Source organism: Necator americanus, chromosome II (assembly GCF_031761385.1).
Source record: "Necator americanus strain Aroian chromosome II, whole genome shotgun sequence".
NCBI lineage: Eukaryota > Metazoa > Nematoda > Chromadorea > Rhabditida > Ancylostomatidae > Necator > Necator americanus.
The window spans coordinates 24,123,370-24,246,265 of NC_087372.1; the positions used below are offsets into that span (position 1 = coordinate 24,123,370).

Sequence of the window (122,896 nt, forward strand, 5' to 3'; positions counted from 1 at the left end):
TTCAGATCTGAACTGAGGTTACGTTAAAGCGAAAATTCGAGGGATATTCGAAATTGTTCGGAATCAAGACACGAGTCATATGAAAAGCATTTTCGAAATTGTCCAGAAATGGTTCCCAGTGCACTCTGGGAAATCGAAATTACAGAGTTCAAGTTTAAATTTTATGTTATTTTAGAGTTATATTCGTGTTCTACATCTGAAATAACCTCGAGAGAGGCCTCACACCTGAACATCGAGCGCCGCCTACTGGCCTCCTCTAATTACCTTAGCACCCAAAGATATAGTACTTCATGGAAAACCACACAGATCTTAGTTGCTCATGAAACATTAGAATGTATTTTCGCTGACGCAATGGAAAATAAAACAAGTGAAGTTATCCGAAAAAAACAATCTGAGCAATAACAACAAACGTTGGATGTCCGCAACAATAGGTTTGTAGTTCGTATTGCCGGTAGTGATGGCAGCGGGAATAGGCACCAGGTACTATTGCAGATAACAGTCGTCTTGATAACGTCAGAACATTAACCATAAACCCAGTGAAAAAGTAAAAAATCCCTACGAAGAGGACAATGCGTGCAGCTGTATTTCAGTCTGACATGTAGTTCTACAATACACAGCAGCGGCTCAGCAAAACTCCTGAACAATTGAGAGAATGAGGCGGAGAAAGGTCGCAGATGACGCTATTTCAGCGTCGGATGAGTCAGCAGTGCGACTGCAAAAGCGGACACGAGCCATAGGACGCTTCGCTCTTCTTGGAACGCCTACGAAAAGTCATATAAAACATCTTACCAGGACCTCAAAATTTTGACAAGAAAGAAGAAAGAGGAGAACAATAAAGGCGTCAAATTAATTAATTAACTTGATTACTAACATAAACCATTTTAGGAGTGTCAGCATCAGAAAATGATTGCTAACCAAATGTACTAATTCTGGATGTCAAGGGAAGATCCACTCAGGAAATTTGCGCATATTTGGTGCTCCAAGAAGGTAGTCAAGTCTACGGGCTTAGGGCATTCCAGGAAATAATCTTTGTCATCCAAAATGACTCTATGTGGCGAAGGGACCGTATCGCGAAACTGACAATGTTGGTGTTTGCGTGGACAAATATAGGAGTTCGAGGTACAGACCACGAGTATGGCCGCGGCCTCACTCAATTCCCCCTAATCGTCGTGAAAAACGAAAAGACGGGGAAAACGTTTGTTTCCTCATTAGAATGTTCCAACTTTGTACACACTCCGGTCACAGCAGCATACTCATTGCTTCAATTTGAATAATTTGGTGAAGAGTCCCCATTGATATTCGACTGCTCGCTCGTGGATGCGGCACGTGGGGCGTTTTCACATGTCTCTTAGGAAAACGCATTTTTTCAAGGCGATCAGGGTGAATTGAGCGGCTACGTCATTCTCCCCATCCCAAAACTCTATATTTGTCTACAGAGACTCCAACATCGGCAGTTCCGTGACATGCTTTAAAGTACTGTAAGTGGGCCGTCATCCAAGTTAACACTTGTGCACTCGGTCTTTCTTGAATTCATTTCAAGGATCGTTATCGTTCCTTTATTTGCGTACATTAATTTATAGCATAAGAGGGTGTATGCACCTGACACGCTTAGAGACATAATTTCCAGATTTGCAGATTATTCACATTCAGTAAGTAAAACTGTATTTTTCAATGAGAAACCAGAAGGTAGTTGACTTTTCGTTAGGACCACTTCAGATTAAAGCACTTACATATTGTAGCACGCTCAACTATGAAGATAGACATATACTCCACGCAAAATGTAACACGGTGACGCTACTCCACTATATGTGAAAAATCCCCCGGACTCTTTTCGCTGTTTATGATTTTTATTACGATTTTCACAAAAATAGCGCTTGAATAGGATTTCGTAGTCTTTGTGAAGTCAATTTTCATTAGTTTTATAGTTTGTTTTGTTCCCGAGCGCCTCTAGGATCTTAGTTTTAAAGACTTAAATTCGATCCCAATTCGTTGTACACGATTAACGTCTTCCGTAGCAGTAATATCAATACAACCTTTCTTCATTAGTTGAATAATTTCTCCTTATTTCAGGGCATCTCCTCGAAGACTTTCTTTTCCAAGAATAGGATTTCTGCCCCATTTTTTTGTGTATTTGTTCAAAGCTAACACTCTTCCAAGATTAATTTTGGGATTCTGCTATGACTCGGAAAACAGTAGTCTCTAATCGTACATATAAACAAAAAATGGGACAGAAACTAGATCTTCACAAACCAAAACCTTAGGGACGTCCTCCGATGAAGAGAAACGATAAAACTAGTAGAAAAGAAGCTTCTTAAAAGTACGTAATCCCAGTTATGCATATTATCATACAAGAGATGAAAACAATAAAAAGCGGAGAAGGAGATCCGGGAGTTTTTCGCGGTGTAGAGAGAGCTCAGTGCATGCCTTCACCGAGGACGCGCCGCACCAACGCGTTACATCACGTTTTGCGCAGACCGCGGTTGATTTCACCGCGAACATTGCATCGAAGACTTCTGCTAACAGCACAGTTCGCAGAGTGATATTAAAGGACTATTGTACAGCTTAGTTTTATGATTTGTACTTATTTATTCACATAGACCTTGTCGTGGTGGATAAACATGTCCTTCGTGTCGTTCACCTCCAACATCGAGCGAACGGTCCTTTTATGACCTCTGTCCTCCAACCCAGAATGCCTCATATTAGCAATCTATTTACCTGTGAGGGGTAGGACGACAAACTCCGCCCACAACAAGAGGTGCACTTTCGGACCTAGAGCGAATCTTAAGCAAGAGGGTTCAGCGAATTTCGTGGTTCTCGAGGGGGATGTTCACAGAAATGCTAGAGGTGAAGTAATCGCACGAGATATGAATGAAAGACTGAAAGTCACATCTAAGAGACTACTTTCCGTGGTTGTGTGGGTACACTGAAAAAAAGCAGCTAAAACGAGTAAGATAATCACCTCAATTATATCGAGTACATGGTGAGTAGAGCCCCACCTGGAACGAAGTCAAGTGATGTAGAATACGAAGTACTTACAAATTACTGCACACCTGCATCTCATTCAAGTTATTTTCTACAGATGCATGTTTATACAATATCAAGCCCGCTACTTATACACGAAAGCTATGTCAAGGAAATGACTTAGAACAAGTGAAGAATTATAAACTACTCGATGGAACAGGATTCTGGCAACAAGATACAGAATTATTTGCAGTTTTAATATAGCAGAAGCAGAAAATGGAAAATCCTGGTGCTTCAAGGGTAACAGAGCCGACGATAGAACGTTAATGGAATGCAATACACATAACAACTAGATATACACATTGTTTCGGCCTCAACAATGATGTAGACGAAGGAGCGCAGTAGCCGTAATTACGAAACAAACATAGCAAATCTCGCTATAACGTGATTCATGTAAGGATTTCGAAAGTAGGAACGTATGGCTGGTCATCGTAGTTCACGTAGAAGTATCCCTAAGAGTCGTGTAGAGTTAAGTGGCCGGTGTTTTCTTATCAAATCCCAAGCTTAGCCTATAAGCTGTACAACCACACATTTTGCTTCTTTTTTGGGTAGAAACTGCGAGGGGGAACTACTGCCTAATACTCTTCTAATTATAAAACGTCAATAGAAGGGAGAGAATGCGATGGCCTAAGGATCCGAAATGACGCGCACATCTGGACGAACGGAACGTGGATCCTCTGAGGAGGCAGGCGATCGATAACCGCCCGAACGAACACCGCCCTCTTCATTCCTCTATGCTAATGACCCGCCAGACTGCGCAATCTCTCCTCTGTTCACCTGGTGATTCCACACATTTCCAGAAAATCACAGTTAAAGTACGAGACCTAGTGAATTAGCGAATCAGTAATAAAGACGGAGAGAACTGAGAAGGGGAAGGCAGAATCCACAGCAAGATCTGTCAAGAAGAAAGGTGTTTTCCCTTCCCATAGTTCAAGAGCAGGATATTTGATGCTGGCTTGTGTTGGAGATACCTGGACACACGAATTCGTTGGGTAAATTAGCGATCGCATAGAGCAGGGCAGTGACTGAAGCTGATCAATATCACCAGTAACCTTCACGCAGGCGGTCGCCGGCATGAGTCACAGATGGTCCTTGAGGACTGACGAGAACTTCTGCGTCAAAATGTTCACAGCAGTGATTATTACACATAGTTCCTCTCATCAGTCAATTCGCATGTCCCTTATCAGGGATAGTGGCTTCTGTGTATGTGTGCGAATACGGAACACTTTTTTTTAAAGAACCTGAGTCGTTTGGACGAATACGAATGAACGAATTTGAGCAAACGAGGTGAAACTTGAAGGTGGAAAGAAACGTTGGGCTCATTTTCTCTCGCACATCTTTCTCATTACAACATATCAGTGGGCGCACCTTCACAAGGGCTATCGGATTTTTTTTTCTAAAATGAGTACGCGCTTGGCTTCTATGTGTGCTCTGTTTCTATTAACATTTCCATAATGATTGCCTTTGTGTTTTGATTTAGCAACTAAGTTCATGTATTGGTTTTCATGAGTTCTTGCGTTTTGAAGAGAGCATCTCATTTTCTCTTTAGAACTGAGAGGAATAAGAACTCCACTAAGAAAATAAAAGTACAGTCTAAGCCAAAGTTTTGTTCCCCTTCTCACCTTGCTACGAGTTTCACCAGGTAGTAGAGTTTCATAGAGTCGAAGTAAGGATTCCTTGAAGGCAGAGAATCACTAAATTAACTTGTTTCGACCTCTTCACTAATCCAATAGTTAAAGGTAAGTGTTTCTCTGCTGGGAGATCGCCGTCTTCAAGATCTCCTGGTAATCCAGAAAAAGGATTTGAAAGACCCTCGAGTGGTTCTATTTCCCCAACGTTACAAGCTATTGCGGGATAACCTCACTAATACATAATAGAACGATGGCATTCGCGCCTGTACTTTGCGGCTGAGGTAACTTCTGCTGCTTACTTGGGATATAGTTGGACTGCGGACGTTCGTCGAGGACTGAGCTACCCGTGTTGTACTGTTATAGTTGTATCGTTGAAGAGAAAAGATCACACAAGGGTGTTTCACAAGCCTTTTCTTTTGTTACCAATTGCAGTTGAGCATGATCACGCTCACACCAGCAAACCACCCCTATTTGTGTGGAGATCCCAACACTGTCAGTTTCGTGTTACGCTATCCATGGGCTGCTCATCCAATTTTAGCCCAAAGTGGCATTTGCAAAGAGCGTAAATATGCTACTCTACATGTAAACGGACTTCATCAGTCATAAGGGTACGGAGAGCTGTTTCGTCGTGAGATTTTACCATAAACGTACTGTTTTTATTTTTCCACTCTACTGAAAGTAATGAGTTGCCTTATGAAACTCTAAGAATCCCGACTTTCTGGAGGTACCTCACCGTTTGCGCTACCATGTTATAATTTATGAGTCGAACCCTGCCTACAGGCTGATAGAACCCAAGCTCGAAAATTTCTGGTGACACTCTTTTTAAAGGGAGTGTGTCACGAAACTGAAGATGTCGGGATCTTTCATGGAGAATGTAAGGTGCGGAAACTTCTGTTAAGGATACCTTGTGACGCGCCATCCTCGTACATGCGCGGCGTCCGCTAACAGTTTCCCAAACTGTTTTTCAGGATGGTTAGGGGGAAATGAGCGTGACGACGTTCATATTCGTCATCTAGACTCTCTCTTCTGTCCATGAGAGATCCCCACATCGCCATTTCGAGCTACTTTTGAGGCCTACTCAGTCTCTCCTCTGCCTTGCCATACTCAGACGCGCATCGCGACAACCCAAACATTGATAGGAGCCGACGACTACACCACTTTTTGAAGAAGAATGATCAGTTACCTCAGGACTAGGCTTAAACTCTGAACAGTTCATTACTTTCGCAATAGCAAACCTCACAATCCCTTGCACGTGCGTCTCCTCTTAAAGGCATCACCCCACGAATCTGAGGTGGTGCAGATTTCAGGTGGAGTATTCGTATACGGGATGGGAGACTACTGAGGGAGGTGATTCCGTCCATTTCTTGCTAATTGCCGTAAAAACGGCCCGGAAGATGCGGCGCCGCACAAGACTGGCGCGCTCCAATCGAACCTCTTGTACTTTTTTACGGCAATTAGCAAGAAATGGACGGAATTACCTCCCTCTCCGTAGTCTCCCATCCCGTATACGAATACTCTACCTGAAATCCCCACCACCTCAGATTCGTGGGGTGATGCCTTTAAAGGAGTATGAGCAAAATTCTAGATAGTGGTTTCAGAAGATAGTGCGCGCCGAGTTCATACCTTGGACAGATAAGCTGCTTTCAATCTTCATCTAGTGATTCTTCTTCCAGAAAATCCCCTTCTGTGATTTGATTGTTTGACATTTTGTAAGGCGTACTACGTTTTCTCACGTCAGTGATTGTGCTAAAATAAAATCAGCGAGAGATTGGCTTCGTCATCTTCTCGAGTTGGTAACTACATTTTGGCACTGAAGGATAAATGTGTGAAGTATTAACGTCGATCAATCAGTCTCTGGGAGCATTTTGACTTTAAAGGCATCACCCCACGAATCTGGGATGGTGTGGGTTTCAGGTGGGTTATGCCTATACAGGATAGTAGATTATGGGGAGGAGGGTGATTCCGTCCATTTCTTCCTAATTGCCGTAAAAACGACACGGAAGATCCTGCTTTGGCTGCCCGCAGAGTTCACACCCGTGCGGCTGTGAACTCTGCGGGCAGCCTTTGGGTGTTCCGGAGCGCTATTTTCTACGACTTCGATTGGAGCGCGCTAGCCTTGTGCACGCGCCGCATCTTTCGGGCCCTTTTTTACGGTAGTTAGAAAGAAATGGACGGAATCACCCTCCTCCCCATAATCTACGACCCCGTATAGACATAACTCACCTGAAACCCGCACGACCCCAGATTGGTGGAGTGATGCATTTAATTCACAATCGTAGAGGTTGATGAATGCGAATACTACCCAAAGAATGACTCACACGCCAGTGTTCCCATTCTTCCAGGCAAATTTGGTACCAAATCCATCAAGGAAATGTTATCTTGCCTTAGAGATTGTCGAACTGCCTACCGCGTAAATCTCTCACTATTGTGTTAACCGCCATACCGTTAGAAACCTTCTCGCAGAAGTTGCGAGAAATTCTAAAATGGAGCTAAGCGATATTCCATCAGCGAACGGAACTAATTACGTAATCATATCGCAAATTCAGGTTACTGCTACGTTCTGATCGGACTACGATACGAGTTGACGTCGAAATCTGTGTTCGTATGGGCAAAACCTGTTCCATAAGCGCATAGCGTGGTGTGAATAGATTCTGAAAGTTTTTTTGAAACGAAGAAGTACTGTCCGATCTGTTTTTAATATAACCGTAATGCAACATCTGACTGCTGAAAAGATTCTAAGGGCGCTAGATGTTTTATATTTTGAAGTAAAAAGGAATTGTCCTCCTATCAACCCCGATGCTGTTTTCACTGGCGTATGTGGCAGGATACCTAACTTTCGACTGTTGACGTAGAGTTTCGGGTACCCTCTTTCACCTGCTCCGAGCGGGGATATATGCTTTAGAAGGAACGCGAAGAACGAAACATTCACAGTGTGGTCGCAACTGAACATAAATTTGGCGTCAAATACCAAATACTTAAAATCCTCCTGTTGAAGATCACTTTGAACCAATCCTTTGACTTATTTATCATGAATCGGCTAGTATTCGTTATGCATAATTGAGGTTTAGTTTATGAGATTTGGTTTTCTTGATCTTTTTCATTATGTCCTCTATGCTCTGATTCGCTTCTCAAAGCTCTGCCTTCTTCCTGTTCATATCAGCTCATAAAAGTGGTTTCGAATAGTTGGAGGATGAAATTTTAGCCCATTTGCTCAGATGACCTCTCCTTTGATTTTCGCTTAAGTTACTGCATCTTACATCCTGAATACACCTTTGTTGTCTTGGTTGTGGTAAAGTTGACCTTGTAGATAATTTTTCTCTAATATGTTCCCAGTTAATTTCTAGGCAAGGTTCCACGAGGGACAGAATTGGCATTTAATCAGTTGGCTTTTGGTCCTAAAAAGGACTATCTTATTGTGACTGGTGAAGCTTCGATGAAATGTTCTTTATTGCTTCTGCAACCTCAGCCAATACTGTTGCTTATCTCTTTTTGCGGTCTCCTCTCATCGCTTCCCATCGTTCGTGTGAGTGAACGCCGAAATACCAGCTCAAGAGTTTTAGAGATTGTTTCTTTATGACTTGCTCGTGTTCTCGTGAATATGCATCGATTATTGATAGGAATCACCTCTTTTCAGAGCGACTCGATCCGCAGTTTCTTCAGCCAAAACTCCCTACAAAGAAGCAAACAGAATTTTAAAACAATTTTTGATTGCTAACCCAACCAGTAAGCCACTGTTTTTTGGCAGCAAATATGCTCTGCGTACCAACCATATTTATAGTCAATGCTGTATCGTCCCAAATGCTGAGCAGTGGAATGAGAAGTCCTATGCCGATGATCTTCAAACATCTCTTCTTGAGTATTACGGCTTTTGCTCCTTTTCATGAGAAATCAAATTTCCTTCGGGAGAGTAATGATGCGAGAGGGCTTCACGACAATAGCGTCATAACAGAAAGTTCTTGATTATTAATCTGGTTATGGTACTCGCCACTCGATGACGCTCTGTCCGGCTTTCCAGCCTAAAGAGGTTGTTTTTGATGTTTTCTGAGTTCCCAGGAGTGGTTTTGGTTGTCATGGTAAATCCAGAAAGTCTCCTTGTTTCCACCTTGTGCATACGTATCGTCAGTCGAGTGAAAACAACCATTCTTACTTGCACGGACATTTGGTGCTTTATCGTCAGCTTACATGACCACGTGGTAGAGCTTATCATAGCAGGTGTCGTGGCGTACAATCTCCTGAGGAGAATTCGCCGGAAACAAGCATGCAGCAAAGCGAAACAGCATGACGATTTCTGGCCTGACTGTTGGTGCAGAAACCTGCTTGAACAATTGTGAGTAACATTATGCTAATAACACATGACTGCTAATCACGTAATTCCTTTATGAAGACGACTTAATATCTGGATAGATCCTCATTGCTACACGCACTTTCTATACTTTGCGAGTGACTGTGGATTTGGCGCTCTTAAAATCATTGTTCCCTCTCTGTGCGAGCTTTGAAGAAGTCTTTCAACTTCTCGTAATGCGAATAGTTTGTCACGGTGTGTGCGTACGACGATACTATCGACAACTATGCTGCGGCGCATTACAACACACTTTATAATATAGATTGCAAGTAGTATACAATTTTGCTCTGTACTCACGGACATCGAAACGAGAAAATAACAGGAGACGACGAGTTAACCGGTTTTTCCTTCGAAGCGACCGCCATTACAAAGGATGGTAGGATGTTATATACTTGCGGGTCCGGGGGATACCACTGAGAAGCGAACACAATCAATTTCACTATTAACGTACAATTAAAGAACAACGAGGGATAGATTATGTAGCGCAGCCGCCTCACATTGCTACATATGCACGAGATTTCTCGGAAAAGTAGTGGATATTGACTCTTTGCATATTTTTTGTGGAAAGAACTGTGGTTGGCCAACCACCATCGTAGCCTCAGCATTTCACGAAAACTACAATTACCGCTGTACATAAAATTTGAAAATATGGTAGGAATTCTATTTTGCGAAGCCTCCAATATATCTATTGGCTTGTCACTCGAACCAGTCTAATGAAGAATTCGTACTATAAACTTTTCGAAATCTTCATTTCGCGCGTGATCATGTTCACTAGAAACGTACGAGAATACGTGCACTCAAATGCCCAAATTACGGCCGCTACAAATTTTTAGGTCAAACCAGGCGACATGGTCGCCCTGGACACGAAAACCACAACCAAGTCTGTGAATTTGGGGAATATGCAAGGCGGAATTCCTTCTGAAGTGCGTAAAATGCGCCAGAAATTGGCAAAACCATGGTTTTGAGATGTGCTGTTGATTCGCTACTTAGTTTGATGTCGAGCTTAGTCTTCATAGATCATCTTTTGAGGGCCGAGCTCTACGCCACGTTTTTCTGCGGCGTAGAGATCGGCACTCAAGAGATTACATCAGATTGCTTCTCTGGTGGATAAGGTTTGCCTGATTACATGCAATTAATTCTGTCTACCGGTAGTTCAGGATTTCTATGGAGCAGCCTGCTCATCTTATGTTTGCGATTCTGATTTGACTTCCAGGTGTGACATTTTGCTTTGCTACTCTGTTGTCGCTAACTTGCTTTGACCCTTACGACATGAAAGCTAAAAGGGTTTTTGTCTTGGTATAGTTGCTGCGGAAGGTTTTCAATCGGATGAGCGCCTTCCGTAACACACTCTTTCCCCGTACACACTCCTTCTCTCTGCCCTACTGCAATCGATGGCGCATAGCGCTGTTCAGGTTGAGGAGTCTCGGTGCCGACTATGGTCGGGTCAAAACGACATGAACCACGAGTGTACTTGCGGTACGTTTGCGTACGCGCTCGGTACGGCGCGGTGAAGGCAGCGTTTAGAACCGAGTTGGGAGCGTCGCAAACTGCAGCGACGGGTGGTGCTAACAAGGGTTTCAGCACGTAGCCGCTACGCTCCACCGAATTGCATCGAGAGAAGCTTCATGTAGTTTTGACACTACTATATATGTGCACTGCTTCCTGTATAACACAGCCTTTTTATTGCATGCATTTAGGAAGATTTTTCTTCGTCCTCCCACTATATTAACAAAATGTTACTTACATTTGTCACTTATTACACCTACGTTACATTTGTACGTTTTTTACTTTTATATCCATTTATTTTACTCGGCTAGTTCGGGATGTCCTAGGAATAACCTAGACTTAATCGGCGGGTTGATGTCATTGCCTGACGCGATTACCAGCATCCTCGCCGAGGTGTGCCGTCCTTGAACACAGCCCTGCGCAACCTTCTCGATCTTCTGCGAGAGCTTGCACACAATCAATCAATTTGCCGCTATTCCATATTCTGCGAAACCTTATGTCTCGCCTGAACTGCCTATCCACGCCAAGTCCCCTCAGGTCCTCTTTCACCACCTCAGTCCAGAACTTCCGTTTTCGGCCAGGTGACATCCTCTGGCTCGAACCCGACAAACTCCTCAGATCTCGTTAAACAAGGCGATCTGCCGGTCTCCTTAATATATGACCAAAGAAGGAACGATTTACCTTAGCCACTTTCGATGGCGGTGCAAGATGTTGGTATTTTCCACGTGTCATCCGCCGGTATACCACATCAATTTCTGCGTGAAGATTGTGGCATACCCTAGGCCAAAAGTAGCCAAGTAGCCGTCTAAACTGCTTTCGTTTCGTGCAATAAGACCTCTCCATCACCGTAGATGGTGCTGCCCAAGTCTCCGATCCAAACATCACGGCTGGGCGAATGCGGATAGGTAGACTCGCAGCTTGACTTTGTTGGGATGGGAGTCGACCACAGACATTTCGTTAAAGAGTTAAATGCAGAAGTGGCCCTAGCGCATCTTTGCTGAACATCTCTCTCCTAGCTGCCGTTGTTCTTCAGCCCAGGTTGCAGAACTCATCGAAGAGTTCGATCGGTTGTCCGTCCACCCTGATTCCCGTTCGAGGTCTCAAAGAAATCCACATCTGCATGCATTCATCAGGGCGTAGACGTAGTCCATAGGCTGCAGCCAGCTTCGATGCAAGGTTGACAAAATGCAGAAGTTTCGTGCTGCTTCCCGTGAATATAACAACTTCGTCAGCGTACTCGAGATCGGTCAAGGGGTGTTCTGATGATGCTAGAATGATATCGGCATGACACTGATCTACTGTTCCTCGCATAATATCATCGATGGGGAAGTTGAACAAGAAGGGTCCAGCCACTGCCCCTTGTCTTACTCCAGTTACCACCTCAAACGGTGTTGTACATCCGGCTGGTGTTCGAACAGCAGTTGTTCGTTGAATCATGTCATCAAGCAAGCGAACCAACTTTCCCGGTACTCCATCGGCGCGGAACGCGTTGAGAAGACGGCCTCGGTGAGGAGAGTCGAACCCGGCTTAGAAACTCAAATTGCATTGGCTTCGAAAACCGCTGCCAGATTTCGATCACCCCTTTGACTATGAGCACCTGGTCAATCGTAGATCGGCCAGGACGAAATCCAGCTTGCTTGTAGCGCTTTGTTTCTTCGCGATGTCTAGTGAGTCGGTCCAGGATAATGCGCTCCAATACCTTGTACATAACACGCAGCAAAGAGATTCCTCGATAATTCCTAGGGTCCATGACGGATAATTTCTTGGTGAGGGGAATTATGATAGCGTGTCTCCACGAATCAGGTATCCTTTCGTCTATCCATATTGAACGAATGATCTTTGTCATCTCACGAATCCTTGACGGAGGAAGATATTTCAGCAATTCTGCGCTAAACCCGTCATCTCCACCAGATTTTCCATTCTTCATTTTCTGAATACAGACTAGAACCTGCGACACTGTCGTTAACCGCATATGTCGGCCTATGAACGTGCTTGAGTCCAGGAACTGGCGGTGCTTCCCGGTTCAGCAAGGTCTTGAAGTGTTCCCTTCAAATTGGAAGGGTTGCTTCACCGACAGCTACTCCATTGGCAGTGTTGAGGACAGGAGAAGATTTTTCATCTTGCCGCTATACTGTTTTAGTAAAAGCAGAGGATTTCCGCGGGTTGTTGTCCTCCCACGCCTTTTCAAACGCCATCGCTCCTGACGTCCACCCGTTATCGCGGTATTGTTGCAGTTGACACAACTTCCTTCTAAGACGCTTCTCCTGATTGACGTTACAAGTGCTGCGTGCAACACATACAGAATTGTACGCGGATTTTGTTTGCGCAGATGCAAAGGCAAAATTCTTTCGCGGCAATAGAGCCTTGAGCGTTGCTGCGCTGCTCTTCAGGCGTTAAAAGGGTTGATCCCTGCCACGTAAGCAGATAGCGTCGGTGATTCCTCTTAAAAGTGGATGCGATGATGAGATTCGTCTGCTCGCAAAGGTCGACCAGACGGCCACCGTTGTCCGACGTGCGCTCCGCTGGATAGTACCATTTTCCCGGCACATCGGACTACTGTTCGAGTCCCATATTCGCATTTGCGTCGATTCCGACAATGACCACCTGCTGGCTTGGTATTTTAGACATCAACGCATTGAGTTCATCATAGAAAGCGTCCTTACTGTTGTCCTCAGCGGTTTCCGTAGGTGCGTGAGCACTTACGATCCAGAGTTTACGTCCTCTGCGATCCCGCAGTCGTATAAAGGCGCATATAGACGACGTCGAGCCAAATTCCTCCACCAGTTTCTTGTAATTCCTCACAGCTATCGCGCAGCCACCTACTTTGTTCTCATCAGCATCGCCGGAGTATATGGTGTAATTTTCGATGCTGATGGCTGCCCGATCTCTCATGCGTGTTTCCTGCAGTGCAGCAAAATGCATACAGAGATATCGTAGAAGTCTGGATAGAGTGGCTTGTTGGAGTTTGCTCGATAGTATTCGGCAGTTTAGCGTGACGAAACGAATGGTTGTTGCCAAAGATTCTCTGCTCCTTTCAGGCAGTTGACCTTTCAGGTTATGGGCTTTGGCTATGTTCTGGACGACAGCACTTTTTTTTACAATGTATGGGAATGTCCTAGGTATATTTCACAAAAGAGAATAAATTGTCGGGTATTTATCAGCCTCTTTGGGATGAGAATTAACTTCTAACCACTAGCCGAATGATTTACGGAATATAAGTTCACATGTAATTTTGTTGGGATGTTTCGAAATACACATGCACACAACTCTTTGTTTTTTTTATACCTGGGAAGAAGCATGTTTGGGTATGGCGCAGTCGATTAGGAGTCCGCTGTACCCGCAGAGTCGATGGTTCGGAACTGCTCTAGTACAAACCAAGCTCTTGATCCCTACGAGGCCGATAAATTAGTGTTTTTGTGTTGTTTTATTTAAAGTGTTTTTATCCTTCCAGACTTGTCTGGGAGGATAAAAATACTGATTTGATTATCGGCTGGCCCCCGCAAGTCATTGTATAAGCCAACACGAGTTCCAAAACCTGAACGGTTACAAATTGCAGTAAAACGACAATCCGTTTAACTGCAATTGGCGCATCCGAAGTGCCAGTGACTTCATCCTTCATCCTTTTTAAATAAATAGTGACAATAAGGTAGCGACGAAGACGAAAGACGATTGTGAATGCCAGGTTAGAACTTTGAACAGGAAGCAGCAAGAAGATCTTTACAGTGTCAAAATGGCGAGGTGGGGTGGAAATTGGAAAAAGTGAAGGAAGTGACACGCTAGTCCTGCGCATTCAGGCAGGCAGGTATTAGACGAAATAGAAAAAAAGAGGAATTTCTCATTGATCTACTTATCCATATCTTCCTTGCGACCGCGTATACAAGTCCGATTCCTACCAGCCCGTGGTGAGCTATATAACCTGCACTGTTATATATCAAAAGCTTCCCATACATTGCAAAAAGATGCTGTCGTCCAGCGCCATGAAAGCCCATACCCTGAAACATGGAATCAGTAGCGACAAACATCCGTCTCGTTACACTGAACTGCCGGTCGCTGTTAATGAACTCCAACAAGGCGCTCTATCCAGACTTCTGTGATGTCTGCATGCACCGTTTGCTGCACTGCAGGAAACACGCATGAGAGATCGGGCCGTCATCAACATCGAAAATTACACCGTACACTCCGGCGATGCTGATGAAAGGAAAGTAGGAGGCTGCGCAATAGCTGTTAGGAACGATTATAACAGCCTAGTGGAGGAGTTTGGATCAACGTCGTCAAGATGTGCTTTTGTACGATTGCGGGATCGCAGAAGACTCAAACTCTGGATTGTAAGTGCTCACCCACCTACGGAGACCACAGACGACCACAACAAGCACGCGTTCTATGATGAACTGAATATCCAAGATACCAAGCCAGCAGCCGGTAGTTGTCGAAAGTGATAGGAATGCAGATGGGACCTGAACAACAATTCGATGTGCTAGGAAAATGGTTCTATCCCAATTAGCAGATATCGGACAACGGAAATCGTCTGGTAGATCTTTGCGAGCAGACGAATCTCATTATCGCATCCACGTTTAAGAGGAATCATCGACGCTATCAGCTTACGTGGCAAGCGACAACCCTATTAACGCAGAAGAGAAGCGAAAGCGGAAGGTGCCGGCTCTTGAGCTTCAGCTCTATTACGTTCTGACGAAGAACGAACTCATTGTAGAGAAAAGCGCGCCGGAAGCTATAGGCCGTATCTTCCGGGCCCTTTTTTACGGGAATTAGGAAGAAATGGACGGAATCACACTTCTCTCCATCCAATCTACGACTCCGAATAGGCATAACCCACCTGAAATCCGCACCACCCCAGATTCGTGGGGTGATGCCTTTAAAAGCAGCCATCTTTCGCTGGTGCACTTCTGGCGTAAAAAGGGTTGTTCCTTGCCATGTAACCTTATGACATCGATAACTTCTTTTGAATGTGGAAGCAATGATGAGACTGGTCTGCTCACAAAGATCTACCAGACGATTACCGACGCTAGATGTTTGCTTCGCGGAATAATAGCCAAAAACATCGCACTGTTATTCGACATTCATCTCTGTGTCAGCATCAATTTCGACGATAACTGCCTGATGGCTGGGTATCCTAGATATCAAGGTATTGAATTCATTATGAAAAGCGTCCTTGTGACAGTTTTCATCTGTCTCTATAGGTGAGCACTTACGCCCTGGAGTTTGTATCTTCTACGATTCTGGAGTCGCTTTTGACGAAGTTGAGCCAAATTCCTCCACCAGGTTATCGCAATCGTCCCTCACAGCTACTGCCCAGTCCCTACTTTCTTCTCACCACATTGCCTCAGTATAAAGTGTAGCTTTCAACGCTGGCGACGGGACGTTCTCTGATGCGATTTCCTGCAATGTAGCAAAACGCACACAGAGAAAGTATCGTAAAAGCCTGGACAGGGCAGTTTATTAAGTTCCCTCGAAAGTGTTCAGCGGTTCAGCGTGACGAAACGAATGGTTGTTGTCAATGATTTCATGTTCTCTCTAGGCATTACAGCTATAAGACGATGGACTGTGGCAGTGTTCTGGACGACGGCACCTTTTCGCAATGTTTGAAAAGCTTGTACCGTGTACTAGTGCAACATATGTAGCTTATACTCTCCCAAGGCGTACGTTTACATGCATGCCTGATAGTGTTAAGTGAAAGCAGGACCACGACATGCAGGTAGCAATCAGACTCGTATACGCGGCCCCCCTATAGGGGACTAATGGAAGAAATGCGGACACCTGCGGATTTGAAAAAGTATCACATTCAAAATTATCCGCCATTTGCTCAAAATTAAAAATTAAATTAAAATAAAATTATATTAAAATTTGAGCGCTACATGATAGAAGGAATGAAGATGATGTGAGTACAATTATGCAGAATTGTAGGAACAGTTTTTGCCCACATTTGCAAAAATTTGGTGTTTGTATTTCTTCTAGCCTTTTTTTGAAACTAATTGAAACGAATAGTAAATTCTTCCTCCTGCTTTGGTACCAATCCAACTATCTTTGGCGAAAACTAAGATGCATACGGAGGTGGAAATTTGGAGTTGAGGGCTTTGCTTGATGCAACATCAAAAGATCATCAAAACATCATCAAAAGAGCCGCGGATTTTTTGGACAGACTACCGTAGGCAACTCATAATAACTCAACTCATACTTTGTAAATGTTCGTTTAGTTGAAATATATCATACAGGTAAGTTTTTCCAACAGCATTTTGTTGCGTGAATCTTTACCTATCTTTACCCTCTTTACTTCTCTTTCTAAGTTTATCTGGCATCTAGTCATAGATGTCTATTTTAGCCTATCAAAATTCGCACCGGTCCTGGACATATTCCCAATCAAGGTCAGTGTTTCGTCTACTTATAATTCATCTTATGATTTTTTTTATTTCGATTCAAATAATAGTTTCTATCAATCTCTCAAATTCTATTTATTGAATTTATTTTTTAAGAGTTTTTATAAAATGCGCACGACAGACGCTCTTAAATTCCGCGGCTGGGACAAATCGCGGTTTGCGGAATGCTGAAATGAAATTGTATAACAAACCACAGCTCTAAAGATACTTGATTTTCGAGAAGATGTAAGAAGTAAATCGAGCGAGATATAAAAAAAAAACAATTTTCAGCTAACTAGAAACATCACGATATATAATAACGGGCTTATTCTGTCACACACACGCGTGCGCGCGCGCGTGTGTGTGTCGAAAAAGGGGGTGCGACGGGTCCACCGGCGTCGGATTGGCGCGCCGGCACAAGATAGCTATAATATGGGGTGCGACGAGTTCACCGGCGTCGAATTCCTGTGTCGTTCTATAGAAGTATCGCGCAGTAAATTCGTGTGCATGTCGCAAAAGATAAACGGGACCTTGCGAACGTTTCATAGTCGTATCCACTTTCTGTGTTCCTTTTCACCTCCACGACTCCTCCGTTCTTCAGAAAGTGGGAACACGAATGCTAACTGCTGCTCTAACGATTCCAAGTCGTGTCTATTTTACATTGTATTGGTGTCGAAGGAGTGCTTAAAGGTGAAATTTGAATGTTCTTCAAATGTGGAACTGATGCGTCTACAAAGAAACTATGGAAACTTTAGCTTGAATTTCCTTTCAGAAAAAGAAGAAAATGCTGTTAGAAAACACAATTCTAATTTCACAGAAAATGTCACTATTATTAACTTATTTTCATTAATCAGTGATGGCGAGCGGAGCGAACACCACCAGAAAGTCTGAAGTCCGGCTATAGCCGGACGCTCAGACCGGTAAATGAATACTCGTGTAAACGAGGACGCCAAATCCACCATCTCCTCGCCTGTCGCATGAGTAATGTCTTTACAACTGATTTATACTTTCTTTTCAGATAGTTTTCGCATTTGTTATTGCATTATCTGTAATGTTCATCAATTCAGGCCTCTTTTTTTCTAGCTAATTACTGATAAGTAATATGTGCTAAAAACGTCTATTAGTTTCAGTAGAAGCAGCGCCTCCGGTGAAAAGAGCAGACCATTTGATGACCACACGTCATGTAAGCTTCGTTGTCTAACGTTAAGTCATGTAAAGTAATCTATAATTGTTTTTTTCAGCGTGCTTTTTCCAAGGAAAACTCTTTTCGTACAGCAAGAAGTACAACATACTCGAAGATTTTTGTAAAAATTTTTATGGAAAACTGGAATTCAATGCCGATATGACAACAGTTCAACTTCAAGTAGGTTATTGCAGTCCTACTTGCCTCGACTGCTCCCTTTCACCTCAATTCTTGAAAAGGTCACAGTGAAAAGCGATTGTGGAAAAACAAACTGTTAGACATCCTTATCTTCTAGAAAAGGTGCTTCCGGTTGTCTTTCTATGCTCAACAACAAAGTTATCAGATTTCTTCCAACGTCTTATCTACTTCACATCTCAACTAAATTTTAAAGCACTGCAAGGTTGATGAATTAACGTCTTCATTAAGTTGTTAGTTATTAAGTTGAGACTAGCTACTTTCGTTTTTTAACTAATGGACTACCTCAAGAGATTTTTTTTGAACGTTCAAGATGCTTCGGCTCCTTTTATGATCATAGTATGACAGGAGCTGATCCAGGCTGTTAAGGCAACAGCTGGCTTGGATAGAACTCATAGGATTCCGATAAAGGACTGCATCAAAAGACCAGTCGAATCAACTAGATTTTACAAAGCCTCATTTTTTGCCTTATTTATTCAGGATCCTCAGTTAACAATATAGTCGTTTTCATTAGCGAGAATAATATATTAGTTTCTTGGTGGGTTTTTTACGGCGACGCGATTAGAAGCTTTACCTTGCTGATCAGTGGGTGTGATTATCCATTTGCTAGTTTGTTTGCGCTAAGACAATTTTCTGAGGTAGATCATTCAACTTCACAGAAACGCTGGGAAGGAGAATGTTCCCGCCGCCACTGTTCTCTGTTTCGCAGAACATTACGTCTAGTCTGAGTTGCTTGTTGAGATATAAAGACAAACAAGAGAAATTGCAGACATTTCGCTAGTGGAAAGAATGATTCCGTTCCCTTATGTTTGGGTAAAGGAGGGCCCTCACCCCTTCACGACGGGAACGTCGCCAAGGTTCCCATTTGTATAACGAATACCAATTTTTTACGCGGAAAACACATCTAGCGGGAGGGTTGGGACCTTACCGACGATGTTCATGAATCCGGATTGACAGAATTTCCTTTCGCTTCCACCATCTACAAACCTTTGAAATATCTACGCAAGAATTAGATGACTCACCGTAAAAACCTGCATTACGTTAGTGCGCGAAGTCCTTGAAGAACTTGTTTGGAAGATTTTTTTAGATAGGTGAGAAAAGGAAGAAAAAAAGCATATTTTCTACAACATGATGTTGCTCATAATCATAAACACTTTCGGATCTGCGTGCTACATCTATGTGCACATCCGACATGTAATTCACGAATGAGCGTGAAGAACTCCTCTAACCACATTATTCAAAAACAGACTGTAGAAAAGATATTCTGCTCCTGTTGTCCGTAAACCAAAAAAAACGTTAGAAGGAAGTTCCAAGCATCCTTTGCATAATGATTTCTACGTAGATTAGAAGGAATTATCTCATTATCGGACAAAACACACCTCTGGAATTGTAGTTTTGTGAAACCATGGAGGCTTTTAATCGAACCAATTGTACAACGTACTAAACTTTCTGACGCATTAATTTATAGCATATAAGTTCTTTAAAAGCAATAGGTTCAACGTTGAGAAGTACTTGTTGTTCAATAATTCCACTGTATTTCTTACAAAGCAGTAGTCAGTATGTCAGCGTGAAAATCAAATTGGATTCAGTTAATTGTAATAGGTTATGGTTTTCTCATAATACTGATTGTCCTACTTCCTTCTAAAATAAGAGAATAGGCTAAATTTAAGCCTACTTAATAGTTGTAACTAATCAAACGTTATTTCTTGGTCCGGTATTTGTAATCTCTTTAAGCTTACTTTTCGAAGTATTTAACGGAGAAGAAGGTTCTTGGAGCTGTATGAGAACATCGTCATTCGATGCTATGAAGAATTTTCTCTAAAATTGCAGAGAAGAGACAACAGAGACTCGTAAAGTCTTAATCAGGCTTTTTTTGCACTTCGCCATAGTCATTTGTTGTTTACCACGATTCGAAAGAAACTTGAACACTTCTTACATTTCCATGAGAAACAGAGTAGAACATGTGAACAGAATGTATCGTGCGCAGTGTTTATGGTAAAACTGGTGATGAAACTTCTACATCATTTTTTCAAATAATCCTAGTGATTAATCAAATCATCAATCATAGAAACAAAAATATTGAGATTTTACACTGATGTTACCAGTACAGTCTCTACTGTTGCATGCTGCAAGACAGATTTTACCACGAAACATTCATTCATTGTTACAATGTACAGTTTTAATGAACTATCTATTGTTCTGTTATCTATTGAGAGAATAAAGTTATTTTCCACTTTTTTTACTTTTAGCCCTTGCTGTGCATGTACTTTTTGATGCTTTTCTCTCAGTTATCCGCTTCAGTAGTGAGGGCCTGAACACGAGAACATAGTAGAAAGGGATTCGATGTGGGCAGAGAGGCGCTTCAAAACAGCAGACGTAAGAAAATATCTTCACTCACCTTGTCCTTTCTTTTTTCTTGTCATCGCTGACGCTACCGCCGGAACCTCCTGTGTTTCTGTTATCCGATGAAGTAGTTTCGCTCGCCTAGAAATATGCTTCTATTTTTTCGCATTCAAGGCCGATATTAAGAGAACATGTAGCTGCCACATCTGCTGACATCGATATCTTTGAAGAAATAACTTCTCGAAGTAATTTAAAATTCCGATGACTTTTCGACAGAATGATGACTTTTACAAGTGTTTTCATTAGTTCTACGTATTTGGTTTGAGTAGTGAACCACAACTGTGGCAAATTCGAGACAGTAGAAGCAAACGTATTTGTTTATAACCTAGTTTGTGGTACTTCGGATTTGTTGTATGCGAGTAAAATGCATTCATTTTCTGTGGGCAGTCCTATAGTTAACTATGGCAGTCCTATGGTTTTTAGACATCTGAAAACTTATAAGCATGATTACTACTATTCTAACCATATACTTACTTAGATACTTAGATGGCCCGTCTTCACTGGACGTGCGGGCCCCAGCATCTCTTCCACTCGTTTCGTTCCCTCGCCATTGTCATCCAAGATGTTCTCAAGCTTCGTGAGTGACGTTGACGAGGTCCTTGAGCCGTATCCAGCTAAGCTCTCAGCTGGTCCATCCGTGCAGCGAACACGTCACTCCATCTCGTTGGCGGTCTCCCTCGGGGGCGTTTGGCGTCCCTTGGGATCCACTCTAGCGTTCTTTTAGTCCATCTATCGTCGATTCTTCTCATGATGTGACCGGCCCATCTATGTTTTGCTTTCGATACATATTCCGCTGGGTCGCGAAGACGGGACATTCCTCTTAAGTCGCAGCTACGAAGGTGTGCGCCGGTTAAACTTCAGGAGACATCTCTCAAGGGCTCTGTGGGTGGTAAGTAGCTTCCTAGACGTGGCCGCGGTGTCTGCCCACGTCTCCGCTGCGTAACAGAGCGCTGGAAGAACTGTCGAGTAGAACAGATAGGCACGAAGATTTTGGTCCGTCAGTTGGTCCGTAGCTTTCCTGACGGGTACGAATGCTGCCCATGCTGCTCTCATTCTTCTATTCAATTCTTCCTTCAAGTGGTTTTCCATGTTCATAGAACGTCCAAGGTATACGTATGATGGAGTTTCCACGATTTGGGAGCCTTCAAGTTGTACTTCTCCGTCCTCGCAGTGGGCGTTCTTCATGAACTGTGTCTTCTTTCTGTTTATTCGTACTATTCTCTTCCCTGCTTCGTTCAATTCGTTGAGCATCGTTTCTGCTTCATTGGTAAAAAGAAAAGAGAACGATGTGGTCCGCGAAACGAGGGTTGTAGAGGAATATTCCATCAATACGTATGCCCCTTTCTTCCCAGGAAAGCGATTTCATTATTCATTGTAATGTAGCCGTGAACAGCTTCGGCGATATAGTATCGCCCTGTCGTACCCGCTTTCCAATGGGTATGGTGAGAGGGCGGTGGAAAAGTTGTATCCTAGTCGTGCATCGTTCGTAGCAATTGGCTAATGTCCTCACATACGACGCGTCCACACCTTGATCGACCAGCGCTGACAGTATTGCATTCGTTTCTACGCTGTCAAAGACTTTCTCATAGTCGACGAAGGTTAGAACAAGGGGCAGGCGGTATTCCCTGCAAACCTCTATGACCCTCGACACGGTCTGGATGTGGTCCAAGCAGCTGAACCCTTGGCGGAATCCAGCTTGTTCTTGAGGCTGGGCTTCATCCAGCATCCTAGATATGCGTGTGAGGACGATCTTGGTGTATACTTTGTATAACACGCTCAGCAAGCATATCGGACGGTAGTTCCGAAGGTCCTCTCAGTCACCTTTCTTATGGATAAGAACGGTTCGCGAGGTCTTCCACTGGTCTGGGATCCTTTCTTTCTGAAGATAGGATGTCATGTGCGCTGCTAAGATTACATGACGCGGACGGCCACCAGCCCGAAGAAAGTCTGCTGATATAAAATCAGGTCCGGGGGCTGTGTCAGGTTTCATGCTCTTGATAGCGACTCGTACTTCCGAAGGGAGAATCCGTGATGGAGCTTCGCCAGTGGGGATGATTAGACTTGACACAGGAGTTGATGAACGGAAAAGGTTCGAGTAGAACCTTTCCGTAATGATTTCCATCTCACGACGAGAAGACTTGCGAGTCCCGTCTTCGCTCAGCAAGGTTGCTAGCGGAATATTATATTCGCGGAGATCCCTGCGGCACTCCTTTAGACTCGTTCTTCTTTGTGCTGCTTCTAGAATCTTCTTCTGCCTGTACTTCAAAAGATCCTCCTGCAACGCTTTTCTGCAGCTAGTGTTTGCTACTAACCGCTCAATGTGCGATGCATTCGGATCAAGCCTCAAAGCCCTTCTTCTTCCTAACAATTCCTTGGTGGTCTTCGAAATTCGATCCAAGTTTGTCGTGCGCGACTTCGAGGCACGTTCAGCACAGGCTCGTAATCCTCTGAGCAGCATCTCGTAGTTCACGTTTGGGTCCTCTTCGATGTGCCAGTCACCTTGGGACAAGGAGTCCTCGAGTACGCAATCGTCGTAGACGACTTCTTTTCTCCTTTGTTGCCGATAGCAGATGTTCTTTTCCATAGTGTGGCTAAGTCGTATTTTCGCACGAAGGAGACGGTGATCAGAACCACTACAAAAGGATGGTACTACTAAGACGTCGAGTAGACACTACCTCCGAATGTTGAGTATGTGGTCGATCTCCGCACGAGTCACGCCATTTTGCGATTCCCACGTCCACCGACGATTATCTTCCTTCATGAAAAGAGAGTTCCCATGAAAGAGCAGAGCGGCGGACAACAGGCCGGAGAGACGATTGCCATTTTTATTCCGGTCCCCTTGTCCAAATCTTCCAATCCTGTATTCCTCTTCTGTGGCCTTTCCTAGTTTTGCTTTGAAGTCTCCGACAACGAATTTGTAAAAGGGCTTCTCGTTGCGGACTACTTCCTTCAGCTCCTCGTAAAACGCGTCCAATTCGGAATCATCAGCTGCTGATGTTGGTGAATAGCAGTTGATGATACTGATGGATTTTTGGCGCAGAGGGCGGAGGCGAAGAATGGCCAGACGAGATGACAGGATCTCGTGAGAATCGACGAGATGGACGACAGACGGGTTCACAACAAAACCAACACCGTCTACATTTCGCGACGGAACCTTCTCTCCACGAATGACGAGTGTACCTTCATTCATCTGTTGTACGTCGTTCCTTCTGCACTTGGTCTCCTGCAGAGCAATCACGTGAAATTTGATACGCTCTGCAGCTCCGAGAAAGGCATACAGGTTAGCGTCTGTGGAAACTGTTCTCGCGTTGTAAGTACACAGTCTGAGACAGTCTCCATGGCGAGTCGTGCGTGTGTCGCCTTGGTCCAGAATCAATGACGTCCTGAGCAACCTGAGATTTGATCGCCTCTCACCGGTCGCCATACCCTCCGACGTCTGAGACGGCAGGGCCCAGTGTGCAGGGTACTGAGGCAGTGAATATGCTGGAATGGCAAAGAGACTTTTCCCCAAACTAAGCAGCCATGCCACAGCGAACTTAGTTTTCACCACAGGTCGTCGCTCAACCTATATGGATCAGGGAACCACCTTGCGACATTTTGCCAAGACGGTGGTGAATCTTAGCAGTGGTTTACTCTTAGCTAGGCTTCCGATTCCGAGAAGTCGGAATGTCGGATGTGTCGAACTCCTTCTCAGCTTGGGAGACCCTGCCGGAGGATGAACCTCAGCTGTGCATCGCAGTTCGACGCCCAGTGTCACCTCCACGCCACTATGAGGCGATAAACCGTTGTGGAGGTTCTAACCATATAAGTGAGAGCAAACAGGTGCACGGAACATCCTCGTTAAATGCTCCTATTGTTACAGCTTTGTTTCACTAGTACTAACTCAAATTCGTCGTTTTCGTTCTCGTAATGTTTTTCTCTGCAAAATTTGCAGCTTCTTTTTGGATGACGTACTCACCTGACGTTCATCTTTCTTCTTTGCCGTCTTCCCAATCCAATCTAGAGTTTTTTCGAAGTCGATCTTCCTCTCCTTTGCTATTGTCCTAGAAGTTAAGAAAAAATCTGACAATTCATCAAAAAGAAGCCTCAGTACCGACTCATCGAAGACTGAAGCAAAATGAGAATAGGTTTTTCAATATTAGTCATATTTCAAACGGGGATACTAGGTAAACTCACTACCGAACGAGCTCGCAGTTCGCGGCTGCGATGGACGCGGCGCCATGATACTAACAAGTGAAAGGAAACCATCGATCTGCGGGTCAAAAGCAGATCACCGTGCGCGGCATCAGGTCAGAAGTACATTGAATGGGTTAGGCAGCGGCTATATGCAGTTCTGTCAAAACGTCTTCAGTTGTGGTGTTATTGCATAGGTTGTTTGTTTTTAGCTCAAAATGGCGCGGTGGGACTCTCGTTCAACTCCGCGGTCTGCTTGGAATTATATATATATATATATATATATATATACATATATATATATGTATATGTATATGTATATGTATACATATGAAATGTGACCAACTTCAGTGAACTTTGAATATACAAGTAATCCGGCTCATCTGCGTACGCCAGTTCATCAATATACTTGACAAGTCGTTGAACCTCTTGCGGCACAATTTTGAATATCTTCGGATACTCCATTTTGAAGAACTTATCTTTCATTGTGATAACCTTAACTGATTGATAAAATAAACTTATCAAACTTCAATATTTTTATTTTTTCTTTTCTGGTGAGTCCCTCTTCGTAGTAAACGAAGATAGCGCCTAAAACTGGCAAAATTTCAGTACTTTTATATTCTCGACACATCCACTCCTACGTCTTATTGACACGAGAAATATTCAGAACGTAATTCATCGCAAATTATTTTATGCTGTAAGCATACTATACTTAGGACTTTGTTTTTTCTTCTACTGTGAACCTCTCCTCTACAAAGTTCGATGCTTCAAGGCCAGAGGACGACTGCTCTACCGCGATTGTGGAGGATGGTGGATGCCACTGATCCTCACTACGAGCGTATTGTGGTTAAAGAAAGTGTCAGGAATATTCAGAGGTGGTTGTGTGATATGTGCTTCTAAAAGACTCCTAGTCGTTGTGGATCTGGTCACGATGTTAAGCACGGGTGAGTATCGTTGGGTACACGCAGCCTCCGCGACAACCTATCCTTAGGGAAACGATTGGCAGCGGTGATCGTTAATTGCCCTGCGCAGCAATTAATAGCGTCTGCAGAGCATTGCACTACGTTTACTTTATGTCCCGCCCATCACATTGTCCATCTTCGGCCCTCATCGTCTAATGAGGAGCGAAACATGCCTCACAGGATCACGCTATCTTTGGTACTTCCTCTGTACGGAGTATTGATCGCTTACGTATGGAGATACATCAAACGATGGCACACGAAATCGCAGGAATAAAAAAAAATAGTTTTTTATTCGTGTGAAACAAACAAATCAAAACTTTTACAAACCTTTGCAATACAGTAGAATCGCTAATTCTTCGACATAAGACGAAAAAGACGCGGATTCGCGTCTTTTTCATCTTTTTTTTCATAACTCACCTCAATTTGATCTTTATTATAAGATCTACAAATCAGTAGATTCGTGAGCGCGAGCTCTACCGATTGAATATAATTAGAACATTCAAGACCTATCAAGGAAACAGTTTTCGAAAAAATTACCTGTGAGTACATATTAGCAAGGCTGAGTCCGAGATAATTGCGCTCCAAGGATATGTGATCTTTGAAGGGACATATTTTTCGAAAAGTGAAATGATTGTTACGTATTCGTAATCTACGTAATATTGCGAACAATTTGATATCTCTCACAGCTACAAGTCCATGACTCTGAAAATTTTGTAAATTTGACTAAAGTGACATGTTTGAACCCCAGGAGCGGCCGACATTACCAGCTTAAAAATTATTTTCTTGCAAAATATGCAAGAAAACTATTTGTTGTAGGAGAACCTTATCTCTTGGTTTTCCGGCTCAACAGGATTTTCTGTTTTTTGCAGCTAAAGTTACAACTTCGGTATTTTGCATTTCTTACTCTGATTTCTGGCAGATCGCAAATCGCCAACAAATTAAGTTTGCCATCTGCCGGCACAACCGAATAGAAAGCAGTTTTTGTCCTGTGATTTGTTCCGAATTTTTCTATAATATGTCTCAGCTGCGGTCAGTTCTGAACTTGTAAAGATATAGAACTTCTCATGCTTTTTACAGAAGGCTTATTTTTTGCGATTTATTGGAAGTTTCTCCAAATATCGAGTGGATATTTTTGATCAGGAGGAAGGGATCTATTGGATGACGTTGATTTCAAAAAATTATGTTTCTTTTCAATTTTTATCACAAACTACTTCAGTCTCTATGGAAGGCTATTGTCATCTAGGCACCTGCAGAACGATATTCTTCAGAATTGTTTGTTTTATCCCTTTTTTATTCACATTATTTCTTTTTTTACCTGCATTCTTTGCTCTTTGAAATTAAAGTAAAGTCATCAAGTCAAAGAAATAAAATAAGGAATAAGGAATAAGAAATAAAATAGAAGAACCAGTGGAGTAGAAATCTGAATAGAACTAGCAAAATTTGGATTAAAAAGTACGTCAATGATTAGCAGCTCTGAAAGACAGAGCACCGCTTTCATTAAATTTTGAATTTTCAATTTCAATGGTTTGCAAAAATTTTTATTCTTTTCTTCTGTATTGTAGTTATGTAGTTATTTTGTTCTTTTCAAATGTAGTAATCAATGCGGTAACACAACCGTAGCTCGATGTGTGTCCTTAGGTATCTGGTGAGTCAGCGTCCATAGAAGAAGCTGAAGTAATTTGTGATAAAAATTGAAAAGAAACATAATTTTTTGAAATCAACGTCAGATCCCTTCCTCCTGATTAAAAATATCCACTCGATATTTGGAGAAACTTCCAATAAATCGCAAAAAATAAGCCTTCTGTAAAAAGCATGAGAAGTTCTATATCTTTACAAGTTCAGAACTGACCGCAGCTGAGACATATTATAGAAAAATTCGGAACAAATCACAGGACAAAAACTGCTTTCTATTCGGTTGTGCCGGCAGATGGCAAACTTAATTTGTTGGCGATTTGCGATCTGCCAGAAATCAGAGTAAGAAATGCAAAATACCGAAGTTGTAACTTTAGCTGCAAAAAACAGAAAATCCTGTTGAGCCGGAAAACCAAGAGATAAGGTTCTCCTACAACAAATAGTTTTCTTGCATATTTTGCAAGAAAATAATTTTTAAGCTGGTAATGTCGGCCGCTCCTGGGGTTCAAACATGTCACTTTAGTCAAATTTACAAAATTTTCAGAGTCATGGACTTGTAGCTGTGAGAGATATCAAATTGTTCGCAATATTACGTAGATTACGAATACGTAACAATCATTTCACTTTTCGAAAAATATGTCCCTTCAAAGATCACATATCCTTGGAGCGCAATTATCTCGGACTCAGCCTTGCTAATATGTACTCACAGGTAATTTTTTCGAAAACTGTTTCCTTGATAGGTCTTGAATGTTCTAATTATATTCAATCGGTAGAGCTCGCGCTCACGAATCTACTGATTTGTAGATCTTATAAAGATCACATTGAGGTGAGTTATCAAAAAAAGACGAAAAAGACGCGAATCCGCGTCTTTTTCGTCTTATGTCGAAGAATTAGCGATTCTACTGTATCTTATGTGAATAAATACAAATATATCTATATCTTCTATATAGTTTTTCATTCACGAATCTACGTCTTGCAACGACCAGGTTCTCGTCTCCACACTTCTTAACTTTTATTTTGGAACGTTCTCAGCTTCCTTTAAGTTTTTTGATGTTGTTTTCTTCTTGTACAAATTTTCTACGTTTTTGCTTCCTTTTCTCATTATTAGCATTTTCGCTTTCTACGTTTTTTCACATTCCACGTTACTAGGTTGTTGCTTTTTTGCTCTTTGAACCTTCCTGAAGGTCAACTTTATCGCGTTATTGCAATACAGACACGGCACATGAGCTCAATGATGTGGTTATGGATGAACGTGGCTTAATGATCACAGCTAGTCTAAGATGTGCCTTCTCCGACCTACCGGCAGCTTCTTCTGCCGCCACTTATTCGACTGCTGATAGTCGAGTATAGGCTGCGGGTATCCCACGACCGCCCTCTGAGCGGAAGCACTCCTGTATTCATAATCTACTAACCGATATAGGTATAGTCCAACGAAAATCCATACGATTCGTGTAGTGATGCCTTTAAGCGTCGTAAGTAACAGCGTTTAAGACCCCGTTTTTGCACGACGATTTCTGTTGCAATGCTCCACCTTTGTGCATGCGCTGCCTCCACGTGTGAGCGGTCGAAGATTAATGAGCCTTTCCTTTCCTCATTAGCCTGTTCAAGTAGAACAGATGAATAAGCTGCCGAGGAGACCGGGACATGTACATAGAGGCGCGTTCCAACTCAACTCGTAGTAACAAAAGCTGCTCCCACGCTGTTTTTACAGCGATTAGGGAGGGATCAGCGGCTGCTGCAAGTCCTACCTCACGCCTCAAAGTGGTGCAGCGGTAGCCGTGGCCGACGGGCAGCCATGGTGGCGAGACTTTGTCTGGGCAGGTTCAGCCATGCCAGAAAGGTGTCCGGCTAGTAGCACGGTCGTTGGGCCGAGTCTACAGGCTAGCTAAGTGAGAAGATAGTACGACGATTCCGGTGCCAGGCTGCTAGTGCGACAGGCCGACCGAGGACAACACCCCCGTCGCTTCATACTGCTAATGTCTACTATGTGTTCTTCAGAAGCTAGGGTGTCCCTCAGAAGCGACGCGCATTATGTGACACCGGACAATGTGGCAAATATGCGAGGGCTACCGGCTAGAGGCCAAAGAAGTTAGTCCACCATCGCCAGCAACATCCAGTGCGCTTTGCAAGACTTGACGTTGGGACGCTTGAGGAGTCGTGGACTGGTACGCTTGAGGAGTCGTGGACTGGTAGACAGACTCAGAAAACGCCGTGTTGACATATGTTGTGTACAGGAGACTAGCTGGAAAGGCTCCAAGTTAAGGGAATTAGGCGATGGCTACAAGCTCATCTACCACAGCACAACAATCGCAATGGCGTTGGTATAATATTGTACGAGACGTTTAGAAACATCGTCATAGCGCTGGATCGACTATCGGATCGCCTGATGGCTGTAAAAGTGGACACAGGAGAAGTGGAATTACGAGTCGTCTCTGCTTGTACGCCACAGGTGGGCTGTAGTGAACAAGAGAAGGCGTGCTTTTGGGAAGATCTGGAGCAGTACGTCCAATCCCTGGAAGGCGAAGAAGTACTTCTAATCGGAGGAGACTTCAACGGACATGTCGGTTCTCGGAAAGACGAGTTCGAAAGTTGTCATGGTGGATACGTTATGGAGCTCGTAACGACGACGGGTCACGAATCCTGGAGCATGCTGTTGCAAGTGGCTTGATCATTGCTAATACGCAGTATCGGAAAAGAAAATCGCATTTGATCACGTACACCAGTGGCGGTGAAACACAAATCGATTCCTGGATGTTACGCCGACCAGATCGCCTACTTCTGCAGGATTCAGAAGTCATCCCTGCAGACCATGTCACCGCCCAACACCATTTGCTCGTCATGGACTTGAAAATCTCCCGTCCAAGGAAGAGACATCTAAGAACTGAAACACAGCGCTTCAAATGGTGGAATCTGAGGGATAGGAAGGAGGTATTTTTCGCGTCCGTGACTCCATCCACACCTCCCCACCCCTACCCGTAGTGTGGAGGAAATGTGATCGTCTACTTGCAGCGTCATATGCTTGGCTGCGGAGAACACTCTGCGAAATACGACTCTAGGTATGCCCAATATACAAAAGGCTACGTGGTTTTGAAACGAGGACGTTTAGGCGGCAATTTGTGAAAAGAATTCCAAATATAAGCTCTGGTGGAGGACACGTCAGCCTGAAAATCAAGGTACTTATCTAGCAGCGAAGAGGGAAACTAAGAAGGCAGTCTTCTAGGCGAAGTCGGACCGCTACAAGGCTGCGTACGATACGCTTGATACTAGAAAAGGCGGGAAGTGCATCGTTTAGTCAGAGCGCGTCATCGCTCAACGTTGGATATGGAGCACACCAAGATCGTTAAGGGAGCTGATGGAGCCGTTCTGCGTCGCTCTGGTCAGATCGTGGAGAGGTGACGAGAGTACTACAATCACTTGTGTAACAAAGAGTTCTGCCATCCTCCCAACTGTTCCCAGCGTCGAGGGCCCTGTTCTACGAATTACTGCCGTCGAAGTCAGTGCTGACCTCGCAAAAATGAAGTCGAACAAGCCAACCGGTCCTGATGACATACCCACTGATGTCTGGAAGCTGCTAGGAGATCGAGGGTCCATGTGGCTCACAACTCTATTTAACAAGATCGTTGCAGAAGGACGGACTCCAGACGTTTGGCAAACTTCTGTGACCATGCCTATCTGGAAAGGGAAAAGAGAAATTGCTGACTGCACTTCGTACAGGCCTATACGACTGCTGTGCTATACGATGATGGTTTTTGAGCGTGTCCTGGAAGCTCGTCTGAGGAAGATTGTCAGCGTTTCACTCAACCAGTGCGGCTTTGTGAGGGACTGCAGCACTATAGACGCTATCCATGCCGTCGTGCATGTATCCCCCTGGAGAAGCATCGAGAGAAGAACCGCAGTGTGCATCTTGCTTTTTTCGAACTCGAGAAAACTTTCGACCGTGTACCACATGAGCTGTTACGGATGTCCATGAGATCTCGTAGAGTACTAGAAGAATATGGGCGGTAGACTAAGCTGCTTTATGCGAAGCCTACCAGCGTATAACGGTGTGCTGCTGGAGCAAGCAAGCCATTCCCTATACAAGTAGGGGCTCATCAGGGTTCATCACTCTCACCCCTGCCGTTCATATTGTGCATGGACACGATAACGAAGGGAATCCAGAAGCAGCATCCATGGATCCCATTATGAGGTGTACTGTTTCAGGTACTTTGGATACAAAGTGACTTGCACAGGCGACATTGATCAAGAAGATCGAGCACGTGTTAATGCGGCATGGACGAAAATGGAAAATGGCAGCAGTAGACAAGAAAGTCCCTGTTCGACTGAAATCGAAGATCTATAGGATGGTTGTGCGTCTTGTTGCCCTTAACGGATGCGAGTGTCGGCCGACGACGAAAGCCTTGGGAAGGGTGTTGCACGATATGGAGATGCGGATGTTGAGGGGAACGATAGGTGTAACGCTAAAAGACCAAGTATTCAACGACACTATACGCTCCATTTTCGACGTTGTCCCGATAACTGAGAAGATGAAGGAGGCGCGACTGAGATGGTTTGGTCACGTCTTGCGGCGAGAGGAAAGTTCTGTTGCCAAAACCGCTCTGAAGCTCGACGTTTTAGGCTCGAGGCCGCGTGGATGACCAAGGATTCGCTGGTTGGACCGTGTGAAGCTGGATATAATAGATGCGCACTTGTGTACGGCTGATCGAACCAAATGGAAGACAAGAAGCAGAAAAGTGGATCCTGCAACAACGCGGGACAAACACTAGGAAGAAGAAGAAGAAGAAGGGGGGGGGGGGGAGTGGGGTGGGGGGGTCAGAGGAATGGCCTAGGATCTTGCATTCTACAATCCCACCTCTAACTATTGCCGCGGCTTCCGTCACAACCTCAGGTCCATATTGTGCTGCCTTTAACCCCTGATATAGAACCACGTAGTTACTTCGTACATGTTCTCGGTTGTGATGGCTGCCTCGGTCGAAAGTTCTTGCCTATGGAAGCTAAGATCACTACTAGTTATGCATTATGGGATCTTTCTTCTTTTCTTTCCCGAGCAAAACGTTTAATACTAAATATTGTTCATTCCACTTAAAAAGATTTCATGCTTTTCAGGAGGGGGTTCTTATTGATCACTTATATCAATACGTTTTCTACTCTATTATTTTCTTTTCTTTATCATCATTTGTGAACGTTCATTTATCATTGATAATTGTTTTAAACCAAACATATACGCATATATATATATATATATATATATATATATATATATATATATATATATATAAAACATATATAAAGCTTTAATGCTTTGTATTTGGTATATGCGTATGTTCAGTTACAATGTTACTTAATCACTTAAGGAAAAATCACAAAGTTCAGATTAACCCACTGAGTTTTTATCAACCGCTCGTTTCCATGGCAAGCTTTCGTTATCAAAAAGGTCGAAGAGCTAAAGATAAGGATTAGTTCTAACACCAAATCGTGTAAGATAGTGTTGTAGTTGGATCGTATTCTACTGTTCACAGTTTGGACACAATTTTTTACTGGACTGTTGGCGATTGTAACAACGACACAAGTAAAGTATTGCGTTCACGAAATGCTTTGAATCCTTCCGACGTATTAGGTGGCGGTAGCGCACTAATATACTCTGCATCTCCGCACCTGCCAATCGATGAAAGGATTCGTCGAAAGGACAGCGCCGATAAGGTCTTTGGGAGACCCTTTTCGTAATTATTTAAAACCAGTCTGAACGTCCCGCTAAAGCCGGACTTCAGACTTTCTGTGGTGTTCACTTCGCTCCCCTTCACTGATCAACGAAAATCAATATTAGTACCCTCTTCAGTGAAATTAGACTTGTGTATCTCTAACAATCTTTCTTCATCTTTTTTTTATTATAAGTAAAGGCAAACGATTTCATAGTTTTCTTTCTAACCGCGTCAGTTCTACATTTGGAGAATATTCAAACTTCACCTTCAAACACTCCGTCGATACCAATATAATGTAGATACAATGTGAAAGTATTATTCGAAATTTGGGTTTTCCTCTTGTTTCCTCCCTCTGTTTGCATGCATGTTTCCACTTTCTGAGGAAGGCATGCTACCAACTTGAGGCGAACGAAGAAAGAAATAGACACGCGGAGGAGTCATAAAGGTGAAAAACAACGCGCCCAGTAGCCACGGCTATGAAACATCCCATTTACCTTTTGCGACATGCACACAAAGTTATTGCGCACCATTTTCCGCGGAACCCGTCTCAAGTCCCCCTTATATAGGTATCTGGCGCCGGCGCACCAATCTGACCCCGGTGGACCCGATGCACCGTCTTCTACAGGTATCTGGTGTCGAGGCAACAACTCGACGCCGGTGCACCCGTCGCACCCCCTTTTCGAAAATCGTGACTGACACACGTGATATCATGATAGTTCTTCGTTCCTTCTTGTGTAATTTTGCATGATTGAGACTACTAGTGAGATAAACAGATTACAGATAGAAAGATTAATGGCATGATAAGTTTTCGAGCCTATCAATCACATAGTAATATTGTACAATCCTGTTTGGCTTAAAATATCCTTGGGAAGATAGGAAGATGCGAGGATAATGAAAATAATATGTGAAAATCAGCTCTAACTTGGTTAGTTCTTCATGACAAGCAAATCGGAAATGATACTGACCATATATAACCATGTTTCCAAATCGTCCTTTCTGCCCTGTTCGATTCCTAAATGACATGCCCTCGAGGCAAAGCGTATCGTGCCAAGAAACTTAACACAAAGACGTGCCACTCTGTAATGAATGCACATTGTTATAACATTCGAGAAGTTTAAAGTTTTATAAGTATACAAAGAACAAGATGTTAAGATTACAGAATATTTCGGTACTTTAACCCTTTACAAGTTAATTCACATTTCTAGAATGTAAATAAAACTGCCCTCACTTCACTTGTTTCGTGTCATCGTTCCGATATTTTCTAGCTATGCCAAAGTCAAGCATATAAATTGTTTTTTCATATTCTCCCAACCCAACGGCAAAGTTCTGTGGTTTTATGTCCCTAAGGAGAAAGAAAAAGTTTTTTTTCCGAATATTTAATGCTATAAGCAAACAGCAAGAAGTAAATTGCATCCAAAAACACACCTGTGCAAATATCCCACATCGTGCAGGTCCCATACCGCCTGTAATGTTTGCAGGGAAGCATTCATGGCTGTTGGTTTCGAGTAATTTCGAAAAAGTATGTAACGGCGAATATCCTCTAGGGATTTACCAACAAGACCCATGACAAGAAACTAAAGCAGGATCGCTTGAAAATTCACCGGAAGATAGCATTAAAAGTACCTTGAATTTTTTAGTTTTCCCTTTATCTATGAAAGGGACAAAGTGCTCCTTCTTTCTGGGGTCTTCAGTTTCATGACACAGTCCTAACACAACAACTTCGATTTTGAGGCGTAACTTCAGCTTATCCCCCTCAACCATTTCTGTCTTCATCGCATACTCCTGCAAATCGAAATGGTCGAACTTTAAAGGTTTAGTGATGAGAAATAAAAATGGTTAGGGAACCTTTTCTCTATATGATTGTAGTTGTAGTTAAGAGATCCGAAACAAAATTATACCTAATTGCAAGTGAAGGTTCAACTTTGAGAGAAAGAAATTGAAGTTAAATTTAATGCTCTGTAATAAGATTCGGTAAATAGAGAAAGTGTGTTTATTTTTCCAACTAGTTGTGAAGGGTGAAAAATTCTTTGCAAGTTCTGAGATGAAGCATTACGTTTTTGTCGTCACTATCTTCTTTTGCCACTTTATAAACATCGCCGAATCCTCCAGAACCAAGGATTTTTATAACTTTCCACCTGAACTACATATAAATGAAGTTGCTTCTCGTGTTTTTGTAGTCCTTTTGAATCTAATTCTGCCCACTGAAATGAGTCGCTAACAATGGTCTGTCCTGGCTCCATTTTCTCTCTTTTCATTTCTTTCTTTGGCTTTCTTTTCTTCTTCTTCTTCTGAAGCAAGTAAACTTTGAGGTTCGTTCGCCAAAATTCGCGAAATTGAAATCATTTGAGAGTAATATATCACAGAAAAAAGGCGTAGTTGGCTCTACAAATCAAGAAAAAATACTGATGTATTGTACACAAAAAGAAAATTTTTACGAAGTTAAATGGTTGTATTTTACGGAAAAACAGCTTGTATGGGGTCTAGTTTCATTTTCTTTGGAGCTGTGTTCAAGGACGGCGCGCCTCTGCTAAGATGCGGGCAATAATTTCAGCACACTGATTAAGTCAAAGTAAGCGAAAAAGATCGGCAATGTGAAGCGGCAAGTACGAACTCTTGCGCCAGGGAGGTACTAACATTTTTGACCATATTCAAGCTCTACTTGCCATCTACAAAGCTCTCCACGGATCTCCCTCACTAGAGAGATTACAACCAATTAGCCTCGAGGCTACTTGTCGCATTCCCAGGTAGCAGATAAGGAGATAATCGTGGAGGAGATAAAAGCGTAGAATCAAAGAACTGGGAGGTACAATTGAGGAGGTTTGGAGTCGCTTTCAACAAAAATGCTCCACTTGCTTACTCCAGGATGACGAAATGTTCTCCCAAATCTCATGGGACCAGAGGATGGCAACTGGCCCAATTGCTCGAAAACTATATACAAAGCACTTAATAAGAAAGGGTCTCCTGACCCCAGAGGAAACCCTGATACTGTAGCGCTAGGAGGGACGAGGTTGCATGAAACATCTATGCTACCAGAAAGAATAAGAACTAGGATGACGATATGAACATACAGCGCACGTATGCTTGCATCGAAAGCGACCATTGAAGATCTGATGACAGAGGAAAGAAATATTAAGTACATTGTCACCTGAGTGTGACGGGACAATCCCACCCAGTGAACGCCGCATATGGAACTGGAGAAAAACTGTTTTTAGGAACGTACGACAGTAGAGGAGTTCGTGGATTCGAACGTTTCCGGATGAGAAGATGTGGTTCATTGCCAGACCCTTTTAGTAGTTTACGCACCAACATAAAGCTGCAAAAGACAAGAAGACGCTTTTCGAGTTTATCATGACGACTAAGACGTCCTATGGGAATTCGCAATCCCGGAAGCCTTCCGCTGGACAAAGTAGCCACCTGGTGGGAGGGGAGTGCCGTAAGGAAATTAACTACATCATCGTCAGTAAAAGGTTTTGCCTAAGGGATGTTGTGCCAAAGTCCTATACGGAATCAGACCATCACCTCCTTCAGGGGAGATTTCCTTTACTCGTAAATGAGATAAAGCCGCGAATCTCACAAAGCAAGTTCCCAGAACTATCATCGATTGGAGTCTTTTCGCTTCTAAGGATTTGGAAAGAAACCGCAATGGACAACATCGACGAGGAATACCACGACTGCATGAGGGAGTCTCAGAGTTTCAGAGCTACTAAGAGATGCCTATCTCCAAAACCTCTTAAGTTAATACGTCAACTATGGAGCTGAACGAACTGCAGACAATCACTAACTTACGTCCGAGTTCGCCAGGCGTTGGTGAGAAACGATAAAAGAGCTCTGAGAGAGAAGAGCAAAATTGTTGGCTGAAGCTGCAGAGGCTGCACAGAGCATTCGCTCGTATTTTCGCCTATCGTTAATGACTGCTTTCCGGACCTCAGATGGAACAACTACAGCATCGAGAAGGGAGATGGAAAAGGTTACCCACATCTTTCTCAGATCTCTTCGACAGTCACGTCCACTTGCCTCCTTACCATACCTTACCTGAGGAAAGATGGAGTTGTCATTCCAAAGGTCCTCCCTTCCGAAGTTCGACAATCCTCATCAACAATTTGGCGAGGCTCTTCACAGGTTATTTGTCGGAATGCAAGGTTTCTAAGCAATGGAAAACCGGCAATACCATGCTATTGTACAAGAAGGGAGAACCACAAGACATCGGCAACAATCGCCTAATCTGCTTACTGTCTGTCATTTACAAGCTATTCACAAAAGTAATCCTAAAGAGTAAGAGGTTTTCGATTGATCACATAGATATCGTTTCAAAACTCAGAGAACGGGAGGGAACAGTATGCCTCTTTGTATCACTTTCATTAACTCGAAGAAAGCCTTCGATTCGGTTGGGATGGCAGAGGTCATGGAAGCCCTGTATAGTCAAGGCGTCCCTACTCCTTGCGTAGAGGTACTTTGTAGGTTGTACAGCAATTTCACCACTAAAAGTTCTATAATAGTGTCACAGTCAACGTGAAGAAATGGATTTTCCGTTGATGTCTGGGAGAATTTCTCGCACTTGTATACGTGAAGCGCGCATGTTTCCTTACCTATTTTTGGAGAGATCCCAATATAGGCAATTGTGTGTTGGCTTTAAAAACAGCACATCACGAAGGCGATGTTCGGAATAAAAATCTTCAGGAAAAGATGGACGTAAAGGTTTGGCTCCTTCAAAGGCTTAAAGGCATCACCCCACGAATCTGAAGTGGTGCAGATTTCAGGTGGAGTATTCGTATACGGGATGGGAGACTACGGAGAGAGAGATGATTCCGTCCATTTCTTGCTAATTGCCTCAGATGCCTTTCTCAACTTGTTTTCTTCCATTCCCTCTTTGCTAGGTGCGGACGAAAGCAATGATTTTTCGATACAGCAAAATGCGCGCGAAAACTTCTTATAATAAACGCGTTTCCGGACCTTATTGTTCACTTTGAAAAGAAGAACGAGCTAGAAACAAGCGGCTCTACATGAGTCGAACTAACCGGATAGGAGCATAGGAGATGCTGATATTAGCGCGTGACGCGATTGCGCGCGTTTTGGCCGAGGTGTATTTTCCATGGATATTGCTCTGCCCAAGTTTTTGTTCTACAGCAAAATCCCGCTCAAAATTCATCCATTCATCGCTGTGACATATCCTACGAGATTTGATGTCTCTCAAGTACTGCAAATCGACGCAGAGAGCCCTTAGGTATGTGTCCTTTAGTTCGGCGCGACGAAACGGCGAGTTATTTCTTAGTTACTTTCCCTATGGATAGTTAATGTGTCTTGGAACGGTCATGCCGTTTTTCTGGACGACAGCAGGTTTCCGCAATATTTCAAAAATCTTAGTCTTACAACTGTATAAGTTGTACTATTTGGAACCCAGGATGATTATTCCAATTCTTTATTGCTCTTTGTAGCACCAGAATCGTCGATATAACAGATAGCAATCAGGACCGTATACGCGCTCCCTTCCTTAGGTAGTGAAGGAGAAAGTGATTGTAAATCCAATCGAACCAAGTAAACAAAGGAGTTCACAGAAGATTAGTTCGTTATTTGACCAGACTTGGTCAGATGCAACTTCGCTATTTTCATCCTTACTACTGCAAGTAAGTTCAGATGTATCCGCATTATTCGGATCCACCTATAGCGTATGATTCCACAAGTTATTCCAAAGTGACTGAATTGACTTCATCAAAAACTAAATTTCGCTAGTTTACATTCCGCGATTTTTCCTTACCAAAACAGCACCTTCCATTTTGCACTGCTGTGACCATCACAAAGATTATCTCCATAGAATCATTTTTGTGTTCACCGACATCGCTCTGAATGTTCCAGGTCAGGAGGATTCTTTGGGAGTGATTCGTAGAGTGCTATAATATCCCCCAACAAGAAAGGTGAAGCGACCCAGAATTATGGCTGGCGCCATATTTAGTATCTTAGTCCTATCGAAGCTTTGCTGACCGCAGCCAAACGATTTTCAGCGCATGTTTTGTCGACTAGATTTAGTTCGTGACGCCTTCTTCCTTTTAGCTAAATATTAGATGGACAACGAATAGCAAATAATGGCTAGCTAATAGCGCACCTCCAAAGCTTATAGGGCTAGTTCTTGGACTTCATGAACCTTAAGCAATTCTACATCCCTCTTGATAAGAACATTTCAAGTTGTCTTAGACCTGCTTATACTACTTTGTCACTTCAAGCAGCTCTGAGGGTGTTTCATACACTTACTACTTCTATCCGACTTCCATGTCTGTCAGCAAACGTTCTGGTTCATTTAGAAAGGCGTTACTTCCCTTTTGAAAGGCAGATATTTGAAGTGTACTGCTACTGTCGTTTTCTTCTTTCGGATAAGAAAAGAAAACTGCAAAGTTTCATTGCGGTGAAAATCCAAAGTTTTAGTGCTTTTGTATGGCGTTTGTGTCCGTACCGTAGATGACTAGCTGTGATACTACGGAATCTTTCTTTCCTGTTGCACATAGGCGAAAATACTAATCACCTTGACGACTTCTTTGACGACCTCTTCCTTCTCTGCTCGCTTTGTATCCGACTTTGGAGCTGAATCGGCTTCGACTCCACCGATCGCTGCCATACTGGTTATGAAACTGTGTCACTCTTTATAATGCTTATCGAACATGATTTATCGGAGTAGTTATTGCTGATTAAACTACATTTGCTGATTGCAGCCATCTCATAGCTGTAAGGTGATTGCTGTTCTTTGCAGTTGTTAGCGATAATAAATTCATTCAAATTAATCCTTATAAATCATCTGTTATATATCACTCGACATTGCTACTATTCGGAAGTATTATTGGAAGTAACTGATGCTCTTCAAAACGCCTTTTCAATGGTTAACCATGATACATAAAGAATGCGCTTAAAGGCATCACCCCACGAATCTAAATCCGTACCACCTCAGATTCGTAGAGTGATGCCTTTGATCCGTATGTGTGTGTCACAAAATTCCGGAAAGCAGCGAAACAGGACCCTCGGCGTTGAGTAGGCGCACCTGTGCCAGATAGTGACAAAAGAGGGTGGAACGGATCTCATTGTGTCGAACTGGTACAGAATAATGTGCTAACATAAAATGAAGGGGATGGTGTAGCGCAGTCGGCAAGAGGTCCGCTGTGGCCGCACCGTCGATGAATCGAAACCACCTTGTTGCAAACCAAGCCCTTAATGGCTCCAAGGTCGATAAATTGTTGGCAAGGTTGCCCAAGAGGATAAAAAAAACTGACTTGGCTTGCCACCGCAAGTAAGTATATAGACTAGACACGGGTTCCGAGACCCCAACGATTACAAATTGCAGTAAAAACGCGTTGGCGCTTTTCAAATGGATTGATACACTAGAGAATTTTATAAAATGTAGTGAACATCATCATCACAGTGGTGTAGATAATTGTCCTATACGAAATTATGCAGAGTGATGGTTACTATTTAAGCGTCTGTGATGTGTGCGTCCAATTTCTAAACAAGAGCTTTGAAGAAAACGATGAAGGTAATCAAAAATGAGTAGACATGCGGAGGCGTACATTAAGGTGAAACGCCTACGACCGATCTAAGAAGCAGATTTCCTTCTTAGATGTGAACCTACTTTCGAGGGAAAGTACAGATTTGTCAAGGGGAACAGTATTTATGGATGCGAACACCATCTCCTTAGAGTGAGAACGCAACCGATACATATTGAAAAGTTTCCAGCGAAGCTTAACGTACTTTAACGAACGTCGTTTTCTGTCATGAGCAGTGTGTATTTTTTCGGCTAGGATACAATCTAATCCATAATCCTTCTCGACTGAAGATGACGATCCTCTCTTCGGTGCACTCTCCCTTTCCCGAACTAGTATATAGGGCACTTTGAAATTTTCGCAACAGGGGTTTGGTAGCCTAAGGCGGAAGGATGAATGAGAGGAAGAGAGTTGAGGAGGGGAGAGGAGGAGAAGAAGAATAAAGAGAGAAAGGGGAAAGCGAGGGCGAAGGGTGAGAGAGAGGGAGGAAAGGTGGAAGGAAACAAGAAGAGGAAGAAAGAAAATCGATGAAGAGTAGAGACATGATAGAACGCAGGCACAAGAGTTTTTGTGGACAATAAACAATGTGTAACAGAAAAACTAGAAATGGAAGGATTGTAAGTTGGAGGAGAACCTGTTTTGAAAGGAACGAAGAGACTTAAAAAGTGTGAATTGAAATGAAAATTTGTAATACTCCGATGAAAAATTGAACAAATATTATTATTAGGGTGTTCGGAAAGGATGTGCCGAAAATTCCGCAGTAGCGCAGATTTTTTGAGATGTTCTGGAAGTTCCCGTTTCAAATATATTATATAAGGACACTACCGCTTGTATACACATAACATATGTGTCTCCCTCTTCCTTCCCTATCTCATCCTGTTATGGCCGAACATTCCACGATGTTCGACACTTACTCCTTTACGAGTTCGAATCTGGCCACCCCGCTGCTGAAGTCCATCGAAACTTAAGTCAATTATTCGGCACTGAAGCCCCTTCTGAGCGGTCTGTGCGCGCCTGGTTCCAGCGCTTCAAAGCCGGAAACAAGGAACTCGAAGATGAGCCTCGCTCTGCTCGACCGACTGCAATATCGTTCGACGAACTGAAGAATCTGGCGGAGCAGCATTTATATGAAGGTGTGCGGTGTTTTGCTGCCAGTCTTGGCTCTTCGCTGTCCACCGTGAGTAATGGACTGCGATCTCTCGGGATGGTGAGAAAGCTCGGTCGGTGGCTCCCACATGCATTGAGCGACGGCAACCGTCAAGGACGCTCGGACATCTGCACTCAGCTGCTCTCCAGAAGCCGTAGATTCGACTGGCTGGACACCATTGTCACTGGAGATGAAAAATGGATCCTCTACGTCTGGTGGGGAGTTCATGGAATCTACCGTTTCGAACTGCTGCCAGACAACACGACAGTTACCGCCGATTTCTACTGCGCTCAACTGCAAAGACTGGCCGACAAGATCCGCAAGAAGCACCCGAAGCTCGGTACGACCCGGATCTGGCCCCGAGCGACTATCACCTCTTGCGATCGCTTTAGCATCACCTGGAAGAGAAGCGCTACGATGATCGTGACCACCTCGAAAATGACCTTCTGGCTTTCTTTGCCTCTAAGTCGCACAGGTCAGCGTGAACATCTCAAGAAGAGATTCGTGGTAATTTTGCAGTTTTGGTTTCGAACAAACGAAGGAAATAGGAATGAATGGGAAGACGAGCAAGAATCAAGGAGACATGTAATGAGTGGAAGAGCTGAGTCCACACTGAGCTAAACTTTGGATAGAACTCTACAAAAGTCTACAAAAATCTAAACTTGTTTCTTCTTGTCCGAGGAAATAGAAATTACTACAAACACAAGCAAACAAATGTTTCTCAAAATACTGTGCAGCTGTTCAAAAAGTGCGACTCTTTTAAAAACTGAATCTACTGAATACAACTCGTTCATCACTGCCAGCTCAATGTAAAAATATGCGAGAAATCAAAAATGTCTTTGTGTTTTGAAAAGGGATAGAGGAAAATCTTCAGTAGCTGAGAAAAGTATAAGAGCGTCACGTAGAACCATGGTTTTCACGAAAAATGCTTACACAAATTAAAGAGGGTGTTGCGTATAAAGTAACGCATACATGACTTTTCCCCATATGCGTGACTTTCTAATATTTAAACGGCGCAAGAACATTGGTAAAATGTGCAAAACTTCTTATTAAGGTGGCAAATGTTGTTTGTTACGTTAGTAAAAGGCTTCGTATCACGTTTGCCAAGCGTATGTGTTGTGAAGCGCAATGTGAAGACAAACCGTTATTCCTAAGGAAACGGTAAGGGCTCATGACAGAAGAGTTCTTTCTGGGGTGTTTCGTTAAGAACTACATGCTCTGCGGCAATTTAGCCGATTTTCCTGCGATGATCATCCTGCCACCTCGCCAGGTTTATATTATCTTTACTTTTTTGAAAACTAACTTCACCACGTCATTGCATTAGAAACATAATTTACCTTCAGTGGTCATTGTACTGGGCAGCTAATACAGCAGACCCCAGAGAAACGAGAAATTTTGAACAGCAGCCTTAAGGAGTTAGTAGACAGGTGGGAGTGGTATCCTTCAGTATATACTGCCTACCATTAACTAAACATGGACCACTGGATCGGTCCACAACGTATATTTACTGTGAAGTAATCTAAAAAAAAATGGTGATAACGCGACTATGAGCGGGTGCAGCGTAGCGGTTAGAGGTTCCGCTTCCTGCACGATCGATCGGAGGTTCGAATCCGCCCTACTGCTCACCAAGCCGTTTGTCCTTCCGGAGTCGATAAACCGGTACCAGACTTGTCTGGGAGGATAAAAAAAACACTGACTTGACATATCGGCTGGCCACTGCAAGTCATTGTATAGGCCAGTTACACGTTCGTAAACCTCAAACGATTCTGAATTGATGTGGCGGCGCATCGCAAGCGGATTGATTAGCGCCAGAAACTTCATCGGCGGCTATTCAACAACTTAACGTTTCTATAACGTTTACACATTCTATCCTCACCTTTAGAGCTGGACCCGTCACCTCGAAGTTCTTAATCCATATATTGAAAGCGTGGCAATTTGGAACGCTGGCATGACGTTTTAAATTGTAGTAGCATTGGAATTCAAGTTGAGCACCATGTAGCATCATATGACCATTGCGCTGCTTCTACCTTATGCTCCTCTTATCTCGCGATGCTGTACGCTTACATAGAATTATCGAAGAGACTTGTAGAAGTGATTAATTTTCACTCTCCAAATTCAAAAGATTAAAGATGGAGAAAAACAGCGTTGAACTACGAAAGGATTTCGAGGCGTAGCACTCGATTGTGGATGTTTCCGTTCGTTTCCTAAGTTCTGAATCAGATAACTTTTCTTTTCGAACTCTTGCTTCGTTTTTTTTTTCAGCGCATTGAGATTAATAAATAAAGAGTTACTGTTTTTTTCATTCGGCTGATCCTTTCTGTCGCTTTCTGTCGTTCAGTTCACGATCGTTCCAAAATTTTTTTCTTGAATTCTGAGCAAAAGAGTTGAAGGCAGCGTAACTCGAATCTGGTATAGTGAGGGACTCCGCGAGAAAAGCCAGAGAGGGGTTGTAGGTAGCAGTCATAGTCATCTTATCCTCTCAACCGCCTCACCCTCCTACAGAAAACATTCGAACGATGGGTAAACTCAAACAACAACGCATCGGCTAGTACTTACTTCATCTGCTAAATCTGATAGCGTAACCGCAACGTACCACGTGATACAATACACTACACTCCTAATACTATGCAATTACCCTCTCTTCCACACGAGCACATCACACAGCTGAGAGTTCTGCAGAGTTAATCATATGCGCAACGCAGGTGGTACTTCCACTCGCGTCGTTCTTTGGACCCGCTTTACGTAGACAGCCCTGTACCGCTGTGCTCATATCATCAAACAATCTTCAGTCGGGTAGATAATGGATATAGCCACTTTGTGAGCCAGGTTCACAGACCGCGTTTTTTTCTGGCTATTCAATACACCTCTTGCCGCCGTCCTGTACGTGTTACCTATAATGGAGTTTTTATTTTACTGGGATGCGCTGAAAGACTTTAGTACTATTTTATTTGCAGCGCTCCACCCTTGTTAACGCGCGAAGATTAATCAGGAATTCTAATCAGCCTAATCCAATAAAACCAATAGATAGGTTACGTGATCGAAATGTGTACGAAGAGGCACGTTTTAACGTAACTCATAAGAACTAAAGCGGTTATTGAGCCGTTTTTTGCTACGATTAAAGAGGGATGAGTGAAACCACCCCCAATTCTGCAATCTATAACCCCTCTTGTTTTTCCTCTTCTGGTTTTTACGGCGAGTTCCCTCATCAAGTCAGATTCGTGATGTGCCACATTCTATATTATCGCTCAAAAATGAACTTCGATGACATTACTACGGAAAGAAAAACCATACAGTTGGAGATAGGGGTAAAATTAGAGCAAAGTTAGCAGAGTTCCTAAATAACGACGTTCAAAGTAAACTTCACGCTGTGAAATCTTGCAGATTCGTAAAGGCAGTTTTTTGAAAATAGATGGGTAATCTTGGTGTTTCATATTTTGTAGTTTTTTTGGAATTCAGTTGATAAAAATGGAAAAGTTTTTCTCCTATTTCTGAATTTTTCGCAATCAGCTCTAGAGAGTTTAGAGAGAAGTGGGACATCCATAAAAATATTTGCAGGTAATGGCCTTCCATGATGCTCTATTTAGAGCTTTCCGAAGAGTTTCTAATCGCACTGATGTACTCGCCCAACGAGGAGGACTACGAAAATTTGGATATTTGGAAAAGCGTCAAGGAGTGTTTGATTTCGAATGAAGTCCAGTAATTCAGTTCGTATGTTGTAGGAGATTATTCAGTTTTACATAATTTTCGAAAGGGAAAATTTTCCAACCAGAATTTTGTTCTCCTTTTTTCGCAGTTTTTTTTTTCATTCTCCCAAAACTCAGTTGGGAAATGGATGGTAAATCTCCTCAAATTATCAACTTTTCCCAACTAACTTTTGACAAAAGTGGGGCTTCTGAAAACGTTAGTTTAATTGTTTTGCAACGTTAAGCTTTGTCTATTAAACACACTTTTATCTGCCTTCTTTTTTTTTGGGCACTTTTGGGCACAAATATTTACTTCAGTCTAGCAAAATCCGCACCGATCCTGAACCCGTTCCCAATAATGGTTAGTGCTCTTCGCCCCCAAATTGCGCTCAAATGCGGTATATCTACTTTTTTGCACATTTATTTTTCACATATTATTTATTCTGTTATTTTATTTCGTTTTGATTTGTTTAATAGTTTTATTTTCTAGGATTTTATCTACTATGTTCAATTTTTGGTTGCTAAGTAAACAACTATATTAGAGAGAACAAAATATTAGAGAAAGAGAGAGGGAAAGAAAAAGAGGGAGGAGGAAAGGTTTTTTTTTGTTTGGGAGGATCCTTTCCCAACTACAAGCCATAGGCAAAATACAACGGGGGATTTAAAAATGAATTTCTATCCGAAAATGTGCTGCTTTTCCTGTCTATCGAGCGAAAACGGCAAAGCAATTATTGAGCAATTCTTACACATGATCGGATTAAAAATCGAGGAATGCGAAGGGTAGCGAAGTGAAGTTTAGCAAAGGATATTGTGAAGTTATTTTACAAGATTTCGGTTTAAGGGTGAGTTTGAAACTGACACCACCTTTGTTCTTGGAAAGTTAAAACCATTCTCTTTTGAAATTTGCATTGTCAAGCGGGAGTGATAATCGATAAGATAAGAGAACTTGACGAACCTTAGCGCAACAATGGCTTACGCAACGTCCACTTCACTTTGATAAACAGGCGTTTGTAGTGATAGTTGTTGCTATGGGCAACTATTTTTTAATTGCTCGTCGTCGTTTCATGCACTGCAGTAGACAGCTATGTACGCGACCTCTTTGATGGCTCAAAGTTCCTTTTTTTGTCGATTTCAATCTCTTCTCTACTTTTCGCGTATTATTTATAGTAAAAAATCCCCAGAAGTGCTATAAAAAATTACTCTTGCGAGGGAAACTGGGGAGACAAACAAAATAGCACTTAAGCACTCGCCTTTTGGAGCTTGTAGAAATCATCGCAAGAAATGTGAACCATTACGGTCAAATTACCATTTTATGAGCATAGTTTTGGGTGGCAAAAGAACATCTTACCATTCGAAAGGCAAAGTTCAATCCTTAGATCCACACTATTGGGTCTCTTGAGTCTGTAAGCTTTTGAAAAAAAAGATTTAATTAAGAAGTTATGACTCGATCTGCTGTGACAGACGACGTAGAACTTCATCTCATTTGGAAAATAGTTTTCTGGTGACTGGTTTTAATTTTTTCTTTTTAAGAATCGCCGTGAACACATGAGTAATCATTTTATTTGCACATGTTTCCGAATGCTTTCCCCTCATTTTTGTTGAGGAATATCTGATTTTCGTATTTCACATTTGTTTTACGTTAAGTCCCATAAAAATCTCAAGATTTTGCCATATGAAAGGTCATTTCGTGTGCAAAGAACTTCAGCACAAAGATTTAGCACAAGTGATTGGCACCACATTGAATTCCAACCACTGGTTGATAACAAATCTGCCAATTTTTCTGCTCAACCGTGTTCGCTCCCCAACCTTTACTTGATTACCAGTCTGAATGTCCGGCTAAAGCCGGACTTCAGACTTTCGGTGGTTTTAGCTTCGCTCCTCTTAACTGATCTGTGAAAGTTAATAGTAGTGGTGTTTTCTGTAAAATTACATTTGTGTTTTTTAACAACGCTTTCCTTCTCTTCTTTATATTATAAATTAAGGCGAAGGGTTACGGAGTTTTCCTTCCAAACGCGTCAATTCTACATTTGGAGAATATTCGATCATCAGCTACAAACACTCTTTCGATGCCAGAATAATATAGATACAATTTGAAAGCATTACCCGAAGTATGGGTGTTCCTCCTGTTTTTCCCCAATAGTTATCACAGAATGTTGTTTTAACATAAAATAACATGAAAGACATCATCCTACTGATAAAGATAACGTTCCACGTCAAATCACATAAACATTTTGCTACTATTTAAGCAGCCAGTTTCTGAGAACGGCATGCTACAAAGTTGAGGCGAAAGAAGAAGGAAATAGGCACACGGAGTAGTCATAAAGGTGAAGAGCAAAGCGCCAAGTGGTTACGGCTATGAAACGGCTGCAACCATTCACCTTTTGCGTCATGCACACTAATTTATTGCGCTCCAATGAGCGGGTCCATCGACGGCGGTGGATCCGTCGCACCCCTTCTATGGGTATCTGGCGCTGGCGCACCAATCCGACACCGCAGGACCCGTCGCAACCCATTTTATAGCTATATGACCGTAGCGCAACACACACACACACACACACACACACACACACACACACACACACACACACACACACACACACACACACACACACACACACACACACACACACACACACGGACTAAGCTCGTTATTATATATCATGATACTATAGCAATATAGCTGGGTACCGCTTATGAATGCCGCTGCAGCAGTCGAGCTACAAGCTATCAGATCACATGGTCGAGAAGTTTGTTCAATCCATTTTCACTCACTCAAACTGTTCAGTTTAATTCGTTCAAAGGCTTCGACTTACCTTCTCAAAGTCCTAATGAATAATAATAGCAATAATCTTTAATTCGTTGAAAGACTTCGACTTAGCTTCTCAACGTCCTAACGAAGAATAATAAAAATAATCATGATATATAATGAGCTTAGTCCGTGTGTGTGTGTGTGTGTGTGTGTGTGTGTGTGTGTGTGTGTGTGTGTGTGTGTGTGTTGTGTGTGTTTGTTTGTTTGTTTGTTTGCTTGTTTGTTTGTTTGTCTGTGTGTCACGAAATTCGAAAAAAAGGGTGCGACGGGTCCTGCGGTGTCGGATTGGTGCGCCAGCGCCAGATACCCATAGAAGGGGTGCGACGGATCCACCGCCGTCGATGGACCCGGTCATTGGAGCGCAATAAATTAGTGTGCATGACGCAAAAGGTGAATGGTTGCAGCCGTTTCATAGCCGTAACCACTTGGCGCTTTGCTCTTCACCTTTATGACTACTCCGTGTGCCTATTTCCTTCTTCTTTCGCCTCAACTTTGTAGCATGCCGTTCTCAGAAACTGGCTGCTTAAATAGTAGCAAAATGTTTATGTGATTTGACGTGGAACGTTATCTTTATCAGTAGGATGATGTCTTTCATGTTATTTTATGTTAAAACAACATTCTGTGATAACTATTGGGGGAAAACAGGAGGAACACCCATACTTCGGGTAATGCTTTCAAATTGTATCTATATTATTCTGGCATCGAAAGAGTGTTTGTAGCTGATGATCGAATATTCTCCAAATGTAGAATTGACGCGTTTGGAAGGAAAACTCCGTAACCCTTCGCCTTAATTTATAATATAAAGAAGAGAAGGAAAGCGTTGTTAAAAAAAACACAAATATATTCTTACATAAAATACCACTACCAATAATTTTCATTGATCAGCGAAGCTAAAACCACCAAGAGTCTGAAGTCCGGCTTTAGCCGGACATTCAGACTAGTATATATATATATATTGTTACTTGGCGAAAGATCCTCATACATTGCAAAAAGGTGCTGTCGTCCAGAACATAGCCAAAGCCCATAACCTGAAAGGTCAACTGCCTGAAAGGAGCAGAGAATCTTTGGCAACAACCATTCGTTTCGTCACGCTAAACTGCCGAATACTATCGAGCGAACTCCAACAAGCCACTCTATCCAGACTTCTACGATATCTCTGTATGCATTTTGCTGCACTGCAGGAAACACGCATGAGAGATCGGGCAGCCATCAGCATCGAAAATTACACCATATACTCCGGCGATGCTGATGAGAACAAAGTAGGTGGCTGCGCGATAGCTGTGAGGAATTACAAGAAACTGGTGGAGGAATTTGGCTCGACGTCGTCTATATGCGCCTTTATACGACTGCGGGATCGCAGAGGACGTAAACTCTGGATCGTAAGTGCTCACGCACCTACGGAAACCGCTGAGGACAACAGTAAGGACGCTTTCTATGATGAACTCAATGCGTTGATGTCTAAAATACCAAGCCAGCAGGTGGTCATTGTCGGAATCGACGCAAATGCGAATATGGGACTCGAACAGTAGTCCGATGTGCCGGGAAAATGGTACTATCCAGCGGAGCGCACGTCGGACAACGGTGGCCGTCTGGTCGACCTTTGCGAGCAGACGAATCTCATCATCGCATCCACTTTTAAGAGGAATCACCGACGCTATCTGCTTACGTGGCAGGGATCAACCCTTTTAACGCCTGAAGAGCAGCGCAGCAACGCTCAAGGCTCTATTGCCGCGAAAGAATTTTGCCTTTGCATCTGCGCAAACAAAATCCGCGTACAATTCTGTATGTGTTGCACGCAGCACTTGTAACGTCAATCAGGAGAAGCGTCTTAGAAGGAAGTTGTGTCAACTGCAACAATACCGCGATAACGGGTGGACGTCAGGAGCGATGGCGTTTGAAAAGGCGTGGGAGGACAACAACCCGCGGAAATCCTCTGCTTTTACTAAAACAGTATAGCGGCAAGATGAAAAATCTTCTCCTGTCCTCAACACTGCCAATGGAGTAGCTGTCGGTGAAGCAACCCTTCCAATTTGAAGGGAACACTTCAAGACCTTGCTGAACCGGGAAGTACCGCCAGTTCCTGGACTCAAGCACGTTCATAGGCCGACATATGCGGTTAACGACAGTGTCGCAGGTTCTAGTCTGTATTCAGAAAATGAAGAATGGAAAATCTGGTGGAGATGACGGGTTTAGCGCAGAATTGCTGAAATATCTTCCTCCGTCAAGGATTCGTGAGATGACAAAGATCATTCGTTCAATATGGATAGACGAAAGGATACCTGATTCGTGGAGACACGCTATCATAATTCCCCTCACCAAGAAATTATCCGTCATGGACCCTAGGAATTATCGAGGAATCTCTTTGCTGCGTGTTATGTACAAGGTATTGGAGCGCATTATCCTGGACCGACTCACTAGACATCGCGAAGAAACAACGCGCTACAAGCAAGCTGGATTTCGTCCTGGCCGATCTACGATTGACCAGGTGCTCATAGTCAAAGGGGTGATCGAAATCTGGCAGCGGTTTTCGAAGCCAATGCAATTTGAGTTTCTAAGCCGGGTTCGACTCTCCTCACCGAGGCCGTCTTCTCAACGCGTTCCGCGCCGATGGAGTACCGGGAAAGTTGGTTCGCTTGCTTGATGACATGATTCAACGAACAACTGCTGTTCGAACACCAGCCGGATGTACAACACCGTTTGAGGTGGTAACTGGAGTAAGACAAGGGGCAGTGGCTGGACCCTTCTTGTTCAACTTCCCCATCGATGATATTATGCGAGGAACAGTAGATCAGTGTCATGCCGATATCATTCTAGCACCATCAGAACACCCCTTGACCGATCTCGAGTACGCTGACGAAGTTGTTATATTCACGGGAAGCAGCACGAAACTTCTGCATTTTGTCAACCTTGCATCGAAGCTGGCTGCAGCCTATGGACTACGTCTACGCCCTGATGAATGCATGCAGATGTGGATTTCTTTGAGACCTCGAACGGGAATCAGGGTGGACGGACAACCGATCGAACTCTTCGATGAGTTCTGCAACCTGGGCTGAAGAACAACGGCAGCTAGGAGAGAGATGTTCAGCAAAGATGCGCTAGGGCCACTTCTGCATTTAACTCTTTAACGAAATGTCTGTGGTCGACTTCCATCACCAACGAAGTCAAGCTGCGAGTCTACCTATCCGCATTCGCCCAGCCGTGATGTTTGGATCGGAGACTTGGGCAGCACCATCTACGGTGATGGAGAGGTCTTATTGCACGAAACGAAAGCAGTTTAGACGGCTACTTGGCTACTTTTGGCCTAGGGTATGCCACAATCTTCACGCAGAAATTGATGTGGTATACCGGCGGATGACACGTGGAAAATACCAACATCTTGCACCGCCATCGAAAGTGGCTAAGGTAAATCGTCTTCTTTGGTCATATATTAAGGAGACCGGCAGATCGCCTTGTTTAACGAGATCTGAGGAGTTTGTCGGGTTCGAGCCAGAGGATGTCACCTGGCCGAAAACGGAAGTTCTGGACTGAGGTGGTGAAAGAGGACCTGAGGGGACTTGGCGTGGATAGGCAGTTCAGGCGAGACATAAGGTTTCGCAGAATATGGAATAGCGGCAAATTGATTGATTGTGTGCAAGCTCTCGCAGAAGATCGAGAAGGTTGCGCAGGGCTGTGTTCAAGGACGGCACACCTCGGCGAAGATGCTGGTAATCGCGTCAGGCGATGACATCAGCCCGCCGATTAAGTCAAGTAAGTCATATATATATATATATATATATATTTATATATATATATGTATGTATATATATGTATATATATTCGTATATATATATATGTACATATATATGTATATATATATATATACAAGATGTATGTATACAAGACAAGACTTTCTCATTACCCTTATACATATATTTCCAACGGAAGTTTCGCACGGGGTTTTGTGAAGTTACGGATGACTTAGTCTTCGCAAAAATCTCTTCCAAGAACAATTTTTCCGTGCGCGCTGATGTTGGCAAGTATCCGCTGGTAATTGAAATCGGCGAAAAAAACATCATAATCGAATATGTTTAATTCTTTACCGCTACTCCGTCAAAGATGTGCACGCTCGGAAACCTGCGATATATAGCAATACTTCAGCTCCATTTCATTATCTCCTCACTCTTATGAATTTTAAGTGTTATAAATAGGCTATCTGCCGTAGCTGCCATTGTCGCGATTTTACTTTATAGATCATATGGTATAGTGTAAGGGCATTTTTTTATCTTAGTTGTCACGCGTTTAGAAGTTTTTGTCTATTCCTCTTTGTTCATCTCCTCTAATTCAGTTCAACCTCCTTAGTTTGCTCTATTGTTAACTCAGTATCGTTATAAAACAGAACACATTTCATAAGCATGGTTGCTTTGTGAAACTCGACCCGAAAATTCTTGAGGAATTAATAAAAAAAATTCTTCCCCACGAGTTTTCAGTTTTTTTTCCCAGTTTCAAGAAGATTCACCGGATTAACTGAAAATTTCACTAGAATTCCTCTGGCAATACTTCAAAGCTCCGTTGTGAATTCAGTTTCTACAGAAACTACTTGTAATACAATCCCAGCGCAAACTTTCAACTCTATGATGATGTTTCAAAATTCTACTTTATTTTTTCTTTTATTATCATCTTTGTCCTTCTAATCTAAATCACAGATAGAGTTTAAGAATCACAGGAGATCGCCTAAGGCGAAAGGTTTGCGGGAAAACGACCACACCTGTTCTGGTATCAAACCGCGTCTCCAAAATGAATGGTGTGGAGCGCCCACGGTCTCTGAGTCGCATCACCATCGGGACTGTTTCGGAGAGCGACGCTGAGTACATGGACGCTAGTGAGAGTGTAACCTAGTTAGTTATTAGTTAGTTGTTATTTAAATTGGGACAGTAATCTTCATTGTTCCTTCTACGTTGGGCGCGGGTAAAGCCTAAGACTCCTATTTTTATAAAAACTTCACCACGCTACGATATGTGCTATTAGGTTGCAGAATACTGTCATGCCCTTCGCAGGAATTCCAGCTTATTTTTGAACGAACTGGTGGAACTATATATGAAGAAATACTCCCACCGCTTTGATTTTATGAATATCTTCTCCTTGGGCACTTATTTTAACAAATACTTCCAGAAAACTCTTACTTGAAGAAACAATTTTTCATCTCAATTTACTGTCACTAAGGGAGCCTTGATGGTAATTTACCCTCAGCTGTTAAGGATAGGCGGTAAAAGTTACGTAATTATGAGCACTTAACAGTTGTCTGAAGCGCAGCTAGTAAGAGGTTCCGCTGTGAGTGGAAGATTGATGTTCAGAAACTGCCCGAGCTGAACCGAGCTTTTTATTCTCCCGGTGTCGGGAATTGGTACTAGACCTGAATATTAAGATAAAACACTGAGGTATTCATGGCCACCTACCTCTCGCGAGCTCATTGCTGCTGTCCCTCGGCGTATACTTGCTTTCTTCAGTAACTAAAGAATAGGAGGAACTAGCATACGAATGATCTCACACAGAAGTGTGTTTCTTACGAATCCTAAAACCGAGCACCTTTTCACCCTCATTCCCGTTGTTCTTCGAATTGGTTGAGCGAGCGCCAGCAATTTTTCAATTTTTCCAGATCGTGTGCCAAAGTCGGGTTAGCGGTGTTCGTGTAGTACGGGTTAGCGGTGTTCGTGTAGTACGCGTAGCATTGCGTGGAACCAATCCGATCACGGCTCTGTTCCAACGGTTGTCATTGAAGTGCATCACGAGTCCGGGTCACCTTACTTCGCTTTCCTTGGCAAATGCGGGAGCGTCACTGCTCTTCGATCGGTGGAGTAGGATAGAACCTCTATGCCGATCCCTGACTTGTTTGAAGCGAGTCACTTCTAGGATCAGTCATTCGATTGAGCGCTCAATGACGCCCGCCGCATTTTCTTTCAGCTTGGGAAGCACCCAGGTTTCTGAAACATAGGTCGAAGAAGGAAGCACGGTGGTGTTAAAGAGGTGAGCACGGAGCAGCCGGGTGTTCCTGTTCTTCTGCACTACTTCCTCAATGCTTTTGTGCGCTACGCATGCCGCTCGTTTCCTCCTGCTCAGCTTGTCATCCTATCTTCACGTCGAAGATGATAGTCCTGTAGAATGGCGGAATTCTGTACAACTCTCAAAGTACCCTTATGTAGTGAGTTGGGAAGGGACACCTTGGTTGTCCAAGGCTTCACTAACCGCTAACGTCTAGTCGAGGGCTTTCTTTAAGTCGACGAATGTGAGACATAACGGCATCTCGTTTCACGATACCTCGATGAGTTTTGAAACGGTGTGAATGTGGTCTATCGTGCTGAATTGTTTTTGAATTCCTGCTTGCTCGTGTGACTTTTCATCATCTAACACTTTCAGTCCTGTTAAGGACTGTTTTATGAAGAGCTTATGTTTTACATACAGTAAGCAGATTGGGCGATAGTCGTCGATGTCTTGTGGATCTCCTTTATTATACAACAACAGGGTCTTGCTGGTCTTTCACTGTTTAAGAACCTTGCAGTCCGAGAGACGTGTAAAGAGCCTCGCCAGTGTGATGACAAGTACTGGGATAGGTTCTTCAGATGTTCTGGTTTTATTCTGTAGGAACAAGGTGCCGTACGGTTTTTTACCGACAGATAGTGGGTCGAGCTTCAGAAGGGAGAAGCTTTGGAAGTACACGTCCGCCTTCCTTCAGGGGACAGTGAGCAAGTGGACATGGTTCGAGTGTCGAAAAGAACAGAATAGAAGTTGTGGATGATTTCCAACATTTACCTCCTGGATGCAATCGCTATTCCATTCCGCTATTTGGGTTTAGACGGAGCTTACAATTTAAGTGGAAACAGTTGTGAGACTTTGGAAAAGGTTTTATTGTTTTTATTCCTGGACGGGATGAGTCTAGAACTTTTGAAGATGATTGCTTTTCATTGCGTTTTGACTTTGAATTTATTTCCAGCGGAGATTCGTTAGATTTACTGGATACGATAGCTGAGACCCAGATTACTTTGAATCTATTTCTTAACAACAAATTCGGTTTGGCTGAGGAGAGAATGGCGCAGCTGTAAGTGTTTTATTCCTTTTTTCTTGCAAGTTAAAACAGTGATTCACTTCGATAATTTTATACTGTAGGTTTTAGTAGGTTTTATACAGCTTTATGTAGTACATATTATAATCATTATTTATGATAATGATCAATGTCAACTTGAAATGATTCCTCTCAGCCTGTTATTAAAGTGAAGACAGAAAGGACATTGTTGCTGAAAATTGTTTTTAGCAAAAACACAAGTTTATCAAATTTTGATTTCTATATTTTCTCTTCTCTTGTACCTTGTCCACTGAGGTTTTAAAAAATGTTGTTCCTTTTTCTTTTGTGTTTGTTTTTCTTTTCCCTTCAGAAGTCGCTGCAGAGCATGAGTGCTTAGACGTTCCGCAAGACGCAAGCGATGAAGGACAGATCCCCAGATTATATTTAACCCAACCACTGATTTCAAAGGATTGTTCTCTTGAATCGGGAAAATGCACATTATTTTTCTGTGTGAATGTTAATGATGACCAGGAAATCAAAATAAGCTAGAGAACTTAAGCTTTTGGACGTTTCTAAGAAATAATGCTTAACGGATGAAAACTAGAGGAAGTTCTATCTCAATCTGGTAAACTAAGGGGAAATAAATCATTAGATTGTCGTAAGAAAAGACAATTGTCTTGAAGCAACAAAAGTTCCCAATAACAGACAATCTTTGCAAGCTGTGAAGGTTTCAAGACAACCGGTAACATCGACCAGCAGCCGATATGCTGACGTGTTGATTGCAAAAGTGGATTACCAATTCATTACTGTCTTCCTAAAGGTTCAAAGGCAGGATGCAGAAATCGTTGACGTTGTAAGACAGTTCCTTGTGTTATAAAAATGGCCATGTTACATTGTGGTATCTGGGCTTTGCAGGGTTATTATTCCTTATCAAATTGGGTTTGAACGGTAAAACTTTTTTCAGTGCCGACAGAAGTATGTACCATGCGCTGGGCTACAACACTATAGTGTTCATCAAGGCAATAATGACCTGCGATAAGGTATTACTAAAACATCTATGGCTAGATTTAATTTTAATCTTTTCTTCATCACCCTGACAGTCCGTCTCCTCTTCTGATATGAAAGCGTTTACTTCGAAGTAGTGAAATCTCCACTTCACAGGTCACCGCAGACACTACCGCGGCTATTGTCCAATCCGCTTGAATTAGTACAACTCCAAGATATTATAAATTCAGGGAGATCTGGAAAGGTCGATGCAAGTCTCCAAAGACGCCTGCGCTGTTATTGAACGTTTCCGCCAGAAGTTCTCTCTTAGTGAAACGTTTCTAAATTTAGGAGGGAAATTTTCAAGAAACATTACTGATGGTAAGTGTACTACACAAAAAATTGTATTGAGGAATAATTTTTTTTTTATTTCTTCAAACTTATACATGTACGTCGAAATCAAAAGTGTAAATGAAATGTTTCATGCCATTTCAACAGGTATTTCTCACTCTACAAGGCGAGAAATACTTTGTTTTGTTTTGTTTGTTTACTTCTACTGAATATGGCTTTTTCGAAGATATTGATCTGTAAGCAGGATAAAACGTAGTATTCTTGAAATCATTTGTTTTCTTCAAGTTAATCGAGATGATAAATCCCTGAAGCCGAGATTGGCGCTATACAAGGAGAAAGAGCAATGCATGAACTGCCGCATGCTGCGTACTACTCGCCGTTTTGTCTTCGCTTTTCAAAGAAGGAAGTTTGGCCTCGAAGAGTGATCACACACCGATCGATCGAGTTTCATGGGTTTCGTGAAACACATTTTTCCCAACTTTGCTGAAAGATAAGGAACCGCTGCAATCAAGTGTAATCAACGTTGCTATTCCTCCTTTCGTTTCAAAAAAATCTGGTACCCATCAGTCGTTAGGTTTTTCCGATGCTTCATACTGTTCTTCACAGTTTTCTTCTTGTTTTTTTCCCTGCATCTTCTTCCACATTTTCGTTCTTTTTTGTTTTCCACTCTTATTCAACGCCTCTGAAACAGAGCAGAAGTCTCGAGAGCAGTTTCGGCGACCTCGGCACTCGATTAGATGCAAAAAGTAGACGGTTTTAATTTAAGACGCTGCTTTTTGTGCACATGGTATTCCGTTTTAATGACTGAAAAAACGAGACTCTATAGAAAATAAATAAAATAACCAGAACGCAACCACCTTATGGAACGGGAAATTAAGCATTAAATGCGGTGAATTTTTTTCATATAAAGTGTTCTTTGATTTCATGTGCATTTCTAAGTTGGAAAAAACCGCCAAGAATTATTCCTTAATATAGTTCAGTACATGTCTCGGTTTCACATGGGAAAAATTCTCTGTTTCTCTTTTTTTTTCTAAGTTTTTGATTGTTTGAAGAAAAGAAGCAAAGACAAAGATACTGAAAAAAATAGAGAAGGTGGCTGCTGATTTAGAAGAGCTGCATGCTGAGCTATGCTATGCTGAGTCTCTGCTTGTTCGAGCGGCGTTGTCCTTCTTCCAGGATGACAATTTTGCTAGCTTCGTCAGAGGAGCTCTGCGTATACGGAGCTGCTATCAAATTTATAGGTACATTCATACATAAAGTGTCTATTGCCTATTGTTTAAAGATTAGTGGGGCCCAAATTCATGTAGACTGTAGGCATAAGAACTCATGAAAAATGATTACTTGGACCACTTTCTGTAAGATTCCAGGGTTCAGACATCAAGGTTTTAGCTAGAATTCAGGTACTGCGAACGTTTAATGATGGATGAAAGTTTATGGATAGGGCGAGACTATAGAATTCGGGAACACTTTGAAGCAGGCGTTCGAATGGGACTAGGGACGTTCAATCTCATGCTTTCAACACTTCCTTCAAAAGTGCTGCGACTGCTTGAGGTTGTTGGGTTCTCGGGTGATAAGGTGAGTAGTATTTTCGACTTTTCGACTTCCACTTTCTTTGATTGTGACTACAAAGCACTAATACTTAATGCTGGAATTTAATTATCATGTATGGAGCAGTGTTCTCCTAAAACTTTTATTTCCAGGTAATCGGTATGCGGGAGTTGCATCGATGTGCTGCAATGACGAACACTTTGATGGCCAACTTCAGCGTGATGTTGTTGTTATCATGGCATCTCATAGCATGTTTTATGTGAGCTTTCTTCTTCTGAGAGAACGATGATTAGAATCATGTAATATGTATAGAAGTTAAAATCGTTGACCTTATCAATTTCTGAGAAGTCCCTAGCCCACTGCATGTGAAATGAATCGCTTCTGAAACTTTGTAGAAAAATCAGAATTCAAGCGAATTCATTTCTTTTCATATTTTTGAACTTAAGATTTGGTGCAGGCCAGCCCGATCTCGCATTATGTCACCGTTTGATGCCTGCCCTAATATGCAAATACCCGAAGGTGTGATTCGTTGAAATTTATGTGCAGTTTGGTGTCTTTGGAATTCCTAGCTCTTTTCAGGGAGCCATGGTGCTGTTTCTTCGATCGCGTCTTCTGCTTGTTTCTGGTGATATTGATTCCGCTATTTATTTTTTCAATCAGTCCATAGAATCCCAACAAGAGTATAAACAGTTTCATCACGTCGCCTATTGGGAATTGCTGTGAGTTGTCTATCATCATGATATATAACAACGAGCCTAGTCGTGTGTTTGTTTGTTTGTTTGTCTGTCTGTGTGTCACGAAATTCGAAAAAGGAGGTGCGACGGCTCCACATGGAGTCGGATTGGTGCGCGGGCGCCAGATAACTACAAAATCGGGTAAGACTTGTCCGGCGGCGTCAAATTGGTGCGCCGGTGCTAGAAAGCTATAAAGAAGAGTGCGACGGGTCCCACGGCGTCGCGTTGGCGCGCCGACGCTAGATGGCTATGACATGGTATGCAACGGGTCACACGGCGTTGGGTTGGCGCGCCGGCGCCAGATATTTGTAGAAGGGGTGCGACGGGTCCAATGGTGGGGAATTGGTGTTCCTTGGTGTCGTGCTCCGGGTCCGCTCCGAATAGGAGCAGCGGGCATCGGTGGGGGGACCCAGGGCCGACTGCTCGCTTCCGGAGGGGCCCTGCGCTGGGCTAGCTACTGGATGGCGGCCTAGCCCCTCCGAACCCCGCGGGCTCGCTCCGAGGGTGCCTTCCCCCCTGCCCCGACTCCCCCTTTGCGGGCCCCGAGACTGCCCCATGACCCCACGCCCCAATATATTTCCTAAGGTGCAATGCGGTTAAAAGGGTTTTACAAATAGGGTTTATCCTTAAGACATCAATACACGACACGGTACGCACAATTATACAGGACACAAGGTGGATCAATGAAGGGGCCAGTCATGGCTAGATGGTCGAGTGGTTCTCGGCGGCAGATGGATAAGGGTTGCGGTTCGGACCCCGTCGGCAGCCAGCCAGGGCAAAGGGTTGTTGCGGTGGTGGTGTGGTGCGGCTGTCGAACGAGGCGGAATACGACACAATGCAACACGACACCACGAATAATGCGGATAAGAGACTGGACTGAAATCGGAATAGTGGCGAAAGAGAAATTGAGCTGGAACTGGAACTGGAACCCCGACTGCTCGGCGCCAGCCCTTATATATGGCGGCCGCGTGGGAACGCTACCATAATACATTGCCATTGGCAATGTTTCCCACGCGGCGCGCGAGAGCTGCGGCCGGCTGGCTGGGAAAGTCGTGCCGGGCACGACACTGGGGGCGGCCGAAAAGAACCGCTAGGGCGAAGACGGAGGCCTGATGGTACTGGCCAAAAGTGGGACCCCGAAGGGCCAATCGTTGCCGAGAACCGGTCCTCTACGTGTCAGACAAACACAACCTACGGGTTATTCTAGTTGTCGCCCATGCTTACCTAAGACTATCCTACAGGACGGCAGGTGTATGCCCGTAGGCAGAGGTCTTGCCTGATGACGACGTAGACGATACGTGGCGTTGTACTGGTTCGCTTGACAGATGGTTGACCACGTGGACGATGTTGAGTAGGAGGAGACGGTGTCGTGCAGCGGCTCGACATAGACAACAGCGGCTCGACAACAGCGGCTCGACATGACGGTGGCTCGACAATGGAGTTCAGCGGCTCGACATGGGCAGCAGCTCGACAAGCAGCGGCTCGACATGGCAGTGGCTATACAAGGATGGTGAACAGTGGGACCCAACTAGTACCTGGAACATGAAGAAATTGATGGATTTTCCTAGGAGGGCCAGGGTGAGGTTGTGAGGAAGAATTTAGCTTCCTCACTGCGGTTTTTCCTAGGGGGGTGGAAGTCCCATGTCGAAAGATGGCGTCAAGCAAATGAAGGAGGGTTATTGATTGATCCCTTCCCTCACAAAGGTGGGCCGTAGAACTGTGGTGGCGATAAGTATGGTGGTAAGTGCGGTGGTGAAGATGGTTTATTATGTCGTGATGAGATGGTAGATAGAATGTTGCCGTGTGGTGGTTGACTGCAGATGGTAAAGGTGGTATATGGTTTGTGGCAGGATGTTTTGATAAGATGGCATGCGGTTATGATATGGTAAGATGGCGTGGTATGTGGTAAGGTGGTAGAAATGGATCGTACTGACGTGATAACGGATAAGAAATGGATGAGCAAACAAAGGGTAGATGGATAAGCGGCAACACCTAAGTGTGGATGTGATAGGTACCACGTAGTTAACCTGAGCTGACCCGTCTGAGTGACAGGTCACAACTCAAGAGCTACGTGGTGCTAACAGGCGAGAAAGGGCAACTAAGAAGGGAGAAGATAAAGGTTAGAGAAAAAGTAACAAAAATAAACCTAAAGAATGACTTCTATGTGAGGAAATAAAGGGCGGAGCGCTAATGCGCAGTAACTATAGAGATATTACGAAATAAGAGAAAACTTCAAAAAGATGAGTGTTAGACTACAAATCTAAGATAATGAGTAATGTATTACGAGAAAAACATATAACTACACACTATGATAAAGGAAAAAGAAAAGTGGAAACAATTAAATGATAATAATAAAGGAACAAAAACATAGGGTATGATAAAAGGGGAATTCTAAGAGAACCAAAGGATGGAAGAAACTGGCTACAAGAGATGAATAACAAAGGTGCTGTAATAGATGGTGAGAAGGTAAAACTAGTGGTAAACACGAATACGATACAAGGGAACACGAAAAGGTAAAAGGTGAATGAAAAAGGTGGCTTACGTGCGTTTGCGACGGTGACGCCAAAGAGTAAGATGGATTTCACAACATATGCAGACAAGGGTACGCTAACTACTGTAATACTGGTCCTAGACGGAGAAGGTGGATTGGAGCGCAAAAACTCGAGGACGAGTAAGAAATGGTTGCAAAGGCGACGAAAGGGTATAGGAGTGCGGATTAGGACGCGACCAATGCGGTGCGAAGCGGTATGGTGCGAAAGGGTGCGTTAGTATGCGGTCGGATGCGGAAGGGTGCGGAAAGGGCAAAAAATAGTGGAATAAAGTGGTAATTAAGTGGTAAACGTGGAAAGAAATGGTAAAACATAGGAATAAATGGTAAGACGTGGAAATAAGGGATAAAATACAGCAATGACAGGGAATAGTAAAAGTGGTATACGATGGAAAATGGCACCGAAAGCAAAAAAGACATCAAACTAAAGGTGTAAAAAGCATCAAACGAGAAAACAAAAAGCACAAAATACTAAAGCAAGTAAATACTGACGCTCGCTTTGTACCAAGTGCGAATCGTACCCGTTTGGCTGCTCGTGGTGGTTGGATCCGTGTGGGTTGCAGTTGTTGGCGGCTCTTCTTCGGTCGTGGGTCTTCCTTTGCGGAAATCTCCAATGGATGTAGTTGATTGGTCGATCTCTGCAACTCATGACCGTTTGCAATGGCTAAAGGCCATTGTCAACGTGGAACACTCTTATCGGCAATGAGAACAACGTCTCCTACCGATGGAATGAGTCTCCTTGGTCAATGGACCTTCCTTGGTGGATACGATGTTGGTGACGTGCGGATATTGCGGATAAGTAGTCCTTGTACCAGATGTCGCAGAAGTTGTTCAATACGGCGAGTGTCTCCTTGTACCATTCGGAAAGACAGTTTGGAGGGATGTAGAGAGGGTTGTGGTGCGGAGGTGGTAATTGGAGTTCCACTTGCGGTGAGACGAACTCTATTGGTCGAAGAACGTGTGGTGAAGATGATGTGTCGCTGATGGATAAAAGTGGTCTGGAGTTGAACACTGCTTCAATTTCTGCAACCAGGGTCTGAAATTGGGAAAGTGATAATAGGGTATGTTTGATGGCTTTTTTGAATGCGGATTTGAAAAGACCGACTAGACGTTCATAAAATCCTCCTTTCCAGGGGGAAAGAGGGGTGATGAGCTTCCATTCAATCTTGCGGTTAGCGAGTTGAGCGGATATATTTTCTATGTCTCTGCGGTTATAGATGGTGCTTTGTAGGGAGTCATTGGCTGAGCGGAAAGTGGTGGCATTGTCGCTGATAATGAGGTCCGGAGTACCTCTGCGAGCAATGAAACGGCGAAAGGCGAGTAAAAACTCGAATGCGGTGTTATTATGGACTAACTCGAGATGTACAGCGCGGGTTGCCATACAGGTGAAGAGATAGATCCAAATCTTGGCCTGAGAATGGAGCTGATCTCTATAATAAAGTGGTCCTAAGTAGTCTAGTCAAACATTCTGGAACGGTCTAGAGCGGTTGACTCGTTCCGGAGGGAGACTAGACATCTCAGGATAGCGGTAAGCGTGTCCTTGGGCTCTTCTACATACTGTACAGAACCGAAGGATTCTGGTGATGGTGGTTTTGATGGAAGGAATAAAATATGATGTGCGGAGAGCGGCTATTGTGGCATGAACACCTGAATGGAACCTGGTCTTGTGGTGGTACATAACGAGAAGATGGACAAAGTGGTGCTCCGGAATAAGAAAGATAGGTGCAGATGACTGAGACGAAGTCCGAGCATGGTCTAATCGATTCGGACATCGGGTCAATCCATCTGCAGCATGGTGGGCGTTGTACTTATCCAATGGTAGTCGTTTCAACGTGGATTCACTTTCGCGGTAATGCTCCATAATGAGGAGAGTTTCCGCGTTGGTGATCTCCGAAGCTGAAACGTCCTTGGACAGTACAACAGTGGCTAGGTTGAGGGTATAATTGCGGATGCGGGTTTTTAGGAAGAGGGCTTTGATGAACTTAAGCACATACGCGGTTGAACGAATGAGCTTAAGATAACTACTAGTGGTACGGAAACGGAGTGGTGATTCATATGGTTGCGTCGGAAGGACACTAACAGCCTGAAACTCGTGCTGCGCCTCAGGACAGAGATTCTGAGGTAGGGCAAAGTCCATATCGGCCTTAGGCCAATCCGATTGTGGCGAACAGAGGAAAGATGGTCCATGCCACCAGATGTGGTTGAGAGCGTCAGCAGTCGAGTTGCAGAGTCAGCCGGATTGGAGTCTGACTGCACATAGTAGAACTTCGTCTGAACGCCTGTCTTGTGGAAATTGGTTAGGATGGTGCGGATCTCGTTCACTCGATTCTGAACGAACCGTTTGAGAGGACGAGACGAATAGATCCAATGGAGCGCTATCTTCGAGTCAGAAAAGAAGTGGATGGTGCGGATTTTAAGATGGAGGTGGTAATGAAGGAAGCGTGCTAGACGCACACATATTAGGGATGCGAGCAACTCTAATCGTGGCATAGTCATCTGGAGTTTAGCCGTTGCTAATAATGACTTAACCATGATTAGCTGTGAAGAAGTGGTTGATGGTGAGCGGCAAATGAGGTAAGCACAGCAGACAAAAAGACGTTGTGAGGCGTCTCCAAAGACTGCGAGCTCATAAGTGGTGTTGCGGTTTGCGGAAGCGATGAAACGTGGAATTGGTGGCAACGGATGTTTGAGCTGCTGGACCAATTCGTTCCATCGGTCTTATCGGTCAAATGGAGTGTCCCATTGGTATTCCTTCTTCCAGATGTCCTGAATGAATACCTTGAAGGGCACTAAAAATGGTGTGAGAAGACCATGTGGATCAAAGATGGATGAACATGCACTGAGCGCTGTGCGCTTCGAGTACACATTCGCGGATGCGGTTTTAAGTGGTATGAGAAGAGTGTCGGTGCGTGAATTCCAGGGGATACCAAGGATCTTCACGGATGATGGATTCCTAACTCGATCAGATGGCTCGATGGAGTGGTTAACGGTGTTGGACTTGCACAAGAACTCTCGAAGGTTCATGTGCATGGTATTGAATAGGGATTTGGAGGAGCGGTATTTCTTAATGGCTTGTCGCTCGGAGGAGGCACTAAGGAGGATGTTGTCGACGTAGATGTTGTCCTCGATCTCCTTGTGGAGTGGCTTGAATGGTTCAAGATGGAGGTAATGTAGAATGGATGCGGCTAAAAGGAATGATGATGCGGTTATACCGAATGGTACGCGTGTAAACCGGAAGATCCGAAGATTATCCGGAGTTGGTGGTAGGTTAGGGTTGCGAAGCCAAAGGAAACGAGTGGCATTCCGTTCATTACGTTGTAAACGAATCTGAAGGAAAGCCTTCAGATTCGTTCCCTTTTACGTCGGCAGTAAGGAGATATGGTGTTAAGCGGCTACGGAGGAAGATTCCTACCATGTCTGGTAGGATTGCGGGGCTAGAGTGGAGACAGTCGTTTAAGCTCGGTGCGCCTCTGTAGTGGGGGGACGCATCGAACACGACTCTTAATTTAGTGGTGGCCGATGTTTCCTTTATGACTGCTTGATGCGGGATGTAATAGACTCTGTGGTCTTCGAACTGGTGCTCGTCGACCTCCTCTATTATGCCCTGCTCCAGGTAGTCGGTAAAGGTTGCGGTATATGCTTTCCAAAGAGATGGTTTGGTTTGGAAGGAACGGTACTGGCTCTGAAGACGCTTAAGGGCCAACATTTTGTTGTCGGCAAGGCGAGGGTGCGATGACTTCCAGGGAAATTGAACGTGCAAGTAGTCGTCAATCACCTGGGCGGTATCCTGAAAACGTTTCAGGATCCGTGCGTCCTCTTCCTTGTCGACAGAGGTATCGGGATCCTCGGTTATGCCTAAACGGTCGAGGTCCCAGAGGCGGGTGATGTCGTCTCCAGAGCGATGTGGTGTAGATGTTGATGTGGTTAGATGGTTTTGCGATTTTCTCAGTAAATCAATGAAAAAAGGTTGAACCCGAGACAACTGGTCCGAATCGCGTGTTAACGAGCATCAATCCTGAGGGTAGCTGCTTCGGTGAGTCCTTTTTCAGGACCTCCCAGAAGTAGTCGATACCCAGCAGGATGTCTGGCGTAACGTGGCGACTGATGGTAAGGCTGTCTGGGTTAATGCGGAATGTGCGGAGTGCGTGTTTGTCTTCTTTACTGAGACGATATGGTTTGAATTGGGAAGTTAGAACTTCCTAAGTTCGTAGGGTTACAGGGAATGGTTTGTTTGCGGCGTCTAAGAGGGTGGCGTCGACTGTGCCGGATTCTTGGGTTGAACGATGACCTCCGAATCCGATGACGGTCAGCGGCTTGTGGTCGTAGGGTTTAAGAGATAGGCGCTTAGTGGCTGCGTTACTTATGAAGCTGCTTTGGGCTCCTGAATCCAGCATGACGTTGACCGTTTCAAGGGTTTTCGTCTTAGGGTTACGAATGTGAGCCTTAACAGTCATAAGAAGAGGGCGTTGGTGATTGGATGAAGTGGTAAGGGTGGAAGGGTCGTCGACCGGACGGCAATCAAGAGCGTTATGCATCTTGTCGTCCGTGTCGGCGACATGGCTACTGGATTCTGGGCTAAAATGGTTTCTGCGGCGTACGGGCAAAAGACTATCGCGTGGATTAGCACGAAATCTGACCCCGTAAGGTGGTGAAGATGGAGATGGTGAGTGGCGGCGTTGCGGGTGGCGTCGTATTCGTTCTGAATCACGTTCAGATCGACGATAGGGAGAGTGGTTGCGATGAGACTGATGGTGGTAGTCTCTGTCGCGATAATGGCGCCTAGATGGTGAATAGATGAAATCGACTAGATGGTGAATAGGGATAATCGTACGATGCAGAGGAATGGCGAGATGAACTTCTTTCACGGGACGATTCCCTAGAAGGGTACCGACCACGTGGAGAACGATAAGAATATCGATCATAACAAACACTATTACGACTATTACGACGATTATCATTGGAACGCCTAGACCTATCACGAGAAAAACGAGAAACGGACGAATACGAACAAAGTATGGTATGGTGGTTACGTTGGCAGTAACGACAGTTCGGAGCCCGGCAAGAGTTGACCATGTGCCCTGGTTGGACACATTTCCAACAAAGATTCAGGTTCCGCACTATCATACGGCGAACGTAGGGTAACGTAATGTTGTTGTTGATGTTGTTTATGTGGGTCAAAGAGCGATGGCTCCTCGACCCACATAAACAACATCTATGCGGATCATAAAGTGGTTCTAGAGATGGTGAGCGGTTGCGGTATGTGGTGGATAATGCGGAATAGGATTGCTTCTCAAGTTCTTGAATAAACACATCAATACCAACAAGAAACTCATGCATCTTCCAAATCGTACCTGACCGATGTTCCATCCTGTTCACTTCCAGCTGAGTCCCTCGTGGGAATTTGCTGCGAATGAGCTTCTTGAGCGATAGCGATGTTGACGTGTCCTCGAAGCGGTTGAGCTGCAGGATACAATCTTGGATCTGGCATAACGTATCCCTCTGCGATGAAGCGGCGGCAGACGACGCTGGCAAGTTCTCTAATTTCTGCAAAAAGAAATTATGGGTGAACTGCGGACTCTCATACCGTCTGCGTAGGGCTTCAATGGCAAGGTGGTAGTTGGAGGGATTGGTTATGTCGTACCCCTGTACAACAAGTGCGGCGCTACCTTTAAGGCTGCTACTAGGACGGATAAATTTGGCGGCGGTGGATAGGGATGGATTGTCGTGGACCGCGGTTTTGAATTTGACCCAGAAATCGTAATAGGTGGAAAAATCCCCATCGTAGGTAGGCAGCTCTACCTTGTTGAGTTGAACATTCATGGTATCCGCAACGGTGTATGGTGGTGATGAGCCTCCGGACATATACGGTTTTGTCAGGGCAGGGTTTCTGATGGATGTAGCGTCCATCGGTTCATCCGTGTTGTTGGTAGGGTTATATTGTGGTGTGGTGGATGCGCTTATGGTGGTGCGAATCATATCCGCAAGTTCGGTTTCCTTGCGGATAAGATCGTCGAGGGCAAAGATGGTAGCGGTGGCGGTTGGTTCCATTTCGTCACCTTTGTGATCGCGCCAGTAGATGTCAAAAGCGTCCATAAGCTCTATGGCGTTTGGTTGGTTTTCGATGAAGCTTATGGCATGTTCGTGGCGCTGTTGGAATGTCTCCAATGCTATTTCAATGGAGATCTTGGCGTTTCCCATGTCCTCGATTCGACGCTGGAGAGTGCGGAGCTGTACTGCCGGGTGGGCGTCCGAATGGAAGACGGTTGGGTAATTGGAGTTCGCCGAGTTGACCAGCCGCGTCAAATTGTTGATCGCGTTGGTCAAGCGTGCCTTGCAACCACGGAGCGTAGACATGACAGCTGTATTGTAGAGTGATACCTCCTAAAAAATGTCGTATATAATATGCTGTTGCCATGTAGGGTATAAGATGAGCGGACATGCGATGAAAAGACGGTGTGGTTGGGACGTGGGAGCACGGACAGCACAGAGGCGGGGAATCTGCGGCAGGAGAGAGGAACCCCTTCAACGGGCACACAAGGATCCAGAGTGGCTAATGCCACAACAACAAAGTGCCAACACTACAAACGAGGGGATGAGGATGCGGGTTCGCGGATGCAAAGGCCATAGGTAAGTCATCGGTCTGGCGCGTGCGGATATGCGGTTTGTGAGAGCCAGTGGCTAGTGGTGTGCGACTTCCGATCCTAGGTTCCCTCCGGGACCCACTACGCCTTCCCTCCTACAAGCTGCAGTAAGCGCAAGGCGCTCAAGGAGCCTACATACCAAAATGCGTGGCGCCAAGAGTGCCAGGGCAACTACCGCTATGGAGATTATACTCCAGGGATTGCTGCCACCAACCCCAAGGATAACCTTGGTGCAGTCATCTACATGTGGAATGCAATAGCCCCAGTCGTGACCCTCGCACATGAACCCTTGCACCCGCAAAGCCAACCCCTATACTCGAGCGCAGTGCCGGCCCACTGCTGATGGGCAACCGGCATGTCATGGGCAGCGTAAGGCAGTTAGTGCCCCAACGGGATCGCCCAGCGCCCGACAACGAGCTCGGTTCGCCGATGCACCATTGTCGTGCCCCGGGTCCGCTCCGAATAGGGGCATCGGTGGGGGGACGCAGGGCCGACTGCCCGGATCCGGAGGGGCCCTACGCTGGGCTAGCCACCGGATGGCGGCCTGGCCCCTCCGAACCCTGCGGGCTCGCTCCTAGGGTCCCTCCCCCCCTGCCCCGACTCCCCCTTTGGGGGCCTCGTTACTGCCCCATGACCCTACGCCCCAATATATTTCCTAAGGTGCAATGCGGTTAAAAGGGTTTTACAAATAGGGTTTATCCTTAAGACATCAACACACGATACGGCACGCACAACTATACACGACACAAGGTGGATCAATAAAGGGGCAGTCATGGCTAGATGGTCAAATGGTTCTCGGCGGCAGATGGATAAGGGTTGCGGTTCGGACCCCTTGGGCAGCCAGCCAGGGCAAAGGGTTGTTGCGGTGGTGGTGTGGTGCGGCTATCGAAGGAGGCGGAATACGACACAACGCAACACGACACCACGAATAATGCGGATAAGAGACTGGACCGAGATCGGAATAGTGGAGAAAGAGAAATTGAGCTGGAACTGGAACCCCGACTGCTCGGTGCCAGCCCTTATATATGGCGGCCGCGTGGGAACGCTACCGCAATGCATTGCCATTGGCAATGTTTCCCACGCGGAGCGCGAAAACTGCGGCCGGCTGGCTGGGAAAGTCGTGCCGGGCACGACACTTAGTGCAGTAGTATCGCGCGATAACTTCGTTTGGATGTTGCAAAAGGTAAATGTGACGTTGCATTTGTTTCATATCTGTGGCACTTAGCTGTATTGCGTTTCACCTCTACAACATCTCCACGCATCTACTTCTTTGCAAGTTTACCTCAAAATGGTAAACATCGCTTCCTCTGTAAATGGAAACACGATTGAAACCGGCTGCTTTAGTAGCGAGCTGTTTATATGATCTGACGAGGAACGTTATCTTTATCAGTACGATGATGTCGTCCATGTCATTTCATGTTTATACATCATTCTGTGATAACTGATGGGGAAAATAGGGAGAAAACCCATACTTCGAGTAATATTTTCAAATTGTGTCTGCATTATATTGGCATCGAAGGAGTGTTTGAAGCTGAAGTTTGAATGTTCTCCAAGTGTACAACTGACGCGTTTAGAAGGAAAACTATGAAATCCTTCGCCTTTATTTGTAATAAAAAAAAGGAACAAAGCGTGGTTAGATCAATATAAATTTAACTTTAGAGAATAACACACTACTATTAATTTTCATTGATCAGTGAAGGGGAGCGAAGCGAAGACCACAGAAACTCTGAAGTCCGGCTCTAGCTGGACGTTCAGACTGGTTTTTTAATATTTCTTATAGTGCATTCAGTCTTATGCTGTATCATATTATCGTGTTATATGTATTATTTACATGCATTGTTCCCATTAGATAGGATGTGCACCAAAAATCAATGTTTTCATATGGCGGAATGGCGAAAAAATGTGAGATGTCCATTGCCTTTGGTTTCTAAAAAAGAAGTGAAGTTGTAAAGTTCGTCTGAGTTTGTGTTGCTGTTCAGACGATGGATAAACCGAATCTGGTTATGAAATTCTAGAATTTGAATGATGAAAGTTCAGAAAACAGTAGACTATCGAAAGCAGCGGAAGGTTAGAATCGGATGTCTGTAGCAAATCCTTCAAATGCAGTATAGTGTGGTCAAAACGACATGAAGCATGGTGCAGTTGCGCAAGCAACTTTGCTCGAAGCGGCGCGGTGGAGAAGCGGTTGATGTCGAGGTGACGACCATCGCGAAGTACAGCGAGGAGTGTCAGTAAGGGTCCTTCCTAAATTCTAACCGCTACGCACCGCCGCACCGGTTCGAGCGCAGCCGCTTACGCAAAGCCACCATGCTTCTTGTCATGTGTTTCATGTCGTTTTCACTCTACTATAAAATGGTGTTAGAGCAGCTGAATGCTAAGTGTGTTGGACAGAACATTGAGACATTTTCCATTGTCATCGAAAAAATCAATGGAAATGGTTCCATTTCTAGGTTTGCCCACTGCTACTTAGGTCATTGGGCGAGAGCTGCAAACTATGCGAAGCTGCTAATAAACGAATCCAAGTGGTCCAGATGCGTCTACACATATTTGCTGTGTATTCTTTTCGCTGCTGACAGTACCTGCGAAACGACGAAAAGAAACGAGACTGTTGCTGCTCTCGCCAAGTGAGTGTCACATGTGAATTCCTTTCCGTAATTTTGGTTTTTTGTTTGATTCGAGCAATGGTAGACAAGTTTGGGCGAGCAACATTGTTCATGTCGTGTTCCTGGTTCGCTCCTAGACGGAGCAGCTGACATCAGCACCCGTACTCCAAAAAGCTCGCAATGCGCTATGTCAGCTATTGTCACTTACCGGCAAAAATGAGTAAAGGTCTCTGGCGTATCATTCTGCATGGGATTTTGGAGGACAACGCATTTTACTGAAATTCAGAATCTTTTGAGCTTTACGAACGTGTATACAATGATTGCGAGGGTCAGCCAATGTATAACTTCAGTGTTTTTATCCTCTAACATGTCCGGTACTAATTTATCGACCCTAGAGCGGTTTCGAAACATCGGCAGTGCGGCCACAGGGGGCCTCTTACTGGCTGCGCTACTCTCGCCCTAAAAATTTACTTTCTACCCGTTGCCTCAAGGTTGTCACGTCTGTCATCGTTTGAAAATTGCACTCCTTCCCAAGTTGGTAAATCGACACGTTAGCGACTGCAAAAGACTAGACACGACTGGAAGAGGAAGACTGAGCAGGACCTCTTATGTACCAAGGATGTGCGGTAGGTAGGAGCCTGCTGTTGCCATTCTGAACCCCCAAACGGGATATCTCATGCTAAGTTGGTCCTGTTGGCTGACACAATTTCGGGGTTATTGTGAAATTTGCAGATCCCATTGTTTATTTTTTACGTCTTAGCACTGGTTACATACAATCTAACAGGCTCACAGCCTTAGGCAGAATGAACTCCACGGAGATTACGGCATAGGTGATATTTTAATAATTGCAAATGATCTACTTGGAATGACTGAAAACACTGACTTGACACATCGGCTAGCCCCCGCAAGTCACTGTATAGGCCAGTCACACGTTCGTAAACCTCTATTGAAGTGAACGTGGTGGCGCATCCCAAGCGGGCTAATTAACGCCAGACACTTTATCCTTTATCCTTCAAAAATTCAACAACTAAAACAGATGATTTAGCTAGTAAATACTCTAGTAGCGGTTTTATTACAAATACGCAAAGAGGAAGTTAAATAAATTTCACTACGTGTTGGAGTAACGAGAGCAAAATCTTTCATTATTTCCAAAGGAAATTAGTTTGACTTTGCAGAATTGGTAGGATTTCTTGTTGAAACACCGAAAAGCTAAATTTTGTTACAGCAAATAAACAGCTCTTAAGGAAAGTAAACGGTCTTCGACAACGAATTGCTGGAAAGTCAATACCAGTCGAAAAGTACTGTTCCAAGAAGGCGAATCGTTTTGTAGCCAAGAAGTCGTTGATGTTTGCCCACTACGTGAGTTCGTGTGTGATTTTTGTGGCTTAATCAACACTCGGCTTAGATCTGCTTCCATGCTCATTGAAGCCCTCTAAATGTTAAGGAATTCATGTACTTCTGGAGTGGATTTGATATTGTAGGCGGCAATTTACCCATAATGCAAGCTATTTTGGAAGATATCGAGAGTATCTGGTTGATGAGGAAGTCAGGAGGTGAGCAATGCAAAGACCTAGTTTTTGGTAGAAGGACAGTGTTCCAATGTTACAGCAGATGCAAACGATCGCGCTCTTTATTTTTTCCTGAGAGCCGCTTGTCTTCGCAATCTGCGACAACCAATTGTGGCTGAGAACTGTATACGAGAAGTGTTGAAACTGTAAGTTTAGCCTGTAATTTCCAGTTAAGCCTTTCCTAGGATAGAATTGGAATGAATACGAAGATGCATTATAAAAGTAATGAGAACGAAATGAGTTTGACTTGAGTTATACTCCGTTCTTCTTCTATTTTCAACCCAAATGGTTCAAAATATCTCTATCTATTTCGAGTTTCTAAGGCAAACATAGGGTGAATAGTATTTTCTTGCTTACTTTAGAGTTTCCTGGTTTTCGAATTTGTTACGAGAAACCTCCGAAAGACAGTTACTAGATAGCATATTCTAACATTTATAGGGACCTATATGTTTGTAGGAATGATTATTTTTATTGAGTGAATAAATAGCCTTCGCAAACGTATTTCAAACAGAAACATACAAACATCGTTTGGAGGCCGCTTCAAAGGAACTGACCAGGAAATTTTGCGATATTTTGAAGCTCATCAGGTACAACTGGGCGATCAACCGACATTTCTTTGGGTCTCCGTAGCTTATGATACTGGGTAGACATAAGGTCTTTTGGGACTCTTCCGAGAACTTCTGTACAGCAAAGAGGCGGTAAAATCCCTCCGCTGCGTACCCGAAATCGAGCATTGTTCACAAAAATCATCTTCTATCCGCCTCACACGAAGCGAAATTCCACGAAAGTTCCTGTGGAATCTCATCTGAACTGAACATCGCAACAACTTTGTACAGTCCGAATCGCGAAGCATTCTACTGTCATTTGTTCCGGGCTGTAAAACAGTATTTATACGTGAAATCGTTCAAAGATATCAGTAATCTGGAAAACGATCCGCTTGGGTTTTTGGTCTTGCACCATTTACCCTTCTGGAGTAGGCAGCAAGGCTTCGCACAAAAAAGGAGTTGATGCTGTTGAACAAGAACGATTATTATACTGCGAAGATTTGAATGGCGGTTTATTTCAATAAAATGAAAGGGAACATGAAGAAGTTTGGAATCAGGAGCAGGACCTACCGGCAAACTCAATAAAATGAGCTGACCATCCTACGGGAGTGCTAACCTTGAGGATGTTTCTGTTTGTATATTCTTCGAATATTTTACACCATTCTTTTGTTTTTTTTTCACACTGATACAAATGAAAGGTGAAAAAGAAAAGAGAGAACGATGGAAGGTGAATAAAAAAAAGCTCCAATAGTAAGGAGTTAGCTGTTCTCTTAGGATTAAGAATCACTGTGCAGTAAAATACCCAATTTCTTATGTATGCTTCTTCAATCAAGAAAAAAAACTCCTCCTCAGTAATGTGAGAAATTTTCTATCTTGATTAAAATTTAGTGTTCATGACAAAGTGTAACAATACTTTTCCATTGCCCTATGATTTAGAGAAGAAGACCTCGACGACTTCGCTTACCTGCCACCGAATGCGTTCTACGAGTTGGCTCTTCTGAGGATCGCCGACGGTCTGCCAGAGGAAGCCGAAGCCTTGCTTGCGAAAGCCCGCAATTATAAAGGCTTCCCCCTTGAGAACAAACTGCATTTCCGCATTCATAGTGCTATGGAAAATCTAGGCACGCGGACACCTATGATGTGAACTCAGTATTTTTCCACGTAACCTCGCACGGGTAGAACTATTCATCATATTCATCCTCCTCTGTGTGCCATTTTTCAAAATTTAGCCTTCCTTTTTGTCTATCCCTCTTTCCCTTGCGCATTAATTTCATAATTTTCGTGAACTGGGTTAAGAATGGCTTCTTGAACATATTGAAGAGTCGACTCGTCATATAACTTTTCGTAACAGTGATCAGCACTAGAATAATTTCTTACTTTGAAGTGATCTATCGACAAACGATACTCACTTCCTTTTGAGCTCATCATGTGTATAACAATGTTACATCCACAAATTTTTACTTATAGAGAATACATGGATGTTTATGTGATATCTAGAAACCGTAAGCTTCAACTTGAAATCCCATCTTCGGTTCCATGTTGATGTAATTTTTGAGAACTGTGTAAAGAATGAAAGTTTTTTGACTGTGATCGAAAATCATTCTGAATTAATCATGAGCTTGAAACTATGGGCTTGAACGAGAAGACCTTACCGTGATTAACCCGCTACTCTTTTTTCTGATCATCTGCTTTGTAGAATATTTAAAAACGAAAACCCTTACTAGTTAAAGCTTTCTGTATTGTGAAGTCAAAACGGTAAGCAACGCAAGAATCATTGGAAGGGTTTATATGTGCTTGGAAGTTTGAATCTTTGAGTGATGGCTATGCGTGAAACAATTAGAATGTTCAGGCGTCAGAGGAGAGTGATACGTTGTTCCTTCTTTTCCATTTCCTGCATCCTGTTAGTACAGCTGCGGAGTTACAAAACACTATCCGCAGGCGTCTCACACGTACCGATGTGACTGACAGAAGAAATGAACCAAGTAGCGACTTATTACTTTTGATAGATTAGAGGAGTTGCCGTTTGCCAACAACTAACACAAGTTCTTTCTATTTGGTTCATGAGACGCGCCAAACGCATTGAATTGTGACGGATTGCTTCACACATAGCTCGATGACATCGTTCACTTATTATCCTGGGAACTCGTTGAAACTGAGTCACACTTGAAAACAATTCACACACCCAGCTTTCATTGTTTAAAATGTTGGCGCTGCCACGCAGAAATGCGCCCTTCGGGGCAAAGCTTTGGGTCACGAAGATAAATATTTGGTTGGAAAGCTTTTGTATCATTTTGAATAACGGCTGACGAGGAAAAAATCTCCAGTGATTTCTATCCTTGGACGTCATATGTCGTCCTTGGACGTATGCGAGATATAGGGGTAGACAGAGGCGTACTAGGGTCAAAACGAAAAGAAGCACGGTGTGGTTGCACCTGCGAGCGGTCAAAACGAAAAGAAGCACGGTGTGGTTGCACCTGCGAGCGGTCAAAATCGCACTGCTCCAGCTCGACCGCACGTGAAAGCACACTGTACTGCATGTTGTTTTGAGCCGATTGTAGTAACATATGACAATTGTTAGGCTTCCGGAAACGACTTCAAAAAATCACAAAAATCCATCAAACGGCAGACCTCTCAAACAATTTCAATGTTAAAAATTTAAGATTACTAGATAGACTTCTCAACTTGCTACTACTTTTAAGATTGATAGATCATTTGAACTTTCGTTATTTGATTGAGAGTGCAGAGAGAGTAGGTTGAGGAATGGGAAAAAAAAACAATTTTTTTGTGCAGAAATAGAGTCAATCCAAAAGGATGCAGGTATATAGCAGATCGATACACCCAGAAGTGTGAAATGATCTGGAGCGCGCGACCATAATTAGAGATGTTGGTTCTTCTACACGCTGTCAGTACTTTAGCTGCGTAATTTTTTTTGCGCTTTTTAGCTTTGTTCCTTATCATTATTCCTCTATCTTATCTTGTTATATTCAGTTTCTCCGTTCTTCTGGCTCCGCGTATAGAAGTCCGATTGCTACCTGCTCGCGGTGGCCCTGCCGTAACTAAACGCAGTCAGGCGTTCGAGTGTACGCACTGGGAACGTACGAGCTATATAAACTGCACTGTTATATGGCAAAACCTCCCCATATATTGCAAAAAGGTGCTGTCGTCCAGCACCATGCCAGAGTCCACATCCTAAAAGATCGAATGCCTAAGGGAAACACGGAATCCTTGGCGACGAACATCCGTCTCGTTACACAGAACTGCCGGTCGCTGTCAGGTGAACTTCAACAAGCCGCTCTATCCAGACTTCTGCGATATCTGCATGCATCGTTTGCTGCATTGCAGGAAATACGCATCAGAGATCGCTCTCTCATCAGTATCGATAATTACAACATACACTGTGCCGATGCTGATTGGACGAAAGTAAGTGGCTACGCGATAGCTGTGAGGGACGATTACAACAATCTGGTGGAGGATTTTGGCTGAACGTCGTCTAGATTCATCTTCTTACGACATCGGGATCGCAGAGGACGTGCAGTAGGGTCGTGAGTGCCCACGCACTTACGAAAACTGCTGAGGAACTGAATGCGCTGATGTCTAGAATAGGGGTGGTCATTGTCGCTTTGCGATGCAGATTCCCTCAGTAGGATATCCGAAAATCCAGAGCTGTTTGGGACGTTGCTTTCGACTCTGACCCCTGTCCAATTCTTCTTAGCATTAAGATGTGGTTCCACAAGAGGAACCGAAGAGTACCTTCTCAACCGAACGTCGACATGGCATGTTTAAATGACGAATAATGTAGTACGAATTTCCGCCAGCGTGTGTCTATTCATGTTGGAGTACGGATTACGAAGAAGCTTAGCGATGCGGATTCTTTCATAAAGTGCATCCTAGACGCTGCAAAGGAAACGCTCCGAGTATTATAGCCGCAAAAGAAGTTTGCCGTTGCATCTGCGGAAACAAAATCCACGTAGAATTCTGTATGTGTCGCGCGCAGCACTGGTGACGTCAACCAGTAAAAACGTCTTAGAAGGAAGTCGTGTCGTCAACTGCAACAAAACCGCGATAACGAGTGGACGTCGAGAGCGAAGGAGTTTGTAAAGGCATTGGAGGACAGGAACCAGCGGAATGCCTGTATTTTATTAAAGCAGCATGGCAGTAAGATGAAAAGATGTTTTACAGTCCTCAACATTGCCAGTGGAAAGGCTGTCGGTAGAGCAACCCTTCCAATTTGGAGGAATCACATGAACACCTTGCTGAACTGGCAAACGCCGTCAGCTCCTGAACCCCAGTACGTTCATAGACCGACATATGCGGTTAACGAGGAGCCACCGACCGAGTTGGAGGTTCTAGTCTGTATTCAAAAAAAGAACAATGGTAAACCTGGTGGAGATGATGGGATTAGCGCAGAAATGTTAGAATATCATCCTCCGTCTGGGATTCGTGAGATGAAAAAGATCATCCGTTCAATAAGGATAGACGAAAGGATACTTGATTCGTGGAGACACGCTATCATAATTCCCCTCCACAAGAAATTATCCTTCACGGACCCTAGAAATTATCGTGGGATCTCCTTACTGCTTGTTAAGTGCAAGGTTTTGGAGCGGATTATTCTGGACCGACCTATTAAGCAAGGATTATTATTAAGAAACAACGCGCGACGGGCAACCTGGCTTTCGTCCTGGCCGATCTACCATTGACCAAGTGTTCATCGTTAGGTGATTGAAATCGGGCAGCGATACTCGAAGCCAACGCAATTAGCCTTTCCGGACTTTGAAGCCGCTGTTGACTCTCCTCATCGGAGACGCGGAGAGCGCTGAGAAGAGGTTTTCGATGATATCATGCGAAGAACAGCCGATCACTATCCTGCCGACATCCTCTTTGCAACATCAAGGTGCTCCTTAACTGATCTCGAGTATGCCGACGATGTTGTTATTTTCGCGAAAAGCACTACGAAACCTCAACATGATGTCAACCTTGTATCGAAGTTGGCTGCAGCCTATGGATACGTCTACGCTCTGGTAAATGCAAGCAGATGTGCATCTCTTTAAGACCTCGAACGAGAATCAGGGTGGACGGACAACCGATCGGACTCGTCGAAGAGTTCTGCAACCTGGGCTGAAGAACAACGGCAACTACGAAAGAGATGTTCAGCAAAGATGCGCTAAGCCCACTTTTGCATTTAACTCCTTAACGAAATGCGTGTGGTCGACCCCCATCACCAACGAAGTCAAGCTGCCAATGTACCTATCCGCAAATTCGCTCTATCATGATGTAAGGATAGGAGACTTGGGCAGCACCGTCTACGGCGATGGAGAGGCTTGATTGCACTTAAAGGAAGCTACTGAGATGGCTGGATGGCTACTTTTGGCCTAGGGTATGCCACAATGAAGAGCTTTACGCGGATATCGATATGGTGTATCGGCGGATGACACGCGCAAGATATCAACATCTTGCGCCGGCATCGAAAGTGGGTACAGAAAATCGTCTCCTCTTCTTTGGTCATACAATAAAGAGACCAGCAGATCGTCTTGTTCAACGAGTGCTGAGGAGTTTGTTGGATTCAAGCTGGAAGAGACCACGTGGCCGAAAGCGGAAGTTCTGGACTGAGGTGAAAGAGAACCTGAGGACACTCGGCATGGATTGGCAGTTCAGGCCAGACGCAAGGTTTCGAAGGTTATGGAATCGCGACGAATGGATCGGTCCCGTGCAAGCTCTCGCAGAAGATTGCGAAGGTTGAGCAGGGCTATGTTCAAGAACGACACACCTCGGCGAAGATGCGGGTAATTGCGTCGGGCGATGACATCAGTCCGCCGATTAAGTCAACTTAGTCACATTTTGTATTTACCATTCGCAACTGCGAAATGAAATGGGGCACCGTGAATGCGTTCCATAAATAAAAAATTGTTGCTGATTTTCGACTAAGGAAGTCCTTCCATTTCCTCTGATAACGATCAAGAGCTGAGAAATTTCCGTTGGTTTTTTTATCTATGATATGAATGCTAGCATACTGGAGATATGAGTAATAAACTGAGAACAGTAATGAGAAACAAAGAAGAGAACAAATGAAAGGTAAAACGTTGTAAGCAGTTGCAAGTTCCGCTCATCCTTGATTACTGGCCGGTTTCTCGCAGCGTTACACAAACATTTCAAGTTAGTTACATCACATTCTGGTACATTTTACCCACCTATACTAAATGGAATGCGTGTGTAATAGTATTTTAGTACAGTAGAATAATAGAATTCTAGTAAAGTAGAATAATAGAAATTAGATTACAGAATAGAATATCAGGAAAAGTAGCTTAAAATATATAGCAATTCTTCCGTTTCGCCTCTCCCCTTAGACGGAAGGAGTAATTATAGATTGAGAAGCAGAGAATATTTAGGAATGACAAGTGTTATTCACTCTCGAGGCTCTTCAGTAAGGAGGAGTGGACAGAATGTGGAATTCATATAGAGCCTGTTATTTATAGCCAGCTAAGGCGCCAAAATAATCCGTATGACTAACCGTTAGGTCAAGGAGATCACGAGAACAGACTAGATACAAGCGTATTGGTAAAAGCTTTAAAACTACGTATTCTATATAGTTCAGGATATTTATAAATAATATGTTTGTTCTTAATAAAACATTTAAAAATAGCCTGAATAATAATGTTCTTGTCGTATTCTAAGGCACTCAGAAGTTTAAGCATGATCTGTAGTCTGTCTGTAAAATCTGAATAAAAACTACAGCTCCTAGATATTCGTAGAGTCTCAGTATATATAATAGCGGTTTTAAGAGTATTAGAAATAAAAGAATTGCCATGGCAGAATCTAGAGACAGTAAAGTTGAATAAGTCTGTCTTGTTGTATTGTTTAGTATATAAGTGTTCGTCAGAGCAGTAAATATGTAAGTCTAAAAAATAACATTCGTAATTTGTACTATTAGTTTTTTCCAACGTCAAAACCTTATGGTAAGTTTGGTTTATAATATTTGCAAGGATTTTTTCATCGGCATTATGTATGATTAGTAGGTCATCCATATATCTAAATGGATGAAAACAAATTTGGGTTTATGAATAGTAGAAGCATAAATGTATTCATAATATGAGAGCGTAAGATCAGCTAGAACTGGGCTGGTATTACTACCTTGTGGAACCCCTACGATTTGTTTAAATAATCTGTTTCCTACTTTACAGAAACTATTCTCTAGAATATATTCGAGTAAAGTTATAAGGTCATAAATGCAATAATTCCTATAGTTAGGTTTATCTATAGATACGTCGGAGTAGAATATTTTGCGTTTATAAATTATAACAAACTTTTTCCAAACATTTTTAAAACATATTTTGATAATTTCTAAGATGTTTCTAACAATGACCGTATGAGGAATGTTAGTAAACATATTGGTAAAATCTGCAGAAAATAATTTTATGTCCATGTCCTCTTATGGATGTTATATCATTAGCTATGTTTATATTATCAATAGACCAATAAGTGTTTAAGCAATTTTTGTTGTTATAAACAGCTTTAGTGTAGTTACGAAAATGTCTTTTGAAGAAGGAGAGAATGTTCATTAACTCTAATGATAAAGGTTTAACACTGCTATTAGAGGCACCTGTGATGAATCTAAATTTAACAGGTGTTTTATGCAATTTTGGGATAGCATAAATAATTGGAAGATTAGGATCCTTAAAATCGGTGAGACCTAGACTTCTTTTATATTTGGTGTGTTTATCAAGTATATCTAAAGGATTAGCATGTACTATTTTATAGTAATTGTTGGAGGAATTGTAAAGTAAGCCCATTTCTTTGAGGAGAGAAATAAGGTAATATTTTTTGCAAATAATGCCATAGTTAAAACTAGCTTTATCTAGGGGGCAAATAATAAAGTATTTTTGTATGTAATTTAGTTCTGTGTAGTATGTAGAAAATTTAATGTTACTGGTAGTACTGTAAAGGATGGAACGGTAAGTAGTGTATAGAAAGTTTTTATAAAAATTAGAAATTTTATAAGTATAGTAGTCATTTAATTTATACCTATTTTTAATTTTCGATGTTACAATTTTTATGATATTATCCCATAGTTGATATATTTGTGTAGTAGTAAAATTGGTAGGTGGTCTGAATTTTGTACCTTTGTTTAGTATGTTGTAAATTTCATAATTTATAAATATATTAATATCCCCTGTTATAACATGTTTATGGTGTGTGTCAACAAAGTTTTTAAAGTCACTACAAGCACAAGGAATTTTAGTTATATCTAAATCTTGAATATTTTTGAGAAACTTATTGTAATTGTATATCTTAGTAGATATAGGTTTGGGATATTCGAAGATTAATCTAATTGGGAGGACTTCTTTGTTAATAATGAATAATGTTAGTGATGAATTTATTATTAAGCATTTTGGATAAATTATGGTTATCAAGTTTAGTAGAGTAATATGGTATCTTAACTAAGATATGATTATTAAATATGTTTTTATGTCGCAAAGTATCTGTAGGGTTTTTAAATTGGTAATAACATAAAGTGGAGAGTAGAACTGTTTTATGTAAGTTGGATATTTTGGAAGAAAAGGGGTCATACATGGATAGGTGAATAAGGTTTTGGATAAAAGACTTGGTTTTGAATTTAAGAAACTTGTAGATAGAATCAAAATGAGGATTAGATGTGAATAGATCTGTTATTTCTTTCTTAACTTCTTCTAGGTTATAAACCTTTTTCTTAGATTTCTTTCTATAATTGTTACCTCTATTGTTCCGATATTTTATAATTTTAAGATTGTAGTATGGATGGTTTTTATTATAAGTTAAGGGATTGTTTATGTGAGAAGTATTTCCATATCCTTTAATGTTATTATTAAAACCGAAGGGGTATGGAGTCATAAGAAGTTTGATTCAGAATAATTCTTTATCTCTCAACGTATTAATATTAGTATTTTCGGGAAGATTATCCAGAATATGTATATTAAATTTAGCAAAATCGCAATTATTTTTATAGTAATGGTCGTAAAATAATTTGTTCGAGTGATTTTTATTAGAAATTCCATTTATATGTTCTCTAATTCTAATTTTGAGTTTTCTGGTTGTTATACCAACATATTGTAAATTACATGTAGAGCAAGTGAGGCAATACACCACATTATTTGACATACAATTACTGTTGTTATATTTATACGTTTTAAGTATAAGCTTTGTTGTGTATGATGTTATAAAATTGCTTAAGTTAATATTGTAACATTGCTAATGCGTGAAGCATTGCGATGCAGCCCGAAAGCAGAGTTCTGTTCCCATGGATTCCTCTGATTCTTCCCCTTCTTTTCTTCCACCTTTTCTTAGACAACATGATGCGTTTGCAAAATATTATTTCGTTAGAAAAAAGCAGTAGCCTTCTTCCTCCTCTATCCGTTGGGAAAAAGTGCTGAGAGTGTGTTGTAATGGATGGTATCTTCGCAAGATGAACTCAAGAAGAAAGTGAATGACAATAAACAGACCCATAAGATCAATATTTGTTTACTACATCACACACATTCCACTACGGACTTATAAGCTTCTCTTTTCGAGTGAAGATGATGAGATTTGGTGGGGTTTGGAATTTTAAATTTTAATAGGTAGGAACTACTGCAAAAAGAATTCAAACGACGGGAATATTCATGTGTTTTCTCCAATAAGTGCCTGAAAAAGTGATTTAATGATATTACATCATTCGCTGTAAGATTACAAACGTAAAATTTGTTCTTGGAACTCAAAAAGTAAGAGATTAACACCGGATCCTCCACAACAATTTGTCGGTGGCAGAACAAGGAACTCGTTTTTGTCTAACGCTAAAGGGACGACTCCATCATATGGACATAAACAAAACACGCAACTGTCGCTCTTGGGGCAGAACGTACGTACTTGTTCTTTTGTTCCATCGTCATACGAATGCAGGAGTAACTCTCATGTCTCTTCGTAGTTCCTTCCAAGTCTCTTTCTTTTTACTACTTCTTTGCTTCATAACCCGATTACAGTACTGCACTACAACGTCTTATTTTTCAATCTAAGTTAAGCTAGGCTGTCATAAATGAGTTAATAAAAGGAAGAAGAAATGTGGACACATCTGCTTTTCACCGTCGTCCTGGCTTCCGTTTCCGAATCGAAGATTCAAAAGCAGTGCTTGTGTGAGCCATACAAGAAATGCGAAGAGAAGTTCAAACCGGCGACGAATTTTAAGAGGTGCATGAGGAACTGCAAGGTAGCAAATGTATCCGTTACGTAGATCCTACGTAGCAGTGTTTGCAGAACGAACGAATTCTTATCATTTTTAGGAAAGAGTAGACGGTGACGTACCGGAAAGCTACTTTGAATGTTTGTCGCAATTTAACCATGTGCTCACAAAAACGCTCAAATGTACATATGAAGCTGTCGGAACAGGGTGAGGCAATTAATTTGAATCTTATATTTCCCGAATATCGGAAATCTAGCAAATTTTATCACTAATGATAAATGCACAAGAACAAGATGCACAAGAATTCCTTTTCGGATTTGTCTCTTGGTCATGTGAGAGATAAGAAAGTTTCAGATGCACGAGTAACGAAAAGAATGTTCTGAGCAAAAGGAACTTCACATTGTTTGAAGAAATTTTCTTGAATGACTTCCATGAGATTGCGGAGAAAGTTGGTATGTTTTCTTTTGCTGTGGAAAATACTGTAATCCGCTATGGCCTCAAGCTAAAACAAAGCGAGATATGTAGAGTAAGCGTGCTCATTGGACTGAGACTGGTGTGCCTCCGATTGGCGAGAGGTAGATTTGTGCGCGCTGCGCCGCGTTCCTCCGGTTGAACACATTCGGCATCCATTATAAGTATGTACATGGGTAGCCTCGGAAATAGCAAAAAAGTCCAAGCGGTCTTCCATTTACATTCTGAAAAATAAAAAACTTTGCAGATATACGGAGAGGCTACCATACTCAGTTAATCCAAAATTTATCTGTAGTCCATCGTAGCCGCCTCTTGTATGACTAGAACAACATTCTGTATCTTAATTCTATAGCTCTGTAGCCTGGAATTTTCCGCGCAAAAACCTGTCTGTGTAACTTCAAATAGATGGCTGGCTTAATAACAAGAGTAAGTTATATTTTATACATAGTGGTCTAACACTGGTCCTGTTAGTTTTCTGCACCTTCTGTACGGAGGCGCTATTTCACCACTTAGAACGTTCTTGTTGAGTTAACGGAGGACCACTGGTTTTATCCGTTCTACATTTCAATACAGAAGAACTATCAGTTTTATACTCAAGTGCAGGAAATGCAAAGATCCAGCGTGAAAACAAAATTTCTGAACTGGGAGGAGTTATTAGCTTTCAATCAAAGGCAAACTTTCACTATCACTATCAGGTATCACTAAACTTTGATCATCTGTGTAAATGGGTAACGTTAGTGGCGTAGTGCTTGAATATGAGCACGATCACGCTCATTTCCACCTAGTGATCTAGAAGAAGACGTATGAAACAGCTTTGTGTGATTCCGTCTCCGCAATGATGCAACACACTACTGATAGCAGGATGATGGCAACCCGCAACTGATCTGCGATTGCGCACGTGATGCGTTACGAACTGCATCATGAGGGTACTGTTTCTCACTCTTTTTTTCTGGATTATTAAGCGCGATAAAGCCTATAGTCGTGAGATTCTGTTTGTGAAGAGATCCCTCAATAATCCTATGGTATGCTACATTTAGGGTGCAGCGCAGGGCTGATTGCAGCAAGTTCACAGCTGATGGTTTAAAGTTGTACCACGTCCACTAAGCCTTTAATTCCTCCGAAGTCGATTAATTGTTCCCAGAACTGTTTAGAATGATAAAAATACTGACGTAATAATCGGCTGGCCTCCGCAGATCATTGTATAGTAAGGTCAAAACGACATGAAGCACGAACGCAATTGCGGCTTCTCTCGAGGCGTTTCGGTGGAGCGTAGCGGCTGGGAGCGTGGTGAAATCCTTGTTGGCACCATCCATAGCTGCAGTTTGCGACGGTCCCGGTCAACTGGTCCCTCCACCGCACCGTTTCGAGTGCGTACCAGATGTACTGCAACTACACTCGTGATTCACGTTGTATTGACTCGACTATATAGGCCACACATGCGCTCACAAATCCTAAATCAGTACTGGACTGAAGTCGAAGTGGCACTCCATAAGGACTGATAAATGTCAGACACTCCACCTTTGATTATTTTTAGGTTATCTCCAAGATGACTTTAACCACCTAAAGTGACAGCAACACAGGTTGTTTAGATGTGGCCCACGCTTTCAAAACCAAAGCTGCTGAGGACATGAGCCGCTGCCTACTGAGCTGCTTCTACCCGGCCGAGAACATGTGCACCCGATTACTGATGTGCGTTCCTTCTCTCCACTTGCAATTTCAGTCTGCTAGGAGTTCCTTTTCAGGTGCGGTGTGTTCATGCCGAACGAACTTCGTCTCCTGGATAACCTCACTAAGTGTGCGCTTAAGAGCGATGTTTCAAGAGGAATCATGATGGAGATTGCCACTTGCATGAGTTGGTTGCCTGCAAACAATTGCTGAAAGCAATTACTCACATCACTCTTCTTGTTTCACATCAATCTAGCATCCCGAAAACGAGTTTTCATTCGCTGGTTACGACTGTTTCAGCTAGTGTTGTCGAAACACCGAGGACGACGACTACAGCGTTAACTGAAGAATAAGAAGAATCGATTAAGATCTCGGAATGATCTCATTATTTGTTATTTATTCAAACTACTACGATCGAGATCGCCTAGTCGAGATGGATCTATTTTTCATCAATATTAGTCAGCAACGTTCAATAAACAATCAAATAACAACAATTCAAACAACAATATGATTTTGAATCATCGCTAATTGTACTTCGTGAGAGGTATGGAACGTATTATCGTGGTTAAGGTTTTCGTAAACTTTTTCTCCCATCTGTCCTGCGATTTGTGACGTTACCTGGAAATTGAAAGATGAAGCCAATTTGGACTGCTTTTTATCATGTCAATCAGAATCAGATTCGATGTTTTTTTTTAGTAGACTTATTATTATGTTATTATATGACTTATTATATTATTATTATGCTGAATAATATTATTATTCAGCATTAATTTTGTCGTTGTTTTGTAATTATTACCGTTATTGTCCTGAAACGAAAAATCACACGCGTTGCGCGAAAGTTGACTACAATACAGAAGAATAACTATGCAAAACTGTGACTTCTACGACAAGCTCTCAAGATAAAAGCTGCTAATTTCCGTGTTTCAGTTCTATCCATTACCAACTGAAGCTCGAGACATGCATATTCCCAATAAAGAGCAGTTGAAACTCTTGAACATGTCTACGGATTTTAAGAGAAAAGGAACCAGAGATTAAATTAAATTAATTAATTAAATTTCAGTTCAGTTGATTCTTCAACAAGTGGTGAATTGCAGTAATGATATGGAAAAACAGTGAAAGCCGCTACAGCGATTTCTTAGGCCACTTGCTGTTAAGGTGCGTCCTCCAACTCTTCCGAATTTCTAGCGATGATTTTTCAGAAAGTAGTAGGGAAATAATCAAAAATGATGTGGTTCGGTGAAGCTTATTCATGTGACTTACTCATCGGTGTTAGGATCTTTCAACGCTGCTGAACCGGAGAGGTGTGATAAATTCTAACGGTTTTGTTTGAATACGTACCCTATTGCATACAATGTGGCCAACGATCTGGTCTTTTTTCGAATAGATCGAGAAGATGTGACTACCCTCATATCCAACTTGCTTGTTGATGTCCTAAAGAAGGTAGCGGAATCTTTATTCATTGTGGTTACCTGACGTATGAGTGAGAAAACTACAAAAGTCACCTGCAAGAATTCGCTTTCACTGGGACAAAATCCTGAGTAGAGACCAGTCACCGAATTGCAGACCGGGATTACGCTGAATACGCACCCAGGAATGGAAACACCTCCTACCTTAAAAACGAACACATTTGAAGGAAGTAGCACAGCAAATGAACAAGTTACTTGGAGGCTAATTCCATGATTTGGTCCGGCGACGCCGACGAACGTGTCGATGTACTTTGTGAGAGGACCACCAAGGTATTCACCGGAGTCGACACATCGACCTGAGAATGAGAATAATTTCAGGTGGAATTTGCAGGGAGGGGAGCCGCCGTTTGTCACAGCCTTCCGTGAACACTCTTCAAGAATTTGAGCTTTTTTTCTTAGTGTAACGTTGCTGGACACATTTGTGAGAGCAACTATGTAGGTAATGAATTTCGTGATTTCTTGATTTCCCTGTTTTCTCCAAGCGCGGCGATGTCAGATCAAAGTAGATTTTTCTCGCTCATTTCTCATGGTTACAGTCTACAACGTGCGACAAAGATATGTGGAATGAAAAATGTCAAGAGAACTTTGGAACTTATTTTATCGTAGTTACTTCGGATTGCTCTTCCAAGATAGACATAGTGCAGAAGCACATAGGTGGATCAAGAAAAAAGTTGTTCACATTTCTGTTTTGCATTTCTGTGTTATGCTGAGTAGCTGCATAACAGTTTAGATTTGAGAGGCGAGTTTTCTTACCCCAGACTTATCTGACTCTGCTTCACTTCGTGAATGTAAAATCAGCGGCTGTCATCTGTGGTGATGGGACATAGGATGATTTCGAAGAAAAACACAAGTGATGGCAGTTCTCAGCAGAGCGATTAATCGAATACGTTCAGAACAGGGTATTTTCTTCTGCTACTCTTTCGTCCCATCTTCTTTTAGATATTTAGATTCCAATAGAGTAATGAAAAAGTGTTGAAAGAAGAAAAATCAACGCGTTGAAGAGCTAAAGAGGGAAGAAGTGTGAGTAGAACTAACAACAAAATCAAATCCTATTTCCACATCATATACAGAAACAGTTCGGATGCAGCACTGTAGTCAGATGCGTGAAGGGTTTGTGTAGGTGTGATTCCTTGCTACTGAAAATAGTCAGCTTTCTGAACTTCTATGACGTCTCTCTATGAGGCTACCAAGGCAGTAGGCACATATATCATTTAAAATTTTCGTTCGATGTAATTTTCTTGATGTTGGGCTTTTTTTAGGACAAAAAGTTGGTCTGAAGGACCTTTTCCAGTTTGATTAGTTGATCTTCAATGTATCTCTGGTAGAATCTCACCAGCGGATTCCCAATAAATTTCGTAAAGTTTAGGTAAAATTACTCTTTCATTCCTTGAAATATCGCCGGAGATCAGTTTAACTCCACTTACTTCTCTAACTATAGCGAAATCCGTTTATATCCCAACTAAGTACTGTTTGGTTTAAATTACGGCATATTCTATTGTGAACCCGCAAGTTCCTCGATGGCACGGTGGTACGCGAGAAAATAGGTGTAACATATAAATTGCCAGAAGATAGATCCTATTTCTTACCCAATCGAGAGCGGAGCAGTCGTGGTAAATAAAAATAGAGACAGAATAAATATATCACCATAGTTGCCGCGGGTGTTTCCTAATCGTGCATTTTTGGGTTATTTCCTGGTTTTTCGCCGTCAAAAATCAACTTATTTTCGGTATTTCCTTACCTCCAAGAATGGCCTTCCTCGACACTGGAACACCCAACGAAAATGCAATCACGTCAACTGCTCGACCGGTGTACAGTCGCGTGGCGACGATTAGCGCACGAACCTGCAACTCACAACGTTTATGATGCTGAAAGACAAAGGAAGTGTGACGAAAACTCGCAAAATTCAAAGTGCGTGGAGAAGATACATAAAGAACATTTCAACTTTGCCTGTTCTAAGCTCTCTATGGACCTAATGCTGTTCAAAAAATTTAAGGTAAGCTCTTTCATCTCGATAATATTTTTTTAAAAGCACGAGAAAGTACAAGAAGAGATAAATTTCTTGCTACATCAAAGGGTCTTCGCTTGGAAAAACCCGACTATGGCGACAGGCCAACAAGCATTGATTCTTAATACTATCAGTTACTTTGAACATAGGGCGATGTACCTACTTCAAGCGTGACAAGTGTCTCCTTCATCACAGTCCCTTTAGAAAAGAATGTAGACATGATTGACACGACATGAAGTTAGAGTTTTCATCCTCCCAGACAAGTCTAGTACCAATTTATCGACCCCAGAGGACTGAAAAGCTTGGTTGGCCCTAGGCTGGATTCGAACCTCCGATCGATTGTGCAGTCACAGAGGAACCTCTTACCGCTGCACCCGCCTGGCATCATTAGCGTGTGGCAATAGCTTGATAGTTCGTGATATGATCATATAATATGTAATATTAAAAGGGAGCGTGGGCCTAGCAAAAGAATCCCATGTGAAGGGACGCTGTTCTTCATGAACTGTGTCTTCTTTCTGTTTATTTGCAGTCCCATCCTCTTCCCTGCTTCGTTCAATTCGTTGAGCATCGTTTCTGCTTCATTGGTACTGCTCGAAAATAGAACGATGTCGTCTGCAAAACGAAAGATCGAGAGAAATCTTCCATCGACACGTATACCTCTTTCTTCCCAGGAAGGTGATTTCATTATCCATTGCAATGCAGTCGTGAACATGCTTCGGCGATATAGTAACGCCTTGTCGTACCTCCTTTCTAACCTCCTACCTTTGGGTACGGTGGGAAATCTGTGTCTTAGTGGTGCATCGATCGTAGCAATTGGCTCACATGCGTTTGGCCCTATAGGCGTGCACACCTTGATCGACCAGCGCTGACAGTATTGCATTCGTATCTACGCTGTCGAAGGCCTTCTCATAGTCGACAAAGGTTAGAACAAGGGACAGGCGGTATTCCCGGCAAACCTCTATGACCCTCGACACGGCCTGAATGTGCCCTGTGTCCAAGTAGCTGAACTCCTGGCGGAATCCAGGTTGTTCCTGAGGCTGGGCTTCATCCAGCGTCCTAGATATGCGCGTGAAGATGATCTTGATGAATATTTTGTATAACACGCTCAGCAAGCTTATCGGACGGTAGTTCCGAAGGTCCTCTCAGTCGCCTTTCTGATAGATAGGAAACCATCAGCCCGAAGAAAGTTTGATGGTATAAAATCAAGTCTGCGGGCTGTGCTAGGTTTCATGCTCTTGATAGCGACTCGTACTTCCGAAGGGAGAATCTGTGGTGGAGCTTCGCCGGTGGGGATGATCGGGCTTGACACATGAGTTGACAAGCAGAAAAGATTCCGGTAGAACTTCTCTTCTCTTCTCTGTTCTCTTCTCTTCTCTTCTGATTTCCATCTCATGATGAGGAGAGGTGCGGGTCCTGTCTTCGCTCAGCAAAGCTGCTAGCGGAATATTGTATTCGCGGAGATCTCTGAGGCACTTCTTCAGACTCATTCTTCTTTGTGCTGCTTCTAGCATCTTGTTCTGCCTGTATTTCGAAAAATCCTCCCGCAACGCTTTTCTGCAGCTAGTGTTTGCTGCTCAATGTGCGATGCATTCGAATCAAGCCTCAAAGTCCTTTTTTTCAACAGTTCCTTGGTGGTCTTCGATCGATAAGTTCGATGCAAGGTTGTCGTGCGCGGCTTCAAGGCACGGCAGAGTTCAGCACAGGCCTGTAATCCTCTGAGCAGCAGCTCGTAGTCCACGTTTGGGTCCTTCTCGATGTGCCAGCCACCTTAGAACAAGGAGTCCTCGAGTACGCAATCGTCGTAGACGACTTCTTTTCTCCTTCGTTGCCGATAGCAGATGTTCTTTTCCATCGTTTGGCTAAGTAGTATTTGCGCAAGAAAGAGACGGTGATCAAAACCACTACAAAAGGATGGTACTACCAAGACGTCGAGTAGACACTACCTCCGAATGTTGAGTATGTGGTCGATCTCCGCACGAGTCACGCCATTTTGCGATTCCCACGTCCACCGACGATTATCTTCCTTCATGAAAAGAGAGTTCCCATGAAAGAGCCGAGCGGCGGACAACAGGCCGGAGAGACGATTGCCATTTTTATTCCGGTCCCCTTGTCCAAATCTTCCGATCCTGTATTCTTCTTCTGCCTTTCCTAATTTTGTGTTGAAGTCTCCGACAACGAATTTGTAGAAGGATTTCTCGTTGCGGATCACTTTTTCCAGCTCCTTGTGCTGCTGATTTTGGTGAGTAACAGTTGATACTGGGTTTGTGACGCAGAGCGCGGAGGCGAAGAATGGCCAGGCGAGGTGGCAGAACCTTGTGAGAATCGACAAGATGGACGACAGCTGGGTGCACAACAAAACCAACACCGCTACATTTCGCGAGGGAACCTTCTCTCCACGAATGAGGAGTATTCCGTCATTCATCTGTCGTACATAGCTCCTTCTGCACTTGGTCTCCTGAAGAGGAATCACGTGAAATTTGATATGCTCTGCAGCTCTGAGAAGGGCATCCAGGTCAGCATCTGTGGACATTGCTCTCGCGTTGTAAGTACACAATCTAAGATAGTCTTCATGGCGAGTCGTGCGTGTGTCGCCTTGGTCTAGAATCAAAGACGTCTTGAGCAACTTGAGATTTGATTCTCACCGGTCGCCATAACGTCCGACGTCTGAGACGGCGCGGCCCAGTTTGCAGAGGCGGTGAATATGCTGGAGCGGCAGAAAGGCTTTTCCCCAAACTATACAGCCCTGCCACGGCGAGCTTAGCTTTCACCACCGGTTAGCTTTCACTCTTATAGGTCGCCGCCCAACCTATAAGGATCAGGGACCTACCTTGCGACATTTTGCCAAGACGTTGGTGAATCTTAGCAGTGGTTTACTCTTAGCTAGGCTTCCGATTCCGAAAAGTCGGAATGTCGGATGCGTCGAACTCCTTTTCAGGTTGGGAAACCCTGCCGGAGTACGAACATCTGCTGTGTATTGCAGTTCAACGCCCAGAGTCACCTCCAGACCACTAAGAAGCGGTAAGCCGTTGTGGAGGACGAGGCTCCAGTAAGGAAACGATATTCTTTTCACTACGTTGCAGATCAATAGAGAGGCTGATTGTTGCAACATGACACATAAGACGACTAGCAAAACAACTACTCGTTTGCGTGTTTACGCACGCCATGAACTCTTTGTTTTGTAAATGCATAAGAAAACTACGGGGAACACCTAAAGAACATGAAAAAGGCTAGTAAGTTATCTAAGGTCGAAAACTTTGCCAACGCAGATTAAAAGTCTAACTGATTTCTGGTAATTGTGTTCTATTCCAGACGTTTGAGAGGGGTTTGTAGTGGGATACATACAGAAGATATTTCACTTTTAGAAAGAACATGAAAGAAAATGTTTGATTTGTAGTCGCTCAGATTTGAGGTATGTTTGAAAAAGTCTTGGCTTTGTCTTGAGGTTTTAACACACTTCTTATAGTTTTTTAGCTTTGTAGCTTTTTTATAGTTAGGTAGGAACCCAGCTTCTAAGAGCAGCAACGAAAATACGTGGACTCTCTAGAAATATAAGAACCAGAGGCATAGAGTGGCTACTAAGTAACCAACTAGAAATCCTTTTACACGCCCAGAAGAGAAGGAATGGAAATTCATCCTGTTTTTCTTCTTTCGGTTACATGCTTGTTAGGATGCTGCTTCATAGGAGGGAAAGCTGAAGCATCTTATTCATGGATTGCAGCGGGTGCTATGCGTTTCTGTTCGCGCCGTGCTACGTACTCAACCTAAATTGTTAGTGGATGGAAAGTAACATCAAGGATTTCCATGAACGTTTCTCTTAAGTAGTTGCTGATTGAGTGCAAATCAAGCTATTTCTGAGAGATTCTTGATGGAAGTAAGAAACAAGTTCCAAAGAAGCGCAAATGACAGATTGGAAGAAGTTATTACAATCTAAGGAAGCCAAATTTACTAGTTTTGGTGCATCAGGCACAATTGATGAGATACAACATTGATTCAAATAATGGAGATGAGGTCAACTCTAAAGGAATAGCAAGTTCTCTACGTATTTGGAAGCACAACAAGAAACGATCCAGATATTTTACAGTCCTGAGTTATTTCATGATCATTTATCTGAGACCTAATTTGAAGCATACAGTTGAAAATGACACAGCTAAACAAAATACCTGCTTCACGTACTCGCATCGCATTCCGTACTCCACCCATTTCAGCGGATTCCCTTGTGCTCCGTTAAAGTATGTCGTGGAATAGAGTTCACTGTCTTTATACCCTCTACCTCTAAAATTGCGTCATTTTGGCAGTATCGAGCTGTATCTGCTCATAGGGAGACCGTCAAATGAAGTGAGCAGTGAAAGCTTACTTGAACCAGTTAGCAGCTTGTCTCATCTTCTCTCCTGCAGTGTCCGAGACACCGTGCACAAAAACAATCGGTTGGTTTTTCAATCTCTCTGACCGGTCAGCTTTCCCACCAAACGATCCTCTTCCTTGGAGATCTCGTCTGTGATTAGCTGGGTTCAAGCGACAATATGTAATACAAAAAGTCCAACTGGCAACAGTGAATCACATTCTGCACTTAGGCCACCGCGTAACACATAGATGAGAGACAACAGTCATGAGTATGCAGTACAAAAAGAAATACCTCTCCATCTGGTCTTTCACTGAAGGTCCGTAATAACTCGCGAGATAAGCCGAGAAATCAGGTGAAAAGTCAGCAAAAACTTTTCCAACAAGCATCGCTGCAACAAGGACCTGGAACACGTGCACGACTGGCTTTGGTCCCAAAAATTGTTTGTAATATCTTACTCACCTTCATATTCGCGCAAATCGGGGTCCCGAGAGTGCAGCGACAGTGGCACGTGCTGTAAAGAAGGTGATGAGGAAAATTGCAGCCGGAGTGTCTGAGGAACTGCTGTACGGAGGCGGATAGGAGGCGCCCCTTTTGAAAGCAAATCGGGTGGATCCAGCGCGCCCGGATAATACGCCGGTCATCTATCGCCTCCCGCTCTGTTGCTGAACGCAGCATAACCTGTTTTCTTCGCTTTGAATTAGATGACATTTGTTTGGAAATGTAGCGAAACTCCCTGAGAACTTTCGCTACTGCACGACATCGCGGGGACAAAAGGAGAACGTGAAGAGGTCATTCGCGTCGTGGTTGCCGTATACATTGCTATTTCGTTCAGAGGAATCCAAGAACTGCTCAATAGTTTTAGTAAGGGCAGTGGTTTCGTCTAGTGCAGTCGTCCAAAGCTGTTTTACCGGAGTGGAATATCCCTTTCTCAGCACTTCATTTTACCGGAGTGGAATATCCCTTTCTCAGCACTTCCTCTATTCCAGCAAACTGGTTCAGTTAGTTGATGAGAACCCTCTCCTTGTAATTCTAACAGCAAGAGGTGACTAGCGTTTTGGTGACCAAAAACAGTCATATCTAGAGCTTTTTCACCATTGTATACTCAGAAGATGTTGATTGCTTGCTTCTTAATGACGTTATCTTTTTGGAATCGTTTTAGAAAGCTAATGATGCAAATATACGATTTAGAACGTGCGTGTATTTGCAAAGAAGACGTAACCAATGCCAACAAATTGTCCACGGAGATTCAAGTTTTGAGCCAGCTTCGAACTTGCTGAAGGTATTAGATTTGAATATAAATGTCATATCCGTGAAATTTCAAATCTCGCAAGTGTTTTGTGGCAGACGCCAAATTCTTGACTAGTGTCCACAACGTAAAGATTCGCCTATCATTTCGGAGATTGCCTCCTGTCCCAGCACAATCTGCTATCAAGTACCTGCGCAGAATAACAGAAATTTGATTCCTATTTTGTATATGGCTTATTTGAGGTTGAACATTAGATTCTAGCACTTTCGTTGTTCGTTTCGTTTTCACTTTTTTGTTCGTCTTTATCTCAAAATTTTATGCAGCTGCTTCTCTAACTCTTTTTTTTTTGCTATTCTTGATTAGAACAGGAAAAGAAAGAAATTTGCCATTTGACGGCTTTCTGTTATTCGCTCATAAATTTGATTTTTACATATATATAATCACTCTTCAATACTCTTTATTTACGGCTGTGAACTACTTTTATAGAAGTTTTGTTGGGTAAAGCTAGTTCGGTTATGTTGATTTTGTTTAGTCGATGCCTAACGCCTACAGCACATTCGTTAAAAGCATTCCCACCAATTCCAGGAAATTGGGCATAATTGAACTGGGTTTACTGGAACCATCTAAATATTCAGTAATACCACTCGCTTACACCATCTCTGGAAAGAATTTCTGGAAACTGGTTGAGACAAAATGAGTTGCGCTGCGTTAAACCCATAACATGTGTAAGAACTAAGGAAGTATTGCAAGTAAATGACTTGTTTCTAGTCCTTCATGTGTTGTGGATAACGCTACCCGGTGGTCTGTGAGAATGTTGCTTCGATCCGAAGTTGCTTATGCTTGTCTTATATTTTCGTCTTCCTGTTCCGTTCCGAACGCGGCTTAACGAATCAAGCATAGATATCCTGCGATCTCATTCTCCTATCCACTCAAGAAGAACCGGTTATTGAGTACAGAAATCAGCCATGTCTCAACCCCTATCACGAAATTCTTCTCATTCAAGTCACTCATTAACAAATCAAATTTGAAGAACAATCAGGTCGTAGCAGTGATGATTTTTATTTTAGGAGATTTAGGAGCACACTACCTCTCCTTCGTCATTACGGCGATAGCAGAGTTTGGAACAAGTGGTCATCTCGGCGATCGGATGTGGGCGTCATGCCTTCTATTGAGCGAAAACAGAAGGATTAGGGAATTTGTGTCATACATTGAAAGAGCGTATGGCCGAGGGTGAAAACAAAATGAAGCACGGTGCAGTTTCGGCAGCGGTGGCGCGGTGGAGCTAGCAGTTGGAATCGAGGTGGGACCATTGCGAATCTCTTGAACACATTCGGCACCAAATGAATTTTGGTTGGATGCCTTTTCTTTGAGTCATCGACCGATGTGCTTTATTTTTTCAGACCTTTCCTCGGAAATTGACGTTACTGCATCACTTGTGTGCGTTTCACGAAAAGAAACTTGACACAACTCACTGCTAGCACCCGTGGAAACTGTGGTGGATACAAAGACAAACTGACTGTCGACCATTCAACTACCGATATTGAGCATGAGAAAGTGGATAACTCCCTTCTGTATCTTTCCATATTGGGGAGTTTTTTTCCTAACGTGTGGTCGGCACCAAACGTGTTGAATCCGAAGCGCAACGCGCGTGCCGCAGTGCACACTCCGCCCAACACACAAGCTATGAGTGTATTCTGTATCCAAGAATGCACTCGGAAATTGCTTGTTTCGATTCTTCAAAAATTCATTATCTTTTGACTCTTATTTTTATGTCGAAATATCGTTATCTTTCGAGTCTTATTTTTATGTTGAAATAGAATGTCAAATGGAAGTATCGGATCATTTTCAACATAATTTTCTTTTGCGATTAGTCGAGTATTGAAACTGTGAAGCTGCTAACAAGATATAGTACAGTGCATGAAGAGCATTGAAGATCGCGTGCAAAACTTGAAAACGAACGAAGATAGAAACGAAACAGAAAAGAAGAAAAATTGCTTGAGGAATAAAGACATCTATCGACTATTCTTATAATTTGGGCCTTTTTAAAAATATTCCGTCAGTGTAAAATTAGTTCTTGCAGTTACCGTACTATAAGCAGGATTCTATTGGAAATAAGCAGCATACCACGAGATTGACGATGTTGGGATCTCTCCACGGAAACATATGGTTAAGGTTGCAGATACGCACATCACGGTTATTTTCCTCCCCATCGTCCTGACAAACTTCCGATGGACGTTCCAACGCACCACCTTTTGCGGTACGCGCAGAGAGCGAGCAGAGTATGGTCAATAAAGTTTTTTTGACGGTCTTTGCATCGTGCGAAAAAATGCACAAACAAGGCCACTTTCCACGCCATTTTTCAGGATGATTACATGGTGTTGGGAAGAACACGCTCAAGTTCGTGACTATGCACTCCTAACCCTATGTTTTCGTGGGAAGTGTCAACATCTTCATCGTAATTGATGGTATACTTCTTTCAGCGCTCAACATAACAACCAACATTTCCTTATTCCTTAAAAGAGGTTAAGTAAGGTTTTCTGTTTTAAACCAATTATAATGTTTTTCCGTAATACAATATATATATATATATTCAGTAATACTACATGGGGCCACGCCCGAAGGCTTTATGTGTCAAAATTTATCCTTGAGACAATTCGGTACGTTCGGTTGTCGCTAGCAGGGCTTCCATATCCCCTTCTAGCAAATCGGAGCGGACACCGAAAGCATTTTCCGACAAATCAACAGTCAATTTTCCCACTATTATCACAAATGACTTCAACTTGCGCGACATTATTTGGACGGATACTCCTCATGCAGTAAATAGTGTCTCAAAGCCTTTTGTTGGCTTGTGTCAAAGTTAAAAGTTAGTACAATCAGTCAAATTTCCCACATTACGAAACCATATCCTTGATATTATCATTTGCTCCCACAGACACAGTGTTAAAAACGCCCGAAGAATTCCTTCTATTGGATTCAACGTCATGGCAAGATATCAGTTGGCTTCCCAGATACATCAGTTCGTTATATCGCCTATAGAAACGCAGGATTATACAATAGAAAGAAGCTTTAAAATTGTAGACTTCTCCCGCGTAAGAAGCTGTCTCAATCAGATTGGACGAGAAATTGAGAAACATGAGAAATTTCCGAGGGAACTGTTACGGTGCAATGAATCAATTGAAAGCAAATTCGCTGAAATGTTGTCGAAATATTGGTATTGAAATATTTCTACTTCTCATCTATTTTATTCTTATTCTAAAATTTATGAGATATCTTTGAAAACTGCTTGAAGCAGATAATACGACAAAAAGGAGAAGAGTCAGGTGAACGGCTCGAATTTCAAGAACGACAAAAAAAAACACGAAAAAATCAACATTTTGTTCCTACCAAGGGATCATATCATATCACATTGTCAACATTGTACATTTTCAAAACAAAATGTTGAGGCCCTACGCCATTACGGTCCTACGCCTGAAACTTAATATAATACTTTGTAATTTATGTAACTGCTTAATATTTTTTAATGTAAATACTAAGTAATATTTTGTCCTGGTTATTATGGCATCCTCCATTCACAACTGGCCAACGCCCCCTTCCCTTGCAACACCCTTCCCTTACGATCCCCTGATGGGGAAACCCGATCACAGTTGACCCTGGTTGTGCTTCATGTAGTGTTGCCAAAATCAAAACTTGATTTCTACAAGGGTCTTAAAGGCGGCATACCACGAATCTGGTGTGGTACGGATTTCAGGTGGGTACCTCTGATATGGAAGATGCGGCTCCTAATCCTTGATATGATATTTCCTCCTAATCGCCGTAAAAAACGGCCCGTAAGATGCGGCTTCGAGCGTTCCGGGCGCTGTTCCCTACGAAGAGTTGTTTTGGAGCGTGCCACACGCGTGCATCGTTCAGGCTGTTTTTTAGGAGGAAATAGACGGAATCACCCTGTTCCCCAGCCCACTACGACCCCGGCTAGGCGTGTATACAATCACCCCACAATCTGGGGTGGTGCCTTTAAATAAGGTTTAAACTTTAGAGTTCCCCAATTGCAAATACTACTTTTCATCTAGCTTTTTTAGTAGCTAACCTTCCAAACTTTTAACTGCTCCAATTTCTGAGTAACTGCTGTATTTTGAAAAAAGAAATCCTAGAACATTCGAGAACTCCAGTAGGCTGAAACAAAATATCTATTTTCTAGGTTCGACTTTCCTATCTTGCAGTAAACCCTATGAGTGGATGTCCTTAAGAAGAACATCGCTTCAAAGAAATAAGGAGCAAATATTCATGTTATGCAAAACAACGGTTCATTCAGAGGAGGGGTCATAAATACAAATCGAAGGAAGGTTAAATCATCAAGTGAACTATTCTGAAGCACCTATGTAGATGGTTGCAAGAGAATTCATAGTTGTAATGGAAGTACTACCGGAAAGCAGCAGCAGCTGAAACGAAGAGTACAGACGTTACTAAATACGCTAATCTGCGCAACCGTAAGCTGCTTTAAATTTAAATTTAAAATTCTTCAGCCACTACTAAGGGAATAGAATAATCATCTCATGGGAGGTTATGCTTAGAAGCTTGTAGTTCGCCAAATTTTGAATTTGTCTACTATTTTGAGGTACTCGCTTCTTGGAATTTTTCTCCTGGAGCTGCAACGAACTAAAACGTTGGCGATCAACCACTTGAGACTAGCTTTGGTTCATGGAATACGAATATTTGACGTGAGCATTTGAAATGGAGCTGGGCATTTGAAATGGTGTTTACGAATATGAAACCTCGGAAAAACTCCCCAATAACATATTTATTGCTGTATGAACAATGGTCAGATCACTAACATATTTTGAGCTGAACACGCTAATCGGCTGAGGTTTAGCGCTTGCCGCGTCAAGCCGGATCATAAATCTGCCGTCTGGCCCGACGTGTTCCTGTGCTCCAGCATTTCTTGTTTCTTGGCCGACATCAACAACACTACACAGTAATTTTCGTGTTTGCACTGGTACTCTCCATTTTATAACATTACCAGTCTGAACGTCCGGCTAAAGCCGGACTTCAGACTTTCTGTGGAGTTTGCTTCGCTCGCCTTCACTGATGAACGAAAATTAATATTAGTGCCGTTTTCTACGAAATTGGACTTGTGCATCTCCAACAATCTTTCTTCCTTTTTTATATTATAACTAAGGGCGAAACATTTCATAGACATCTTCCTAAACGCGTCAGTTCTACATTTTGAGAACATTCGAACTTCAGCTTCAAACACTCCTTATCAATATATTATAGACAAAATTTAAAAGTATCACGCGAAATATGGGTTTTCCTCCTCTGTTCTATAAACAGTTATCAAAGAATGACGTTTCGGGATAAAATTACGTGAAAGACATCATCCTACTGATAAAGATAACGTTCCACGTCAGATCACATAAACATCTTGCCACTATTTAAGCACCCGTTTGCATGCGGGTTTCCACTTTCTGAGAGCGGCATGCTACCAACTTGAGGCGAACGAAGAAGGAGATGGACACGCGGAGGAGTCATATAGGGTGTAAAGCAAAGCGATACAGTGGCCACGGCTATGAAATGGCTGCAACCATCTGTATTTTGCGTCATGCACACGAAGTTATTGCGCACTATTTCGACGCCAGGTGGACCTGTCGCACCCCCTTCTATAGGGATCTGACACCTGTGGACCCGTCGCACCCCCTTCTATAGGAATCTGTCGCCGGTGGACCCGTCGCACCCCCTTCTATTGGTATCTGGCGCCGGTGGACCCGTCGCACCTGCTTCTATAGGTATCTGTCGCCGGTGGACCCGTCGCACCCCCTTCTATAGGTATCTGACGCCGGTGGACCCGTCGCACTCCTTTTTCTGGACATCTGGCGCCGGCGCAGCAATCTGACGCCGGTAGACCCGTCGCACTCCTTTTTCTGGACATCTGACGCCGGCGCAGCAATCTGACGCCGGTGGACCCGTCGTACCCCCTTCTATTGGTATCTGGCGCCGGTGGACCCGTCGCACCTGCTTCTATAGGTATCTGACGCCGGTGGACCCGTCGCACCCCCTTCTATAGGTATCCGACGTCTTGGACCCGTCGCACTCCTTTTTCTGGACATCTGGCGCCGGCGCAGCAATCTGACGCCGGTGGACCCGTCGCACCTGCTTCTATAGGTATCTGTCGCCGGTGGACCCGTCGCACCCCCTTCTATTGGTATCTGACGCCGGTGGACCCGTCGCACTCCTTTTCTGGACATCTGGCGCCGGCGCAGCAATCTGACGCCGGTGGACCCGTCGCACCCTCTTCTATAGGTATCTGACACCTGTGGACCCGTCGCACCCCCTTCTATAGGTATCTGACGCCGGTGGACCCGTCGCACCCCCTTCTATAGGTATCCGACGTCTTGGACCCGTCGCACTCCTTTTTCTGGACATCTGGCGCCGGCGCAGCAATCTGACGCCGGTGCACCCGTCGCACCCCCTTCTATAGGTATCTGACGCCGGTGGACCCGTCGCACCCCCTTCTATAGGTATCCGACGTCTTGGACCCGTCGCACTCCTTTTTCTGGACATCTGGCGCCGGCGCAGCAATCTGACGCCGGTGCACCCGTCGCACCCCCTTCTATTGGTATCTGGCGCCGGTGGACCCGTCGCACCTGCTTCTATAGGTATCTGTCGCCGGTGGACCCGTCGCACCCCCTTCTATAGGTATCTGACGCCGGTGGACCCGTCGCACTCCTTTTTCTGGACATCTGGCGCCGGCACAGCAATCTGACGCCGGTAGACCCGTCGCACTCCTTTTTCTGGACATCTGACGCCGGCGCAGCAATCTGACGCCGGTGGACCCGTCGTACCCCCTTCTATTGGTATCTGGCGCCGGTGGACCCGTCGCACCTGCTTCTATAGGTATCTGTCGCCGGTGGACCCGTCGCACCCCCTTCTATTGGTATCTGACGCCGGTGGACCCGTCGCACTCCTTTTTCTGGACATCTGGCGCCGGCGCAGCAATCTGACGCCGGTGGACCCGTCGCACCCCCTTCTATAGGTATCTGACACCTGTGGACCCGTCGCACCCCCTTCTATAGGTATCCGACGTCTTGGACCCGTCGCACTCCTTTTTCTGGACATCTGGCGCCGGCGCAGCAATCCGACGCCGGTGGACCCGTCGCACCCCCTTCTATAGGTATCTGACACCTGTGGACCCGTCGCACCCCCTTCTATAGGTATCTGACGCCGGTGGACCCGTCGCACCCCCTTCTATAGGTATCCGACGTCTTGGACCCGTCGCACTCCTTTTTCTGGACATCTGGCGCCGGCGCAGCAATCTGACGCCGGTGGACCCGTCGCACCTGCTTCTATAGGTATCTGTCGCCGGTGGACCCGTCGCACCCCCTTCTATAGGAATCTGTCGCCGGTGGACCCGTCGTACCCCCTTCTATTGGTATCTGGCGCCGGTGGACCCGTCGCACTCCTTTTTCTGGACATCTGGCGCCGGCGCAGCAATCTGACGCCGGTGGACCCGTCGCACCCCCTTCTATAGGTATCTGACACCTGTGGACCCGTCGCACCCCCTTCTATAGGTATCTGACGCCGGTGGACCCGTCGCACCCCTTCTATAGGTATCCGACGTCTTGGACCCGTCGCACTCCTTTTTCTGGACATCTGGCGCCGGCGCAGCAATCTGACGCCGGTGCACCCGTCGCACCCCCTTCTATAGGTATCTGACACCTGTGGACCCGTCGCACCCCCTTCTATAGGTATCTGACGCCGGTGGACCCGTCGCACCCCTTCTATAGGTATCCGACGTCTTGGACCCGTCGCACTCCTTTTTCTGGACATCTGGCGCCGGCGCAGCAATCTGACGCCGGTGCACCCGTCGCACCCCCTTCTATAGGTATCTGACGCCGGTGGACCCGTCGCACCCCCTTCTATTGGTATCTGGCGCCGGTGGACCCGTCGCACTCCTTTTTCTGGACATCTGGCGCCGGCGCAGCAATCTGACGCCGGTGGACCCGTCGCACCCCTTCTATAGGTATCTGACACCTGTGGACCCGTCGCACCCCCTTCTATAGGTATCTGACGCCGGTGGACCCGTCGCACCCCCTTCTATAGGTATCCGACGTCTTGGACCCGTCGCACTCCTTTTTCTGGACATCTGGCGCCGGCGCAGCAATCTGACGCCGGTGCACCCGTCGCACCCCTCTTCTATAGGTATCTGACACCTGTGGACCCGTCGCACCCCCTTCTATAGGTATCTGACGCCGGTGGACCCGTCGCACCCCCTTCTATAGGTATCCGACGTCTTGGACCCGTCGCACTCCTTTTTCTGGACATCTGGCGCCGGCGCAGCAATCTGACGCCGGTGCACCCGTCGCACCCCCTTCTATAGGTATCTGACACCTGTGGACCCGTCGCACCCCCTTCTATAGGTATCTGACGCCGGTGGACCCGTCGCACCCCCTTCTATAGGTATCCGACGTCTTGGACCCGTCGCACTCCTTTTTCTGGACATCTGGCGCCGGCGCAGCAATCTGACGCCGGTGCACCCGTCGCACCCCCTTCTATAGGTATCTGACACCTGTGGACCCGTCGCACCCCCTTCTATAGGTATCTGACGCCGGTGGACCCGTCGCACCCCCTTCTATAGGTATCCGACGTCTTGGACCCGTCGCACTCCTTTTCTGGACATCTGGCGCCGGCGCAGCAATCTGACGCCGGTGCACCCGTCGCACCCCCTTCTATAGGTATCTGACACCTGTGGACCCGTCGCACCCCCTTCTATAGGTATCTGACGCCGGTGGACCCGTCGCACCCCCTTCTATAGGTATCCGACGTCTTGGACCCGTCGCACTCCTTTTTCTGGACATCTGGCGCCGGCGCAGCAATCTGACGCCGGTGGACCCGTCGCACCCCCTTCTATAGGTATCCGATGTCGTGGGACCCGTCGCACCCCCTTCTATAGGTATCCGACGCCGGTGGACCCCTTCACACCTCATTTTATAGCTTCCTAGCTTCGAAGCATTAACTCGACGCCGGTGGACCCGTCGCACCCCTCATTTTGAATTTCGTGACTGACACACACACACACACACACAGACACACGTGACAGAATAAGCCCGTTATTATATAGTAGATTTATCGACTTGTTAGCGTTGCTTGTAAATAGTGTGTCTACCTGTCTAATTTAATAGCGATTCTTCCATATGTTATTGGGAGTAGGTTTCAAACTTAGACGTTCTGTTTTCCCTCATCCAACTTCTTGGTAACTATGCATTCGTCGGCGCAGTGCATCCTTTTTCGGACAACTGTGACTGTATTCCGCATTCTTTTCTCCGCATGCCTGATATTTGTGATCATGAACAAGTACAATGATTATAAAACACAAAGCGAAGACCTCTCATTGAGCCACTGGTTCTTCACTTTATTTTCTCACTTTTTTGTATTTTTCTCACTTTTGAAAAAAAAAGGTTCAAAAAGTCTCATTTTCATACACCCATCATCTTATCTTTATAAATTGGTTTTTGTTCGAAAAATCCCAAAAATCGATTCCTTGTTAGAGTGGAAGTGCATCAGATTTCAACTAGTCATTAAATTAGTCGAAGCACTTTCACATTTAAGGGAATTGACCTACATTAGAAGCGAAGCAAGTAGCTTAGATGAAAAGGTTCAATTTAACTTTTGCTCTTTGCTTGCCCTGAGCAGTGCATTGCTTTTCCGAGCAACTGGAATGCTCCATTTGCTTCCAATACTGCACAATTTCTGTAGAAGTTTAGTGTATTTGTTGCAACATCTCCTATATCACTGGACGGTTTGCTTTGGGCAAGTTTTACTGCCATTAAGTTGGTCAGTAAGTTCGTAGCGTTTTTATTATAGATTTTATGTTAGAGTTATTTGTGCTTTTTTTTTATCAAAGTGCAGTTACTATTCAGAAGAGCTCTTTTTGCTCTACAAACCTATTGCAATCGCTTTTTCTTAAAATTTAATTATTCACGATTTTTGAGGTTCATAACTGGAATAACCAGGAGGCCGATCCTGTGTTTATTTGTCAACTAAAAATCTATATTGTTAATGGACGTAAAATATGCATCTAGATGCTTGTTGATTTTTGAAGGCGGCTTAACACGATATCAACGATGCCGGGGTCTCTAGGCGATTAAATAAGAATAAGACGTATTTCACAGATTACGCTGGTCGTGATTCGCAGAACTCTGTATATTAATCCAGAGAAGGGTGTCCGAAAAAGTCTTAGTTGAGCGATTCAACACACTACGAGTATGTAGAACGAAGGCAATCTACAAATGGCTGCGCAGGTTGGAGTGCTTTCGTTTCTCATTTGAGTTTCATCAATTGAATTGCGGGCGCTAGAGAACGGCGGATTCGCCTGCGGTCTATCGCGTAATAAGTTGCATCGTAGAGAGAGCGGAAGCAGCCAAGGGTGTTTCTCACGCCCTTTCCTTCGGAGTGATTTCATACCCTTTTTTCTGGACATATGCACGAGGTTGAATCCGTCCCACCGGCATTATTTTAATGACACACATGCACAGATGCGCACACATACAAACTCAGTGGGAGGCTCGCCTTCGTACAACGCGGAACGCGACCTGGTTCGTAGTTTATCGCGTTGGTAGTTGTTTAGGCTGTTAGTGGCGTTGCGTCGTCACCTGTGTGCGTACACGTTCGCGTACGATACTTGGAGGGTTTTCTTTTCCCTTCCTTCACGTTTCTGTCTTGTTTTTTTGCTATCTTGTAACCTGTCAAAAGAGTGCCATAACTTTATGGAGATCCTGTACTGTCGAATTCACACGAAAATGTGTATGGGACTTATCATCTGATGTCCTCGAGAAATGGTAAAGTTAGAATGCGAAGCAGCAGTGCGAGTCAGCCTTACGATCTCACTGCAACGGAATTCCCCTACTCTGCTCGCTCTCAGGGCCAGTGACTGCCTTTAGCGTAATTTTGCAGTTTATCTCAGGGCGGAAATAATATGTGAATTAGGTGAATAAGTAATTTGATTATGGAACGGGCTGCGGATTAGATCAGGCATGAAATATGGGACTTGGCAAGAGTTTGAATAGATCTGTGGTAAAAAAGTACTTTTTGCTTTTGAGAAATGACTATTTTTTTCAAGGAGATGACGGAGATCTTGAGGAGATCTGGAAGGCAGTTGAGCACAACTCCACCTATGCGGTCTTGTTCTCGTTCAAGTGTTGGCCTCAGGTTTAGGTAAACCAGGCACAAATGGAGCAGAGTAATTCGGTTCGCTTGTGGATAAGGTACACGAGAGAAACGTTGTGCTCTTTTAACGATAGTTTCGCCTGCACCATGTTTTGAGGCTGTCTGGGCATGTCCAATGGGCAGAATATGTAGATGCTGGAAAGTTGTTTCAATTGATGTCTGTGTGCTGTGAAGGAGTTTCGTTTCCTTACAATTACGCTGGACGTTTCTTTGTTTGAATCATCCTTTCTGGTTTGGTGAAATGGAATCCGACTAGTCTGGTCGTGATATGTCATCTATTCCACTCCTGACTGGACTAATTTCATGGTACAAATAGTTGATGGATCGTAGACAATGGCCGTTTTACAGCATTGATGCTGATTTATAGATGCAGTACGTGAGAAATAGCATTCTAGCAACCGTAGTAGTGATTGACTTGCCATAGCAATTTGAGCAAACGATCAGCGTGCCAAAGTGCTATCAAGCTCGAGTCACGAGAGTGGGAGTAGTCACGACACCTAGCGGATAAGGATGCATCATGTTTGCAGAGCACCAGCTCCATAACAAGCTCAACCGTGTATTCCATCTGCAGTGAATCATTGCCTTCTTCTGAGAAGTCTAATTCTGGATGGTTTAGAAGGCATGCGCGTATCCGTGCACTAAGCGAGTGATTCAGAGCACAGGAACTTGCTTCAAGCTCAGAGCACTTACAATGATAATATGGTTATAATGACATCCATGCGTGAATTCATTTAGCGTACTCGACCAGCGATCTCTTACCCACGGATATGTGGCTTCAGGCGCTGTCGCAACTCACAGCACTCTCGTCTGCAACAATCCCGTCGACTAGCTATGCAGAAGTATTCGCATTCCCTTCAAATTCACCGAATCACTCCAGGGTCCTCAGGCGCCACCTTCGGAAAACGTGAAGTTCGCACAAACAGACGGCTAGACTACGGAGGAGCTCTCATTCCTTGTGGAAGAAACCTTTTTTCCTTACCGAATATCGCACTTTTTAGAGTGCTCTCACTTTTGCCTGAGAGAAACACTGAAACCCTCCGAAGCGCTGGAATGTTTACATATCAGCGATTGAGGCCAGTGAATGCTTGCGAAGAGCGGCTAAATCTGCGAAAGAATCGTGGCGCAATCCACCCCACTTGGTCCTCTCGGATTTCGTGCAGCTAATGAGTGTACTATAGGTCTCGAGGCAAATCTCTTGTTCAGCAGTTGTGGAGTCTGCTGGAGGCTCTCACTTTCCAAGGTTCAATTGTTGTATCTGTCATTCACAAAAGTTTTCAATATTTTGTTCTTGTTCGGGGGTAGAAGGGTGAGGAGGTTTTGAGGTGTTGGGCTTCAGTTGAGAATCGTAGAAGTTGATGAACCACCCATACAACTGCGTCTATTTTGAGGAGCATACATTCTCACTCCCATGCACTTCATTAGATTGTCATTCACTCGAGGAAGCTGAAACATCATACTTACGCCGCCGTCACACTTCCCTTTCCTCATCATATTTGTTGCCTACTGGAACCAGAATATCCAGTGTCTTCATTTTTTTCCCTCATCTCACCTTTAGGCACAGACTAAGACTAATAATCTCTGTCCGCCGCCCGTGGCCAAGAGCGTCCGGTTTCTTACGGCTCATTAATCTTCCATGAACATCCACTCAGGATTGCGTTTCGACCATTCATTCTGGTTTGTTCCACGAATTCTCACATGATGCGTTAACTATATAAACCGTGGGAAGTCAAATTTTTGTCAATCATAAGTGCTGCAGAAAGGTTGAAATGAACCTTAAGATTTTTTTTGTTGTCGAGACTTGAGAGATTTAATTGCATTTAGTCGCAGAAGTAACATTTTTCGTTACGAGTAAGGTAATCGAGGTGATTCAAGATTGTTTTTTTCCATTTACCAGTCTAGTTTTAAGCTGAGTTTGCAAGAATTTTTGTTGAGATATTTTTCTGGATACCACGATATTAGGCTCGAGGGAAATTAACTTTCATCAGTCACACGATCTATGCTATTTGCAGAAAACTCGTTTTCTTTACAGTGCACGCTACCTCCCTCTTTTCAGTTCGCTTGTGTTACAAATGCTGATGTTACTCAGCAGAATACTACATCGCTTTCCTCATTGTTGTGCCAGAAGAATGAACAAGTTCAGGTTAGGCGAGTGCAACTAATCAAACAAACATGAAGGAGACGATTAGAAACAAAAAGGGTGACTCCAAGAGGGACGGACACCAATTTCAACTGTACAAAGGCTCTTTGCCTTCCATCCCCATGACGATACAATAACCATCTCCAATTTCGAATTATTTCAGTAACCTCAAATTTAATTGATTTACAAATTTGCGGCTGCTGTCTCGCACTCCATTCTGCCTCAGACTGATCTACGGTAGACGTCTGCGTGGTGGTAACCTCGACTAACATGGCTTCGGGCTGAAACCTGTTCCAGAGGGATTTGTGGGAAGAAAATCGAGCCGTGCCGCTTGGAGCATAACCTACTATAGAGTTATGCTATTAGTTAAAGGCAGAGCGTCAGAAAAATTGACCGTGTTTGACCGTTGGGAATGGGGTTCACTTCACGAGTGGGTAGAGGTAGCGAGGTAGCTAGGGGCTGTGAGCGTGAAAATGCTCAATTTCTCCTAATAAGGCAGAAAAACGCATGGCAGAAAGAAAAGAAAGGTTTGGTGACATTGCGACGCAACTTTTCCCATGCGACAGAACGCACACAAATCCGTCGTCGTCCAATGTACGTAATCCAACTAACATAGCTCAAGTGAAGAGCAGAAGCTGCACCATCTGCACGATCGGAGATGGGCTGAGGGTGGCCGTTCGTTCTACTAGCCGCAATAACTTGCGTCGTTGGCGAAGATGCAACCGAGCTTGATTCAGATGCCTTTTTCTGGATTAATAAAAGAAACCATATAGGATGACGCTCATCTTCATGAACTCCTCCTCCGCCTCTATCTATTCCTGGAGATACCAATGTCGTCACTTTCGTAGTGCGCTGCCTTCAGGTTGCTGTGACTGGATAATCGAACATAGGAGGAGCGGTATTAACCCACTCAAGCCATGCGTTCGACACCACTCACACGTCCTGTTAAATTTCGTCGTGGTGGGACACCTTCAAAAATGTGCACTAACATAACCTACGTAATCATTAATATAAATATTGATGTGTTGCTATAGTGACACTTTCGCTCACCGAATTCAACACTTAAACCGTGGCCACGGGAATCCCTTCCACCAAGGTAAGGTCATATGTTTGCCTGCTTTCTTTGATGTTTGGATAATTTTGAATGCACTGCACAAATGCACCTGCATAAAGAACCCTAAGCCTTAATCGCACTGAGTACCTCAGACTTTAAACACTAACAAAACTCATATTATTGAAGATTAGATTTTTCTCAAAAATTTCTTTCGTTTTTTAATGATGTTAGGAGATGAACGGGGCAAGACTTGTCTTAAACACTGAAATGTTAAAAGTGGAGGAAACTTGGGGATTTTATTTGTTCCGGTTATGACGTCAAAATGGCACTATATTCAAATCCACCTCTTTTTAATTCGTAAACGATTACACGTCTGCTTCAGTGCGACTCATTTCTGCTTTTTCTGACAAAAAAAATCCTTCACAATTGACAAAAAAAAACCTTGACAAAAAAAAGATTCTTTGCAACCATTATTTTGTTTGACGTCTTGTTTTCCTTATTTTTTTATATTATGGTCTGAGCCTTTATTAAATTCAGAAACAGGAGAGAACTTGGGAAGTGAACAGGTCATTCAAAGATGAATTGTTTTTGCTGACGAAAGTAGAAGCTTTTGTGAATCAGATAAAAAATAGCACACGCTCTGAAAATGTTACTTACCGTTACTTCAGCGATTATTCAAAAAATAGAAAAGCGGAATTTGAAAAGCTGTTTCTATAACTGTTCTTCAATAGTTAATTGATTTAAAAAGGATGTAAAAATTGTGAAAGATTCGAAAATTAAGCAGAGGATTTGACGCAAGGAGAATTGTCCATTGAAGAGCTGCCATTGGATTAAGTTGTTTTGTGCCGCGGAAAAGTCGATCACATCATCCAAACACAAGAACTTTCTACAGATTCCGATACTTCACCTTCTCATTGATCGTCGGTCGTTGAGCTGCAGCTGCTAATGAAGCTATTCCTTTATGAATTAGCCATTGAGCCGCGCACCTCACTCATCAGTTCGTGCTTTGCCAGTTCTTTCTTCACAATTCATAAACATTTTCAAAATACTTCCGGTCCGTGAGAATTAGCCGTAACAAATAAACATGCGCTTTCTTTAGCGTAGCTATTCCGAACTAATTTCATTTGCGAGCATGAGACGAAATGTCTCCTGCATGACAAGGAAACTTTTAAAAAATTATACTACTCTGCTTCAGTTGCCTACAATTTTCTATCATGTGTCTACAAAAATATGCACTTGCTGCGTTTATGCGCTAGTGCTTGGATTCTTTTGTTCATTCTGCCGTCGTCCAAGTGCAGAATAGTGAAGAATATGCGTTCATCTCGGAATCCAGCTCATCATTCGTTTCGGACATGTAAACAGTGGCTGATTCAGGATACATTTACCGTTGAAAATTGCCATAAAAAAAGCTGTTGCAGAACAAAAAAAACACGAAACAGAAAAACGTAGCACAAGAGCTAGAAACTAGAATATTTCGATGGACTAGGACTTTCTACTCTAGCGTAAGCAAGCAATCCAGCTATCGTGGCAACAGTTTCCCGTTCCCAGAATAATCATTAGCGAAGGCACGATGTGGCCTTTCTTTTGATACGACAGCAATCTCAGCTGCACACCTCCATCGATGCTTTCAGTTGATAGTTCTTCGTAAAGCTAGTAGGACTTTTCGTACAATTTTTCAATTGTGGCTGACTTTGTCATTCTGGCAGATAAACTTTTTCCATGCTCAAAAAATGAAATAAAGGTTAAACAATTTGAAACAACACCAAATTTTTTTACATCTTCGTAATGTTGTAACTTTGCTACAGTACCTCATTTTTTCCATTAATTATTCATGAATAATTTCCATTCATTTTTCCAATTCTGATTCGCTATATACCTCTCCAATTCTGCTTTAGAACTGGGTAATCATGCAATTATTTTCTTTCCTAGACTCGTTTCCTGCATTTTGTATAGGCATGCGTTCAGAGGACTTCCAACAATCTTGCTTGATTATGTTTTCTGAAGACTACGCCTGCTGCAGTGTTTTTCAGCGCAAGTCATGCAGAAACAAGTGACTACCCCAGTCATTCTCGCCCATTTACGAGAGTTCACGTGGTCGCAGAAAATATGTGGGTTGATTCGGATTTTGAACCCGCTTTTTTCCGTGAGGACTAAAGGGATTTTTTTTGCAATGGGAACCTGATCGCTCAGGTTCTGTTCATCCGTCTAGATTTATTTATTTATTTATTTATTACGCTCAAAATCGTGCCCAGAGTAAGAGGCAAGGAATGAATACAAATAAACAATAGAAAATCCAGCAACGAGAAAAGAGTAGAATGAGAATGAGCAGGGATAAGTCACGCGAACAGTAAAGCAAGGGACGATTTAGCACTTTCGAAAAGCACATAAACTCGACAGGGTGGGAATTAAGACTCTTGGGAAATAAGAAACTACAGGTAGGCAATAAAAATTAGTGGCTTCCAATCACATCAGCTACAAGATGCCCTCATAACAGAATTAATAGGTACAGCACCGGCAGTTCGGCAAGCGGGTGTACTGGATAAACCCGGATACACTAGAATTAGGGTTTTTTTTTTGCTACCTAACGCTGAAATTTCCGGCAAAACATTGAAATATTAGAAGAGTTGTGTTGACTTCAGTGCAGGTAATTCTTCCAAAAATTTGATACTATCAATCTTATGCTGTATTCAGCGCATTGTATTGTTTGTTTTGTGTTTTGAAAAGAACGTGTGAACTGAAGTAACCACGAATGAGGCCTGTATAATTATCCATCACCAAATTATACGCTCCGCTTCTCTTAACCTCAAAAGAAAGCTCAGTTACTTTCAGAACTCATGTCACACGCATGCAGATACTCCTATTTTTTCAGTATTCACCGTTTTCAGTGTTCGCGGATAGCACTGCGCTCTTGTATTTTTTCCATCCATTCCATTCCCTTTCCATTTTTTCCATCCATTTTCCATCCATTTCCATAATATTAGATATGTTCTCTGTAATTTTCCGTTTTCTCTTTCTAAAAACCTCTTCAAACATCAGAGTTCAGAGACGTCATCTCGTTTGCCAAGGAAAGTAAAATAAGGTGATTCGGACACGTGATGAGTTTCAGCAACAATCGGACCAGATCCGTGAGCGACTGGGTTCCACGCGATATTAAAGACACAGGGGGACCGGTCTACCGACGGTCAGACTTCTTCACGACTTCCTTCAAAGGAAAATTTGATGCTCCTTACGTTCATTGCGGAGGGAGAGACTACTGGCGGACTCTCTCAAGGTGATCCATTGAAAGAGTTCTATCCTACATATGCTCACCTATCCCTGAACATTTATTTTTGCCAAGATCTCAACAAAACAAGAGCGACTGATTAAATAACTTGAGTTAAAATTCAGTTGAAGTACTATGAGGTGAGCGATATCTTGAAAGAATCGCACTGTAATATCTCCTTTATGCAATTTATATTCACTCTTGCTAATAAAGCCTCGCCTCAGCAAATTCTTCCTTATTCATCTTCACATTCGTGCTGAATACATGTTGAGTTCGCCGGATGTTAGGTAAGTTGTTGAACCACGGTGGTATTTGATCTTCAACTCCGCCGCTTAGGGTTATCTTCTGCGGATTTGTTAGAATTTGACCAAAGAGACGGACATTTTAACTTTCGCTTTCACTTTTCTAAACGTGATCAGAAAACGCTCAAAATTTGGCATTTCGGGGGCAAAATAGTGTAATCCACGCGGACTTCAATCAAAATTTGCGGTGTCTTTTGGAGGAATCATATTTTGAGTAACGCCTGAAACACAATCAGTTTCAGTTGCTATCAAATCGTTCTAACACTGTTAACCGTTTGCGTTAGCCTGTTTGTGCGAATGCACCGTACATCGTAAATCTTTTCTTGACTTATTTATTTTCTAAACGCAGTTTTTCTAAAGTGGTGTTTTCTGTTTGTTGTTTGTGCAGAGCAATGTCCTTTTTCATCCAAATTACTTCTCTTGAATGAGATTGTGTGTGCCAAGGCGGTCGTCTTCGGTCCAGAATCGTTTAAATTTTATGAATAGGTGTCCGGCCTCCACAAATTGCTTGCGGGGAGTAAACGATGTACTCAGTTTATTCCTCCAGTCAAGTTTGCCACCAGAATACTGGCGGCGAACAGATGAAGGTTTGCGAGGTGTGCTTTCGGATCATAGACTGCGCAGTAGCAGACGAAGTACTTACCACTGCGCTACGCCCTTTCAAGAATATGTAATCTATAAGATAAATCCCCTGGAATGCTTTTGCGACAGCGGAAGTCTCAGAGTAGCAGGGAATTCAAATTCTTCTTCTTCAAAACTTTTCTCTTCCAATTTGTACAGTACAGAGTAACTCTTCGATGTTACCTTCGAGGACTCCCAGAAACTCATGTTTGTTTCCTATAAGCAGAAGTGGTCTCATTTGAACATCTCTGCATCGCTGGGATACTTTTTCTTGTCAAGTTCTAATTATTTGATCCTTGATCAGTGTTCCTATCCTTTATCCATGCTGCCTCAGTTTCGCATGCATGGCCAAGTGCTCACCGAGAAAGTGGAATATTAAGGGCTATCAGTAATGATAGAATTTTTGTATTGCTGAGAGTCACTAACTCTCACTGATCAAATTTCTGTGAATCGATTGATTAAAAAAATTCGTTTCTTGAAACGAAAACATATGAAGGTGCTTCATATATACAAAGATAAAAGATAAAGTGTCTGGCGTTGATCAATCTGGACGCGCCACTACGTTCGCTTCAACTCAGAATCGTTTGAGGTTCACGAACATGTAACTGGCCTATACAATGACTTGCGGGTGCTAGCCGATGTGTCAAGTCAGTGTTTTTATCCTCCCAGACGAGTATGGTACCAATTTATCGATACCGGAGGAATGAAAGGCTTGGTGAGCACTAGGGCGGACTCGAACCTCCGATCGATCATGCAGGCAGAGGAACCTCTAAGCGCCTGCACTACATCCGCCCCAATGTGTTTTATAATGTTGTAGAATGTGGAAAAGTAGCGTAATAGCGCTACCTTTCCACTATTTTATTTTTGTTCTGTTTTTCTTTAATCTTTGCGTATTTTTGACATGCACAAAGCAAACATGCAGATGAAAACAAGTTGTAAACAACAGCAGGACCCCTACAGTTTTTCAAAACGTTAATTGTCAAATACTCCGACAATATTCCTTGGTCACAGCCGAATGAAAGAAATCGTACATAAATGCTTTATGTCTTTGCTTTCTGAACAATGTATTGATCGTCTGGAAACTCTTTGGAAAATCGTTTGTTCCCTACACCGTTTACTTTTCGTAGAGAGCGAAATATATCTCCAGTTACAACTTTGTTGATCTGGCGGAGATCAATAGTTTCTTCATTTGCAAGTGAAGAGAGTGCTGCCACTTGCTCCGTTTTTTTTTCTGTTGCGTTTGCAAACGGTAACTCTACGCTAGGGCTGAAGAATGTCCATCGCTTGTACTTCGTCAAATTTCGTTTTGCTTGTGAGCTTTGCTTGTCAGTTATTTACGCCTCTGCTTCCTTACCAATAAGTAAGGTACAATGTTCGGATTATCCTTTTTTCTCTTTTCGTTTCCTATTTCTTCTCGTCTCCTGATACGAACAACGGATTTTGTTGCTTGAAACTATTTTTAGAATGTCGCAATGTGAATTTTTGTGTGAACGAATTGTAGACTGATTTTATGCGGCAGCGTTAGGCAAACGCATAGGAATAAGCCACAAGAAGAATTGGAAATACATAAAAAAAATTGCTACAGAAATAAGAATTGCTATAGAAATACATATGGTGTTCCGCACTGGCCCATCTTTGAGAGGATGGACATAACGGAAAACCTTGTGGTAGTAACCAACCATTTCGGTTACGGAAGCTGCCGCAACAAATGCCAGGTTGTTCCAAGGAAGAGTGCGAAAAATCATGCAAATTGTAGACACTGCATGTAAAATGTGCCTCAATTATTCTGTGAAAGAGTTGAGAAATATGGAGTTAAGAATCGACTTAAAAAACAGAATAATAAGATATAAAAGGTATAAATTGTATTGGATGTGCATGCTTATCATGATATATAATAACGAGCTTAGTCCGTGTGTGTGTATGTGTGTGTGTGTGTGTGTGTGTTTGTCTATGTGTCACGAAATTCGAAAATGGGGGTGCGACGGGTCCACCCGGCGTCGGATTGGTGCGCTGGGGTCAGATAGCTATAAAATGGGTTGCGACGGGTGCCGCGGTGTCGGATTGGCGCGCCGGCGCCAAATACCTATGGAAGGATGTGCGACGGGTCCACCGGCGCCAGATACCTGTAGAAGAGGGTGGGACGGGTCCACCGGCGTTGCACTAGCGCGCCGGCGCCAGATACCTGTAGAAGGGGATGCGACGGGTCCACCGGCGTCGGATTGGTGCGCCGGCGCCAGATAGCTATAATATGGGGTGCGACGGGTCCACCGGCGTCAGATACCTAGAGAAGGGGGTGGGACGGGTTCACCGGCGCCAGATACCTATAGGAGAGGGTGCGACGGGTCCAACGGCGTCAGATTGCTATAATATGGGGTGCGACGGATCCACCGGCGTCGGTGGACTCGGTCATTGGAACGCAATAAATTAGTGTGCATGACGCAAAAGGTTACAGCCGTTTCATACCCGTAACCACTTGGCCTTTGCTCTTCATCTTTATGCATAGCATATGCATTTACTCCTCTGCGTGCCTATTTCCTTCTTCTTTCGCCTCAAGTTTGTAGGATGCCGTTCTCAGAAAGTGGAAACATGCATGCAAATGGCTGCTTAAATAGTAACAAGATGTTTATGTGATCTGACGTGGAACGTTATCTTTATCAGTAGGATAATATCTTTCACGTCATTTAGTGTTAAAACATTATTCTGTGATAACTATTGGGAGAAATCAGGAGGAATACCCATACTTCGAGTAATGCTTTCAAATTGTATCTATATTATTCTGGCATCGAAGGAGTGTTTGTAGCTGATGGTCGAATATTCTCCAAATGTAGAATTAACGCGTTTAGAAGGAAAACTCCGTAATCTTTCGCCTTAATTTATAATATAAAGAAGAGAAGGAAAGCGTTGTTTAAAAAACACATATAATTTTGCAGAAAACACCACTGCTATTAACTTTAATTGATCAGTGAAGGGGAGCGAAGCTAAAATCATCGAAAGCCTGAAGTCCGGCTTTAGCCGGACATTCAGACTAGTAAAATATAAGCCGGACTTGGTTCTTTGAAAAGGACATCGTTAAGCACGGACTAGTTAGTTGTTTAGAAGGCTTAGTTAGACAGACGACGACTGGTCATGTGAAGTTCTCCGGAAGCGTCCTGTGTTATTAGTGTGCATAATAATGCAGTATAATACACTTCCATATTTATTATTTTGCGGTTTCTTATCAGTTCTTTTCATTCCATTTTTGCCTGGAGAAACCGAGGCACATTTACCGGGTAGTACAGGAAAGGAATATGGATAGCAGCAATTGAATAGAAAGAATATTACAATTAGCGAATGCTCAACACTTTTTCAAATCTTTTTCAACACAACACTTTTCTGTGAGTTTTTCTTGTTGCTTATTAGCAATCCTGTTCACAAACACATGTTTCACTTTCACATAATTACGTCTGCCGATTAATTAAAAGCATCACTCCACGAATCTGAGGTGGCACGGATTTCAGATAGAGTAATCTTATAAGGGATAGTAGATTATGGAGAGGAGGGTGATTCCGTCCATTTCTCCCTAATTACTGTAAAAAACGGTCCGGCTTATGGCGTTCTGGCGCAGTATTTTCTACAGGGAGTACTACTGGAGCGCGCCAGCTTTGTGCGGCGCCGCATCTTCCGGGCCGTTTTTTACGGCAATTAGGAAGAAGTGGACGGACCCTCCTCTTCATAATCTGCTATCCCCTAATAATACACCTCAAATCCGTACCACTTCAGATCCGTGGGGTGATGCCTTAAGTGGCGTTGTTGTAATGTTTGGCTTCTGATCTCATCCAACTTTAAGTGGTGTTTACTCGAGTGAAAACACTAAGCAAATTGTCGTTATCTTCTTCGCATTGTTCAGTATTCGTCTCTTCTATATTTACTTCTACAATTCAAGATTTTCTAACAGCAGCCAACAAATGGATTTATCAGATACAGATAAGATTTGCACATTGAAAATGAGGGTCTTTTTAACCCAAAACGTCTTCTGAAGAACAACTTCCTCCTCTTGGTCGGGAAATTGAATAGTCTATAGTATAATAGGAGAGGGAGTGTCTGAGGATTGCTCAAAAAGAGTGCAACAAATTTGCTCTGCTGGGGAATTTCTCCGACACGTCATCGAAACGGCGCAGAGGAGCACAAACCTGAAGCGGAGGTCCGCCTCCTTTTTGCGTTGTGCTTCGTAGACATCCACCGTGTCCCTCATACGGATCTCCTGGAACTTTAAGCTGTAGCACATGAACGAATTACATCGTCTGTCCTTTTGCTGCATTGGACTGCCCCTCCTACTTTCCCTACCGCAGATTTAAATATCTGCGGCGTGCTATGCTGTGTTTGCAACACATTATGAACTGTTCTAGTCACTCCACAAGGTTATTAAGTAATTCACTAGTAATCCTCTGCTACAAACCACAAAATGTGCACAAAGTAGATACAGCGATGACAAGGAAGAAAGCTATAATTTTCTAATTTTTTAATTTCCTTCATTACGCAAGGGTCCCTAATAAAGCAAACTTTTTGAATCAACGGCTATTACCGTGGGGAGTTTGATGTTTGATGAAAAGTACCTCTACGGAAGCATTAGGAATGAATCTAATAAATTATGGCGTAATTTGCTGTTAGTAGCCAGGATGACTGGTGGAAAGGAATAGTGTAGATCCTGCACTTTTCCTCGAATCGTTGCAGAATGACTGACGGAATCTAAATACACTCAATTCTCTCTAGCTTTCAGTTTTGTGTCTTTTTTGTTTAATGATGGAATTAAGCTTATCATGCCGCAGATTCCTTTGGATAGAAGTAGTTAGCTCTACCAGATCTGCTACTCTCTGTCCTCAGTAATTCCCAGGTGTTCTTGCCACAATCATCTTCACTAATCATAGTTCAGTGGGGACTCATCTCTGAAAACTGAGTAATTACAGACTCTTTCCATCAGAACTTTAATTTTGTGTTTGTCATTATTTGTAAGAGCAAACATTTTTGATGTGAAGGACACACATGACTTGCACTTCAAAGAACTAGGTTATGGATACAGCGGAAAGTTAGGATTTGTGGAAATGTCCGGGTTTTAGTGAGCGCGTAAGTGAGAACTTCTTATCAATGACTTTTTCTCGTATAAAGCGATCTAGGCGAAAGCTCCAAAAGAGAATCACCGAGCACGAACGTTGATCGTTTTTGGAGGTTTCAACCCCAAAACTAAACAGGGACGTTGAGGAGAAACATAGGTTGGAGGGTTTCAATTAAAATGGAAAGGTACTCCTATCGGTGGATTAACGTTTGCATCTTTCATGGGAACTACCTTTTAACTCAACTGCATGGGTTGTGTGTTCGTAGCACAGACGGATTAGCTGAGAAGACATGCGTTAATATCTGGAGCTCGTCAGTGACAACACTGACGACCCTGACAAACCTTGTGAATGAAGACTGCGGGATACAGAAACGAATAAAACCGATGATGAAGCCTTCACGAAGACTGAGCTCTGTTCAACGCAGTAGTAAGAGGTTCCGCTGCCGGAATCAGTCGAAACCGCTCTATAACAAGCTATTCAATAATCTGTGTAATAGTAGTAACAATAATAACAACAACAGCAGTAGTAATGACAGTGGTAGTAAGACAATCGTTGCTGCATTTGCACTAGACTGTGAGGTGGTGAAATAACCGAATGGGTACATCGGGTGGCCTCCGGAAGTGCTCGCATATGCCACATACGCGATCGTAAACCTCAAACGATTCCGGAATGAAATGGGACGCATTGGTATCCAAACGGAATCAGATCAGCCAATATCAGCACTTTATCCTTTACATAAAATTACATGCGGTTCTAAGTTTCTATTTTGCGCAGCTTTGGAAATTTTTGCTCTTTTCTTCTAATTGTCCAGCGTGCACTTCTGTTTACGTTACTACTGGTGTACTACATTAACGAAGTTCTTGCACGTTCAATCGACTGCAGCATGCTATTTCAATCACTTCAACGAGGTTCAGACGAATGATACGAGATTCCTGGAATCTGGCACTGTCTTGGCAGTCAGAAATCCGTAGTTCATTTTCTACGCTTACGAACGAGCCATAGCTGATCATGTCAATCCTAAAATACGCATGTTATTCATCCCTTTTTTATCTTTTTATGTACCTATATACATGTGTCATTTTATATTATTTGTATAGTTTTACCTGTTTATTCATCTACATATTGAACAAATGTAAGAATGAACACAAAAATTTGGCGCTGCGGCCTGTTTCCACATGTCTGCTACTACTACTATAGAAAAAGTGCAACATGCAGCGGTTTGCTTCATTCACGTCATCTCGGTGCTTACTCAAGGAATCCTAATGCGATGATGTGAAAACGTTCTTTCTAGCAGCAGAATGTAGCAAAGCGTGTCGTATTTTTGGTTAATGTTACATGTTTCTTTTCCATCGAATAATTCCAAGGTTTGTTAGTTATTGGCTTCATTTGTGAACTTTCGGAAAGGGCAGCTGGATGGCAGTCCAACGCTAGGCTTTTTCCACCTTAAATGTTTTGAAGAGGGTGAAAGAACCCTTACTGTGAAATCCAGGCGACTATTGCATATCCTGTGATTCCTCTTCGTATTTTCACGTGACAACAGTGATTCTAAATTTATGCCTTTCACATGGGTCTCGTGACAAATGTGTTCATTACTGCAAAATTTACATGACATCTGTAATGCATACTCTATGAACGACAAACCCTTGATTGATCTGTTGACGCAAGCGAAATGCAGTGGTTCTTCATTGTGGGACAGAGCCGTTTGTCACACAGACACCTTAAATGCTAAGGCGGGTGGATATGTATTCCGGATGTGTGATGCATTTAGCCGCTGGCACATTTTTTCTGAATAGCAATGTATCCGGACCAAGCTCTTCTTTCCGCCAGAATGCGTTTATCCACTTTTATAGATGATACTGGATGCGGATCCAGAACCCCTTAATGACCAGGCAAAAGGGTGGCTTGCTAATAATGAAGAAAAGACCTCAGTCAGGCTAGTTAATCTCATTCGTACACCGGTATACGGAGAATGGTATGTATAACAATAATGAGCAAAAAGAAAAAGGCTTTGTTCAGTTATCCCCGTACTGCAGACATAACTCACCACACGCTTTCACCTAGTACGCCCACTGTACGCGACGACTTTGGGAAGGGATAGGAGAAGTTCAGCAGATATATCAAGTCTGTGTTTTTATCCTTTCAGACGATTTTGCTTCTGATAACAATATTAACAACCCTATGTACTCGCTAGCAATTGGAAATTACGAATGTTGTTTGATGCAGTTGTGCAAAAAATTGTTCTTTCCCATTGGTGAAAAGCAATTTAAAATATGACGACAATTTTAGTTAGCACACATATTGACGACATTTTTGGTTATAATATTCTCCGTGCTCCTGTCGTTCGTTTTTTCTTGCAGCCGTGCCCACTCACAAAGACAGCGAAGCACGAAAATGACTATGTTGGTATCTCCATAGGAATAGATACGCCTAGAGGCGTAGTGCACGAGCACCAGCGTAATCGCGTTCAATTCCCTTCGGTAATCTCGAAAAAGGCGTATGGAACGATTGCCGTATTCGGCAGTTTTCACCGCTTATTCAAGTTAGATCAGTTGGACTGTGGACGTTGAGCGACGGCGTAGCTCGTCGCTTTCTATCGGGTCGTAAGTTGTATCGTTCGGGAGAAGCGATCAGTGAACGCTGTTCCACAAGCCATTTTTTGGTTTACTAAGGGAACTGAGCGTGGACGCACTCGTAGTCAACGGGTCAACGCCTCTACCTCTGTTTGTTCGTAGAGAACTCTTAACATAGTCAATTTCGTGATACACCACTTTTGAGTGCACTTTTACCCATCGTGACGGCGGTAAGGGCGGCGGTGACTTTGCAGCCTATTGTCTGAATTCGTACGAGACTGTGCACTCTTCCTTTTGTTTTCAGTCCCAGAACGTTTTCTAATCCCTTTGAGCCATTCTTCTTCTGTAATTGTTGAAAAGTTTTATTCCCGACTTCATTTCGTTCGTTCCAAACCGACCGTTCCAACCGTTTAGAGATTGCAAAATGAAAATTCTATTCCTATATAAATCAAATTTTCGGTATGATACGCGTGGTCAGACAATATGTGTTCGTCCATGGCAAAGGCTGTGCCTATTTTACAATGCTCAAAAACCCCTCAAGGTATTCATAGATGCCTCTGAAAAAAATTACAAGAAAAATTAGTTTGACTAGGGAGAAAGAAAGTCTTCCAGCTACTCGATTCTCAGCATTCAATTTCCAACCTTATTCCTTTCTTAATTTCTATTTCTGTTCTTCATTTTTTCCAAATCCAATTTCCCAATCGATGAAAATTTCCGAATCTTCTGAATTCTATTACTTCGTTCACTCGTAGCAAGCAATATTTCACCTTCAGCACATTTAAGGAAACAAGATAATTTTGACTGCAGTGTTTTCTGAGGTTTTTTTTTCTTTTCTTGAAATTGCCCATGTTCGGCTGTCCTTGAATCTTGACATGCTGAATACGTAGCTTTTTTTTAAATTGATTTGCTTGAGCTGTGGCCAAGATTGGTATTGATATTTATTAGCAGTTAACGTTTCGGCGTTTTGGCCTTCAACAAACAACCTTGCAAACAACAGACATGTTTGTAAATCTGGACCATAAAGTGCCAATATCCAATGAGTACCCATCTGAAGACTGTGTTGCTCGACAAGCACAAAAACCTTCTCGAAGATCCAACGTAGTGGATGACCCAGAAAAGATCCCGTGTTGTTCACCTTACATATCTGATGATATGAGGAGAGCGGTACGGAGCTGTCTGCGAAAAGCAGATCTTCAGAACGACGTGAGGGTTGTAAAAATACCACCAGCAAACTTCAAGTGTCAGCTGGTGCGTAATCGTGCGTATGACTGACTCTGCACAACTCCCAGGTGCGTGATTTGCCCGTGTGGCAGAGAGGGTGATTGCATGGTATCAAAAGTAGTGTATGTGTAGTGTGCAAGTTGTGCGGTGGCGATTATATAGGAAAAACGTTACGTCCACTGTGTCTTAGGGTCAAGGAGCATCTAGATGTACTCGCAAAATATAAACTCTCCACCCAGCTCGGAGCACATCGTAGAATAAACCATCAAAACTCCGAAATAGAGGTAGAGGTTACTATTCCATCGCTCGAGTCCAAGATCATAGCACACAGATCACTAGAGGCACCCGCCAAAAGTCCAAAAATGAACAGGAAGGATGAGAACATTGCTCTCACAAACGAACTAGCCCCATATCAAAATTTGTGTGGGTTCTGATCTGCGGGGCAGGCCGTCAAGTCCCTATAAAAAACCCTTGTGACTTGTAATTGTGGTACGTGGTGGTCTGCTGCGTTACTAAGTCTAGCTAATGAGGTAAGCACTAGCGAATGTGTTGCTGTTTGAGTTTGCCTACCATTTGGATGCTTTCTGTAGGTGATAAGGCGCTTGAGAGAATAAATCACTACTGGCTTTGATTTTTTCTTTTCTTTTTCTGTTTTTTAGTCATCCTCCGTAATACATTTATTCAAGCCATATTGAAAGCATGTGCTGTAGACTAGAACAGATCAATTGAAGAGCAGTTTTTTCTGTTAGCTTTTTTATTTCTTCAGTAAAATCCAGCGAAGGAGAGTGCTACTTAGTCAAACTATTGATTGTGATCTATTCTGTTGCTGAAATAAATGCAAAAAGTGGGAATTTAGTGTTGCCACTAGTCAAAGGATAAGCGCGTAAATGAAGTAATAAAGTCTTTGTGAGACGAGAAAGAAGCTGTTAAAAACGAAATTGAGCTGACACAGTTCGAATAATGTTTTTGTGCATCTGAGCCGCGGAAATCTCACAAACGACTTCAACTTCTCTTGGGTTACATGATTTTTAAGATGACTACTGACCAAAGTCTCAATCCTATCTAACAATCACTAAAAATTGTACTCACCCTTGCGGCATTTTTCACGGTTTGCAACCGTTCTTTTTTCCCAGTTTTTTAAACAAGTTTTATTTCTTCCACTTTTTCTTCTCACTCAATGATGTTTTGCAGTTTCTTCTTTAGTGTTACATCTCATTCGTT

At 43.2% G+C, this 122,896-nt stretch overlaps 28 protein-coding genes across 43 annotated transcripts; 14 read left to right on the top strand and 14 right to left on the bottom strand.

Moving 5' to 3' along the window:
• Positions 1 to 11,529: 11,529 nt before the first annotated feature.
• RB195_019256 (uncharacterized protein) lies at positions 11,530 to 11,811 on the bottom strand (the record flags this gene model as incomplete). The annotated part of the gene is made up of 1 exon (XM_064187026.1): positions 11,530 to 11,811. One exon carries the CDS (start codon positions 11,809 to 11,811, stop codon positions 11,530 to 11,532), a length of 282 nt encoding a protein of 93 aa, XP_064042908.1.
• On the bottom strand, positions 11,530 to 12,427 carry RB195_019257 (uncharacterized protein; the record flags this gene model as incomplete). Of its 2 annotated transcripts, XM_064187028.1 has the most annotated exons (2): positions 11,530 to 12,026; positions 12,124 to 12,427. In XM_064187028.1, 2 exons carry the CDS (start codon positions 12,425 to 12,427, stop codon positions 11,530 to 11,532), a joined length of 801 nt encoding a protein of 266 aa, XP_064042907.1. The 2 variants fall into 2 exon arrangements, with proteins under 2 accessions (XP_064042907.1, XP_064042909.1); XM_064187027.1 differs by having other exon boundaries at positions 11,942 to 12,427.
• A 626-nt stretch (positions 12,428 to 13,053) lies between these two features.
• On the bottom strand, positions 13,054 to 13,392 carry RB195_019258 (uncharacterized protein; the record flags this gene model as incomplete). The annotated part of the gene is made up of 1 exon (XM_064187029.1): positions 13,054 to 13,392. The coding sequence occupies one exon, from the start codon at positions 13,390 to 13,392 to the stop codon at positions 13,054 to 13,056; it is 339 nt and encodes a 112-aa protein (XP_064042910.1).
• A 1,241-nt stretch (positions 13,393 to 14,633) lies between these two features.
• On the top strand, positions 14,634 to 14,936 carry RB195_019259 (uncharacterized protein; the record flags this gene model as incomplete). Its single annotated transcript, XM_064187030.1, has 1 exon — positions 14,634 to 14,936. The coding sequence occupies one exon, from the start codon at positions 14,634 to 14,636 to the stop codon at positions 14,934 to 14,936; it is 303 nt and encodes a 100-aa protein (XP_064042911.1).
• Positions 14,937 to 15,438: 502 nt separating this feature from the next.
• RB195_019260 (uncharacterized protein) lies at positions 15,439 to 17,725 on the top strand (the record flags this gene model as incomplete). The annotated part of the gene is made up of 5 exons (XM_064187031.1): positions 15,439 to 15,640; positions 15,696 to 15,841; positions 16,835 to 16,877; positions 17,470 to 17,558; positions 17,723 to 17,725. 5 exons carry the CDS (start codon positions 15,439 to 15,441, stop codon positions 17,723 to 17,725), a joined length of 483 nt encoding a protein of 160 aa, XP_064042912.1.
• A 2,744-nt stretch (positions 17,726 to 20,469) lies between these two features.
• RB195_019261 (uncharacterized protein) lies at positions 20,470 to 39,716 on the bottom strand (the record flags this gene model as incomplete). 2 transcript variants are annotated; one of them, XM_064187032.1, is made up of 15 exons in its annotated part: positions 20,470 to 20,557; positions 20,645 to 20,730; positions 22,283 to 22,410; positions 22,471 to 23,282; positions 23,325 to 24,214; positions 24,608 to 24,692; positions 25,169 to 25,317; positions 32,797 to 32,856; positions 34,078 to 34,189; positions 34,341 to 34,454; positions 34,538 to 34,686; positions 34,736 to 34,894; positions 35,166 to 35,247; positions 35,315 to 35,400; positions 39,624 to 39,716. In XM_064187032.1, 15 exons carry the CDS (start codon positions 39,714 to 39,716, stop codon positions 20,470 to 20,472), a joined length of 3,093 nt encoding a protein of 1,030 aa, XP_064042913.1. The 2 variants fall into 2 exon arrangements, with proteins under 2 accessions (XP_064042913.1, XP_064042917.1); XM_064187033.1 differs by lacking the exons at positions 20,470 to 20,557; positions 20,645 to 20,730; positions 22,283 to 22,410; positions 22,471 to 23,282 and having other exon boundaries at positions 23,321 to 24,214.
• RB195_019262 (uncharacterized protein) lies at positions 21,481 to 21,900 on the bottom strand (the record flags this gene model as incomplete). Its single annotated transcript, XM_064187034.1, has 1 exon — positions 21,481 to 21,900. The coding sequence occupies one exon, from the start codon at positions 21,898 to 21,900 to the stop codon at positions 21,481 to 21,483; it is 420 nt and encodes a 139-aa protein (XP_064042914.1).
• RB195_019263 (uncharacterized protein) lies at positions 22,019 to 22,375 on the bottom strand (the record flags this gene model as incomplete). Its single annotated transcript, XM_064187035.1, has 1 exon — positions 22,019 to 22,375. The coding sequence occupies one exon, from the start codon at positions 22,373 to 22,375 to the stop codon at positions 22,019 to 22,021; it is 357 nt and encodes a 118-aa protein (XP_064042915.1).
• On the bottom strand, positions 22,463 to 23,233 carry RB195_019264 (uncharacterized protein; the record flags this gene model as incomplete). The annotated part of the gene is made up of 1 exon (XM_064187036.1): positions 22,463 to 23,233. The coding sequence occupies one exon, from the start codon at positions 23,231 to 23,233 to the stop codon at positions 22,463 to 22,465; it is 771 nt and encodes a 256-aa protein (XP_064042916.1).
• RB195_019265 (uncharacterized protein) lies at positions 30,168 to 32,115 on the top strand (the record flags this gene model as incomplete). Its single annotated transcript, XM_064187037.1, has 6 exons — positions 30,168 to 30,344; positions 30,426 to 30,472; positions 30,523 to 30,589; positions 30,709 to 31,230; positions 31,646 to 31,962; positions 32,031 to 32,115. The coding sequence occupies 6 exons, from the start codon at positions 30,168 to 30,170 to the stop codon at positions 32,113 to 32,115; spliced, it is 1,215 nt and encodes a 404-aa protein (XP_064042918.1).
• Positions 39,717 to 41,025: 1,309 nt separating the features above from the next.
• Positions 41,026 to 42,397, top strand: RB195_019266 (uncharacterized protein; the record flags this gene model as incomplete). Its single annotated transcript, XM_064187038.1, has 2 exons — positions 41,026 to 41,101; positions 41,619 to 42,397. 2 exons carry the CDS (start codon positions 41,026 to 41,028, stop codon positions 42,395 to 42,397), a joined length of 855 nt encoding a protein of 284 aa, XP_064042919.1.
• On the bottom strand, positions 41,753 to 43,597 carry RB195_019267 (uncharacterized protein; the record flags this gene model as incomplete). The annotated part of the gene is made up of 2 exons (XM_064187039.1): positions 41,753 to 42,174; positions 43,474 to 43,597. The coding sequence occupies 2 exons, from the start codon at positions 43,595 to 43,597 to the stop codon at positions 41,753 to 41,755; spliced, it is 546 nt and encodes a 181-aa protein (XP_064042920.1).
• Positions 43,598 to 49,458: 5,861 nt separating this feature from the next.
• RB195_019268 (uncharacterized protein) lies at positions 49,459 to 49,797 on the top strand (the record flags this gene model as incomplete). The annotated part of the gene is made up of 1 exon (XM_064187040.1): positions 49,459 to 49,797. One exon carries the CDS (start codon positions 49,459 to 49,461, stop codon positions 49,795 to 49,797), a length of 339 nt encoding a protein of 112 aa, XP_064042921.1.
• A 626-nt stretch (positions 49,798 to 50,423) lies between these two features.
• Positions 50,424 to 51,321, top strand: RB195_019269 (uncharacterized protein; the record flags this gene model as incomplete). 2 transcript variants are annotated; one of them, XM_064187042.1, is made up of 2 exons in its annotated part: positions 50,424 to 50,727; positions 50,825 to 51,321. In XM_064187042.1, 2 exons carry the CDS (start codon positions 50,424 to 50,426, stop codon positions 51,319 to 51,321), a joined length of 801 nt encoding a protein of 266 aa, XP_064042922.1. The 2 variants fall into 2 exon arrangements, with proteins under 2 accessions (XP_064042922.1, XP_064042923.1); XM_064187041.1 differs by having other exon boundaries at positions 50,424 to 50,909.
• RB195_019270 (uncharacterized protein) lies at positions 51,040 to 51,321 on the top strand (the record flags this gene model as incomplete). The annotated part of the gene is made up of 1 exon (XM_064187043.1): positions 51,040 to 51,321. One exon carries the CDS (start codon positions 51,040 to 51,042, stop codon positions 51,319 to 51,321), a length of 282 nt encoding a protein of 93 aa, XP_064042924.1.
• Positions 51,322 to 51,397: 76 nt separating this feature from the next.
• RB195_019271 (uncharacterized protein) lies at positions 51,398 to 51,796 on the top strand (the record flags this gene model as incomplete). The annotated part of the gene is made up of 1 exon (XM_064187044.1): positions 51,398 to 51,796. The coding sequence occupies one exon, from the start codon at positions 51,398 to 51,400 to the stop codon at positions 51,794 to 51,796; it is 399 nt and encodes a 132-aa protein (XP_064042925.1).
• A 1,245-nt stretch (positions 51,797 to 53,041) lies between these two features.
• Positions 53,042 to 60,464, top strand: RB195_019272 (uncharacterized protein; the record flags this gene model as incomplete). 3 transcript variants are annotated; one of them, XM_064187045.1, is made up of 12 exons in its annotated part: positions 54,318 to 54,443; positions 54,764 to 54,852; positions 55,233 to 55,337; positions 56,266 to 56,341; positions 56,537 to 56,666; positions 57,745 to 57,877; positions 58,037 to 58,211; positions 58,337 to 58,443; positions 58,631 to 58,703; positions 58,764 to 58,903; positions 59,586 to 59,700; positions 60,294 to 60,464. In XM_064187045.1, the coding sequence occupies 12 exons, from the start codon at positions 54,318 to 54,320 to the stop codon at positions 60,462 to 60,464; spliced, it is 1,440 nt and encodes a 479-aa protein (XP_064042927.1). The 3 variants fall into 3 exon arrangements, with proteins under 3 accessions (XP_064042926.1, XP_064042927.1, XP_064042928.1); XM_064187046.1 differs by lacking the exons at positions 54,318 to 54,443; positions 54,764 to 54,852; positions 57,745 to 57,877; ... (3 more) ...; positions 59,586 to 59,700; positions 60,294 to 60,464 and adding an exon at positions 53,042 to 53,142 and having other exon boundaries at positions 58,037 to 58,053; XM_064187047.1 differs by lacking the exons at positions 54,318 to 54,443; positions 54,764 to 54,852; positions 55,233 to 55,337; ... (3 more) ...; positions 59,586 to 59,700; positions 60,294 to 60,464 and having other exon boundaries at positions 58,122 to 58,211; positions 58,764 to 58,907.
• Positions 60,149 to 63,603, bottom strand: RB195_019273 (uncharacterized protein; the record flags this gene model as incomplete). Of its 4 annotated transcripts, XM_064187050.1 has the most annotated exons (4): positions 60,149 to 60,415; positions 61,988 to 62,102; positions 62,189 to 62,877; positions 62,932 to 63,603. In XM_064187050.1, 4 exons carry the CDS (start codon positions 63,601 to 63,603, stop codon positions 60,149 to 60,151), a joined length of 1,743 nt encoding a protein of 580 aa, XP_064042929.1. The 4 variants fall into 4 exon arrangements, with proteins under 4 accessions (XP_064042929.1, XP_064042930.1, XP_064042931.1 ...); XM_064187051.1 differs by lacking the exon at positions 62,932 to 63,603 and having other exon boundaries at positions 62,189 to 62,847; XM_064187048.1 differs by lacking the exons at positions 60,149 to 60,415; positions 61,988 to 62,102; positions 62,932 to 63,603 and having other exon boundaries at positions 62,185 to 62,847.
• Positions 63,604 to 64,184: 581 nt separating this feature from the next.
• RB195_019274 (uncharacterized protein) lies at positions 64,185 to 65,476 on the bottom strand (the record flags this gene model as incomplete). 2 transcript variants are annotated; one of them, XM_064187053.1, is made up of 3 exons in its annotated part: positions 64,185 to 64,793; positions 64,879 to 65,321; positions 65,440 to 65,476. In XM_064187053.1, the coding sequence occupies 3 exons, from the start codon at positions 65,474 to 65,476 to the stop codon at positions 64,185 to 64,187; spliced, it is 1,089 nt and encodes a 362-aa protein (XP_064042933.1). The 2 variants fall into 2 exon arrangements, with proteins under 2 accessions (XP_064042933.1, XP_064042934.1); XM_064187052.1 differs by lacking the exon at positions 65,440 to 65,476 and having other exon boundaries at positions 64,879 to 65,172.
• Positions 65,477 to 65,665: 189 nt separating this feature from the next.
• On the bottom strand, positions 65,666 to 66,424 carry RB195_019275 (uncharacterized protein; the record flags this gene model as incomplete). The annotated part of the gene is made up of 1 exon (XM_064187054.1): positions 65,666 to 66,424. One exon carries the CDS (start codon positions 66,422 to 66,424, stop codon positions 65,666 to 65,668), a length of 759 nt encoding a protein of 252 aa, XP_064042935.1.
• A 371-nt stretch (positions 66,425 to 66,795) lies between these two features.
• On the bottom strand, positions 66,796 to 67,820 carry RB195_019276 (uncharacterized protein; the record flags this gene model as incomplete). 2 transcript variants are annotated; one of them, XM_064187056.1, is made up of 2 exons in its annotated part: positions 66,796 to 66,991; positions 67,051 to 67,820. In XM_064187056.1, 2 exons carry the CDS (start codon positions 67,818 to 67,820, stop codon positions 66,796 to 66,798), a joined length of 966 nt encoding a protein of 321 aa, XP_064042936.1. The 2 variants fall into 2 exon arrangements, with proteins under 2 accessions (XP_064042936.1, XP_064042937.1); XM_064187055.1 differs by having other exon boundaries at positions 66,796 to 67,010; positions 67,133 to 67,664.
• On the top strand, positions 67,719 to 73,967 carry RB195_019277 (uncharacterized protein; the record flags this gene model as incomplete). 2 transcript variants are annotated; one of them, XM_064187057.1, is made up of 7 exons in its annotated part: positions 67,719 to 67,827; positions 67,886 to 68,093; positions 70,558 to 70,731; positions 71,955 to 72,069; positions 72,155 to 72,263; positions 72,319 to 72,424; positions 73,760 to 73,967. In XM_064187057.1, the coding sequence occupies 7 exons, from the start codon at positions 67,719 to 67,721 to the stop codon at positions 73,965 to 73,967; spliced, it is 1,029 nt and encodes a 342-aa protein (XP_064042938.1). The 2 variants fall into 2 exon arrangements, with proteins under 2 accessions (XP_064042938.1, XP_064042939.1); XM_064187058.1 differs by lacking the exons at positions 67,719 to 67,827; positions 67,886 to 68,093 and adding an exon at positions 70,241 to 70,338.
• A 1,979-nt stretch (positions 73,968 to 75,946) lies between these two features.
• RB195_019278 (uncharacterized protein) lies at positions 75,947 to 76,306 on the top strand (the record flags this gene model as incomplete). Of its 2 annotated transcripts, none has more annotated exons than XM_064187060.1 (1): positions 75,947 to 76,306. In XM_064187060.1, one exon carries the CDS (start codon positions 75,947 to 75,949, stop codon positions 76,304 to 76,306), a length of 360 nt encoding a protein of 119 aa, XP_064042940.1. The 2 variants fall into 2 exon arrangements, with proteins under 2 accessions (XP_064042940.1, XP_064042941.1); XM_064187059.1 differs by having other exon boundaries at positions 76,025 to 76,306.
• A 677-nt stretch (positions 76,307 to 76,983) lies between these two features.
• Positions 76,984 to 85,495, top strand: RB195_019279 (uncharacterized protein; the record flags this gene model as incomplete). Of its 3 annotated transcripts, XM_064187061.1 has the most annotated exons (7): positions 77,065 to 77,234; positions 77,715 to 77,841; positions 83,107 to 83,213; positions 83,361 to 83,458; positions 85,067 to 85,166; positions 85,220 to 85,329; positions 85,443 to 85,495. In XM_064187061.1, 7 exons carry the CDS (start codon positions 77,065 to 77,067, stop codon positions 85,493 to 85,495), a joined length of 765 nt encoding a protein of 254 aa, XP_064042943.1. The 3 variants fall into 3 exon arrangements, with proteins under 3 accessions (XP_064042942.1, XP_064042943.1, XP_064042946.1); XM_064187063.1 differs by lacking the exons at positions 77,065 to 77,234; positions 77,715 to 77,841 and adding an exon at positions 82,887 to 83,033; XM_064187062.1 differs by lacking the exons at positions 77,715 to 77,841; positions 83,107 to 83,213; positions 83,361 to 83,458; ... (1 more) ...; positions 85,220 to 85,329; positions 85,443 to 85,495 and having other exon boundaries at positions 76,984 to 77,520.
• Positions 77,662 to 78,145, top strand: RB195_019280 (uncharacterized protein; the record flags this gene model as incomplete). The annotated part of the gene is made up of 2 exons (XM_064187064.1): positions 77,662 to 77,841; positions 77,873 to 78,145. The coding sequence occupies 2 exons, from the start codon at positions 77,662 to 77,664 to the stop codon at positions 78,143 to 78,145; spliced, it is 453 nt and encodes a 150-aa protein (XP_064042944.1).
• Positions 78,249 to 78,560, top strand: RB195_019281 (uncharacterized protein; the record flags this gene model as incomplete). Its single annotated transcript, XM_064187065.1, has 1 exon — positions 78,249 to 78,560. One exon carries the CDS (start codon positions 78,249 to 78,251, stop codon positions 78,558 to 78,560), a length of 312 nt encoding a protein of 103 aa, XP_064042945.1.
• A 142-nt stretch (positions 85,496 to 85,637) lies between the features above and the next one.
• On the bottom strand, positions 85,638 to 99,431 carry RB195_019282 (uncharacterized protein; the record flags this gene model as incomplete). 2 transcript variants are annotated; one of them, XM_064187066.1, is made up of 9 exons in its annotated part: positions 85,638 to 85,760; positions 86,481 to 86,573; positions 86,645 to 86,752; positions 86,804 to 86,904; positions 88,347 to 88,449; positions 92,774 to 92,885; positions 92,968 to 93,105; positions 93,247 to 93,356; positions 99,216 to 99,431. In XM_064187066.1, the coding sequence occupies 9 exons, from the start codon at positions 99,429 to 99,431 to the stop codon at positions 85,638 to 85,640; spliced, it is 1,104 nt and encodes a 367-aa protein (XP_064042947.1). The 2 variants fall into 2 exon arrangements, with proteins under 2 accessions (XP_064042947.1, XP_064042948.1); XM_064187067.1 differs by lacking the exon at positions 99,216 to 99,431 and adding an exon at positions 93,415 to 93,420.
• Positions 89,834 to 90,124, bottom strand: RB195_019283 (uncharacterized protein; the record flags this gene model as incomplete). The annotated part of the gene is made up of 1 exon (XM_064187068.1): positions 89,834 to 90,124. One exon carries the CDS (start codon positions 90,122 to 90,124, stop codon positions 89,834 to 89,836), a length of 291 nt encoding a protein of 96 aa, XP_064042949.1.
• Positions 99,432 to 122,896: the final 23,465 nt, after the last annotated feature.